This window comes from Acipenser ruthenus, chromosome 12 (genome assembly GCF_902713425.1).
Source record: "Acipenser ruthenus chromosome 12, fAciRut3.2 maternal haplotype, whole genome shotgun sequence".
Lineage (NCBI taxonomy): Eukaryota > Metazoa > Chordata > Actinopteri > Acipenseriformes > Acipenseridae > Acipenser > Acipenser ruthenus.
The window spans coordinates 37,368,325-37,512,503 of record NC_081200.1 but is presented as its reverse complement, the minus strand read 5'-3'; the positions used below and the strand labels follow the sequence as shown (position 1 = coordinate 37,512,503).

General features: G+C 37.6%; 6 protein-coding genes across 14 annotated transcripts in view; 4 read left to right on the top strand and 2 right to left on the bottom strand.

Moving 5' to 3' along the window:
• LOC117417070 (transforming growth factor beta receptor type 3-like) overlaps window positions 1–35,116 on the bottom strand; it is a 70,749-nt gene extending 35,633 nt beyond the window's left edge. Inside the window, exons 1-3 of the mRNA XM_034028786.3 lie at window positions 34,853–35,116; window positions 30,935–31,106; window positions 13,454–13,638 (exon numbers count right to left, since the gene is read on the bottom strand). Of these exons, the coding sequence (XP_033884677.3) occupies window positions 13,454–13,638; window positions 30,935–30,995 (246 nt within the window). The 5' untranslated portion in view covers window positions 30,996–31,106; window positions 34,853–35,116. The remainder of the gene's footprint in view (window positions 1–13,453; window positions 13,639–30,934; window positions 31,107–34,852) is intronic.
• Window positions 35,117–46,704: 11,588 nt separating this feature from the next.
• Window positions 46,705–65,614, top strand: LOC117417019 (bromodomain-containing protein 3-like). 2 transcript variants are annotated; one of them, XM_034028643.3, is made up of 21 exons: window positions 46,705–47,450; window positions 52,910–53,189; window positions 53,571–53,708; window positions 54,100–54,241; window positions 54,516–54,640; window positions 54,929–55,294; window positions 55,586–55,714; window positions 55,964–56,161; window positions 56,342–56,541; window positions 56,869–57,158; window positions 57,421–57,534; window positions 57,638–57,760; window positions 60,128–60,189; window positions 60,275–60,455; window positions 60,836–61,231; window positions 61,713–61,810; window positions 61,903–62,047; window positions 62,433–62,554; window positions 63,328–63,530; window positions 63,652–63,832; window positions 64,093–65,614. In XM_034028643.3, the coding sequence occupies exons 2-21, from the start codon at window positions 52,995–52,997 to the stop codon at window positions 64,159–64,161; spliced, it is 3,477 nt and encodes a 1,158-aa protein (XP_033884534.3). In that variant the 5' UTR covers window positions 46,705–47,450; window positions 52,910–52,994; the 3' UTR covers window positions 64,162–65,614. The 2 variants fall into 2 exon arrangements, with proteins under 2 accessions (XP_033884534.3, XP_033884536.3); XM_034028645.3 differs by lacking the exon at window positions 60,836–61,231.
• A 521-nt stretch (window positions 65,615–66,135) lies between these two features.
• Window positions 66,136–74,344, top strand: ephx4 (epoxide hydrolase 4). The gene is made up of 7 exons (XM_034028416.2): window positions 66,136–66,592; window positions 67,720–67,805; window positions 69,182–69,339; window positions 69,712–69,840; window positions 70,489–70,592; window positions 71,134–71,282; window positions 73,615–74,344. The coding sequence occupies exons 1-7, from the start codon at window positions 66,350–66,352 to the stop codon at window positions 73,853–73,855; spliced, it is 1,110 nt and encodes a 369-aa protein (XP_033884307.2). The 5' UTR covers window positions 66,136–66,349; the 3' UTR covers window positions 73,856–74,344.
• Window positions 74,345–76,139: 1,795 nt separating this feature from the next.
• On the top strand, window positions 76,140–101,454 carry btbd8 (BTB domain containing 8). 5 transcript variants are annotated; one of them, XM_059035045.1, is made up of 20 exons: window positions 76,151–76,231; window positions 76,390–76,434; window positions 77,364–77,562; window positions 77,843–78,043; window positions 79,187–79,440; window positions 80,098–80,215; window positions 81,367–81,456; window positions 83,176–83,256; window positions 86,306–86,402; window positions 87,491–87,579; window positions 87,843–87,945; window positions 88,177–88,359; window positions 89,384–89,521; window positions 90,597–90,726; window positions 92,047–92,108; window positions 93,022–93,730; window positions 94,513–94,591; window positions 95,186–95,325; window positions 95,611–97,899; window positions 100,518–101,454. In XM_059035045.1, the coding sequence occupies exons 3-20, from the start codon at window positions 77,426–77,428 to the stop codon at window positions 100,994–100,996; spliced, it is 5,379 nt and encodes a 1,792-aa protein (XP_058891028.1). In that variant the 5' UTR covers window positions 76,151–76,231; window positions 76,390–76,434; window positions 77,364–77,425; the 3' UTR covers window positions 100,997–101,454. The 5 variants fall into 5 exon arrangements, with proteins under 5 accessions (XP_058891025.1, XP_058891028.1, XP_058891027.1 ...); XM_059035044.1 differs by having other exon boundaries at window positions 79,187–79,470; window positions 93,025–93,730; XM_059035041.1 differs by having other exon boundaries at window positions 79,187–79,470.
• Window positions 101,455–103,977: 2,523 nt separating this feature from the next.
• Window positions 103,978–117,459, bottom strand: LOC117416887 (glomulin-like). 4 transcript variants are annotated; one of them, XM_059035047.1, is made up of 19 exons: window positions 117,373–117,459; window positions 116,516–116,600; window positions 115,929–116,054; window positions 115,336–115,449; window positions 114,115–114,223; window positions 112,850–113,096; window positions 112,526–112,628; window positions 112,195–112,376; window positions 111,511–111,564; window positions 111,172–111,202; window positions 110,209–110,298; window positions 108,595–108,636; window positions 108,416–108,489; window positions 108,236–108,320; window positions 107,522–107,631; window positions 107,099–107,162; window positions 106,263–106,392; window positions 105,695–105,777; window positions 103,978–105,525 (listed from the first exon to the last, which is right to left on the bottom strand). In XM_059035047.1, exons 2-19 carry the CDS (start codon window positions 116,552–116,554, stop codon window positions 105,436–105,438), a joined length of 1,773 nt encoding a protein of 590 aa, XP_058891030.1. In that variant the 5' UTR covers window positions 116,555–116,600; window positions 117,373–117,459; the 3' UTR covers window positions 103,978–105,435. The 4 variants fall into 4 exon arrangements, with proteins under 4 accessions (XP_058891030.1, XP_058891032.1, XP_058891029.1 ...); XM_059035049.1 differs by lacking the exon at window positions 117,373–117,459 and adding an exon at window positions 117,341–117,363; XM_059035046.1 differs by lacking the exon at window positions 117,373–117,459 and adding an exon at window positions 117,186–117,298.
• On the top strand, window positions 117,348–136,851 carry LOC117417312 (putative RNA polymerase II subunit B1 CTD phosphatase rpap2). Its single transcript, XM_034029366.3, has 13 exons — window positions 117,348–117,495; window positions 117,688–117,733; window positions 117,991–118,105; window positions 118,240–118,338; window positions 118,816–118,881; window positions 119,155–119,243; window positions 119,934–119,969; window positions 121,471–122,383; window positions 125,364–125,458; window positions 125,949–126,029; window positions 128,601–128,669; window positions 135,939–136,098; window positions 136,606–136,851. Exons 1-12 carry the CDS (start codon window positions 117,363–117,365, stop codon window positions 136,081–136,083), a joined length of 1,887 nt encoding a protein of 628 aa, XP_033885257.3. The 5' UTR covers window positions 117,348–117,362; the 3' UTR covers window positions 136,084–136,098; window positions 136,606–136,851.
• The last annotated feature ends 7,328 nt before the right edge of the window (window positions 136,852–144,179 follow it).

The following is a 144,179-nucleotide window of genomic DNA, read 5'->3' as shown; positions in this document are numbered from 1 at the left end:
TGGCTCGATGACTGAGCTACTCGAAGCATGCTTGAGGCACGTGGCATTGCCAGTGCTTGTACTGTGAATAGATAGGACCAGTCCCAAGACATGCCAGTCATTACCATCAAAATCCAACACAAAATAAAACAAAGTGCAGCATTGTCTTTCAGGCTGCTACCGTGATGGCTTGAATATCAAAACACTGCAAGCTAGCAAAGCTTCTGCATTTCCCCCACCTGTCTCGCATTCAGGGCCTCTTTTTTAATGGACGTCCCACAGGGCCATCTGACAAGTCTCCATTTATCCAGACTGCCTACACCTCCCCACACAAACACTTACTGTCCATTAAACAGCAATTTGCTTTCGCTGAATAAAAACGGCACATTTTTCTGTTGTCGGTAAAAATTGTCAAAATGTTATGACAATTTATATCAGAAAGATTAGACAAAAAGAAGTGGTAATTTCAAGCTATAATCCAATTCTTACAAAAGATCAAAGTAGAGAAGTAAAAAGAACAGCGTTAAGAAGCATAAATACTCCACAAGGAAAAAGAATGGAAGAAATTACAAAATGCTTATCTTTGGTGGGTTTTGGCACTGGCTTAACAAACACAGCCGTGTGTGCGTGAATGGGAAAGGCGCTGTGTGTGGTTTTTTTGTTTTTTTGTTTTGTGTGTGTGTGTGTGTGTGTAAGAAAAGAATATAATTCACTTTGCCTCAACCATTCTTCAGTCATTGCTACGTGGAGCAAAGCGTGTACACCCTCAGAGCATAAAACAACAGTCATTGAAGTGTACCTGTTAATGTTTGCTTGGCTTCATAACCTCTCTAGCGGTCCAAAATAACTAATATTTTCAGGGTGGAAAAAAAAAGAGACTGGTATTAAAAGATGTGGAATTTGCACTGCCTAACTAACAGAAAAATAATTCCAAAAAGGAAAGGTCATCCTAGCACACCTACACAGAGGCATACAAAACTGTCCAGTTTATTCCATCTCTGTCCTGAAAACTGTGTCTGAGATGTGCATGCAACTAGGGTATCCATCCCCCCCCCCCCCCTCCCCATATGACAAACTGAATGCCAACAGTCCACTGACAGCTGCAGACTTCTCCCAGGAGATGATGTCTTCATGGAAGGCTGAGGATTGCCACAGCAACCAGACTACAAAAACAGCCCTGAGACTTGGGCCCTGGGATTCATGGTAATGCAATTTAGACCATGTCACAGGGCCAGGGCATGAATGTTGAAAAATGATCAAAGTACCACAGAACCGTTCAAATCATATTTTGTTTTGTTGACTTCAAGGTTGTAAGTCACACAGAATAAAATCTTTGGAATACAGGGGGAAAAGATCACAAGCCACCAAAGGATGAATTAACTGTTTTAGCATGGTTTAAAGATAATAATAACTTAAAAAAAAAACTCCTGCTGTATTATCCAAAACAACCATTGCGAATTTCAGTTAATAGACCAAGGATAGAAACTTATAAGGTCATATAAAGTTACTCTGTAAAAAGCTGTCTACAGAAGGACAGCTGTTGGGTGCTGCCTTGGAGTAAAGAGACAACATTCCTGGGAAAGCGTACAGGCTGACCCTAACCTTTTAGCAGTGAGGAGGCGGAGGCTTATGCATTTCAATGCAAGAGTGCAATCAACAAACCTTGAAACTGAACACAAGGTATCTGGATGTGCAGAATCTAATCATTTTACGTGTATTAAGTTTCCATTCCAAAAGTAACCCTGAACCAAGTGTGACGCAATCTTTCTCTACATGCATTGATAGCCCTGTCTGACAGCAGGTAGTCAAGTCAAGATATGCAAAAGTGTAGCAAAACTTCACTTTGGCAGTTTACTATGCTTTACCCATGCTCATACTATATCACATTTTGAAAATGTGTTTTACTATACTTTGCCTTTAGCATACATTTTTGTGTTTTGACATCCTTGCCTATGTTGGTCTATGATTTACCACTCTTCGCTATGCCTTCACTATAGTATAACACAGTATTTTATTAAAAGGGACTACAGACTTTAATATTCAGTTGTTAAAGACATAAATTAATTCACGGTTCTGAATTCACAGTTCTGTTTACCACAAAGCCAACTCTTGCCAAACCTTACAAACGTTTGCATATAAAGAAAAGTCAAACCTGGAAAAGTGCTGACTTTAGATTTTTGTCTACCAGACACCTCCTCTACTTCTAACCTGACTCAGCAAGCTAGCTTTCACCGGAGGAAAAGGGAGTTTCCTCTGTTGACAGGACTGATCAATGTATTTATGCTTGAGTTATTGAAAACTCAACATAAAAACTGCTGAGGCAATTCATTATTCAAATGAAATATTAACCTTTGAGAAGAGTCTTCATTTTTTTTGGGCATTGACTTAATGGAGCACGCTCGTCCATGCAGAGAACCAAAAGTCACAAATATATGAATCATGGCATATATCATTGATTTGATATCCAATGGCAGAAATGTTAAGCTGCTACTTTTTGACTTGGTAACACGCAGGCATATAGTTTGTATAAAAGTTTCTTACTACACTTCCATGTTGCTTTAAATGGGATTATATAGCATATACTACTGCCTAAAGTGCTAGAATATTATTTTGGACTATATTTATATTTACTTCAATTGTTTGTTAGGTTTTTCGCATAGCACACATTGCCACCCAATGGCTAACTGTTGTAACTGGCAAGGCTCTTTAATGGCAAATTAAAATGTTCTGCTCCCTTAACAGTTACTATTGTATTAACAGGTATACTTCATTTTATTCTAACACTCCTTTGTAATTTTTTTTGTATATTTTTATGTATTAGTTATTATAGAAGATGCTTGTTTCTTAAATGTTCAGCGGGTGGTTAAAAGAGATATAATTTAACCCTGACAATGGTCAAGGAGAGGATTACACATACTACAGCCCCCTACTTTACCTTTGTTAAACAAACCTCCAGAGGTTATAATATGTTTCTACATGCCCAGACACAACCCGCTACAGCTCCTCCTCCTGAATGGAAGGCTATTAGGATGGACCAGTATCCCTACAGGAAATGGAAACGGATCAGTGGTCAGAGTGCAACTTTTCAATAACTAACTGTGAAGTTATTGGATAGTTGTGATGACAGTGATAGTTCAAAAGTGTTCCAGAACAAGCTATTCAAACTCCGATAGCTTTGGTTTGACAGTATGTGCTCACACGGGTACTGTGAAGGATGGATGCAGCACTTCAGTTCAGGGCATTCATTTTCATTAGCATATTTAAAATCCCAATTTAGCCTGGCCAGCCAATATAGGTCACTCAGTTTAGATTACACATCGAATAAGGTAGAACACAATTGCCTAATATAATTGTAAAAGACTACATGACGTAAGAGCATGGTTACTATAATGAGTGCTTTACATTCTTTGCGTTCTGCAACCTGTGACAGAAAGCAAAAGACAATAGGGGCAGCCCACAAGGATCCACCATGTGCACCAGGAAATCCCATCAATACAGAAATGACTAAGAGGTACATTAGATGTATATAGACCTGTTAAATGTTTGTATGCACTAAACTGCTTCTTTGGTTTACTATGATTTTATCAGAGACAGTAGGCATCTTGGTTTTACCCATTCTTTTGTATAGGTTTCAATAAATTACACTTTTTAGTAGTCTGCTTTATTAGTAGTTTGCAACAAAACCTACAGTTTTCTTTTTATCAATGACATTTTTGAAGGATATATTGGAATGAAAAATCTGAAACAGAAAAAAAGCAGTATGGTGAGTATGTGTGTGTACATATGTTTATGAATCTGTTGTGTATTTCTCCTGAAAATTGTGTGTGTCGCTTAAAAGAAGAGAGGCAGCGCTGGTAAAAACAAAAACAGAATAAAGAGTGTTGATTGTTTTTATCCTCGCCAGCTGCTGATCATGAGTGATTTTCTTTAATACCTGGAGCCACTTTGCTGCAGTCCGATGGCAATCAGTCTGTCTCCAGTCAGCGTCGGAACAACATAAAAGAGCTTGGAGATAAAGCTTTTTTTTTCTCGAAGATAAGGGAGCTGGAAAGAGCTTGCACTGTAGATCTTATTTTCAGGGTAGCGGTGCAGGCTGTGCCCCATCATTTTGAGATTCTCCGTGGTACATTACGCAGCATGTTCTGATGTTCTGTTAGCCCCTGTTCTGTTGTCCCGCTTCAGTCAAATTCAGGCAATCACTGCTTCTGATCAATTAGCTGCTCCTTGTAAAAACCATCCATCATTTAATGTTTGATATACAATACACAAAATGTATAAGGCAATAATAATAATAACTACCAGTATTTAATGATGTTTATGCATGTCGCAAGAATGACTGGAATTATATGCTTGTAATTCAATTTTATATATACATATACCGTGTAAAAAATAAAAATACATTTCTAAATAAACTTTACCAATGTCTCTTTTGTGTTGAATTAAAGATAAAACTTCATTGTCTGGTTTGATTGTGTTGTTTTGTGCTTATAAAACTGCTCGTTCAAACTGATAAAAAAGGTTATCTTCCATTGCTCATTTTGTTTGTCTTGCCAAAAACTCTGGTAAGATGGATTTTTAACTGATACAACAAGAATAAAAAAAAAACACTGTAGAAAAAATCTTTCTTATATGGGTATATTGAATTCCATTCAAAGATCCTATCCTTTGGAAGTCTGCACACTGTTACACCAGAATTACGTTTTTTTTCCAAAGGAAGCCCTTGGTGTTTCATTATATATATATATTTTAATTAGTAAGCGGCATGCTATTTAGGTAATTAGAAATGTTTTTTGGTAGAAATTATTTGTTCTGAAGATTGCGAAATAGCCGCTGCCATAGAAACATATGCTGAAGATCAAACAAAACATGTTGTTTCTTGAAAAAGCTACCGAATGGCTTAGAGATGATTCATTAGGTTAGGCAATATGGTATACAATACCTTAAGTGCTATCCAGCCTGCTGCTCCACTAGTGTTCACAGTCAGTGGGAGTACTGGGTTGTTTTGACCCTTAACAACAACCCTTCGATAACCTGATACACAGCATTTTATATTGAACTAATACTTACAGCGATTATATAGGGGCACAGATTGGGACTGTTTAGTCATTCTGCTGTGTTGAGCTGTGGAGTTTACAAGTAATGAAAGAATTCAATTGGTTGTTTAGATTCTCCTCTACCAGATGGGTACCTACTCAAACAGCAAGCCAATGAGCTAAACTTCTGTAAGTGTAAAATAAAATAACTATGCTGCACATAACTTCTTCTGGTGCTCATCCGATAAGGGCCAGCTTGTAATAACTGCTTTGGTTTTCTAAGCAAAGACAGTTAGATTTGCATTTCAGCCTGGGGCCATAACTACTCAGAAGAATCCCAAGTTAAAAAACAAATTTCTGGCACCCTGTTGCTCTAGTTTATGTTAAAGCAGTTAACTGGTTTTGTTAAATTGTGTGCTTCAAACTATGACTCAAAGAAAATGACATTTCACAGCCGTAGCTCATACATGAGAGAAGTGGTTGGATTGGAGGGGAATCGTATCTTCAAGTCTGTAATATAATTTCGAACTTTTTATGAAATACTGCACAATACAGTAAGACTCTACACCAAGTAAACTTTCATCAGAAGTTATTGGCCCTATAGTGGATTGCTTTACAAACAGCAGTATGGAACCATATTAAATTTTCTTAATGAAGTCTTCAGAACTCCCTTGGTAGCAACCAGAATGACAGCTTTTGATAACAAACAAAACATCAGAGTTGTGACTTCTGGCGACTTTATGAAGAACCCCACAAAGCCAGGTTCTGATCAGCATTTGCAGTTACGCAGTTCAGAAAGTTATACACAACCTGCTTTTATTTCTTAAGGGGGCGTCTTGTGAGTACTTTCTTACTACAATAAAAGCAGACTTTAAAAAGAGCTGCATCATTCGATCTGGATCCATTTCAAATATTTAGCAGTTAGGGACTGAAATTCCCATTAGCTATTTATTAATAAATAAAGATCCAATCTGTTACTGGTCTCAACTCATTCTTTAATGGAGTCCTCATTTTGGAGCCCCTGTGTATTATTGATGTCAGTTGTTCAATTTTTAAACACAGAGTTTGAGTTAGCTTGCTGAAAAAAAAAAAAAAAAATACTGGTCTAAAAAGGCCAAATGAGGTTATGGTGTACAGATCATACTGGGATGTGTATATAAATAAATATACTGTACGTTGCTGAAGTCCTCCATGTACATACGAGATGTCTTAATGCTTTTTGTTAACCTTTTTTTTTCTCTAAAAGGTAGTCCAACATTCAGGAAAAGCTCCATTTCATTTTTTAGGAAATGTGACGAAGAATAAATATTTGTTTAACGCTTCAAACTACGATGTTAATTTATTACAAATACATTTAGGCCTAAAGGAAAACATTGAAGGCCACAGCTGCTACATACATGTAACTTCTCTGCCTTGGAGGCTACACAGATACAGTTAACGGGCTGATTAGGCCCTCAGGAACTGTAAAGTCCACTATCTGAGCTGAAACAGCTATTTTTCAAGCCCAGAGCTAATGAAACAATTTTACATCTAATTAAACTGTTGATGTCATTTCCTTTACCTCTGTGCCAAAACTGCTACCCCCCCCCGAGGGAAGGCAGTTGTTAGGCAACTTCTTGTAAGGCAATGCTGGAGGATCGTAATGTGTGTGTGTGTGTGTGTGTGTGTGTGTGCACTTACTCCACATCCACTCAATTCACAAAAACGGTTCAAGGGCACCAGCAATCTCTCTTTTACTAATAGTTTTAGACTCATGTCTTTCCCTAAATACCACATCATAACTCGCAATAAACTGTCTACACTCCTCTGATACAGCTGAAAAGTTTAGATGAACAGTGTTTTCATAGTAATGTATAATCTCTGAGCAGGTCAAAGTGTTTAGTTTCCTGATACAGTATGTAAAACAGGAACAAGTATAAGATGTTTAATTTATGTTAAGAGTTCTGAATACCTGAGTTTACTCTATTTACGTGTTGGTTTGGAAAAATTGTAATAAGTATTAATATTAATCCAGGTCATGTACAGGCTCCAGTAACAATTTCCCAATTTGCCTTGTACACAAAGTTGCTGTGTAGATATCAATAGAGAAAAGCCATCTGAGTCAAAGCCATGCAGAAAACAGCATCTACCAAGCACAACTGTAGCCAGAAGAGGATGTTAATGAGGCAGGATGCACGTCACCATATGCTTTGGGATCACCCTAGCAGCAATCGCCATGGACATCAAAACAACAAACAGGCAGCCAAGTCCAGCATGACAGCATGCTATCAATTCCCTGAACATACAGCCACATATGCCTTTCTAATAAATTGGCAGGGCAGTGTACATACAACTACATTCCAAGGCCAAAGAAATGCCCATAATGTAGCCGTTATAAATAAGGAATTTGCTATTGAGTGACTGGGTCAGGGTAAAGGGAAGGCCAAATAGCTGCTTGAAAGCATTTATATATATTAAAGTGTGAACATGCCCCCCCTCCCTCCCTTTATATTAACTGCGTACATTGCCAGGCTTTTACTTTTTCCCCTCACTAAACCTTTCTCCTAACAAACTTTCAAGCTCATTCATGTCACAGAAGGCTTTCCATTTTCCTTCCTGTCTTGTTTCATAGAAGCACTTCCTTGTATCCACAGGAAATGAAAGCACAGTCATTTAAAAAAGAAAGGGTAAGCCTTAGTCCTTTTGTTCCAAATTTTGTTTCATTTTTATTATTATTTTTTTTGGGGGGGGAATACATGATATTATGTGGATCAGTGCTTTAAAGCACATCTTTTCGTAAGATTCTGCACTTCAAAAGCAACTCGACGAGGAAAAGCTGCCAGCTTTTAAAGACAGGGAAGTTGCCAGCATTTATCCAGGTAGCACATTTCAAACACTCGCTGTAGCTTATCCTCACCACATTAATCTACACAGAGAAAAAGACAAAGCGTCACTGACTGATGTGCACTGTGTTACTGCAGCCTGCTGTGCGTGATGTATTAACTGTTTTCTTCATGACTAACCTTCTTTAGAAAATTATTTTAAAAAAAAAGAAAACTTGTGAGAAAAATGAATTTGCCAGAACAGCAGCTTGTCAAATAATCTTTAATTTTTAACTGAATCTGGTCCAAAAGACAATACATGCAGACTTTAAAAAATTGTTAAACCGTTTCACTTGTAGAAATATATTGCTCTTTAATTATTATTTTGACCTTGCTGAAGTAAAATAGCTCTGTATGCAATATGCTGGTTGCATAAACCCATGAATAAATTGATCACATCTGCGACTGTTCAAAATTTTAAATGTTTGCCGAAACAATTACTAAAGCTTGACTAAAGCATATAAAGATAGGTCTACTTCAAGTCAATTAAGTCTCCTGCAAGAGAAAAACTGGCTGTTATGAGGTAATGCTCTACTGAAACAGTCATTAAAACAATCCTGGAATCCTGAAAAACAACTCCACAGCAACATGTGAGACAGAAAATTAACCGTTCCACATAAACTTTCTCTTTTCAGGTCACCGGAGACCATTTAACTGTGTGTGCTTTTGACCACAGACCCCAAGTTTGTGCTCGAGGCCACACTCTAACCATGACTGCAACAAGCAGACTTTTCTGGCCGACACACTATTTCCTCTAAGATCCTGCTGGGTACAATTTGAAAAACCAAAGTCACTGACCAGCAACTTCTTCATTGACTTGGAAAACAAGCTCTGTAAGATTTCTGTCCAAAACAAACTGAGGAGAAGCCACATTAAACAAAGTAGGATCAATAACAGAGAAGCTTCTTTAAAGGGAAAGCTGTTTTTTTTAAACTAAGCTACTTCTGTAAGTGTGTCTGCAGAACTTAGCCTTTAATAAAAAAAAACGATATAGATATATTAATAAAACAAAAGCAGTATGTACTCATTACAGGCAGAAAACAAGCTCTCTGTCCAGAAGCACAGGTTTTCCTCAAACGATCTGAACTTCACAAATAAGGCTCGTAGCTGGGCTAATGCAAGCAGTCTGCAGGTGAAAATAATACAGGCAGAAAACCTCCACGTAGTGCGCATTGTACACAGAAAGAGTTTTAGATGGGAGACGCAGTGGGATCTTTCTCAAGGAATGCTTTTTTTCAGAAAACACACTGTTAGACAGCTTTTTGGGTCTTCCAGTCCTGGGTTTGTCAATTACAGATGATGTTTCTCTGTACTTGTTGATTATGCTTCAGATACCACACCTTGAAAATCGAGTGATGCGAGAAATTTCACTCTTTATGCAAGTGAAGGTTGTTATAATAGTAGAAAACACTAGTGGAGGCTTTGAATAAATTGTTGATGCTCATGTATCAGAGTAGAAAAATGCAACATGTCTAAGACTTTTGCACAGACAGCAGTGTATATATATTTTTTTGTAAAAACAAAAAAAGTTTCTGTAAAGCCAGCACTGTTGCTATTATTTAAATTAAAAACATGATTTCATCCTGGAAGCAATTTGTTCAGAATATGAGCACTTTGACATGGGGAGCTACAGGTTTCCCTGAATATCCTTTGAAAGCCCTTTGGCTGTCTTTATAAAGATGAGAGATATCTGTTGAAGAGGATGTGAACACAATCTGGATTCTTCCTCTGCCCTTTGTTCTGCAGATCTAATCTCCTTCCTTTTTTTATGGCTTGTAATAATTATGTTGAAGATTTCAAAGATTTAGAAATACCTGAGGCAGGGAATGTGGTGAGCATCACAATCTTATCAGCAAGCCTCTATAGTTAAAACTCACCACACATAACAAATATGTTGAGTAGGATGCCCACATTTTAATCCACTGTAACGCCTTTACACAGAAAGCTTTAGTGATATGTGCTTCCTCTAAGTAGCAGGATGTACCAGAAGCACAGTATAATCTACATCTTTCCAGACACAGGCTTTGGTTTAATTTAGCTGCTTGTAAAACAAATATTTTCATGTGTGTTTTTAGCCTTGTTAATTAATCTCAGGTTTGGTTCGAATGAACCGAATGATTCACCATTACACATACATTGGGCGGCTGAACTGAAGGCTAATGCGAATACTACTATGTACACTTAGTAAGGCTTTTTACATTATTAGTGTGAAACAGATTAATACGTAAATAGTTTATTTTACTATTGTAGGTAGGTCTGTATGGGGTAACCTTGCTTGTGTCTTCGCAATATATTAAGTGTGAAATTGCTCTAAGGTTCAAATGTCACTCAACAGTAGTTGCTTGCTAATGAAATGTGTGACACTGAATGGAAAACATCTAAATTAACATAAGTCACTATACATTAATAGTCTGTGTGCATTAAGCATACATTCAGTCTTTTTAGGGAGTCTTGCTAAGTCAAGCAAATATTTCTTTTTTCGATTGCTTATTACCTTGCATTGCATGAGCAAACATGCATGAAACTACATTGCACCTCTTCATATAAGCCAGCGTTAATTAATCATGTACAAAGTGATTTACATTTTGCACAGATTTTTTTTTTAAAGCAGGCATCAGTAAATGTTTCATTTTTACTACTTTGCCAAGAATATAATTAAGAGCTTAAGTGATCTTCTAGAAGACTAAAAACCAACTGCCATGTAATTTAAGAATTAACATTTATTGCCATAAGTGATGATATATTATTGAAAGTTCTCTTTTTACTCTGTTGGTGGGATAAGACTTTTAACTTTAAAATTATTATTTATTTCTTAGCAGACGCCCTTATCCAGGGTGATTTACAATTGTTACAAGATATCACATTATTTTTACATACAATTACCCATTTATACAGTTGGGTTTTTACTGGAGCAATCTAGGAAAAGTACCTTGCTCAATGGTACAGCAGCAGTGTCCCCCACTAGGGATTGAACCCACGACCCTCCGGTCAAGAGTCCAGAGCCCAGAGCCCTAACCACTACTCCACACTGCTGCCTCTTAACTGATTACTGTTTGCCTCTTAACTGCTGAATAAAAGGATTTGAATCTCCTATAACAGCCCCTATACAGATACAACACAACTCTCGAGTAGTTTTTATGGCTCCAATAACTTACTTTGTGTACACTAGAAATATGATAATTTCTATGAACCAGCATCTGGGCTGCAGAAAAATACAACCTGCTCTATTTTGGCAAAAAACCCAGTCAGGTGAAGGAAGTGGATATGGACAGCACCGTATGAAAATGTTTCAACAGTAACATTTTAATTTTAGCAAACTCACTATATTCATTTCAAAGTGGAAGAGCAACAGCTAGAGCGGCTGCAGGATACACTTGAAATCAGTATCAACACGTATTAGACTTTGAGTCAGAAGAAAGTAGAGCTGTCAAAACCGGGGCAGGATCCCTTGTGTGCAAATTGAGCTATTGTCAGGAAAGGAGCACCCCGCCTTTGGAAAAAGACTGGCACCCGACAGCTGGTTATGGAAGTAAAACACAAGCCACTATAATAGCCACCTTAATCTCGTCTTCCAAGTCCCTGAGACACGTTTAGAAGAGAGATAATCCCCATGCACAGGAAGTGCCTGGGGGGCAAAAGAAACTGTTGCCATGGCATCAAAGCACAAGCAAATTGTAAGGCAAGAAAAACAAGCAGCAGTATTAATTTTGTACAATGTGACTCATAGCTGTGTTATTATAAACAGTATAAATGGTGATATTTGATAGTCTTGCGCAATAAGCTCATTTTGCTGGAAAGTTGTTTCAGCACAGATGCTAAGTCGTTTGGGGCACAGGGGGCTGCAGTGCAGAATGTCCTATGCATTAAACCAGACTCAAGCGCGAACCGCGCTCTGAACAGGTAACTGGTGTAAAGCCAGGTAAGTCTTGGTCAAGGACTAAATGTGGCAGTCTATTGTTTCTTTTTCAGGGCAAAAAGCTGAAATGATTTAGACATTTCAACACAATAGTAACTTTACAGTGAGATTTAAAAATGGCCATATTATCATCTTTTTTTATAATCTTATCTCTCATTTGAAAGGCTAAAGCATGTTACAACTATTTTTTTATTATTATTTGTTTGGTATCTTTGTTTGCAGATGTCTGGGACTACTGTTTACTCAAAAACACACTGCGACTAAAATCAGATGATGGAAGTCATTCTGTTTCGTTTCGGGGCAAAAGGGCACCCGGAGTTGTTTTTCTACAGAGGTAAGCGAGATAACATTTTCTCTGCTTTGTTTTAAATCTCAGAGACTCCAAGTACAATCTGATCTCCCTAGGATGTTTACAATCTTCTGCTCCCTTGCTTTTGCCAGCAAACCTTTCTTTAGTTTCCTGTCCATTCTAAGGGAAGGAATGGCAATCGTTTTCAAGGGCAATGATTACAATAGGGGGCAGAGAGAGCAGACAATTGACGCCAAGGTATGGCATTAGAGGTTGAGTAGCAGTGATGAATGTCACACAGTACAAACTGATGCAATTCCAGAGCACTGGGACATACTATCAAGAGCATTTCCTAAAGAAGTGAGCCAGTTATTCCAGTGACGGTCACACTACACCCTTATCAAAACATCTGCTGTAAAGTGCATCCTGCAAGAAAGGTAGTCATTCATTCCTTCATTATCTCCAACCACTCTGCAACTCTGACCTGCTACCAGCAAAATACCCAATCAAACAGACTGGATGATAATAGGTTTAACAATTCCCTCCATAGCAAAGGCTGATTGGAATCCACAGCCCTTTAATTACAGAAACATCTGGTCATTAGGAATGAAAGATGTGAATGTTATGTTTCAGCAATTTACAAAATATAAGTGAAGAGGTTTCAATTCTTTCCCAACCTTAGAACATGCAAAGAAAAGATTTTCGCTTCCCACTTTTTGGAGCCGATCTGAATAGAGGCCCTGTTTAAGACAGTGCAATAATAAAGTAAACAAGAACTAATACAGCACTCTAGGCCTGCTGGAGTCAGCAGCACTCACAGCCAGGAAAGCGTTCCCAGTAATTGCTGAATTCTTTCATTTGACGTGGTTGATGTAATCTGATACCCATGCTTTTATTTTTTCACTATGACAGAGAATCATACTATGATAAAAAAAAAAAAATCTGTTTAGATGATACAATTTAACTAAATAATATAACTGTCCTGCCAATAGACATAATATATACTCAGTATGGACACCCCCAGACTGCATAGCAGCGTGCTTGGTCAGAAAGAAATATTTGGTATTTCTTAACACTACAGTTTCAGGGCACAGAAGAAAAGCTACAGGCTCTTTCAGCATCAAAGTCAGAAAAGCAGTTCTTTGTTAAGGCAATAAAATGTGTTCAGTTTTTCTTTTTTCTTGGGAAAAAAAAACACAACACATTACACAAGCTTTTCTTTTGTGTGTGTGTGTGTGTGTGCACTGTAGCAGAATTTTAGAAACTTCTGAAAAAGGAATTTCCAATTTTTCTTTCTCATTCGGTCAGTAATTAAAAGGGAGGCTGCCGATATAATCAGGTTAATGGCTTTTAATGTGGGCTCTCTTGGGAATACCTCTCTCTGGTGCTGGCTGGGCCCCTCCCCTGGGCTCCTCAGATTAATGATGTGCACCTCCTGTGGCAGGCTGGTGGTGCCCCGGCTGGCACAGCCCGACAGCACGGTGAAGCTCTCCAGCAGGGCCCGCACAGGGTGGGACTCACTGACAGGTGCCTGCACACATCCGCTCCTGGGCAACGGGCCTGAGGGCAGAAGAGGAAACAAACACATTCAATTCTTTAAGCACTTCCTTTCCGCAAATTACAACCACAACACGTTACCTGTCGGATGTAATTACAAGGCTTATTTTTATGGCTTGTTGTGATTTATACGCTAATGGATCTTTGTAAAGGAACTGGACTTTTTTTTTTCTTAGTTCTTTAAAGACACCCAGAAATACAGTGTATAAACTTGTTTGTACAGGACAGTTGACTCTCTCCAATTTCCTTGTGGGAGTGGAAAATTGTCATAATGGTCAACAGCACCTTATAACCTATTATTTATTTCTTAATTTTAATAACACGGTACACATATCACTTCATACTGCACATCACAATTTTTAAAAACCCATGAATGCTTTTTCAGTTTTCAGTTTCATGCCTTAAATAGTATTCAAGCACGTAACTACCACCTACGTTTCCAACAATGAAATGTGAGCAGTCGGAATTGTTTCTTTTTCAAACAAGTTTGTTTTGAGTATAGCCTTTGTAGACGTGGTATCTTTCCCCCCACACTGCACCCCTACCTCCCCACCTTGCAGTGACTCCACTGTATGGAACCTGCTCTGCTGGCTTGTGCAAGAACCACAGCCGTAGCAGGTCTCTGCATAGTGCTGAAGGCTTAAGGGTCCCCAAGCGAGGTAGTGTTGGCCTGAAACTCCTACAGCTAACTGGCTCCAGGCCCTTGAAATTCTAATTGAAGACTAGTCTGACTGGGAGTCTTGTGCTTTGCATTCCCCACAGGCACCATCTAAGATTACTGGACTCAATCTAGTGGCAGAACTTCAGCTGTCCGCTTACCAAGACTGCTGATTCAGGGAGGGTGTGGATGAAGAAAATCAGGCAAGATTCTCAACTCATCACTAGCTAAGAAAATTACTAATTCGAATAAGAAACAACTCCAGACTACTTATGACCTACTTAGATGTATTTTATTTATGTATTTCTGAATTGATAGGATAATGTGGTTTACTCTCTGAAAAAAAAACATCATACCAAATGACAATAATCTCGCCCTTTGTATTTGTCTTGCATTTTGTGTTTGTGATCCTCCCCCAAACACAATGAACTGCAAACTAAACTTGTTGCCACTGCCTTGTGAATTTCTTTCAACTCATTTCATTTTGTTAATACATAACCTATATTGTCTGCTGTAGCCGTTCCACAGTTAATAGTTAACCACCATGGAGTTTCGTGTGCCCAAGTCTGTAATTAAAATCATGGATTAACATTAGGATCCTGACCCCAAAGACTTAACCTACTGGCATTTCAATTTGAGGCTTTCAAAAAAACAATGATGCAGTTACCAAATACCAGCTCAAATATGAAACAGATTCAGTCTTAGAAAGTTTCTGGAAAGCAATGGTTACAGTTATAATTATCCTTATTGTTTGCAGATATTTTGGTTTTGCAGACATTTTGGTTCATTTTTTGTTTTCTTTGTACCTAACAATATTTGAAGTAGGTTTATTTTCAAAGTAATCAGGTAAAATAGCAGTAAGATTATTCCATTAGTTACTACCATAGACTACAAAGTAAAGTGAAAGACAGCAACCCTTTTCATAACTCATCTGTTGTAAAAACATGCTCTTACAAGTGTCCTCATTAATCCATATTGTCAGATCATTTATGAGATACAGACAATGTAGCTGCAGCAGTTATTGACTAAGATAGTGCATGTGAAGAACGCAACCCATTGAAGCACAGCATTACAACACATGTCCAGAATTCAATCTGTTGCATAGACTTTAAGTACTGATACCTTTTTTTTTTCTTTCAAGTTGCCATGTATTTGTTCACATTCTGCTTTATACACTGTACTTTTCTCTGAGTTATACCAACATCTGGATTCATTCTCGAAAGAGCAGAAATAAGAGGGAACTTTGCCAACATATATCTTATTTTTTACTGTTTTGATGAAATATCCAGCCCTGTGCAAAAAACTGAATTTGATCCACAGTACACAGTAGTAAGTTTACTATTCAAAGCATGGCCTGCATGCATTGACTTTAATGTTAGCCTCAGTGTGAAATTCGGGGGGCAGTAGCTGGGCTGCTTTATTAATTAACGCCTATCATCATTAACCTCCTATTTAAACCCCAATCTCACACTCCTTCTCTGTCTAGTGTTTTGCTTTCTCCTCCTCCTCTCTTTCTTGTGCCTTTGCATTGGTCTAACTCTGGGGGGGTAAGTGTGAATCCACTCCCCCGACCTCAGGTCAACCTCGCTACCTCGTCCTCGCACTAGGGTGGCTCTCACCGAGGGGACCCCCGGCCACACTATCCTTACGCCGCTCATGCACCTAATGTACCTCACCATGTGAGGTGCTGTCCTTCCTTCGCTCGGGACGTGGCCCGCTTTATGCTCTCACTGCCCAAGTCCCAGACTAACCCACCTCTCTCTGTCGCAGGTTCCCTGCGGGATGCCTTCTCGCTCCCGGCTTCGGAGGCCTGTGTCTCAACTCATGCGAGGGCAGCACCAGACCAGTCAAGGAACCCTTTACTATCGCTCCTTTCAGTCCTAAGCTGTTGGACAATTCCTACCGCCCCAAGAGGCGCCTCTATGTTTTCAGATCCTCAGGAACGTGACCTTCGACCAAGCTCTGTCCTCTGCAATAGGAGAACTCATCGGTCAGGATCTCTATCCTAATTTAAAGCCCGGGCCTCTCTAAACCCGCACCTAATTCCGAGATACAGCCTCGTCCCTCTATCCTTGGCCAAGCGTTCGCCGCTCGATACTGTCTTACTAACAGCTGTTTCTGCTTCCTCTGCTCTATCCTTACAGCCCCAGCGGACACCCCCTTGGAAAGTAAACTCCCCCTGCTGCGTACAATCAATGGCTGAAGTGTATCATCGCCTGACCAGATGAGAGGAGAACACTTTCCTTCCCTTCTGGGGGAGGGTGAATGAACCACTCGCCCCGACAACGGCATGTTAAAACCTGCTGCCACCTTTCTCTCCGCAGCTTATGAAGGACACCAACTGTATAGAGGTACTGAAACCCTTTTTCATGCAATCAACTATTAATATATCACCCGAGTGCAAAAATACAACTTTACTGTGGTAGTATGAAGTGAATGGGTCATTGCATACAAAGATTAGTAAAGGTGGTGCTCAAACTAATGCTTGAATGCCAATAGATACACTGAATACAGACACAGTATATCTAGTCTTCCACAATGAAAACTCTCACACTTTGAACTGTTGTGCCAAGTCTTTATAAAGGGATAGCTGAGTGTGCCTAACATGATTAAACCTCACTCACAATTCTGAATTCTAGACAGTATTCTAATACAATGCTGCAGGGTCCAGTTCCGATTTGAAGCGGCCCTGCTCATTACTGTTGGGCTGGGATGGTGCTTGTCAGTGGAAACTAACCATGAATGCAAACGAAAACATCTGGAGGGGCAAAACAAAAGCCAATTCACGACAGTAAAACCAAAGCAGAGGCTCCAGCAATTTGGAAATAAAAAACAAGGATTTTCACTTGTCAATCAAATAATTATCCTCAATCAGTACAAGTTTTTTTTTTCTATACTGCTGAATTGCTCTGCCATTTAATGGCATCATTTATCATTTTTGAATGCACACAATTTTAATGCAGTAATGCTAAAAGATTTTTTTTTTTAAAAAAAGCATTACTACAATATTTTATACAGTACAGTAATATTTAAAGCAATAAAATGCATCTTGGGAACATCATGTCCCCGGGTTAAGGGAAGGACAGTGTCCAAGGTCTCTAATAAGTAATTCTAACGAATTGCAACAATTATTTTCTTTGATCTAGGACAGCTGCTAAAGAACATAGTGACCTCGGATTACCAACGGGGATTCATACGAAACACGGAATATAAAACAAAGCAAAAAAAACAGACGGGCAGGTTTTAATTACAAAAGCTTGCTGTTGTCAGGATGCAACTTGTCCCATCAAAGCCGAGTTTTTTTTTTAAAGCCAGACTGAATTGTCTAATTTTTTGTCATAAAAATTATCAAACCCCCCCCCCCCCCCCCCAAAAAAAAAAACATATATACTACCAGACAGTAAAGGCGACTGTTTGGAAGATATCCAAAAGATATTTGAGATTTGCAAATTATAATGATTTTATAGAAAAAAAAATGGCTGGAACAACAAGCTTTTGAGAGAACAAATTCACAAGCTTTGTGAATAATGGTAGGAAATGACGCATGTTTGTTTCCATTCTAATGTTAAGGAAAATAAAACACAAATATGGGAGAGATGAAGAAGGACGTTCCCAAGATGCTTATTTTTGTAAACGCAGTGGAGAACAATGAATAATGTGTGTACCATTGAGTTCACCTACTGTCTTGAGTCTATGAAGTATGAAGTAAAGATAAAGTGAACTCTATATGAACATATCCTCTATATCCTCCTACTATCTGCTCTCTGCTCATTTGGATGTATACATGTACCGCAATACATGCTACAGAGACATGGCTATGCATGAACAACTATATTCATTAAATATATTATTTCAATGATCAGATGCTAGGCGTTTGAGAAATCAGGCACATGTTAAATACATCGTTCCACCCACTTCAGCTGCCTGAACAACTCATTGCTAAAAATGTTTTTGTTTAAATGAAATCATATTTCTCTTGTTAAACTGTAAACAAAGTCCAATGCAATTGCCTCCAGGAGTCACTGCTTACATGAAATGCAGAGAGGGAGGTATTTTTGTTGACAAGAACTCTAGCAAATGCTGGTCAGCCAGAGGCTTGGTTACCATGTATGAGAACATCTGGAATCTTCATGAGGGCCAGACTAATCCTCTCGATAATACAAACACAAATAAAATCAGTGTATGTGTCGGCTGGCCCATTACAGCCTCCTTTCCCCTGTCACCTTCTCTCTTTCTTCTCTCAGCTACCTCTACCCCTATGCACTTTCACTGGAGCTCCCGGCTTTACAGCCAGGGCTTTGGGACTCAGCGGGGACAGTGCAGTAAAGGATGTCTGCCAAAAACGGGCTTCATTCAAATAATTACAATCAAGTGGCCGGAGTAGTTGAGTAAAGCTAATAAACTGTCAGTTGTTAGCAGAAATCAGCGTGGAAACGCAGTCTGACAAGCAGACTCTACAGCAACATGGCTTTAATGTGGTTCAGACAGATTTGTTGCCAAAACTGAATGAAAAAGCAAATTAAAAAGAAGAAAATAAATCCCCCGAAGGTACGATTTAGTTTGGCTTTCTTAGTTACAAAGTTGCCAATTTATTACAAACTAAAAGCAACAGTGCTTTCTTTAAAATGTAGTATAAATAAATACACTTTTTTCTGACACGTCTGCCATTTAGTGGAATGGACAGCTGTCACTGGAGTATGTTATAATATAAATCTGGATCATCAGAAAGTCACCTGGGCTCTTCGCACTGTTGTGGAAAATAATATTTACTGCAGGAGCAGTGAAACGAGACTAGGCAAGTGCAGACACCAGACAGAAAGCTTTTACGAGTCTACACGTGGGCAGTAATACTTTCAAAAGCACACCGAAAAAATAAGCAGTGTATCAATTACAGAGGTGGGGATGGCCAATTCAGAACAAGGGGCTATAAAATATACTGCACAGCTGTTGATCTTGAACAGAAACTCAACAAATCTCACGATGGATGGCAGAGCTGACAACAACAGCACAGTACTTGGTTCACTAAATACATTTTGACAAATACATTAGGGCACAGCGGTAGGACTCTCCAACACAAACAGCAGGCTGCAGCTGTAGACATCTACCAGCAACAACAGGAGGGTTGAAAGTTAATTGTGCCTTGTGTATTGCACCGGTTGCCAACTACTGGCTGATTGCAAATCCTTTGACATTCCCCTGCTGAACATGTCCCTTGTTAAAATAAATCTTTTATTTCTTAGTTTCAACTGAGTTGTTTAAAGTAACTTGCTTCTACATCCCTGGATAAATGACATTGATAACTGTTGATAGTTCACCTATTCACTAAATACATAAAAGTGGCCAAACCACTGCTTTCTGAGTGGGGGTCTAAATGTAATGAGACAAGTTGGTTTGATCCCCATTTAAGTGGTGGAACTAGAAGCACATCCCTTATACTGCAACGTAGTCTCCCTTTGAAAAATAGAAAACAATGTAAATCTTGGGTTTGTTTCTGCAGCCTGCAATGGATTTTCCCCTACCCTTACAAATCTGCATTGTAAGCACTGTTGTGATAAGCATTGAGCAATACCATACACCACACCCACCTTACATCTAAACCCACTCTTTAAGCCACATGTGCCGATCACTGCAAGATTCTCATTCTGAATGTTTAGCAGCTCTTTGCCTTTGACATTTAGTAATATGTACAACCACAAAAATAAAAAGACACCCACACAAAAACATCGCTATGAGTAGAATGGGTGCATTAAAAGCCTGACTATTTTCAAAAATTGTGCGCATTATTTGACAAGAAAGTGAGAACTTGAAACAGACTCTCACTGCACAGGTGTTTTACTGGTATAGACTCACAATGAAACTATGTGTGAGTGGCTAACACCCCGCCTCCACCCCCCAAACATATGAGTCAATAATGACAAGCTACAGAGACATATTTATTTATCATTTTTTATCATCTTCTTAAAGGAAACACAGAAAAGGTTAACGTTAGAAAGTTTGTAAGAAATTACACAAAGGAATGCTAAAAAAAAAAAAAATCTGCCCTCTACAAATTAGTTTATTGATTTTTGTTTCGCAGTCAGTGAACAACTTTTAATACAGAAGTCACATTGAAGGTTTTACTTTTGATCAGTAATTCTGTCAGAATGGGAGATATCAATCAATATAATGGGGCCGTTTATTGGTAAGGCTGTACAGTAATTACATTTGTAAAGAGAAATCCTGCCAGTTATTCAAACATGTTTGCATAAATGATAAAAAAAACATCTTGCCTTCTGCAAATGTGAAACTTATGGTCTTATCACTGTACGCCAAAAAGCATTTATCTTGCCCCTATTTAACAGAAAGCATTAGGGTACTCATCTCATAACCTCACAATCTAAATTAGGGGAGTTTTAGAGTACTAAGTAAAAATGTAGGTAATTTCCACTGCAGATTTAAGGAAATGCGTTGTACATTATCCCTCCCTTGAAAGTTCAACTATATTTAATAATAATATGAAGAATCAAACTTCATATTGGGGGTGGGGTGCAAAATGTGTACTTAAAAATATAATAGCATCAAACGGAATTATGCAGTGAAAGACCAGATAAATGAATACAGGTGTGAGCTTTGCTACTATATAATTAACAAAACTGCCCAGAATTCAACTTTATGCATCTTTTGTGTAGTATAGTAACACCTTAATTACTGCTTTATTTCGATATGATTTCAGATTTTACACCCACCTTCCACTGCTATGTTTCTTCCTCAGAAGAACATGACATGCTGATAAAACACCCTTCTTACAAGCAGATAAAACAGCCCCAACACTCCTCTGCTGGTCAAGGGGTACAAGGTCATGCGTTATCATTCCTCCTTACCAGGATGATGGATCAAAAATGTTTCTCCCTTGACTTACTTTACTGGTTTATGTTGATTTCTTCATATTGAACAAATTCTCTTCCCCTTATTGTTTTACCATGTACTTTAACCCGTTCTTAATACTGCCAGTTGTGAACTGATGCACCTGCTCAATGGTTGTGCCTCGTTGCACTGTAGTTTGCAATTTAGTGATGTTGATAATGGGATCAATAAAACAACCTTACTGGAGTATGACCAGTTCAAGGGTGGCAGTATTTTGATCTGCAGCTGTTAAAATCGTTAAAACTAACCCTTATGTCACTTTATGCATTAAGGGGAGAATTTATCATGAAAAGGACTTATGGTAACACCCCCGCAATTGGCTATGCTTAAAACTGTTCTCAAATAATGTTATAAGTTATTCTCTATGCTTAAAACTGTTCTCAAATAATGTTATAAGTTATTCTACAAATGTGTTCAAGATCTAGACATCCTAGTTAACACAGACTTCCAACCCTCCTAAAAATATAAAAAACAATTAACTACCAAATAACACTTTAACAAGATTCCTGCATGCATTTTACGAGGACCTTATAGTTTTGCAATAAAACTCCTAAACTATGGTTACCTGATCATGTTAAAAACAAACTGGGACACTTTGCTTTGGTTGTAATAAATCCGGATTCTTTTTTTTTTTTTTTTATCTGCCTCCAAGTCCTATCCCAGATGGTAAAGGGGGCAGTTGGGACTTGAATCACATTTCTCCATCTGGAAAACCAGGACACTGACCTGAACGTGTCAAGCTGGGATGAATACAAAAAACTGATTGGGACAGTCTTTTAAGGCCTGAAAAACAGGATGTCTGGAAAGAATCTTATTGAATTTTCATTTGAAAGTGATACAGACAAAGTGAATGATAATAAAATGGAATCCTGGGGATTCATTGGAATTCTTACAAGAATTCTGCCACAAAACACCATGCAGGGAAATATCCTCTTTGTGAAGCAGATTGTAAGGGGTGCAGCAGATGAACGCGAGTTCTAGGACCAATATCAGCTGCCAGTGACAAGAGGCTGCAGTTCCCAGCGTGAGGAATCAAGTTTGGATGCTGTTAGTGGGATGATGCAATTACCTGTGTGCACACTTTAACATTAGTAGCTCAGGATAAAGCCTAGATTGAAACAACGAGACTCTGATAAGCACAGACCTGGGGCTGGACAACCAGAGTGTACCCTGCCTTGGTGGGTGCAGAGGTGTGGATGCTGTATCCAAGGGGATGGTTATTGAACAACTTGACTATAGGGGAGAACCATGCAGAGGATCATAAAAGTACTTGGGAAAGCATCAGAATGCCAGAAAAAAGCGGCTGGCAAATAGGGAGCTAGCTGATGTGAGTAGCCTACCAAGAGGTGCTGTGGACTGGCCACCGAAACACACCAGATTACCCTGGGAATAAGCAGCACTCGATGCAGCACGGCAATAGACAAAGACCAAAGGCCCTTGTAGCTGTGAAGTATCTACAGCATGCAGGTGTGAGTGTTGCAGATCTAAATACTACCAAATAGCCTACTTGCTATTGCATTAGGTAGAGTTAATGAGGCAGTCAAAAGAAAACAGTGGCAGTGTTGAGATTTATCTCTGTTTAAAAAATTTAAATAGATCTGTAAGACTTTGGACTCTCCAAAAATAACTCTCCTGAGTTTGCCAAAGGCAGTCAATTCCAGATAAGATAATGCAGTTACATTTTCTATTGAGGTGTGAGCTGATTGCTCATCACTATTAACAACGTAAACCTGTTGCGTGGGAGGCAAGATTTTACAGAGCACAATGACAAGGGGCCAAGTGAAATACGCAAAATAATAATGAAGGAAACTACAGTAACCAGAAACTTGACAAAACATTTCTTTTCCAGGAATCAACAGCTACAGTCAACATAGGGACACTTGATCCCATGTCTATCTACAAGTGATAAGAAAGCTTCAGCCCTTCTGGTTTATTTCAGAATAAACAGGATGGTGCTAGGCTAGGTCAGGGATGCATGTGAGAAAGCTGGATGATTGAAAATCTTAATTTGTTTTCCGTACACTCCTTGCATCTGAATGACCCCCCCCCCCCCCCCCCCCCCCCATGTGCTCACAATGCTTTATACACAATTATACAAATACTTGAAGTTTCCGTATATCTACCAGTACTCTATGTTGTCTGCCTGCCTTCCTCAGGTAATAAACGCTGTGTACTGGAATGGGAGTTAATACAACTTTTAAGCAGGAAAACTTTTTTTAACACACCAAGCTGTGTGTTATTAGAAAACATGTGGTCATAGACTGAGCTGCACGGCACACTGCCTCCTCTACGATAACACCTGAATAAACAGTAGCCGCTGTGCATGCACTGAATATAAATACTGGAAACTGACCACTAATAAGGTAAACAATGCTTTTCAAGGTCTCAGTTTGTTAGCTGTCAGCAATCAAGTACAGTTCTAACTTAAGTACAGTTCTTTCTAACTTAACTAAATAACCACCTTTTTGGGGTTCATTACTTTAGTTTTTTCCGGCAACTTTTTTTTTTTTTAAACTTTTGATTTCTCTGAACCTCAATGCAATTATGCAGAACGGCACCACAAAACCGCCTACACTTCAAGATGTTATGTGTAATTCTATAGAAAGATATGCTAAATACTTCAGTGAAAGAATAATTGCTGGGAAATTCCATTGTTAGGATATTCTGACAGAATAAACATCCATCATCCTGAAACAAGAACCTGACATTTCAAGTTGTGATGCCAAAAGAAAACCCGTCTATAGCCAGCTATTGCACAAGCAGCAATGTCAAGACCTTGTGTCGGGTTCGTCTGAAATCACACAGCGAGTGCTAGCGTAGCATTTCTGAACAATTAAGGTCAGAAAAGATATTAATGCTGTAAAATCAAGTAAACATTATATGTCACTTATTGCTACACATTCTCCTGCTGTTCATGCAGATTGGAGACACTGCTGAATATCACTATGAAGGGGTAACCTAAATTATAGTAGTGAATACACCTCATTGGTGTGGCCAGAATAGGAGAGAGAGAGAGAGAGAGAGAGAGAGAGAGAGAGAGAGAGAGAGAGAGAGAGAGAGAGAGAGAGAGAGAGAGAGAGAGAGAGAGAGAGAGAGAGAGAGAGAGAGAGAGAGAGAGAGAGAGAGAGAGAGAGATTTTTATTTTAACACAGCGAGGTAAATCTTTTAGGAAATTAAGTTGACAAATGCTTTGTCAAATTGTGCCAGACGGCTTCATTTAAGTCGTGGTCTATGAGAGTAAAATATTTGGAAAATATTTTAAGTTGTTCCAATACAGCTTTTATTTCCCAATGGATTTGGTTTTATTGGTTAAAATGAGTTGCAAACCAGAATACTGGCAATGTCTACATGAACGTTTCCCATTGAAACTGCAGACATTAACCTTGTCAGTGGCGTGATACTTCAGTAATAGTATAGGACATAAAGCTAAATAGGGCAGCGGTGAAATAATCAGTATGCATTGTTTATTGGCAGTTATGTCTGTAATTATATCTTGCATGCTGGCCAGACACTGTACACCTTTTCTATTTGAGTCAAGTCCCCAGATTATTATACAACATATTTACCATATTAACCTGTTCATTTTCTCGTAGACAAGATTTGCAAGCAACATATTGATGTATTATTATTATTATTATTATTATTATTATTATTATTATTATTATTATTATTTTGTTGCATTCATTTTTAAAGTTGAGTTTCCTACACTGTTGTATAATTTCATGAGATTTCATAGGCTTATCTTGCATGCATAAAATGAGGTATCATATGTTATGTTATCGAAACATGTCATCGAAAAATAACATAACAGCAAATACTCTTGTGGGACCGATGCAAATAGGATATGCATTAACTATTAGGCATAAAATCTGTTTAAAATATGCTATTATGGACGACTGTCCTTGGGGCTCAACGACAGACGTAAGATGGTCCTTATGAATCTCAATTTCCTGTAAATAGTCAACTATGGGATGTTTACCTGCTTACAGCTGCTGATAACCCTTTATGAATGGAGCCCAAGAAGTATAAAAACTACAGGTACTAAAAGAGTTACCCTCATGGGTCAAGGCGAATACATTAGCTTGTCATGCAGTACTTTTTCCCACTTTTCAATGACATTTACAGGTTACAACTAGTTTCTTTATTTCTGTTATTCACTCGCTAAATCCCTCAAATAATTATCCTAACTATCACTGCACTAATCAGCAACAACTGGTTGCATTACCTACTCAGTGAATGCCTTGTATTCTATTTTATTGTTACACTAAGCTTTTCCTTTGTTGGGTTTATCTGCTACATAGTTTGTGAATTGTTAAAGCCACTTGCCTGAGATTCTGCCAACACCTTCAACCACAAAGCATACTTTATGATAAAGGCAGCCACACATTCAGAGCCGATGTGAGGTTCTGCAAAATACAAGCTTGGCTCATTGCAAACAACAATCCACTAAGGTAACATGATGAGAGCTGCCATTCGAAGCTTCTTGGTTCAAGCAATGGTAGTCATAGTATTTGTGATGGTATTTTTTACTCAATGCATACTGTACAATACTAGTAATCACTTTTAATAACGTTGTTTCCAAAGATATTTTAATGTATATAGCTTTATGGATGTATTTGTTTAAATTAGTTGCAATAGTTTGCACTTGTTTTCTAAGCATGTTGTAAAATAATATAAAGCAAGTACATGTTTATTAAAAAAAAATAAAGTAGCACATTGGTCAGTGTGGTATTACTGTTACCCTTTTATGTGATCAAAGTCTGAAACAGTCATGATGTTTTACACTGTTTGGAAATGGACCATGTAATTCTGTGAGGGACTGTTCTCTGAGCTAGCGCTCTCTCTCTCTCTCTCTCTCTCTCTCTCTCTCTCTCTCTCTCTCTCTCTCTCTCTCTCTCTCTCTCTTTCTTTCTCTCTCTCTCTCTCTATCTCTCTCTCTTTCTCTCTCTCTCTTTCTCTTTCTCTCTCTCTGTCTCTCTCTCTCTCTCTCTCTTTCTTTCTCTCTCTCTCTCTATCTCTCTCTCTTTCTCTCTCTCTCTCTTTCTCTCTCTCTCTCTCTCTCTCTCTCTCTCTCTCTCTCTCTCTCTCTCTCTCTCTCTCTCTGAGTGAGTAAGCACTTTGTACAGTTTTCCTCAGTTCAGATCAGACTGCTTTTTATGCCATGCAGCCGTTTCATAGTAATTTCTGTGTCACACAAGCATCCTGCTCCAGTTTTTTTTGGCATATTAGGTGCATTCATTTTTGGACGTAGTCCTACAACCCTTTTTTTTAATTCTTCATTTTGAAATTTAAAGCAGCACAACTAATTTTGAAAGAATTGAAATTTGGCATGTCGTTTATAAAGGCGGCAACCACAATTCTACTGATGGAAAGTATTATAAGTGGAAGAAAAACACCTGGCAAATAAGAGAATCAAGCTTCCTGTGTCTATACACTGAGACTACTACTGACTGACTGACAAAAGTAAATGTAATGATTTTATAACATTTTACAAACCTAACCCTAGTTGCTGTTGTTTTTCTTTTCAATAACCCTTGTAATCTACTTGAAACTTGAAACACAGGAGGTCATGTTCATTTTAAAGCAATAAAGCACTATCAAGCAGATCCATGCCTAAATGCTAGCTAGCAAACCATAAAGTTCAACCATGAATGATCTGGCAGCTTCATTACTGGCAAGCCTCCAGGGAAGGACTGAGATTATGAACACAATTACTGGGAGCTCTTTTACAATCCAATCAAACCTTATAAATGGACAATAAATCCACGTTTCAACAATCAATTGAGCTGATTCAATACTCTGCAGGTTTTTTTTACTTAATACTGTATCTACAATGTAGGTAAATCTCCAACTAACCCAATTATCCAAGGACAGCCACAAATGACAATAACTCTAGCACTGGGAGAAGCGTGAGAATACAGCAGTGGTCTCAATTCAAGAAAGAAAACACATAGCGACGAGACACCGCAAAAACTGCCAGAAGACTGAAACGCTGACAGTTCCACTAGTCATGGACCAGCTTAGCAATTTAGTTCAAAGGTATTGCATTCCGACCTGCCAGCAAAAGTATCAGCACTCATCTTCAAGAACTTTACATTGAAAAGACATGTACAGCACTGCACAAGGGAAACGCCTATCCTTAAAGAGAAACTCTAACCCTTAATCTCTCTCTAAACCCTGCTTTGTTTAAAACAATGCAGAAAGGTCTGGCACCAAAAGATCTTTAACATAAGGGAAGGGACAGGTGGGAATATTGTCAGTACTAATAAGGATGAGAAAACAGAATAGTGATTTCAGGCCCTTGTAGGAACGAAGTAATCTTGGGCAGCAGTGTGGAGTAGTGGTTAGGGCTCTGGACTCTTGACCAGAGGGCCGTGGGTTCAATCCCAGATGGGGGACATTGCTGCTGTACCCTTGAGCAAGGTACTTTACCTAGATTGCTCCAGTAAAAAAAGCCCAACTGTATAAATGGGTAATTGTATGTAAAAATAATGTGTAAAAAAATAATGTAATTGTATGTAAAAATAATGTGATATCTTGTAATAATTGTAAGTCGTCCTGGATAAGGGCATCTGCTAAGAAATAAATAATAATAATAACTTTAAAATCAATTCTAAAGCTCACAGTGCACAGATTCAAGTACTGGAATAATATGCTCAAAGAGAATACTGTAATTTGCTTGTTAAACTAGATATGACAAGGATAGACATCAACTGCACACAAAATTCAAGCTCAAGCTGTTTTGTTGTTGTTGTTTTTTCCGTTTTTCATAACCCGACATCTGACATGTTTCATACTCAAGTACTAAATTATGCAGTCGAAAAAAAAAAAACAATGCTGGCAACAGAAAAATGACTTCCACTGGATGCAACTTGTAAAAAAAAAAACATGGAAAAGTTGTGCATGACCTCACCATCTTTGCAATGAGGAAAACATCAGAGACACAATTAGCTTTACTCACAACAGATGCTCTGCTCAGTTGTTTACCTCATATTGAAACAGATTTCAAATGTGTTTCAGAGCCTCTCAGCTCTCAAAGGCTCCAGTGCTGGTGTCTGATTGCTGTTAGAATTTCAATTGGCCACACATGTAAGAAAGGCAGCAGTGTAGAGTAGTGGTTAGGGCTCTGGACTCTTGACCAGAGGGTCATGGGTTGAATCCCAGTTGGGGGACACTGCTGCTGTACCCTTGAGCAAGGTACTTTACCTAGATTGCTCCAGTAAAAAAAACCCAACTGTATAAATGGGTAATTGTATGTAAAGAATAATGTAATTGTATGTAAAAATAATGAGATATCTTGTAACAATTGTAAGTCGCCCTGGATAAGGGCGTCTGCTAAGAAATAAAAAAAAAAAAAAAAAAAAAAAAAAGAAATTCTCTTAACCATTTTTCTGTATATGCCATCATAATGATGGCGGGCATACAGAAAAGTTGTTTCACAGGTAAGAATCACAAGATTTCATAACAGTATGCACACATCATGAGTAGACACTCAGTTATCCAAACTGGACACACAATGTGTTCTGGTGCTTCTGGTAATTGAGTTTCAATGCATTTGTTTTTATTGTAAATGGAATTTGCATGGATAAATGACTAGGAGCTGTATTGCCTTTTTGTATCTCTATGCAGCTGCTGTGGATTGGGGGTGGGGGGTGGGGGAGTATTTAACAATGGATGACAGGCCAACAAGCACAGTGCTTAATGGGTTAATGACATTGTGTGTAATGAACTAGTACAGACAGGCAGAAGAATCCTAAATGTGTGGTCAGCGAGTCAGAAGAAAGTCTAAATTAAAACACCAGCAACAAACACGCACAATCCAAGACATGGAGCACAAGATATAAAGTTACAGTGTAACACAACACAAAAGAAAGAGGGAGTATAAAATGATTTTCTATACTATAGATCTGGACTTCTCCAAGTTTAATCTAAAGCTTGATTACCTACCAGGACAATTACGCAAAGCGAACCCAAGTTATAGGGATATACATGTGAACCTGTTCAATATCTCGAAAAGTGTCACTTGATTGAGAGCTGTGACACAGACTGTCGGCACTCAGTTAGCAGAGATCATTCTTCGGAGAGTCTGATTGAAGCAGGCGGAATGCAAACAGAACTAAATCCCGACTGGGACTCTTGATTTGTGACTGTCTGACAAACATGAAATAACCAAGCAGATTCTGAAAGGCCGAGGATGGAAAACTGCATTCCCAAACCCCTTTTTCTTCTGACTTTAAAAATAAAAAAGGAATTAATGTACGGTAAAGGAACATTTAGCAACCTCTTTCCACTACCTTCAACAGCTGGGTTAAAATAAGTCAAAAACAAAGTGTACCCAGGCACCACAGTGTCATGTCTCAAGCTGCTTTACTGCTGGGTTTAATTCAGAGATGATGTGCTTGTTTATTCTCCCAACAGAAGGTTTCCAGTTGCGGTTTCCAAAACACGATGTTCCCTAATATTTGTCTTTGCATTTCCAAATGAAAAACCCAGCATGTTGTGCAAAATTCTTGATTAATTTAAACAAGGCATCTATCTGCCCATACTTTTTTTGATGTTTTTTTATTTTTATTTTTTATTGCCAATGTGCTACAAATGGCAATAGCACTGGCTACACTCAGACACAGAGCTTCATCTGTCATTATTTGTTAGAATATTTGTCACGTGTTTGGGTTCTCTATATATTACTCTTATTGAAGGCACACAGGCAGTTAGAGAATGTGACCACCTGGTGGCACTGTGTGATATGCCAAGAAATCTCATTAGATGAGAATATAGAATTTAATGTTAACTTCAAATTGCAAATGTTTCCCTTTTTTACAGCTCAGACAGGGTGTAGGGGTTGGTTACAGCCCTGGACTGTTTTTTCTGTTGCATTGACTTACCTAAAGTATGAGGATCCACTCATTACAACCTACTGCACATGCTAGCAGGTACCTGCTAAGCCATTCCGATGGGATGATAATCCTTCAACATTATGAATTCTCAATACAATATGTATCTTTAAGATCCAACGGCTTTATGGCCAGATGAAAAATTCTACCAGAAACAAATGTCTGAACTGCAAACTTAAAAAGGATCTGCATGAACTGCTGTAAAGCAGGATTACACAGGCAGATACAGCATGCTGGCTCGACATTTCAAAGCCAGGCTGAGAAAAGAAAAAAAAGTTGCAACAGAAACATCTGAGCCAAGCTGTGACCTGATAAGGGGCCATCTCATACGCACAGACAGATCGCTTCTAAATACGAGAATATGATTGTCTTATTCTTATGGATTCCCAGCAGGCTGCAACAGTGGTTTCCAGTCTGCATAACATTTTCTTGGAAAAAGGTTAGGGTAAGGCTAAAAATAATACTGGACATTTTCGTAACCAAGTCACTGCAAATCCACATGAATTTCAATGGAACAGCTTGTAGTTTTCATTTGAAAGATGCCAATATACTAGAAATGACAGATTCCATTTTTTATTTGTTTGGGGTTTTTTTTGGTAACATTGTGAAAATGGACCAATACCAAATCATCTTCCTTATTAAACAACTCTACATTGGGGTTAAAATGTTTTTCTTCAGGTGGGTCACTTTGGAACCAAAAATTGTAAACAACTTAATTGACCGGGATCATCCTTCAACTTAAAACTATTGATTTGAACTTAATTAGTCTAGTATAGTATAGTTCTCACAGGGTGACTGACAGAACCTTCCTTGACACTCATGTAAATGGTTTAAAAGCACTTACCTGCAGCTGTCACACACCAAAAAGCAAAAAGCACTGCCGACACAGCCTGACTCCCAGCCATGGTGATGCTACGTTCGTTCTTCGCAGGTCCCAAGACTTCTGCTTCTGTCGTGCAGGAAATATTCACCACTCAGATACAGTCTATACTCGAAGTGCAAAGATTCAAATCTACCTGTAGGGGGCAGTGGAATAAAAAACAATCACAGAATGGCATTGTGGTATATAGGATTTGGGGGGCGGGGGGGCTTGTGTCCTTTCAGCTAAAACAACATTAAAATCTATGATGAAGTGCAGTACCAGTAAATCTAGAACCACAAAAACAATCAAATTCATCCGTCTACAAATATGATATGCATCCCATGACAAGAAAATAATCTGAGTTTAACCACTAAAATAAATAACAGATACACACTTACTGAGGGGGAAACATAATTATTTTTTAAGTAACTGAAAGTATATTTAATTAGCAGCTATGCTGCACAGAATCAGACCATCGTTCCTTTTTTTTTTAATAGACGCTGCAGCCATTCACAGCTGCTAAAACAAAGGCTCTTTGACAAGCCTGCAGCAGCTGAAGACTGCTTGTAATTTTAGAATATCCTGTCAGGAAAAAACAAATATTATCCTATACTTTCAATATAGGAAACAGTACTCCTGAGCAGTTTCATTTTCAAAACAACTTCTAATGAAATTAACCATAAACGACAGTAAGTGTTTCAGTTTAATCACAGTATACAGTAATCAGCCAGCTCTGTTGATTCAATGGCAATGCTGGTACCAAATAAAGTGGCGTGTTTAAGATTAGGAAAGGTACCTGGTTAAACGTGGCATTGCAAGATTAACAGATTAGTCAAATACAGTACTGTGCATTTGGACAATCTGGGAATACTGGCCAAAAAACTCCTTAAACTTTATCTTAATTTTAAATTACAACAATTGCTAGCAGATGAAGCACACATTACCCTTAAAGTGTACCACAGCAACCCCAGTAACAAAATCAATCTGTAATTTGCAGTTTACCATGCTTTTGCTTGTTCATACCTACATACAGTAAGGCTGCTGATTTTCATAAGTTTTCTAAAGCTTGCAATACAAAAAGGTGTGCAATATTTAAGTTTAAAAGTCTTGTTGATAATGAATCCACCGGCGGAAAGGAAAAAATGCAAACTATTGCATGTTACAACTGACAAGAAATAAATATCTCATTTGTGTTTCTTTTATAAATTCCTTAATTTTCTCCCTGAAAAAAAGAAGGCCAGCTGCATGAGTTCTCCCAGCCAACAGGGTCAGAATTATTGACTGGCCTGCTCTGCCCAGCCCCACTGCCCCAATATAAGCCAGCTGTATACGAATGACATCCACACCCCACTTATAAAATCACTGAGGCCCAGTGATGTACAATGATAAACCAGTAGTACCCCAGCTCACACTGTAAGAGCTGCAGTTAAGATATTTTCACCTCTAAACCACAAGTGAAATCAGGAAATTGGTTTCTCTGTTTAAAATGATGTGGTCAACTATTAAGAAAAAAAAAAAGCAATCGCACAATTCATCCAAACCTGACACAACTGTGGCACGCTATACCTAAATAATGCAAGATAATTACCATTCTTTTTTTTTTTTTGCAATCACATTTTCAACATCTGATGATTGTGTGTTATTAAGTGAAAACTGGTTATTCATCTCTGTCTGGGGGAGATCTAGCCCTGAAAATGCAGGAAATGCTCCTCCAGAGTAAAAGTATAACGTGGTTTTAGTAAAGGATGGCACAGTGGTCTATTGATTCAGTTACTTTAAACAGTGGCAGGTCTAAATACCACCACCACAAGTATAAAACAGGACCACCCCTGGCAGACACTTACTTTACTTACAGACAAAAACACACTTAAGAGACTCACTACACACTACAAGGTCTACACATTACCTTAAGCCTGCATGGGGAAGGCAGCAGCAGGGCTGGTAGGTGACGTAATCACACACGAAGACATAAGCCAGATATACGCTCCTTGCAAAGGAGCCGGCTTTTTTGTACAGCGGTATCGGCGCTATGCTTTAGTGCGGGAGGTCCCGGGTTTGCGCCCGTCCTCCGCCTGTGTGTGGATTGCCTCGCCCTGTGTGATGCGCCTGCCTATACCGACATAGGACCGCAAAGGGTTAAATAAGCATTATGTTCATCACGTATTAGATCCATGTGTCAAATTTGCCTGCTAACTGCTAAAAAAAAAAAAAAATGAAAGGGTTCGGGAAAAGTAAATTTCAAAAAATTGGCTGGCATCCCTTGTTTACATTTGTTAGAGAGTCAAATATGTTCTTTAGAATCCACGTGACCGCCTGACTTCTGTCAGTATTTTTAAGATCAATAAAATATCTCCCATATATCCCTGATGACGTCGGGGTATTTAACCTTTATTTATGATACTGTTCTTGTTTGTTTTTGTAATGATTGTTCATCTATGCCTGGCCATACAAAATCAATGAACTGCAAAAACGTCCTTTTACTGCGTTTGGTGTTTAACTTTACACTAGAAAATATCAGCTATTATGAAAATATCAGCTATTTCCTGATCAAATGTTTTCAATAAAACAAAAACATTTTGCTTCCTGAGATTTAACCATGCTTGAAGTAATGTATAACCCTGTCCTGTTTCAAGTACGCATTTGACAGTCATTGCGTTAGGACTGATTTAATGAAACTACTCGTCTAATCTTTGCATAATTTACGCAAACTGCACTGTCAAAGCTTTCTGATGGAATCTACTGAAGGTATACCAAGCATGTGTGCCACGCAGTTTTCCTTACCTGCAGGGCACGTGATAAATGACAGTACAATTCGAAACAGTGTTAGTGTGTTTGAATCTGAAGCAGCATAAATATTGAAGAAGAAAAAAAACGTATGTAACTAGTTAAGGTATACATTAGTACTTGAGTTTAAATTCTGAATTTCAATACTAATATTGGCATTCATATAGATAGATAGATAGATAGAACGGCTACTACAGCATTGTGGGGGCGGAGGCTGTTGCCAGCAATTGCCTGGTACAAGTTTGTAAAGTGACAGCAAATGACGAAATGCAGCTAATCCGTGCTGTTCGGACAAGTAACACGTTTCATTTTGCATTGATCATTTATCGTATTGTACTCGGTTGCAAGTACAGTGCCTCATTTTGAAATAAATAAAACACTGTACCAAATAATTTACTATTTCTCATTGTTTATTTGAGGGGCACAAAGTTACAATGTTGTGTATCTTGAAAGAACATTTCAAGGTTGAACCACTTGCATTACTTATCTAAATGCATAATACAACTGATTAAATATGGAAATTGCTTGCCGTTCTTCTAATGTCCACTCATCCACTAAATCCAGCTGGTCCAGTGAAATTTATTAGAACAAAAAGTCAATATTATCTAAAACAATAGAAAACAATGCAGCATACAGAATTTGGAAAGTTTAGCTGTAAATTCTATTAGAAGTGCTTACAAAACGTGATGTACTGTAGCAAGCCTTCAGCCTTCCAAACACCTTTCATCTTGCAAGACAATGTTTTGCTATTTTTCATGGATATATACTAAAACATGCTGTTGTGTTTATTCATTAGACTGAGGGATTTCGGCTAGTCTACAGATAAATGCAATGCAACAAACACATAACACCCTCCCACTGGAAAAAAAAACCCAAACAGATCAACCACAGCGCAAAGGAAAGCGTGCAACATACTGCTTTACCCTTGAGATAGATCCGAAACGTGTAGTAAACATGTCGTTTTTTTAGGACAGAAAATTGACAAAATAGCATTTTCATAACATAGCTCAGTCCTGCAGCTTTCTTTCATTTACTACGATTATACTTTCTCTTAAAACGGGATTCTTAAAAAAAAAAAAAAAACAGTTTTAAACTTTCTACAGCCCCGATACGTACCTCAGCGCGGTTTCCTCCAGCAAGAAGACTAAACTTTCGAGTATGCTGCCGTCTTAACAATGCTTCCAGCCTCCGTTCTCTTTATTTGCAACAGCAAAATAAAAAAAGTTTGTATTCCTTTTATTTTGAACAGTGTGTAAAACTGTGGCGGTGAAATTTGTGGTGTTTTCACGAATTTATGCAGTGTAGTACTAACAAGATTACAATCTTATTCTATTCACTGTTCAGAGGAGGTGGGACGGTACTGCAGCCTGTGTGGAACTCGGGCTTCATTTATCTTGTATTTCATTGGAGAAGACAACCAAAAAGGGTGGGTTAAACCAGACGTTGACACCCCATGTTTACTGTACAATAAAAGTAAGACGGCAGTATTTACAATAGTAGAAATAGTGCCTAATGGAAAAAGCTTCAGTCGTCTTTATAAACTTATTGCGGCAATATTATTATCCTTCCAGATACTGTTTTGAATAGTCACAGAACCTATATATTCCCAGATGCTGCCAAGTCTTTGGTTAAAATATTAGCCATGTTGTTTTCATATCCTCTTATTAAAAATAATACTGTATTTCATATCTGTCTGATATTTTTCTGAAGTCTCCTCCCCTGAGGTAGGTATTCTACAGAAGTGATTGGCTTATGCACAAAACTTCATAAGGCCTGGATCAGTTCCAGAAAAAAAAGCAGATTATGAAAGCTGTTTAATCCAAAACGTCATTGACACAATATTTTTTGTTCTGTAAAAACATCACAAAACTATTCTTAAAGAAAACAATCAATGTGCTAATTACTTTATGTTGTAAAGAGTTTTGAGAATCCAGCTGGTTATAACTAGCAATGAGCTAGCTGCCTGTCCTGGTCTGCAGTGAAACGCATATTTTGTGATTATTATTAAGGAAAAAGGAAAAGCTAACTTCCAATTTCTATTCATTTGCAAACGCAGTCCTGTATGTTTGCAGACACACTGTTGTTAACAAGATCTGCCGTGCATCTCAAACACACGTTTTAGTTCATTTCCAGACTTCTGGCAAGTGATGAAACATCCATGCCATCACAGCAATTACTTTAGAATCTACAGACTACAGCTAGGACGGCCAAGCAGCACTGCTCAAGAAACAAAAGGTCTGGCTCAAATGAAGGGGAGGCTGTATGGTGGTTGGCCTTCCAAACCATGACAAGTTCAGTTACTGCTGAATTTTCTATTGGAATTGTATATAACAGTTCGGAACACTTTTTTGAAATGGTTAAAATCCGTATGAATTCCAATAGAAAAACCACTAGAACATTGCCTTCTGACTGTTGGATGGATGCTCAGCATTGTGTTTATACTGGTCTGTAGCACACAAACACAAATAGACATGCTATCCATTTGGAACTGAGAAGATGGATATCTTACTTCTACTCGGTCCCATTGTTTTTGAAAAGCAACGGCAACATTTGTAACAGTTTTCTATGATGAAGTTGACATTTTTCAAAGGAAAATAGCTGAACAACCCTGAACGACTGGAACGAAGATTCAGTTATTAGCTGCTAAGTGCAAAAGTATATGAGCCAGGTCTTGTGGATCTTTGTTCCTCTTTTTGTTAAATAGAAAGAAAAACACAATGAATCTTGATTGACAGGCAAATCAACCCAGTGGGTGGTGTTTTTACATGTAAGACAGCAACTTTGATAACTTGTGCTATTGAAAGGCGTGTTAGCGGGGGTTTTAAAGCAATTTTCTTCCTGGGTGTTCTCCACCCACTTATTGTTCACTTAACCTTGACACATGTCTGAAGCACAATGCTGCAGAACGTGTCTGTCTGCATCTTTTCTTGAGAGACATTTCTAGACAGTGTCCCTTTCAGTGAAAATATTTGCCTGTAAAACATGAGGGCAAAGCGTGGTCCAAAAATCACATGGCTTTACCATGGCTCTGCATTAATCCTGTTGGTGTTTTCAGACAGGGGCGATTTATTAACTCTGTAATGAACTGGTGTCTCAGCCCTTTGAATTGAATGGAAAGGTAAGGGTGGGGTGCAAACCAAAAGCTCTGTAGAGAGGTAATTACGGGTCTTAGCTGTCAGTGTTATGAACTCATTAGCCACTAGAGAAGTTTTAGGTTGGTGGTATATAGAGTTGTTGCTGTTTAGAAAAATAAGAGACCCCCTTGTTGTGATAACTAGAGTATACTAAAAATTAATTCTCTATCATTGAGGACTCTAAATGGGATGTGGACAATATGCAGGAGAGGGCTGCTTCATGCTCTAGGCTTGCCCTTCAGAGACTTCGTACAGTGAATGTGTATGAATATGGTTTTTAACACTTTATGGGGCACGGCGTATTTAAGCATTTTAATTTACACTCATTATTTTCGAGTGTTCCCTGATTTCTGTATATATTTGCTTTGATAAGTCATTCGGATGTGAAAGATAAGAGAGAATTCTTTAGAAGAAGGCATCAAGGTTTCAACCTTGAAATACAGATCCTGAGGTTCAGAAAAATACAAATTAAAGGAGACGTGATTTATATGAACACAGTGCAATGTTATAAACAAAAAACAAAAACAAAAAAATGTGGGGTTCAAATTGCCACATTTATATTTCTGTAATAAGCCACATTGTATTCTTTGTTAAAATGTTAATCAAACACCCCATGCTGAAGTTTGCTTTGTGTACTGATAGCTGTGGCTGTGATGGTGACAGTAGTTTAAAAATGCAGTTAATAACATGATGAAAATCCCTGTCTTAGCAAACAAACAAAATACACTGAGAGCCTATTGGGTGTACTTAACGAAAAGATAAAGTTGCTGTGTTCTTGATACGTTTGTTTTAGTATTGCTTTAGTAATTCCTGCAAAACATTATTCAGAATAAAATAAATGTGAAGTACACAGTACAGTCCAATTTACTGTTAACATGGTCGTACTGTGATTTTGTGAGTTATCAAATCATGAAAACCTTGATAAAAATAATAATAAACAATCCTTTGGAAAATGCCCCCTTAAGTAAGGCTTATTTGAAATGCAGATACATCTATATGCAGATTAGAATGGTGTTGTTAAATGTGCTAATATTGTGAAGAATAATTAACTAACAAACAGAAATCACAGCGATTTGCTACAATATTATGTTGGTTGTTGGTTGTGCAGTTTGTACATGTATGCTGTCATAGTTCTGATCTGGTTGAAATTGAACAAATCCCTTTTCCCCAGCTTTCTACCCCATGTTGCCCATATTTTGTTATAACAGGCAAGTAGACAGAGTTAACACCTATTCCCATGTTAAGTAATGTCTTGTGAGTGCGTGTTAGGACACGGAACATTACCCAATTGGCGAGAAATGCAATTAGCAGCTGGATATTCCCTAGGATGTCCCTTATTAAAACACTGTTCTTAATCCTGAGCCAGAAACTCCATGATACAGCAGTGAGGGACTGTGACATGGATACCAGTCAGAGAACTCTATTAGGGGCTTCACTGTATGTGAAACACGGGGGTCTGTCAGTTCTTTCTTTTAGAGGTTGAGTGAGGTTGGGGTGGAGGCGTTAAACTCAACAGCCTCACACTGACTGCATAGGGAGGCAGGTTTACTGTTGCAACTGAATGATTGGAACGTACAGGGAGATACCTCCCTGGCCCAGTCTTTGCTTTACTTCCATGACAGGTTCATAGGGTTACCTGCCTGAAGCATCATTAAGTTTAACAGGGGATGCAGAAAGGAAACAAATAGGCAACAAAGAGGCATTTTTTATGTTTCTAAACACACTGCATGGAAAGCTCGCATTTAATTTTTATCATTAACCGGAGATTTGTGGTAAAGTAAGATGGTTATATTATTAGTAAAACATATGCAGTATAAAGTGTAAGGTATGCAAATTATTTCTTTGATCTTGTTCTGTAGGACAATGCAATGTGGGATACAGATGGTGGGTTAGATTGGCTAAAAACGCACATGTTTACTTTCAAGATTGCTTCAAGTTTTTATTTTTTATTGCATGTTGTTTGTTAGCAAAATACAAGCAAGGCCAGATTCAGTTTTATTTTAGCTGCAGGAAAAATAATTTTTGGAAAATTCTGCATTTCTGCAATGAAGTGAGGAAAATGTAGAGCAATATTTATATGGACTTAATTAGCACATCGTTGATGAATGAACAGATTTATTGCTAGAACAGTTTATTAAAAGCTGAACCAAAGATCTACTACCTAAATAATACACCATCATGTTGGAAACATGTTTATGAATAAAAGGAATGGAATTCAAGTTTGATCACACATTTTCAACCAGAGAAGAATGTGACAATTGATTTATATTTGTAATACTTTTTATGTATATTTGTTACTGTGCATCAGGTTAATTAAGAAACCAAATCCAATTTTAACAATCTGGGGTGGATTTCCCAATGGACACATTGTACATATTAATATATTTTAAATGGAAAATATATTAGGTACTGACAATCAGCAGTGTGCTATATACAACTGTACCCACAAACACATGCTTTGATTGTCAGGATTCTGGAGGAAAGCGGTTCACTTTCTATTGTATGATGCTCTGAAACGCCAGAATAAACACTAGAGTGCCACTAGAACATTGCCTTCTGACTGTTGGATGGATGCTCAGCATTGTGTTTATACTGGCCTGTAGCACACAAACAAAAATAGAAATGCTATCCATTTGGAACCGAGAAGATGGATATCTTACTTCTACTCTGCCACATAGCCAAACAACGTTATTGAAAAGCAACGGCAACATTTGTAACAGTTTTCTATGACGAAGTTGACATCGTTTAAAGAAAAATAGCTGAGCAACCCTGAACGACTGGAAGGAAGATTTAGTTATTAGTTGCTAAGTGCAATAGTATATGAATCAAGACTTTTTTAAATAGAAAGAAAGACACAATTAATCTTGATTGACAGGCAAATCAAACCAGTGGGTCAGGGTTTTACATGTAAGACAGCGGTTTTAAAAACATGTACTATCAGCCCATTGAAATGAATGGAAAGGTAAGGGCTGGACGCAAACCACAAACCATACGGTTCAAAGACTAACATCTTACCATTCAACTAAAGCTCTGTAGTTGAAAGGTATGTATGGGTCTTAGCTGATGTCAGTATTATGAACTCATCAGAGGAGCTCAATTACACCCTTATGAACATCACTAAATACAATTAAAGCTAGGAAAGAGGTCTGACATATAGAGGTTTTAGGGTGATCTCTTTCTAGTTAACCTTGTGTTAACTAGAGTTTATACTAGAAATGTATTCTCTATTACTGAGCATTCTAAATGGGACGTGGACAATATTCAGGAGAGAGCTGCTTCATGCGCTAGGCTTGACCTTCAGAGACTTCATACAGTGAATGTGTATGAAAGCCCTAGTGTAAAAGGGACAGGGAGCAGTAATAAACATCACCAACGCTAATAAAGAGTAGGCCAATTATATTTTAAAAGTACATATCATTTTGTTGTAAGTACTGTACACTCAATAATTGACAAAGTACAGTGTAGTATATGTACCTGTATTGTGAAAGAGTATTCAGAAAAACAAACGCAGTGCAGCTCTGTAAACTTTTACTCTGCCCCACTAAGGTTAGTGTCACGTCAATGAAATTGGCTGAACTGCTGTTGAAATGTTATGGAAAGAAAAATAAAGTCCTAAAGAAAACACAACAATGCAAGTCCCATTGGAGCAATTGAAAATCCAGTGGAAGTGCCTGCAATGCTTTTAGTGACACGTCTCATATCAGTGAGATCCTGAAGATATCATGCTGTTACTCCTCATGATGGATTCCAGGCTCTGAAGGGATTTCCCTGGTTCTGGTCCATGATCTCTACCCCTCATCCTCTTGAACTCTGATCTTTCTCTTGTTAATCGTGCTTGACATAACATAGAAATCGCAGTGAAAGAAGGAAGATCATTATTTAACTCATGCATCACTGTCATAAAACAATGACACATAGTATATTTGTGTCCACAGAAGTGGGTTAGCACAAGCAGTGGCTGTGTCCCAGTGGGAGATGCAGAGCAGCAGGTCAGTACCCATGTCAATCCAGTCCAATTGCACAGCGCATTGCAGTCCACCGACGGCTCAATTGAGACCACCCAGTCTGCCATTTTGATTATTTAAATCAAGCTTGCAGTTTGTGAAAGATTTTTCAAATGTTGAGAGGTTTTATTAGTTTCTCATTTTTCACAGTTTAACCTAATGAAATATTTATACACATTTTAAAAAAAAACAGTTCTTTAAAAAAAATTCTTAAAAGTTTTGTGGTTATAGGGCCCGATAATTCTTAATGCTTGTATGAATTAATGAAGGAATCCATTTTTCTCAATTGGAAATAAAGCAGAACTGTTCTGGTAAAATAAGTACACATCCAAAAGTGTGAACTCCCTGTATAAACATTAAATGCAAAAAACTCAACTTTGGTATTTCAATAGTCTGAGACATAATGGCTCCTCCATATCATCCAGAATCAACTGAATTGCATTACGCTCCATTACCAATGTTTTCCAAGTCTTGTTTACTTGTGAATTCAACATTTTGCTGTAAGATTTAAAAAATAAATTAAAGGTTATTTGTTTTTAATATAACTTTTAAGCAAACAAAATTATTAAATTGTAGTAGTTCTCTTTATTTTTCCAGAAATTTCTAAATTAACAAAATAACTCAAATATGTATTTCATTGTCTAGTTTGAATATTTGCAGCAAAAATACTATATATACAGTATGTGGAATAGTGTATAGGGTGCTGCATGATACAAGCTGACAATGGGGGGGGGGGGGGGGGGGAGTCTGCTTGTACATGTGTCTTACACATCATCCTATTTTTAAATACCGGTATATATGATATATAGTTAAGTAAGAATAATTATGACTGTATCACTTCAATGTCTATTTTATATATATATATATATATATATATATATATATATGAAAGAATTTTTTTTTTTTTAAATGCACACAAAAAGATTAAAAAAGAGGGCACAAGTATCCATGAAACCAACAAACCTGGCAAAATATATATATATATATATATATATATATATATATATATATATATATATATATATATATATATATATATATATTGCCAGGTTTGTTGGTTTCATGGATACTTGTGCCCTCTTCTGGATAAACACTATGCATCATTCATCATGCAGACTTTTGGACTTTTGGCACATTGCAGGCAATTTTCTTGGAAACTGTATTATGAATTCTTTACTGACTGCATTTTTAGGGTAGTAGGGCATGCAATGAGTGTATAGTAAACTGGTTTGATAATGCACTGCTATTAACATTATTTCATTTTGTTTTACTGGTGATATAAGATTTCAGAATTAACTTTAAACTGTGGTAAAATTTAAAGAAACTGGCATGCCTGTGTCACTATATTCTAGTTTCACAGACCCTGATTAGCACCGATTAGACTGTCTTACCTAAGGTAAGATCAGATAGTCCAAGGTGCTAGTCAGGTTCTGTGAAACCAATGCATATGTTAAAGTTTAACTTCTAAAGTTATATTAATGTATTAATGTCAGTTATCCAGGACTGATTTATTCTGATGTAAAGGAGCACAACGCCCAGTGGAATATAGGGCAGCAGTGTGGAGTAGTGGTTAGGGATCTGGACTCTTGACCGGAGGGTCGTGGGTTCAATCCCCGGTGGGGACACTGCTGCTGTACCCTTGAGCAAGGTACTTTACCTAGATTGCTCCAGTAAAAACCCAACTGTATAAATGGGTAATTGTATGTAAAAATAATGTGATATCTTGTAACCATTGTAAGTCGCCCTGGATAAGGGCGTCTGCTAAGAAATAAATAATAATAATAATATACACATGATGATGAAGTTCTGTCTGTTTTTAGATTTATGGGTTAGGGTTAGGGTTAGGGTTAGGCAATATGTAGAACTACTTGTTTTTTTTAAGTATTTTTGAAGTTACAGTAAGGATGAAATACTTTTTTTAAATTAAAGCCAAGGTAAATAACATAAGGTTTGTTATTAAAGAGTTAAATAGGGTTGTAATGTAATCTGCTGTAAAACATATGTAAGTTTAATGCTGATTGCTTAAACTGTAACTTATTTTAAACTGCGAGAAATGTCTGATCACTCTTCTCACTGCTAGGTCAGCACCTGTGAGACATGTCATTCGTTCTTTATTTGTGCTCTGCAGCACCATTTCATTCCTGTCAATTTATTAAGATCTGGGTGCCAAAAAATGTTAAATCCACATCTCACAAGCCATGCCACTAGATGTACCGAAACTACATTTGTCATAGTTTGTTCTTCAAAACTTCCTATGAAGACATGTCCTAATGTCTCGGTTCTGCTTGGGAGGTTAATTTATTCAATTTATTGTGCATCCATGAAGCCTCCTTTTTTCTCTCAATACATTGGGCTTGTGGATTTGTAGATGCCAAGGAATGTTAATTCCTTATCTCTGTGACCATTTCATTAAAATACCTTTGAAACTGATGTGTCGGTATTTTCTGTTTATTTACACAGCTGCATTTGCTGATCGTCATCTGCATTTTGTACATTGCGTCCCGTCCAGTCCCCCACTTCCCCCGCTCCGGCACATAACAGTTTACCAAGGGCATGTAATCACATAGATTACATTTGTACTGTTGCAATATATGACATCATTGATACAAATCTGAGGGATTTATCAATATAACATACTCTTCTGAAATAATTGCAATAAGCAACTGTATCGAGTACTGCCTTCCACAAATCCAGTGGAAGGCAGTACTGCATTTTTGTTTGCCACAACCTTATACCCTAAAGCAGGGGTTTTCAACCGGGGGTACCTGTACCCCTGGGGGTACTTCTAAAGGTCATAGGGGACTCGGAAATCCAAAAGATAAACATTTACAGTGCAGACTATTTTGTATTATCTCGAATAGAAAGTGAATACAAGTGCTTCCAAAAAGATTCCCAAATACTACCTTTTAATTCTGTGCATCCAAAGTCATGCAATTAAACATTTTAAGAATTAAGCAAGAATTTAGGACAGAATACTAGTGTTTAGTATTCTGTCCTAAACCAGCAGTTTGTCAGTCCGAAACTGTTGTGACATAAATTATATATTAAATAAACAGGAAAAAAAGAAACGTGGTAATCAGAATATTATATATATATATATATATAGAGAGAGAGAGAGAGAGAGAGAGAGAGAGAGAGAGAGAGAGAGAGAGAAATAGATATAGATATAGATATAGATATAGATATATATAGATAGGCTGTTAGTGTGCCTTGGAAGTGCAACAGGAGCAAAAGTAGGGCCAAGGTCACCATCAGGTAGAGATGAAAGACTTGCAGTCCAGGCTTGAATTACTGCACATTCATCAACCTCACACAATGGTAAAGATGATAAAAACCAGAACACAACTGACCACCATTCACTATTCTTTCTTAATGAAACATGGCTATGCCTAATCTGTAAAGTGATCACCATCATTTGACTTATATACTTTCAATGTAATTTTTATAAGAAACGTCAATGCTATAAATATATAAAGTATAATATGCTGCATGTTTAGCATGGCCTGTTTCAAATATGTATTATGAATCACTTATGTAAAATGACACGTTTGAAAGGAAAAATTAAACACTTTTTATAACAGTAGTTACTGACTACAATAATAGTTTGTGTTAGTTAAGTCAATTAAAAATAATGATGTACCCTTTCTATATTAAAGCCACACATTTGAAAGTGTATCACCCACAGACAAGAATACATATATTACACTTCATTATTAGAACTACAATTTATTTACCACCAACCAATAATACTGAATTTGTCTGAATGTGTAGAACTAGGACTGACTAATTTACATGTCTGAAGTTTGGGGACCCCCTAATGGTAGTAGAAGGAACTGCAGTTTGCTTAAAGAACATGAAAAATAATGAAATAAAATAAAACACACCCAGATCTGTAGCCTTACAAAACTGGACATTAGAGGTTGCAAATGAGATGTTTTGATATATTGCACACCTTTTTATTGTACATTTCACTTATCATGATGACGTTATTTCTACTAGTACTCATCATTGTGTGTTATATATGGTTTGGTTGGCTGGACCTCTTTGGCATTTGCTTATTTTGCTCCATGGTCCTGGAATGACTTACAGTCTAAACTTAAGTTGCAGTCCCAAATAACTTTAGTACAATTCAGGAGTAAGCTGCATGATGATTTAATTGCGAGTCGTGCTTGTTTTAAGTAGTTGATTATACCTGTATTGATTGTCACTAACTGATTGTTTATTGTGCTGAGTTTGACCTGTCTGTGTTTTAAAAGTATTTTATTTCTGTATTGTAATATGTTTCATTGTACTGCTGCTACCTTTGGCTCGGTCTCACTTGCAAAAAAGGTTTTAATCTCAATGTGATTTCCTAGTAAAATAAATGTTTAATAATAATACTGTACACTTTAGAAATAAAGTTGCAAAAATATTAAGGATTAAAACCAATAAATGGCTGCTTAATGTAAGTAAATCAGGTTTTGAAATTGATTGTACCTGATGGAACAAAATACACTATAGAGGGGTATAAACTTAACAGGACGTGTAAAATAGTCATCACATGTATCTTTGTAGTTTCTACCAGTACCAGTATTTTAAAGAAAATATACATAATTTAACATTTATTTGTATTTATTTATTTAAACCTTTATTTAACCAGGTAGGTAATTTAACATGAGTAAGCAGGTTAAACTTTTTTTTTACATGTAAAGTGTGTCATACAGTAAACAGGCCCTTGCCCAGTGATAATAACATTTTTCTCTCTCAGAAAAAATAAACCAGACTAGACCAAATTATAACCAGCACTTTGTCACCAATGGCTGTAGTCTCTCAAACTGGTCTGAATTTCATGTTTCACCCTTCTGAACAAATCTAAAAGTATGTCATGAATGCAACACTTAAAACACACTTAGAGCTTCAGGGACTGATTTAAGTGCCAGAGCTAAGACTTTATTTCCAACAGCTAAAAAAAATGGTTTAAGATCTGTACAGGGTCTCCTTGGGCATCTTTTCCAATTACAGCTGATTTTGTTTGCTAGACATCTCCAGCATAAATCAGAAATAGACAACCGAGCACAGCGGCCTTGACAAGACTTCACCAACTTCAGGCTAATTCGTGTGGCTATCTGGAAACCTACCTTAGGCTGACACTGTTTCTAAACATACCACTGCAGTAGTTTGTTGTCCTTGTGACATAATCGTATAATCCCAAGGCAAAGGTTAAAGGTTGAGCTACATATAAAAACCACTCAAGGCCAAAATGTAGCTATTCTGTAATAAAAGCTACATCAGTTATCATCGCAAATCAGTTATCATCAGAAAATGTTGTCTGTGCAGATATGGTACAGTGCTATATGGACAACAAGACCAACATAATCCTTGACGGATTGTGCATTAAATGGCCTAAATTATTATAGTTTAATCTCACGTCAGTTTATTAAAAAAAAAAAAAATAATAATAATCTTATTGCTTCTTTTAATGAAAAGACTTAATTGTGCAAGTCACTTTCATCCCCTGTACCTGTGGTTTTCTTTATAATATATGTGGCATTATAACATCTTGGTAGAACAGTACTTTAGAGTATTTAAATGTTTTATATATATATATATAAAATACCTCATCATATGTATAACTAACGTATTTGTTTACTATTTGTAAATACAGATTTCTAATGCCATATCCAAAAAGCTTTCATAAATATATTACGCGATATTTGTAACTATATTATTTGTATGGTCTACTCTAAGTTATTCATATACGCCCCATACGTTAACATTGCTGCTACAGTTTATCCAATAACGTAACACACGCACACAGACATGCGCACAATCCACTGCCTTTGTCGCTTCCTGGACTTTACGTTCAGCTGTTCAGTTGAGTAGTTGATACCGAGACTGCGGTATGGTTGTGGCTGAGTTGGAGAGTACCATCCATATAAAGTTGTAGTAAGGGTTAGGTTGAGGTAATGTATGTGTTTTATAGACCAAACTCCGGGTTTCCACCGGCATAGAAGCAGCATTTTTATTTAAAATCTAGAGAACATTCTGGAAGAGTCACATGATTCTGATGGACCAGTGGTGTGACGCTGTGTAAAAAAAAAAAAAAAAGAATGTGACGTTCTTGTTATTTTGTGGCGTGTTACTGATGTATGTGGGTTATCAATATTTTACATGTATGTGATAAATTCAACAGCGACCTCAAAGAACCCGAGGAAGACGAAGGGGAAAACGAAGTGGAAGTTCTCTGAATAAAGACGTTGTCTAAATAACAGTGATCTTTATAAGGGGAAAGTCGTGTTTGTTGTGGCACGTGAGGCAGATTGGCCAATGGCAGCGCGTGCTACGAAGAGGAGAGTATAAATACCGGCGGTTGCTAAAAGGAGCTGGCCGCCATAGAAGATTATATAAATAAGGGGAAGGAAGCAGTAGAAAAAAATAAATAAAGAAGCAAGTTTGGTGTAAAATTGTATCTGAATCTCCTTAGAAAATACCGACGTGAACCTTCACTGTTCGTCCTCCCAGCAGAACGTCTTTGGCACTGGGCACCTGCCGCATTTCTGCAGTTATACAATCTCTGTGCCAGTGAGAGACGGAAAGGTAAATTTATAAAACCGAACAAAATGAGCTGTTTTGAACAGTCCATCAGCACAGTGTACTTTATTCATACTCAGTGTTTCTTGTATATGTAAAAAAAAAAAGTAAGTGATTAGTTTCATACTGATAAAATATGTAAACTAATTAAAGGAAATACATAACAGACAAGGTTTGTCCGCGGCAATCATTTCCTGTCGCCATTTTGTTGTTGCTGATCCTGGCAGGCAACTTCTTAATTCACTGCGAGAGATCATGGACGTTTTAGGGGTAAAGTGTATTCTGATGTCTTCCACACAGATTGGATTTGCGTGAATCGTGTGCGTATGTTGAAAGCATTAAACGTTGTGTGGGATCTGTGTGGACTTTGAATTCGTCTTACGACTGTCACTTTTTGTTATGTGTTTACTTACTGTTCCCCTAGGCTACAGTGAAGAACAAGGGAGCACAAATCCTGCAGATTACATCATAGCAATGACTCGAACCGTGAACCATATTCATAATGCACTATTTTACGGTTGTATTCCTTCTTGATGTAAAGCTTAAATGTCAATAAACTTGAATTACGCTTAAGCGCTGTAGCCCTTCTACGCATATTAACTACCACTTTAACATTTTTTTAGTGGTACGTTTTTAAATTTGTTTTAATTTGAGTTTTTTTTTTTTATTTATTATTATTTTGTCACGTCTGGTCCAGAACGGCAAATGCTGTGAATTTATTGTATTGTACTAAAATAATACGCTCCGTAATGATGGGAATCGCTAAAGCCAGCATTAGCGGTTGCCCATAGCAACAGACATGGAGTGTAACGGTGCTGAAATGGTATGCAAATAAAAATGTACTTATTAAATTTGTTTTCTATTTTGTTTCTTTAAATCTAAGACAAGCATTGCACTTCAAAACTGAATGAAAAATTGGTGCTGTGCAGTTTCTAACAGACCTTTTTGTGTTTGTTTTGGCAGTTAACGTATGTCGGTATTTTATTCAAATATATTTATTTCACTTTATGGAAAGTCAGACAAAGCGACAAAACATCAGTAGGTTGTCATGTAGTATTACATTTATGTAAGTTTAAGCTCAGACTGAAAAATATACAAAGTAGCTAAAGGAAACCTTGTCACATGGCTAAAGAGTAAAGTATGGACAATGTTGATAAGTGTCTTATGCAGATGTAATAAACGTAAACTAAAAATGGCTATCATGGTAAGTAAAGAATAATGTCCACTTAAGACCAAATAAACACAGGCTTGTTTAATAGTGTTTGCACCAGGGCTCACCATTTTTAAACATTAAGTTAATTCTATTGTTGCAAGTAGGTAGGAAAGTGAACATTTTGCAGAACTTGGGTTGAAAATTAATCAATTTGTTGCACAGTGCTCAGATAAAAAGCCTTCTGAATGGATGTGAAAAATAAAATCCAATTCTCTGTAGTCAATATAACTTAACATTTGGCTTGGGCTATGTAAAGATTTACACTCAACACTGTTTAATGTAAAATGATTTTTAAATGTTTTTTTTGTATGTATCTTTTAATAAAGCAGTTTTTGCATATATTTTGTATTTTATTTTAGTAAGTGGGTGTTGTTGACTTTTAGTAATGTTTTATAAAAGTGAGTAATACAGAAATAAGTGCCAGGATTCAAATGTAAGTAAGTGTAAAATTTGACTCTCAGGTTCTAGGCATGGGTACCCATCTTCGAAAAATATACAGTACAGCACAATATACTGGATAATTGTTACTTGGAATGTGAAGCAAGGGGGTTGTTGATAAGGGTGGGGAATTAAAAATAAATACATTAAATAATAATCAAGCTACAAATATTGACTACTCAGATGATAGTCCAATGAGAAACTTCTGGAGTATTGATTTCATGTTTGTAATCAAGCTATCTGGAATAACAGGCTGTAATAAAAAAAGTACTCTGCCTAACATCAAGGCAAAAAATGAAGGGGGTGGGGGTGTATATTGAATTCTCATTCTGCTTTTTTATGTTTACTTTTATAATTTTATGTTGAGGTACTTTTACCATGAGGTCAGCAACTGCTCTTCGTTTCCTGCCATAGGCATGTAATGTAGGCTAGATTGCCAGGACCATCTTGTGCAGAGAGCTGTGTATTGCTAGAAAAAACATAAAGCTATAGTAGAACTGAATAGAAGCTCCTAAATGTGAGTAAAAGCTCCTTAACAGAGAGAGATGTGTGTGTTTTGGCAAAGTGGCAAGCAGGTTCCAGAGGGTGGGATGTTTGTTCTGTTGCCCGTTATAAAGGCTTCTTTTATGAAAAAGTACAAGGATAATCTATGGAAGCATTAATAGTCACAAATTAATTGCAAGTAGAAAGCTTTGGTAAGATGGTTATAATTGGAATAAATACACAAGTGTTCAATTCCAAAATTCTGTACCATTTCAATGTAATAAATGTTCAGATTAAAGAATGCCATGATAACAGTACTCAACTACTCTTCACACATTTGTAATTTTAATATATATATATATATATATATAAAGGATTCTCTAAGACTTCTTTGAATGTGTGTTTTTATAAACGGCAGTATTTTCTTTAGGTTTTACAGCCTTAATGTTTTTTGTAATTTGTATTTTTATGAAGAGCCGCAGAGGTAAGAATCATCCATGACAATTTGGCAAATGAAAATTTTATAAAAAGAAATTTCTTTTAAAATACATTTCTGTATTAGGTAGGTAATATAATATATTTGTATATTTGTGCATCACTAAATCAGGCATCACAGCAAACACCTATTCACACAAAAAAGAAGAAAGTTGGATAGTGTAGCAATTGTGGGAATTGAAGAAAGCAATATCTGCTTGGCCTTTAGCTGGGTATTGTCAGTAAGGGTCATTATCGCATGTGCTCATTTGTATAGACATTATATATAGATTAGGTATAGCCACTTGTAAAAGTTGCTTGTCAAAATTATTCTAATTATGTTTTTTTTAAGGGTTCATGGATAGACACTGGGGACTTATAGTTAATTTATGCTTATATCCTGTTCAGGAATTGATAAGTTGTAGGAAATGCTGGCACTTTATCTAGCAAAACCTTTAATAAAAGCTTCAATTTTTTCCCACCATTGGCAAGAGATTATTGCATGTCTGTTATTTTACTGTGGATCATCAGGTTGTCTGGAATTCATTTTCACTTTAACTTCGATGAAGTCAATTTATCCTGTCAATTTCTTCTGTAACAGGAATTAGAAACCTACGTTTAGACTCATTTTGAGCATGTGGCTGCAGTACTGTAGCTTCACATGTGAAGGTGCGCAGTAGCCCAGAGTTTATCAACAGGCAGGTTGAACTTCATTTAAATTCTTAAGTTTACTTTCATGTATAAAAGTAAATGACACATTTTAAATGGTGATACAAGAAAGACGTTGCACAGTTAAGCAAGCTAGTGGACTGGGGTTTATTTTTGAGAAGCCTATGTTTGTATAAAGAATAAAGTTATGCTTAGGCCTATCTCGGCCTTGGTTCAAATAAAACATAGCTTGGTTTCTTCTCTGTTCTCGGTGTGTCAGTAATATAATGTGAAACCAACGTTTCATGCAGTATGTTCATCATATATTGTCTTTGTTGGTCTCACAATACTGGTCAGTCATTTGACTGGGATTAATTGCTATTTTGCTGCTGTCACGTGGCTTTTCAGTGGGATTTATTTTTGCATCCTAGTTTGCCAACTAGGCTAACCTTTGTTGTTTTGAAACATAAATCACAACATGGTTGTAGAGTATGGTGCATTTTGCAAAAGGTAAATGTGGGCTTTTTTAATGAAATGTAAATGTTAGATTACATAAAGTGTGGAATTTCTTTGTTTTGATTTATTTTTTTATATAATTTATTTTCTGTACAAGAAGGTATGCATCTGTCTGAAAATATTTAATTCCCCAATATCAGTATGAAATACAAATAAGAAGTCTGTTTTATATTGCTCGAATAAACTTAATATCAGAGTACCAGATGTTTGCCTAACCCCACACATTAAATGAAAACGTGTTTACATCCAGAATAAGTTCCTGAGCCATGACTTAAAAACACTCTGCATTCTAAAGGAGACAAAAAAAAAAAATTGGCCAATAGCTTTTTCAGTGTAGTTTTACCTTTTGAAAGAATTCTTCAAATAGGTAGCTTGAATCACAGATTGTGCATACTATATAAACAAAACATGAACATTGTCATTTATTATACTGGATGTTAAAAAAACAACCAAATTTGATTTACCCCAAAATCTAGTTTTAAATCACATAATGTGTAGTAAGCATTCTCTTTCAGTTTAGGAAAATATTTATTTTATTGTTATCTGCCAAACCAAAACAACCATATCCTCTTCCCTGACCAGTACTGAAATAAACCAGCATTCTCACAGTGAGAACAAGTGAGTAATACACCATGTTACACCTGTATAATGTAATGGTGACTAATCAAGGTAAACTTGGATGGCAGGCATGGCAATGGACCTGGTTTTTCTTCTCAAAACTTTTATCATAGACTACTTGGTTACAGACCTTTCTGATTGCTTTTGGGTCCCCGCTAAGTTGTTTTGTTTTTTTTCCCCTCAATTAAAGTAGTGTATTTAGCATGCATATAAAGCAGAGTAATTGATAACTGTTACACCTGCATAATGGCATGAAGATTGATTAGGATAAATTTAAAACGGCAGGTGTAGTAGAAATGTGCAGTTGTGGAACAATGATTTAACTGGTAGGATCAGGCTGCAGTGTATATACATCACAACTTGTTTTGTGGTGCATTTGGTGGTTGAAACGGTTTAAAACCACCAGACAATATACACAAGAGTATCCGGTGCAGCTGTTTCTGCTGGGAGGCTTAATTCCTTATGTAACTTTTTTTTTTTTTTTTTTTTTTTTTTCCTTCGCTAGTGAAACAAATTACTTTTTTTCAGTTTTTTTGGGCAGTACATAGTACAAACACACTAAGTTATGATTTACATTAAAGATCTGCCTAGATATGTATTGCTCGCTTGTCCGTGTCGATCACGCTTGCTGCTGAAGACCACTTCAGTTCTGAATGGCTGCTTTCTCTTCAGGATTTATATACGTCATATAGGGAAAAGACTGATACTTGGATGTTCTTGCCATAGTGGTATCTTGGTATCAGTTTGTTGAATTGACACAAACTAAGCTGCAGACGATATAGATTGTGCCCACCCATTCCTGGTCACACAGACAGTTAATTTACCATGTGTGTTTTCAAACTGACTTGATCTTTTATAGTAGGTAGATGCCATAAATATGATATGATATTATATTGCTTTGAAATATAAATTGGATTTCTTTTGTATCTTTTTATGTATTGCACTGAATGAATATCATCAAGTTACAACACCATAATCTTTTTGTGAGATTTAAAGGGCTGCAGAAATCATCTGGTTAAAAAATAAATATTTTGTATTCATCTTCATGTTTTATAAAGCTCCTATTTATTCGCAGGTAATGCAAGGTGATGTATGAGGATATTTGATTTGCTGAGTAAACCGTCAACATTCAGTGCATTAATGAAACAAACACCTTCAAGATGTCGGAGGCAAAAGGATTGCAGAGTTCTAACCATGGAAACCCTCCACCCCCTGAATATAAAAACCCTAAGAAGCCTGGACGTCTTACAAATCAGCTGCAGTACTTGCACAAGGAGGTCATAAAGGCTTTGTGGAGCCATCATTTTGCCTGGCCCTTTCGATACCCTGTTGATGCTGTGAAACTAAGACTTCCTGTAAGAATAAGTTGTTTGACTGTTATCTTGTTATACAGTTCTAGATTGTTTCAAACAAGGATTCATTTTGCCAGTCAAGTTAAGTAGAAACACATACTATTTGAGTAATAAAATGTTATTGAGTAGGAACTAGGGAAGATAGTGCATTGTGTTTTAAACCGTACATCCTGCCCAGTAACACTTTTAAGGGATGTTTTTGGTATGTCATTAATAACATATTATGTCTAGTATTTATTTTTCAAAATGTGGCCCATTGTGTTGATTGTCACATGACATGAACATAACTGCCTTGAATTTACTTCTAGGTATCCAATGAATTTGATTTTTGTGAATTGTTTTTTCACATTGATGATTTTATTTGTTTTGTTTTTTTATCCGCAGGATTATCATGTTATTATAAAGACCCCAATGGACATAAACACCATTAAGAAGCGCTTGGAGAATAACTACTACTGGAAAGCTCTGGAATGTATAGAAGACTTTAATACCATGTTTACGAACTGCTACGTATATAATAGGGTAGGTATACATAATTAAAACAGAAGGAAACAGGGTTGTTAGTATTTCGGACAGTATTTTCACTTTGATTCTTGGGAAGCCTGTTTATCCGGCAAACCATAAATTCACTTCATTTGCAGAAGTTATGACCCTACTTGAACCATGCAGGCAGTTTCTGTACTGCTCTTACACCTTAAGGATCCTAATACCTATTGAACTGGAAATTAATGTGCATAGAAAACTAATTTAATATGCACATCTTGGAGGAACTATCATTGGTTGTGTTTTTTTGTTTAATTTTTATTAGTTATATCTAAACCAAAAAAATAATTTAAACAAAGTGTGGTATTTAAGTAAATACTGTAACAGCTGGTATGATACATTTATAATTATGATATGCTTATATGTCTAGCCTGGAGATGATATTGTGTTAATGGCACAAGCATTGGAGAAGCTTTTCCTTCAGAAAGTGGCACAGATGCCCCAGGAAGAAGTTGAATTACCATCTACCATAAACCGAGTAAGCGGAGGCAAAGGAAGGAAACCTTCAGCAGGTAAAATAGATGCCATGTAGGTTTACGCATTTTAATGAAGTTTTAAATGTTCATAAATGGTCAGTCCTTATACCTAGTACTGGAAAAGATAATATAGGGAGGGTGGGTAGAAATACACTGCTCCAAACAACAAGGGATATTGAGATGTTTGCATATTTATTTAGCATGTGTGTACAGGCACGTATTGCTCATTGTAGATTCTTTAAGATGGTCATCAATATTTTGTAGTTATAGAAGTGGACTTGTCAGATTAATTCGACATTGTGTTCCCAAGGTAAGCGAAAGCCACCTCCTCCTGTATCTGAAGTTGTCGTCCAGCAAACTGTGACTTTGATTCCTCCGCAGACCGTTACTGCAGCCCCGACTACACCTGTGTCAGGAACACAACTTGTATCAAAAGTATGTTTTTCATTAGAATAATATCTGATTTTAGCCTTCTATCTGCTGAGTTATATTTTTTTCAAGGGTGGGGTAAGGCCACTGATCGCTTCTTTTAACCTTGTGCATAACAAGGTCAATGCCAAACTATTAAGCATGTATTTATTATTTGGTTTTAATTGGAAATCTTAAGGGCATATTAAGAGTTTAATATTTGTCTTGGTATGCTGTTGATACTGAATCAATTTATGAATTGACAGTATATGTGTGCTGAAATGAGCATAATGGGAACAATGGTGATATTTTCAGGTCAAAAAGGGTATCAAAAGGAAAGCCGATACAACCACTCCAACTACATCCATTGTAACGACAAGTAGCGAGTCTTCACCTACTCCTGCGGAACCAAGGCCTTGCAAGATAATATCAAGAAGAGAAAGTGGTCGACCAATTAAACCTCCAAGAAAAGACTTGCCAGATTCTCAGCAGCATCAAATTGGCAAGAAACCCAAATTGTCGGAGCAACTGAAGTACTGCAGTGCGATACTTAAAGAAATGTACGCAAAGAAGCATGCAGCATATGCTTGGCCCTTCTATAAACCTGTTGATGTTGAAGCTTTGGGACTTCATGATTATTATGACATTATAAAACATCCAATGGACCTTGGCACTATGAAAGTAAGTCTTTCTTCAAAAAGCTCATAGTTAGCTGTGTTTAATTAAGCATCCTGGTGAGGGTTGCTTACATGGTATAAGTACACTTTGATTGACTTCATATTTTCAGTGTTATAGTAATGGTGCCCTTCACTTTGACCTGTGACCTAATGTGGCTTCCTTACAGTGATCAAAACATACACTGTTGAAGCCAGCATGTTAACACACGTAGCAATAAAGCTGTGTGTTTTGAGAATTAATTTAGAATTGTATCACAAGTCCATGGTTTTGGATGTTTTACTTCCTGTTTTTCAGAAAAAGATGGAGGACCGAGAATATAAAGATGCACAAGAATTTGCAGCAGATTTTAGGTTAATGTTGATGAATTGTTATAAATACAATCCCCCAGACCATGAAGTTTCAGCAATGGCAAGAAAGCTACAGGTTTGTAATGCTTTTTGTTTTATTATACTTATAACATTTTTGATTGGTACTATGTGAGTTTACGGTACTATTTAATTTGTATTTCTAGTTTTTAAATTTACTTTGGTTAGGTGATGTTCTTTGTACACTATATAATCTTATATATGAGGTTTGAGCAAATATGTACCTCTTTTCAAAAGGTGCAGTACATAAGTTGCTGAAATAATAAAAATGTATTTTATTGTAATTCTGTAATTGTTCATTCAATAGGATGTGTTTGAGATGCGGCTTGCCAAAATGCCAGTTGAACCAGTTGAAAGTGCAACTCCAGCTCCGCCTTCAACAGAAATAGACAAAACTCCCACCAGCAGTGAGAGCTCCTCAGACAGTGAGAGCTCCTCAGACAGTGAGAGCAGCACTGATTCTGAAGAGGAAAGAACTCGGCACCTTGCAAACCTCCAAGAGCAGGTAACACGGATTGGAAATAACATTGAATTAGGATTAACTATACTGTATATTCTTATTTAACAAAATATAATGAAAAATAAAGTTTAGGGTGCTGAAGATACAGGATGATCGTCACACTATTCAAGGCTAGTGCAGTACAAAAAATATATATTTTTATTTTTTCTTTATTTCTTTTTACAGTTAAAAGCAGTACGTGAGCAACTGCAAATGTTATCCCAGGCCCCCCTATTGAAGCCGAAGAAAAAGAAAGACAAATCAAAAAAGGAAAAGAGGAAAAAAGACAAAGATAAAAAAGAAAAGACAGGAAAAAAATGTGTCGATGAAAGGAAAAAAACAAAGTCCAAGCAGGTGCAGAGATCTAGAAAAAACTCTTCAGGAAGGCAAGTGTTTTTGTTATTTTGGTTCTTGGGGAAGCCCTATTCCTTAGTTACTGTGTATACTGTCTTTTAAAATATGAGTCACTTTGAAAATTTATATGTATACCAAAATAAAATCCCTTTTCTGATTTTAATGCTACTTTTGTCCCTTTTGAGGATCCTTCCACCATGACTGGAAATAGCAGACACAATAGAACAATACAACCTCAACAAGTCAATTCTGTAATAGTTGTCCCGTGTAAACTCTGTATATGACCATGCTAATCCTAATTCGGGAGTGTTGTAACCAAGTTAGTGATTAAGGAAATGTCCTTTTTTTTTTCTTTGTAGTCGTAGTAAAAAAAGCAAGTTGCCCACAGTTCCATGTGACTCAGAACATGAAGAGGAACCCAAGCCTATGTCATATGATGAGAAAAGGCAGCTGAGCCTCGACATAAACAAGCTTCCTGGTGACAAGCTTGGGAAGGTTGTTCATGTAATCCAGTCAAGAGAGCCTTCACTGAAAGATTCTAATCCTGAAGAGATAGAAATTGACTTTGAAACATTAAAACCTTCAACACTGAGAGCTCTGGAGACATATGTCATGACCTGTCTAAGGAAAAGGCCAAGAAAACCAAGTGGTAAGTATTTAACTTGTACTATTCTGCAAACAGGAGCAACTGTTCACTGTGCTAAGCACACTGGAGATGTCACATCTCCATGCAAGTGAGACCCAGGGACAACAATACCAATACAAAATGAACCATGCACAAAAAATGATCAAACAGATACAGGGTATAGTCCCATGTTTACTGTTGTGGTTGATTTTTCTTTTTGTTTTATTGCCATAAGTACAGTATATAAAAGTTCTATTAAAATGTATTCAATGTTTGTCCTGAGCAGAGAAAAAGGCATCGAAGCCCAATAAGGCGCTTCAAATTGAGAAAAAGCAAGAATTGGAGAAGTTGCTGGATGTCAGTGGACAGTTACATTCAGTGAAGATACAGAAAACTACATGTAAGTATTGCAATATATTAACTTTGATTAGTTGATGATGTGGTAGTGGTGGTAAGATTGCTCATTTTGTATATATATTTTTTTTCTTTTCTTCACCTAACAGGTGCAAACACCGATGCTAATACAGATCTTGGCGGACCCTCTCGACTCAGTGAGAGCAGCAGCTCTTCAAGTTCAGGCAGTAGTAGTGATTCTAGTGCAACTGATAGCAGTGACTCTGAATCAGGTTAGCTGTCCTCTTCAGCCCATTATTGTACTGGCAGGTGCATCTGCCCTTTAATACCAGGACTATTTTACCATCCTCTGCTACTAAGGAGTGCTAAGCAACATGCTTACCAGGATACATCACTCAATCAGAATATGTACCCTTAGTCTTGCTAACGCACTGAAAACATGTTTGAGGCAATTCTTCTGCATAATGAAGGGTGTGTTTTTAGATGCAGCATCTTGTGGTTTTTTTTTTTTTTTTTTTTTTTTAAATGAAGTCAAGTTCGGAAATAAAAATATAAATCAGACTCGTTCAGATACGTTTTTGGGTGCTTTTTGTTTTGTGGGGTTGAAACAACAAGCTAGAGTTTACAGTTTACCATGAGTACTGCTGTTCTGCGTATCTCTTTCAGTAGTTTGAAAATGTGCAGAAGTTTTTATTGAAAAGCCAGCGATGCAGGTACTACATATCCATTAAATAAAGCCTTTATAATTAAGATTCGTTATTTCTTACTTGAGAACTCAGGGTTGGAGACTCTAGTTCACTTCAACTTTAAGACAGTTAAAAAAAAAAAAATTGTATAAAAAAAGTACAGTAGCTGAATTCACTGCAAGGTAGTGGATTGGAAGAACCACAGATTCATACTATACAGCAACATCTTTTTGTCTTTTGTCCAGTCCTTTTTCTAGATTTTGCAAGATTGTGTTGTGAAATTTTTTGTTTTTGTTTTTTTTAATGGTCAGTTTATTTATATCAAGTATATATTTAATAGTTTTAATGTATTAATTCACACACTTCCATGTTCTACATAGCTTTCACCCGCTCCAAATAAGGTTTTGGTGGCCCTCGGTTTTAACTGTAGCACAAGTTTGACATGTATCAATTCTAAACATGTAGCATTACTAATCATTTCATTTGGTTTTAATTGTATTAAATATTTGTACCAAACTCTGTATACCAAATATTTGTAAGAAAACACTGTTTGTAAATGCAAAGTTTTGTAATGATTTCAGATATTTATTTTGTTAAAAAAAAGACAAAAATCTGTTTTAGATGTTTATCCAGATTGTAAACTGAATGCAGGGATTGAAGGAGTAGGACCCATGTTTACTGTAGGTTACAGTTATTGTCCTGTAACATATCTGTATTCTGTAAATGGCACAAGATATCTGAGTGTCTTTGTTTTAATACACTTTCATGTTCTTTCATTATTTTACCTATATACGGGTATATAAAATCTGATAGATTTAGTGTTTAACATCTGAAAGTTCAAATAAACAGCTTTTTTTAGATACTAAAAACTGTTGTTGTACATTAACACCACCATTTCCAAGCTAGACAAAACAATCACATTAACTGTTTTCAAAGTTCCTGTTGTCTTGTTAAGTTGCAAAATTCTGGAGCATTGTCCTCTTAGACATTTCATGATACCAAGTAGCTGTATGTGAGTCCTCCTGGACTCCCAGAGCAATAGATTGAATGCGTTGAGGCTATTGAGAATGTAGCCCGCAAGATCAAAATGTGACGGTGAAGCAATTTTATAGTTAAACTTTTTTTTCAGCAAGGTAAGTTGATTCCTGTCAAAGACTTGAATTTTTGTTTTTATTTATAATTTACTGCTTTTTTTTTTTTTTTTTAATGATCTTGCATTAAAACGTGTACTGTGCAAAATCCACCTTAATTTTACATTTCTGTATTTAAAACTAACGTGGAGTGATGGTTTTGCTAAATACACTTTAAATTGGTTACTTCATATTGGCCATCTGAAGTCTTTATACCCTTGTAAAGACAAACCAGGCTTTCATATAAATGAGCTATTTATTGTATTTTGGGAATGCTTACCTTACTTAATCTCAGAAGTGGCATTGAAACAAGTTACTCAACATAAGTGTAGGCTGAGCTCTTGAATTATTGATACATGGTCTTTGTGTCTGGTGTAGGATGTAGACTATATTTATACTTTATATCAACTATCGTGTTATTGCACTCTGATACAAATGATTAAAAAGGTAAGGGCACAATTCATACAAAAATAAATAAATACATTTTAGTACAGATTATTGAGCAAAGTGTAGTTTGTGCAGTTAAAATCTGATTAGTGACCTACAACAAAAGTACTAGGTCAAAGCAGTTTTTCTGCGTTTGACAAAAAAACAACTATAATGATGATAATGCTTATATGGGTTAAATGGGGTTTAAAGCATAAGTTAGCAATGCTTTAATGATATTTCAAAATGAATAAACAGTGTGACCTTTTTTTAAAAACAAAACAAAAAAAAAACAGTAAGTAGAAAGCTAGACTACAATTGTTTTTTATTTTAAAAGTCATGTAGAAACAAAGTCTGTTAGGCAAGCAACTAATTGGCTGTAATGCTTCTTTGACAGAACAGAGAACAAAACGGAAGCAAAGCTGCACTGACAATCTTGATTTCAAATTGCAAGCAAAGGTACACTTTGTCATTCTGTTGGCTTTGTAATACATATTGCATTGAAGAAGACGACTTTAAGTATGTGTTGTGTTTTTCTCTACAGGAAATAAAGCCGATGCTACAGCCTTTATGGGATAATGCTCTTGCAGGTCAAACCTTACCTCCGTTTAGCACCAGTTTGCAGCTTTCAATACAACATCCCCAAGAGACAGAGAGATGCAAATTCCAGGCTTTGAAACATGTACCACTGGAGCCACCTGAACAAATAACTATATCACTTCCAGGTAAGAATAGTGGTTTAGTGTTTCTTATACTTGCTGTACTTTAAGACGTATTTTTATTTATTAAGAGACTTTGGAAATACTAGACCCATTTTGTTTAGACAGAACCCTTAAATGGTTCTAAGCTGGAAATGATTTTGATTAAAGAAAGTGGTGATTTTTGCATCCATGCATCTGTTTTGTGTGCAGTGTCTTATGGGGATTTTTCTGTTGAATTTCTTCTACTGAAGCCTCCTCTTCTGAAGTCTGTTTCTGTCTTTTCTTTCTCAAAGTGCGACACAGTGAGGACACACAAATGAAAACTTGTTGATTTTAGAGTAATTTAGCTGGCATCAATTTTTAAACCTGGTATATCAACATCTTTTAAACTTGTTTCTCTCTAGCCTTGCATACTAGCCTGCCACAACAGCCATCAAGACCTAGCACCAAAGCAGCACCTCTACCTCCTAAACACAGGCCTTCACAGTTACAGCAGCCAGGGTCTGCAAATGCACCTCAACAAGAGGCATCCCAACACGTTCCTTTGCACTCTGCCCATGACCACATATTGTTACAAAAGCCCCAAAATGAACAAGCTAAACTACAGTTTAGTTGCAGTCCGGTACATTCACTGCCCCAGTTAAAACCCACACAGCAGTCACAACTGCCTCAGCATAAGCAGATGCATATGCAACATCCCCAGACCTTTCCACAAACACTGAAACTGCAAGCTGGGCAACATTCCCTCAACCAACTTAACCACCCTTCTCAGAGCCCACCTACTAGGATGCAGACGGAAGGTAAGATGTGTCTGCAGATGTGAACGTTTTACACAGCTAAGCTTCTTCTCTTGCTGCTTGCCAGTAATCTGTTTGTAATCATTTGCTCTTTCTTTGCTCTTGCTTTGCTTTGCATTCTTTTATTAAATTATCAATAAAATATCGGATGTGTTTTAATGCAGCTTCATTTCAGATTATTGTATGGGTATGCTATTGATTTGGGAAATATCAATACTGTAATTGACAATTTAGGAAATTGCAATGCTATAATTAACTGTAGATTGATTAATCCAGTACCATACATGAAGGAACAGTGGGGGTTGCTTTGTATTTTAAGTTCCCTGCTAGCAGGTTAATTTCTTTGGTTCCACATTCATTTGAATGTTTGAATAGATGTCCATTGGCATCTGCTTTGCAGTATTCTGCAATATTTGATAGTGTATAAAAGATGTTTGCATTTTTTATTTATAATAAATGAAATTGCCTCTTTCTATCCGATTAGGTATTTCTTCACTTCTGTCTCCTTTGAATTCCCCAGTTGGGTTACATGCATCTTCAACAAGCCCCTTTGTAATGAACAGTGACAATATCAAAATGGAGGTAGGGATATGATTTTGGCAGTACTGTACCTTGCAGTTTAAAAGTCAGATCATATCATTAACATTTAATACTACATTTAATTCTGGTTTCAGTGCCCAATATTGTCCCCGACTCATGGCAGTCCACTGTGTAATAAGGCAGAACCTAAAAGTTATCCAGTGGATCAGACAGGATTACAGTCTGTTGAAAAGGAGAATTATGCAGAAGATGGATCAGATATTACACAGCCATTATCAAGTAAGCGAGTGTTAGTATTTTTTATATATATAAATGTATGTTTTAACTCATTTTAAGTTACTGAAATGGTGTGTACAGTGACACTTGTATTTAATACATTTGATATATATAATATACCACGTTAAATCGGCTGGATATGATGACCACTTTTAGATCACCTCCCTAAGTGGTTCTAAAATATTTGTGAGCTTGGGGTGTATAATTTAAATCCAGTTTCTAAAAATATATATATATATATATATATATATATATATATGATGGAGTGAAGTTGTGGTGGGTTCAAATTCTTGACTTAAACATGTATGTGGGGGGTGGCTGTATTTAAAATATTCAGTGACTAGGTGGGGACAGATGCACATAAAAAATATTGCATATTCAAAAACAGATACCAGTCACCCTGATATGGAGGAACAGGACAAAAGTAATACAAGTCTTGGGAAACTTGGGCCTGTCAGTAGATGTGATAAACAGATGCAAGATCTTACAACTCCAGTCGTGCCTAAAAAGGTAAGAAATAGCTTGTATAAGTTTATTCTCACAAACCATTCAAAACCATTTTTTTGTTTGTTCTGCTGTTTGTCCTTCCAGAAGTGTATCGACTGAATTCCACCAAACCAAGTTACAGTTTTGCGTGCCTTACTTTTTCAAAGCTAATTCCAGCTTTTGAGCAAAAAGACGCATACCAAATAATTCTGAAAGCCTATATTTTGGATGTTGTTTTGGTGACCACACAGGGTGTAAAAGTTGCAAGCCATCGGCTGTCTCGTGGTGTTCATTTTGAGATTGTGGATTTTGAAGTTTTGTATTCAGATCTGCCCTTCAGGATCTTTCATCTTGGTATAAACCAATCTCTGTGGGCCCAGCAAGTCGTGGCTTATTTGTTTTTATTTCTCTCCTGGGGCACATTTAATTTGTGTCAAGGCCATTTTCATGCTTATTGCACAGTCGTTGGTCTGATCTTCCACTCAGTACTCATCACACTGACTTTCTGAGCTTCTAAATAACATTAAAATATGAACTGGGATTTGTTCTGGATTTCAAATATTTATATAAAGTGTAGCTGCAAATGTTTTTCTACAGTACTATGACTTGCTATACGACTATACGACTTGCAATAATGTTAGTGTTAGCAACAATGTTAATGGTATTGTCTAGATTTAAACAGATAACGTTAAATAAGTTAGTTGTATTGATGTCCCTTTTACATGCACTTCCTTGAATTTCCAAAAAGATTCAGATCATTTAAAAGAATGCTGAATCAGACATGTGTTTCCTTTTAGGAGATTAGGATCAAGAATGTTGATTCTTGGGCAAGTTTAGGAAAGATGGCCACTTCCGCACCATCGATAATAAAGTCCTCTAGTGAGAGTTTTCAGCAGTTCAGAAAAGCTGCAATGGAAAAGGAAGAACGAGAAAAGGCTTTAAGGAAACTGCAAATGGGACAACCTGGGAGGGAAAGAAAAAGCGTTCCTGAAAAGCAAAGGTATTTGCAAGTTTTGAAATCCAGGTGTAGCAATTTACTGACACCTTATGCTATGTTTATTACTAGTTTTGTAAGTCGTATATGTTTTGTTTTTTTTTGTTTCTGTTTTTTTTGTTTTCAGAGACCAAGGTGATGAGCAACCTTTAGAAAGTGTACAGACAGTTCCAGACCAGGCAACTTCTAAGCCAGATGAAATCACAAAAGAGGAAAAACAAGAACTACAATCAGCCTCTCCATCTTCTATTGATAGAGAGAGGGAGATGGCCAGGAAAAGAGAACAGGAACGCAGGAGGAGAGTAGCTGTAAGTTCGCTACTCTTTGGTTGGGGTGATTAAATAAAGGGAGAGGTGTTGATTTTTACATTTTATTTTATTGATTCATAGTGGCTTATTCTGTGTGAAATGTAAGCACTTGTATGTCTACTATATCTTTTTAAATAGCACAACCAATTATAATATATTTATTGAATAGGATACTTTCCATTTCCAGTTATATTGATGTTGGAGTAAATGTAGTTTGTACTAAATTGTTCATTTTTGTTTTGTTTTTTCTCTCTTCACAGATGGCAGGCATCATTGACATGACTCTGCAGAGTGATATTATGGCAACATTTGAAAATAACCTTTATTAAAACAAAAGCAGGTGGACTTTATAGTTCAATGTATGTAATACAAACAGATGTCTTAATATGCACTGTTAATGCATTAGCAGATAGTACATATAGCTCTTGCTTTCTACAGCTCTGAACTTTTTGCAGGCACTGGATGTCTACGTTTAACATACATGTGGAAGGAAACTGGTCCTCATTCTGCAAGAAATATTTCTGCATGACTCCCTTCACTTATACTTGATGATCGTTATTGTAATATATTGTAAAGTGTATATACTGCAACCTTGTATACACAAGCACTTAAAGGACCACATTGTATGTGGATGTCTTTTGCCTTTTTGTACAGGTGATAGCTTATTGAAGTTTTGAAAATGCTTTTAAATGAAGTAAGTGTTTCTTTGTTGGCCATTATGCAGTAGGTTACAAATAAATAGAAGATTCTAAATACTGTGTTCAGTCTGAAAATGAAACTTAGTCATGTTTTTGGAATGAGAACTTTTTTCTTTTTTTTTTTTTTTTAAACCATCAGTTAAAACAGAAGTGTTTTGTTCAAAGCAGTATTTGCAGTGTTTGGAAATCTTCCATACCTGTATTCTGTACTTCACGTTGAGTGCAAATGAGAAATAACATTGTAAAGAAATACATTCCCATATGTTTTGCATATGTTAAGACTACTGTTGTAAAAGAAATCTGTGCTCTGCTAATTTGTACTTGAAATGGGTGACTGTTAGTGAACCAGATTGATTGGTATATCTATGTAAGTGAAGGAATGTCCTCAACAATGGTTTTGCTGTTAATACCAGATTATAATATAATTGAGAATATACTGCATTATATATGTATATTTAAAAAAAAAACAAAAAAAAAAAACACTATTGTTTATATGTATAATCCTTACTTGGATACAGTCTTTAACTGGTTCATGTTAAATCTGTATTTTGCCAAAAGTTTGTATGCTTACTTGGAGGTATATTTTTTAGATGCTCTGCATAGCAACTTGAATTTCCACATTTAAAAGCGCAACGTGTCATATGAATACCTGTTTATTTGTAGGCAATATCTGCCTAGAAACTGCATTTTACATTTGTGAGTTGGTAACAGTGCATTTTAGGTTGCTTAAATCAAAAGGAAAATAATTGTATGCTAAAAATGTCATTTATTATTTTTATTTAATTTATTGGATCATTGTAGTTTTATTTTGTCCAACTGCATTGGACTGATTGTTCCAGTAGAGACTTGAAGATGTGCAGTTGGTCATTTTGTTTTGTTTGAAGTTATCAGATTGTTTCATCTGTTAAATTCAGGGTAATAACATGTTCTCATACATTTGTGCTAGTAGCACTTATTCTCCAGTGTCTAAAGTATGATAAGCTAGAAAGCATAACAAGTATATAGAGAAATAATATTTAATTGATGATAAATAGCACTAAGTGGATAAATATCAATATATTCCATTAAAATATTTTCAGTAAAACCATTGTTTTTGTCATGATTTTGAAGTGAAATCCTACAACTGCAGAACAATCATGCATGCAATCCATGGTTATGATACAAACTGTGAATTAAGACCGACTCATGCCTTCAAAACACCCTTTCATCCACTGTGTTTGATAAGCTTCTGTATGAGTAACTTTTAACCATACTATACTTAATGATCTTTATGCATGAATTCTGGCTTTTAAGATGGTTTTATTTATATCCCTTCACATACTGGTGGATGTAGGATCATCTTTGATCTCAACGAGGCACTGTCCATTGAAGACAGTTTAATTCAATGTAATTAAGTGAGAGATGAAGGACTGTAATCTTCATGAGGATCATCATTTGTCAGCGGTTTGAAGAAAGTGTTGACCTTCAAATTTTTTTTATCAAATCTAATACATTTTTAGAATTCAATCCTGGCTAAAGCAGAGCCAATATATTCTGGAAATCGTGTGCATACAGCGGTGAGAACTACCTACTACAACACTACGAGCAGCACGCCTGTCACACGCAAGCGTGAATCTTGACGCTTAGACCTTTGGTGATTTTATTGACTTCACATTCAGGGATCCTCCCCAGCGCAGTTAGTTGAATGCGCTCGTTGTGAGACGACAGTGCCATTCAAATTACACGGCTGTTGTGTATTCGCTCAAACATTAAAAGCATTTTGAGGTACAACATATAAGTAAACGGTGTAATCCATGCTTGTTACTGCTGTAATGTAAAGATGGCGAGGCTGCTTCGCAATTTACTGTTGTTTACAGTCAGAGTGACGCTAAAGATCAGAGTCCTTGGTTTCTGGGCACTGGTTTACGGTTATTGCGCTTTCTACACTTGCATCGTTCTGCTAAAACTTTTGTGGAGCATAATAATAAGGCCGTTAAAAACATTCCAGTGGGTTATCCGAGAAAATGCTCCTGCCTGCTTGAATGACACGTCCTTGGGAACGCACTGTTATGTTAGAATTAAGGTAAGGTGCTTAAAGAAATGTTGCTAAAATATGCATGCGGTACTCCTGTAAAGAATTGTAATTAACAAATAAACACCAAATAAAAGGGGCCTAATGCTGACTGAATTTGTAACTTGAAATCATTAAGCCCAAGTGCATTATCATGTTTTTCTTATTATTATTATTTTTTATAATGAACACGTATGTAGATACTAATATATATATATATATATATATATATATATATATATATATATATATATATATATTATATATAAATTAATGTCGTTTTTGGCATATAAGGATAAGCAATTTACAGTAAACCTAACAAGTGCACTGTGCTCGTTCCAATACGTGCTGAAAAACAGCTCCAGTTTAGCGGTAGGCTACCTAATATTTTCATTGGCAACATAATCTCCTACGCCTACGGCAACACATCAGTTGTTGAAATGTACTTCGTTTGAATTGTCTCAATGCTATATTTGATATTACTATTCTTCTTCTTGAGCTTCTAGGTTTGATAAGATAAAAACGTGGTTGACAATGTTAATTGGAATTCACCTGCCAAACACGTCACCTTTCGTCACCCCTGCTTAACGTTGCTGGAATATCAGTTCTGAATACCATGAGGTGCATATGTTATTATTGGTAATCACAGACCGTAGTGTTTACCATTTTTTAAGTTTCCACACAGAAACATTGCTTTCAGTTTTTTATTAGGTAATTAATTCATTCGGGGGTGCACAGTAAGCTTATTGATCCTTTACGCTGGAGCTCATATTGTACATGCATAATATACAACAATATTGATATTCCTCTACAATATTCCAATGCACGGGCTGTCCATATTTATTAATATGCTGAGGTTTTAACAGGTCTGCAAGATGTATTAATTGTTCCTTCTTTTCACCTTTGTTCCCCAGTGATGCACATATAATCATCACTTTGAGAATGTTAATGTTGTGCAGCCTCGGGTATTACAGGTGGATCCCATTGTTAGTCAAGCCCCTGCATCTCTCTTCCATATGGGATTGCATTTTATTTTACAGCAATAGTAGGAAGTCCATTGTCATCATGAGTAAGAAAGTGCATGCAAACTGTGTAAATAGTGCAATTGTAGTAATGAATTGCATGCACCCTTCTTTTAGGAATCCGGGTTGAGATTCCATTACGTAGCTGCTGGTGAAAGGGGCAAACCTCTGATGCTGTTTCTCCATGGATTCCCAGAGTTCTGGTAAAACTGCAAATATCATTGCATACCCAAGAGCCTCATCTATCTATCTATCTATCTATCTATCTATCTATCTATGTATAATGAGGCTCTTGTGTATGCAATATATATATATATATATATATATATATATATATATATATATATATATATATATATATATATATATAATGAAATATTGTACAGGGCTCTGTATTAAGCAAGCTTTCCATGTGATTAAAATCATCTGACACAAACCATCAAAGAAATTTCAGATGCCTGTTTATATTTATATATATATATATATATATATATATATATATATATATATATATACACACACACATATATACCATCAAATACTACTCTTTTTAAATAAGTTCCATTTACAATTTAAAGTTCAGATGAAAAGCTGGAGATTTTTTCCTGGAACAGTTTGGTAATGGACAAATAAATTACCTCCCAGTTAAAGTACTTCCCCAAATAAATGGACGTATTAACATATATCCTAGTTAATAAATCTTTATTTTTACAATCTAATACCAGCTGAACCTGGGCTGCGTCTCAAACTAATTCTGAATGGAAAGAGCACTTTAATTACCAGCATGCTGTACTGGATGCTTTGAGAGAATGGAACATAAAACACAAATGTGCTGAGGCTTGCAGACAGCAGCAGAACAGGACGAGGGTTTTATGGACGGACATTGGTTTTCTCCTGTTGTGTAGGAGTCGCTGTAATTCAAGACTCCCCCATTTTTCATCATTTTTTTGTGTCTGTGGAATGCAGAACTTATTTGTCTGGAATGGGTTTTCCGAGATAGATTGTCAACAGCAGTCAGATAGTCTATAACTCACACTGACATACAGCCTTTTATTAAAGCAGACAGACGTTAATTATTTAGGGGGGAGGAATCTGTTGTTCATGGCTGACCATTTATCGCACTGAACACAGAATAGGTTCTGTTTCAAAGCCCAAGCGAGATTTTCAGTATTACAGATTTATTCATTTATCGGTATTTCTGTAGCCACAAATTTAAAACTTAGGTGAATAGTCATTGTTTAAAATAATGGTATTGTTCATAGTTAATTGAAAATCAAAATCACAATCTCATTAAGGGTTTCAATTTGTAGGCCTTCATAGCTAGTTTATTGGACCCTTGGACTCTTTGATTCAAATAATGAAGTAACCTGCATTGGAAAAATAAAGCAAAAGGCTTGTATAATTTACTGAGCCCTAGCACATTTTCAGACTGAAGCTTAATTAGTTGGTTAATGAGTGACTCAATTTGGTGTACTTTACAGTCTCTGCTTGAGAGAAGTCCAGCAGAATCTGAGAACATGCCCCAAAAATGAAACTAAAGAAAGTTTAGGGTTTGTAATAGAGCTTGTTGCTGTTTCAGGTTTTCATGGCGACACCAGCTGCGAGAGTTCAAGAGTGAGTTCCGAGTTGTAGCTGTGGATATGCGGGGGTACGGGGAGTCAGACGTACCGGCTGGGAGAGAGCACTACAGGCTGGACTACCTAGTGACTGATGTCAAGGATATTGTGGAGTACCTGGGTGAGTTCAGCAATTAGCCTCCTGAGCTGAAAGGCTAGCAGAGCAAACCACTTCACCTCTTGAACCTCTTGTATTTTCTTTTTTAGCATTAGTTGTGCTGGCTGCAGAGGTAAAGAGAGAGAGTCAGATTTTTCTCATGTTTTTCTTAATCCCCCAGTCTCTCTCTCTCTCTCTCTCCCATGCAGTTGCTTTTCTGTGGTGAATAGGAGTCATTATTCTCCCACTGTTCTTTCAAAAGCGATCTCATTTAAAAAGCAAGGACTGAAATCTTAGTTGTTAAGTTTGTTCTAGAATGGGTCCCAGAAACTGAATTGCTATATATGTGTTGAAGTGTTTAAAGTTACAAATGAAGAGCTCTTTGTTTTGCTGCAGGTTATAACAGGTGTTTCCTGGTTGGCCATGACTGGGGTGGAATGATTGCCTGGTTATTTGCTATCCATTATCCAGAGATGGTGAATAAATTGATTGTTTTAAATTGTCCTCATCCTACTGTTTTCACTGGTAAGTTCAGATTTTTAAAGGACTGCTTAGCTTTTTTTGCTGTGCAGTGGCTTAAATAGCATCAGGTTCCATGGCCACCTTTACACTGCTCTCTCTTGCCTGGAAATGGCCCAGTTATGTAAAAGTGTAGAATGAAAATGTAGTGCTTTAAACCTCTGTACCTTCCAGCCCACTATAGCATCAAACATTCGATATATGCTATGTTCTCTTAAATTTAGCATCGATCCAGCCAATTACATTTATAGATAAGGCATTGAGAGCTGAAAATGATAACCAGAAGACATAAGCACACGTTTATTGTGTGATGAAATTGTGTCATGCAAGATCAGTTTAATTCTGCACGATGTACAGTATGTAAATTAAATAGAACTGCACTACAAGTAGGGCCTCCTTTGTCAGCATCAGTATTTATACACAAGCTTTGAAGAATATGTAAGTGTTATAGATTTTCTTACTGGTTAATTAACAGGGGACACATCACTTAATTGCCTTTCCAGTGGTTTTATTTGACTGTAAGGCTTTAATTTCTTAAGACAGTCTCAGTTCGTTATGTGACGGTGCTCTAAAGATGAGGTAATAGGCTGTTTCTGTAAAGATGTTTAATCAGACAAGTCCTGGAATCCAGCTAAAGCTTTTCTGTGCTTCCAGATTACACTCTGCACCATCCCTCCCAGCTGATGAAGTCAAGTTACTTCTTCTTTTTCCAGCTGCCACGGTTTCCTGAATTCATGTTTACCATCAATGATTTTAAGGTAAGCCGCGCTTATCAATAAGGACGTAACATAATGTAATGTTAACATACTGTTTTCACAGCATATACCACCCCCTGTACTTGAAATACACTTTATGCCTTCATCAGTGTTATGAGTTGAGCTGTATTTTTCTTTTTTTTTTTTACATAAGTAACAATATTTAGAGGATCAAAGAATAGTGGTTAATAATTGAAGTGACAGAATCTGTAGAGGGTGATAGGGTAAAATGAGTCTTTTAATGATATGTTGTAAAATACATAATACAGATCCCAAACCATGAAGGTACATGTGCAATTAAAATAGACTGAACTGAGAAAAAGATCAATTACTTTAAATAACTGACTGCAAACTGCGCTGGACCATTCATCTCTTCCTCTAGCACAAACAAAACATTACCATTAAATATTCAACTACACATAATAATCGTATTGTTCTCACCACTGTCACATTTACCTGTACGCATTATACCCTTGAGGGTTAATACTATATCCTCCTTTTCCATTTATAGATTTTAACTTTCTTCTTCTGTGTTTTGCTTCAGGCTGTAAAATATTTGTTTACTAGTCAGACCACAGGGATTGGGAGGAAAGGCTGCCGGCTGACGTCTGAAGATATGGAAGCCTACATGTATGTGTTCTCCCAGCCAGGCGCTCTCACTGGGCCACTCAACTACTACAGAAACGCTTTCAGGTAATTGCCAATTAAACGCTTTTTTAGGAAGATTGAAACAAATCTTAAACTGTATTGAATATGTCACATAGCAACAGCAGCTGCTTGCACGTACATTGTTACGGTCGCAGCGCAATCCCAGCCAAGCATTCTTGATTAGATAGAGTGGAGTCTGTGCCCCGAGTCGTCAGTACGATGTTTTTGTGGAGAGATGTATACTGTATTAGCCTTGGTGTTTCCATTTGGATATCACAGTGCTAGACCATGGACAGGGGCAATGAAGTTCTTAACACTTCACACCAGGCTGGGAAGAAATGACATCAACAGATCGCATGTCTACGTAACAGAATGTATTATTCTGCTACCCGCCTGCCTTGCTTCACGTGCATGTCAGGTTTAAGAAGGCTAAATGAGGACAAAAATAAGTATTCAGCAAACACAGCTGCTGAAAAATGAGACGACCTTCAGCCGCTTATACAGTTCTTAACTCTTATCTCAGCCTTGCAAGCAGGGCACAGCTGAGCTGACTAACACTAACATGCCTTGTAACAAAAATAATATACGCTTAAGATTAGTTTTTGTAGTAGGATGTTGTTGTTTTTTTTTAAGAATTTGAGTTACTTGTCCAGATTTACAAATCATAAGTAAAAATATGTGCTCTATTCCATACAAATTGTGAAGCTGTTCTTTTACATAATTAATGCTGTAATTAACACCAAAGTCGTTTCAGCATTGCTGCAGGCTTGTTTATGTGCAGAACCCCCTAATCACCCCCTATCCTCTAAAAGTATACAACTCTTCATTGAAAAGGGAATCATTTTACTGCACTGTTAATGAACAACATCAGTGCCCTCTAGTGGTGGTTTGAACAATGGTAATTTATGATGTACTTCGCATTTTTCCATAAACAAATAAATGAAGGACTAGAAAAAAAAGCTAGTTTGATTACCCTTAACCTTCTACAAACATTACCAAAATACCGTTGTACCCTTCTGTTTTGTGGTCTGTAAAGGATTTGTATTTAATTCACCTGATTTTGCAACATTTTGTACTATTATTTTACTTTTACAGTACTTGTGCTCTTGAACTGTTTTTTTTCCATGCTTTCCTATGCTTTACTATGTGTTAATTTGTAAAAATGAAAGAAACTTGGTAGGCAAACGTTCTGACTTTTTACAGTTTAAACCTTAGTTAACGTGCAAAAATCAATGTAGCAACAATTAGGCCAAGCAAACCCCCACCAGAATCAACAATATTTTAGAAGCAGGGCATTTTATTTACTTCTTCCTGAAGGAAGCTGAAAAAATGTTTCCAAGAATTTGGTGCTGCAACTGTGCAGGAAGACCCTGTACACCACACAAAGGCACAGAGCTGTTTCTTTCTTGTTTCAAACTCATATAAATAAAGGGATCTTTGTAACCAGTTCGTGATATTAATGCATTTAGTCACTGACAAGACAATAGGCTTCTCTGTGCCGGCTGCCAGGTAGGGCTGGCTGTAGCAGCGGGTGGACATTTATTGCTGCAGTAGTGAAAACAAGTGTTGTTTGCTGTGCGTGATTTAAAAGCAGACACGCTTATAAGTGGCACACTGTTTTATAATAAACCAAAGGAGTTTGTTATCAGAAATAAAGAATTTAGCTTTAGTGTGGGAAAGGAAGTTCCGTATTATTATTATTATTATTATTATTATTATTATTATTATTATTATTTTTATCAAATACTAATCTCTATTCAGAATTGTCTGAGATACTGGACATAAATAATGACTATTTTTATACTTAAACAAACCACGTGTATGGGGTGTGGTTTATCTGAAATTATCTGTTTATCTGTGCGAAAAATAAGGTTTTTCATGTGCATGGACTGTACAAGGGGTGGACAAAAAAAACACACCTTCCACAATACTGTCAATGAGGTGTAGGGGCAGCAAGGATGGATTGATGTGACAAGTCTGCAAAGTGCTTCAATTCATCCGGACAGATACTTGTCGATTCCTCAGTCCTTCAGGAAAGTTGTGTGTGGGAATACTTTCCTCCACAAAGGTCCTCAGAGTCCTCGCAAAGCAACTTTAATTTGTGCGGTAACAGAAGCACCTGCCAACTGAACCCCTACCATCAGTTATCTATTAAAGTCTGTCAGCACTGTTGTCTGTGACTCGAACTGGCTTGCAGAAGGGATAGTACAGGGTGGTGTCTGATGTATTTAACATGGGCCTGATTACTCTAATATAATACCACTCAAATAAATAATACTTCTTAGTTGAGTGTAATTCTGAAACCCAGGACTAGTGGAGTGATAAAAAAAAGTGTAAGAGAAAATTACATTTTGATTTATTGGTTTGTTTTTTTTAGCTTTCTGCCTTTGAAACAAGAAGAGGTGAAATCACCAGTTTTACTTCTTTGGGGAGAAAGGGATGCGTTTTTGGAACAGGAGATGGCGGAAATATCAAGATTATACATAAAAAATCACTTCAGACTGAATATTATTTCTGGAGCTAGCCACTGGCTTCAACAAGATCAGCCAGACATTGTGAACACATTAATATGGACGTTTCTGAAAGAAGGAGAGTCAAGGAAAAACTACAGAAACTGATTACTGCATGTGCTGCTGCTGAATACTTGGAATTGCCTGTGAAAACTTTTAAATGCAATCATCATTGTTTTATTTATATACAAAAAAAAAAAAAGTTTTTGCACATAACATTAGCCTTAATATTGGGGCATACGGTCACCTTGTGATTTGTATTGTGTGGTGCCTTTGATTAACGTATTAATGTGAAGAATACAGTTACAGAGCTGTTTAAATGCTTGATAACCATCACAAAAACGCACATTTTGTATAATTAAAACCATCCTTTGTAAAATTGAAGGTGTGTTCTCTTAAAATGATAATGTTCTTCACATTTGTATTTTTGACAACTGCTCAGATATATAAGAATGTTGTTATCTTTATCTTTGAGTATAAAGTAATGGTTAAGTATTGTAAGAATTTTGTATCTCTTGTCTTACACATGCATATATTAATTCATCGATCCAGATCAAAGCCATTCATTTTTTTAAAGCAAATAAACAGCAAAAACAATTCAGCTACCATGTTTTTTTTTATATCCCTCTGTTCTAGAAAGAATTAGGTTTGGACTCCCAAAATTAATTCATATCAGGTTAATTAAACATTTTTCATTTAATGCTTTTGGGACAAAGGCTAATGTTGACGTACGATCACAGAAGCACAGTTGTTTCTCTGCAGAGATTCCTGTCACAATTTAAGAAGAAAATGAAGCATGACAGAATAAAATGTGTTTTTGGTCTTGACCTGTGAAATAATGATAACGCTCACCATGTATAAATTCTGGATCAGCATATCATTTTGTTGACAGTGTTACAATATTTTTTTCATTTAAATATAACATTTTGCGTGACATCTAGGGAATATATTAAAGTGCTGGGATTTATCATCTCATGACTGAAAAGGTATTGAAGAGGTCACACAATTGAAGCCTCAATTGGATGCGTTACAGAATGACTTGTGTCAGCACTAGCACTAAATGAGATTGGATTGTGGATATGATTTCTGGCATTATATAACATCTACAGACTGTCCCCTTGTATTACAGAACAACCCTTGTCCTTCCAGGCGAGATGTCAGTAGCATTTTTACCTGACATAGCAGCTTGTACCTTTTAGTCTATGGACCAGTCTTGTTACCCTTCTCTGTAAATAGCAACAATAAATTACTGTATTCCGATAACTTCAACAAACCTGGTTCATAACCTTCATGTTAGCTGCCAGGGATACAACCAGGTGAAGGATCGCATCAGGGCTAGAGGGTCATGACTTTTATTATTTACATCATTACTGTTTGATTTTGGGATGACAGGGTCCTTCAACATCATAATTGCTGTGTCTCCTGAGTACTGATTATGTAACTCCCAGAATGCCTATAAGCAGGGTATAGGAGGACATTACAGGTCAAGTTTCTTAGATGGAGGCTATAGAACATACTCATACTTTTATAAAGAGGAATTTGAGAGAAGCAGGTAAGTTCTGTCTGCTCATAACCAAACAACAGCAGAAATAAAATGCCACCAATTTGAAAGCCTCCAGTGAGAGACCAAGCTTGGAAACAGACACTACAGGTGGGCACAGTGGATGCACTGTAAATGGATGATTCCCGATGCAGATAGGAGGTGATACAGAGTTCACGCAGTGGAGCTACAGTCCTAGAGCACAACAGAAGAGCTGAATAGATGAATCTGCAGCATCCTTATGGTAGTATAGCTGCAAGGTGGACATATCTCTTCATATCTGTCAAGGCCTGTGCATGATGAAACGGTGCATGCTTATATACCATGCTCCCTCAAGCTGGAAAAATCCAGGTAGCCTTCATCTAAGGAGACCATATGGCTCTGTGTTCAGCGGGACAATTTGGGACAGTTCAGGCTTTTCAACTCACAACCCAATGCATTCTAGTACGTTTTACCTGTCTCAGGTACCATTCTTACCTTTAAGAGAAGCAGGACTACGCTTACCAGAATGCATCGGGTTGCGAGTTGAAGAATCCAGTAAGAATTTTAACTAAAATCCTGATCAAACAAAAATGTTTTATATTCGTGTTTTAAAAAGGGGAAGAGTGGATGCTTTTAATGTCCCTATGTAGGGAGTTCCATAGTGTGGGTGCTAGATGGCTAAAGAACGCGATCCATACGTACAACATTATCATCAATAAGTGAATTGCACTGTTCAATTGCAATAGTCCCCTTATTGTATATTTTAACTGTTAATATGAAAAAAGTAGGGCAACCAACATGCCTGTAAAACACAAACACAAACCATTCTCATGAATAACACTGCCCCTTTAAATACAATATTCTCCCTGAACACATGGCAGGCACTTCCGGTTCATGACGTAACGATGAAAAGGCATGGTTGCTGTGTGTTTGAGTTAAAACAAGGGGCTGTGAGGCTGTGTGTAAGTACAGTGCAAGTACACTTAACTTCACTTGTAGTGGTTATTTAAAAAAATTAAATTATACTGCTGTCTGTTATATTATAATGTATTTAGTCTAGGTGGTTTTCTGTTTAAAAAAACAATACATATAATAACGCTGTTTTTTTTTTTTTTTACAGACGTGGTATGTCTGAAAACCTCCCTACACAACAGAGACTGTCAATGTAAACGAAAAACAGCTTTTCTATTTTCAGTTCACTAAACAACTTCTCAACACTTCTTATATTTGTAACGTCACAGCAATCTTTACCCCCAGGCGAACAGTTTTTGAGAATGTATTAATTAAAATCCCAATATGGGCAAACAAACCTACAATTTTCTATTCTAATTAGCATATACTACAAAACAGTTCGTTTAAAAAGGGCGTATAATGGTGCAGGAGACCGTACGCAGGAACTGGCGGCTATTGTAGCTTATGACACAGGTGTTTTTTATTTGTTTTTTATTTTTATTTTTTCCCTCCATTGTCTATTACAATATTCTACTTTAGACATTTTTGTAATAAATATGTATATTATAAGTGCATTAAGCTTTCCACTTGGTTGCGAGTTTAGGATTTATTTTTAAAAGAAGCGAACTGCTATTAAGCAAAGCTTGGTTTGGCAGCAACCATGTCATACCTGCCGGTAGTTGCACTGCGCAGTTGCATGAGACATTTGTGCTCCTGTACATGTTCCCGTACCGGTGTGCTGAATCTGGGACTCCAGATTGAGTATCCAACCCCACCGTTTCACGAAGGGCTACAAGCAGCTGTGTAGTGATTATGGACCTGTATCATTGTACATAGTGCACAATGCAAACCAATAGTATGCTGTGATATATTGTGTAAAGAAAGTTACAGTCGTAGTAGTCATTGGTCAGACAATTCATTTTGAACATAGAGTATTGAGATGCCAGTTCCTTTATTTAATTTGTTTAAAAATATTGTTAGTAAACTTGGCATAGGCATTTGTATTGAAATTCTGTAAACTTAACCCTAGATGGGTTACAGGATGTTCCACTTAGTATTTCAAATCATTCTTTTAAGTAAGTGCCCTGCACTGTGGTCTCTGCAGAGCCTCTGTAACCAGTTCTGCCTCTGTGTCTTTCACAGGTATGTAGCTCAACAGTAACACATCACTGGACTGTTCCGTTCTATGGCATTCTCGCTTGGTCATGGCAGAATGGAGTGTGAATGTGCGCCAGGGTGTGGCCATACCAGAAAGCACAAAAGGATTTCAAGAAAAAGGAAAAAAGGAACGACACAAGCTGAAGGAAACCCTGGCATCCCATCTTTCAGAGGATCTGCACAGGTAACGTGCACAACATTGATTCCAGATAAGAATTACACACGAGCCAGTGCAGGAGGGACCACTGTCTTAGGGAGTGAGGGTGCCATATCTTTTACTCATTTCAGTCATATGGTGGTTTCACCCAGGGGTAATTTATTAACACAATAAATATAATGAAAGAAGGTAGTATTTAGGTAAGTTTTATACATTTTCTGCGTGTGGTAATAATTGGTGACAAAGACACAAAGAAACAATATGCAGCTTTTTTCTTTTTTCTCTCTTTTTTTTCTTTTTTAAACAGGCTCTTCAAAGAGGAATTGCAGGCAGATGTCACATTCCAGGTTGGGTCGGAGATCTTCCGAGCACATCAAGCTGTGCTGCTGGCCAGAGTGCCGGAGTTCTTCCACCTGGTTGTTGATCCAGCGTTAAATAAATCTGGGGACAGTTCGGAACTAATCTACATAAAAGCCATTCAGCCTTCAGAGTTTAAACACTTTTTACAGTAAGTTTTCATTGTTATCAATATGTGGTTGGAAAAGGGGAGAGTGTTAACTATAAAAGTGAGGGTCTGGAACCAACTCCCCAGTAATGTTGTTGAAGCTGACACCCTGGGATCCTTCAAGAAGCTGCTTGATGAGATTCTGGGATCAATAAGCTACTAACAACCAAACGAGCAAGATGGGCTGAATGGCCTCCTCTCGTTTGTAAACTTTCTTATGTTCTAAAATCTATAGTGGTACTATATTGGTATTAAAGACCAAGTAGCAGAGTTCCAAAATATATAACGTGTTGCTACAACTGTTTAAATAATGTACTTGTAGTTTTTCTTTTCATTGTTAACATCCTGACACAAGTTTAAAGTCTGTTTCGAAGCTGTTTTATTTTATAGCACAGCGGATGGATTATCAGTTGCTGTACCAATAGGAGTGGAAGCAGTCCACTGTGATTATTATCAACCACTTAATGTGATCAAAACACGCCTAACCCTCTCCACGTGTTATATGATCTTCCCACTTAAGTGGAAGTGCTAGGCTTCCATTAACTGAGATCCAAGATGTGTATTTAATTCTCCCAAATAAAAATGCTGAGCACTGTCTTTAAACGGAGGGCGACGGAAATCACAGAATCTAATATTGAGCAATTCAACAAAACACATGTTTTCAAATCAAAGTGTCTCTTCATATTGTCACAGGCTTATGTGTTTTTTTTTTCAGTATTTTGCTTTTAAAATATTTAATAGGATTACTGAAGTCGATAAAAGCAGAGTGTGAAAATATTTTTTTGCCATCAGCTAGAGGTCACAGCAATTCATGCAATCAGGTCAGCTCTTACAGGCTGAAGTGCAGACCCCTGTGAAGGATTGATCAATAGCCATAGAGTGCTGCGTTAAACAACTCCCTAACGTAAGCCCGTTCTTAAAAATGTGTTTAATGATAGTGATTATGAAGGCCCTTTAAAAGCAGATGATCTTGTTTTCAGTTTGTCCTGGATTCTGTTTTATCTTGCATTCTTTTACAAGTGACATGATTAAAGTACAGCGAGAAAAACTGTATTTTGTTGTCCTTTCCCTGTTTCTTTGTGGTTATGGTTACTCTCCAGATCATATAAATTTCTGATCTGAAGCATCTTTCTCCCGTCACCCTAGGCTGATTTATACGGCAGACCGAAAAGTGAACAAGGTGGGTCTAAAGGTAGCAGGAGAGCAAATGGAGGCTGCTGTAATAAAGGAAGACAAGATGATTGCATCCAGCAGTGAGAGCAGCGAGGCCACGGAAACATTAAATATGAAATATCCCCAAGGAGCGAACCATCCATCTGGCCAGCCATGTAAAGAACCTGTCGAGGTTCCAACACAGCAGGCTTTGGGCATTCTTAAAGAGGAGCTCTTTGAGGGTTCAGGTGGGAACTGCAACAAATTAATTCCATCAGGTACAGTACTGGAAAACAACGATGCATAATTCTGCATCACTGAACTCCGGCTTCATAAAATATAAACCACAAAGAGCTTTATTTCTGTCTTTTCACCTCCTCCATTTGGGGTTATTTTAATTTAGAATTTATACTCGATTTTTACACAAAAAAAAAGTTTATTTTTGTCTTGTTAGCAACATCCTTCCATAGTGTAGCCTTCTCAGCACTCTGCAGACATTGTTAAGCAGTTTTGTTTACTGTACAGTTTGTTTACATTACCAAAAGTTAGTTTGAGCTGTATGGACTCTTAACTTTATTTCCTCTGACACCTGCTTGCCATGATGTCACTCAGTGAGCTAGTTCCTGCTAGTACTTTTAGCAGTAGCAGGTTATAGATGACCTATCAGATGAAGTGAAACCAAATACCAATAAAATATCTGAAATAAGGATAAAATAACAATTTTATCTGTACGTTTTAAAATAATACTATATTAAAATGCTTTCTTTAATGGATTTGTTCATGAATGAAGAATGTTTGGCTCATGGTTTAGTTACTGATTAAGTTAATGCTTAAATATTACAATGTTAATTGACCTATCTTTCTCAACAACCTTCTTTTTATTATCTTCTTTATATTTCCACTAGACTCAGTTACTGTGGGACCTGCCTCTGCACTTGGAGCAGATTTACTTTCATTGTATAAGGGTGGTTGCTGCTCGGATATCAGCATTCACATTGGGAATACAGTTTTTAAAGCCCACAGGTATTCTTTATTTATATATGAATAGTTGCAATAGCAAATAGAAATCTAGGTTTAGTAATTTGTTTATTTACTTGATCGCTTTTTTTCACTGTAGTATTTTCTTTGTAAACAACGGTGGTTCAGCCAAAAGTCTAGAATGTAAATATTGGGGCTCCCGAGTGGCGCATCTTGTAAAGGCACTCTGAGTGGATTGCTGGATACGCCCTATAGCCTGGAGGTTGCCGGTTCGAGAAATGTACTACTGACTGAAAAATCTCAGAAAAAAGTGATTCAAAGGACCTTTACCAGAAACCAGTTATAACATGCAAGCTCACTGAGGGGGTTTAGTGTGTAATCTCTGAATAAGGTTTGCATGGAAAGCAGCCTCCCAGGCTGATTCTACTGCTCTCACCCCAATGCCACAGCACATGCTACTGCAGTCTCTAGTTTTGAGAGGTAACCCAGTTTTTCCTAATGCGGTATGCTTAATAGGCAGCATTGCCTGGAAGGATGCTTTTTAATGCGGATTTTCCATTTCTGTAATTGCAGCTCAGAACGGTATGTCAGACAGGATTTTTTTGAAGCTTCTAAACTGATCCTCTCAATCTGTTTTGTGTTCAGTTTACTTAAGATACATTTGATGTTAAATAATTGCACAAATCCAAGATGTTTTAAACAACAAAGTCGCTGCATAATGAAGGTTAACAATAACACCTTTAAAGTATTTTTTTATCCTTTTTTATTTATTTTAAGGATGAATATTTAAATTAAGCATATTGAAGCACCTGGGCCTATATAATTCTCTCAGTTAGTCTGACATACAGTTAGGCCCCTTAGATCTGAAATATGTAGTGTTTTTGCAAAATGACAACAGATTATAGTAATTCAAACAGTGAAAGCATCTCCTACAGTGAGTTGAGTTTTGCTCCAGCTATTTTAGCTTACTGCATATGACTCAAGCTTTGTGAATAAAAAAAAAATTACAATAAAAACATGCAGTACTAGCAGCACACCCAAGGCCACTAATAATTTGTCTTTTGCTCTCCCTTTATATTTTGTAGGCGCGTGTGCATAGATATTTAAGAATGCTGCCGTTCTCTGTCCCCTTCCGTGCTTTCTTATGTTGCCGTATGAAAACGTGTGTGCCTGTGTTTTTTATTTTCTATTTCCAGGGCCATTCTTTGTGCTCGCTCCTGCTATTTTGCTGCTATGCTGAGTGGAAGCTGGTCGGAAAGCTCCCAGGAGCACATTACATTGCAGGGGTAGGTAGTAGATGCTGTACTGTACAGATTTATGGATTCTGTTGATGGAAAACATGTGATTTGAAACTTGTTCTAACTCCTTAGCAGGACAGTAGCTTCAGGGCATCAGTTTGCATTAGTTTCCCTGCTTAAATGAGAGGATTTTTAATGCATGACACATTTTTTTAATGAAAGAAGACCCAGCACAATTGAATGAAATGTAAGTACCATACATGTTTGGAATGTTAAGTATATAGCACAGACACAATGTAGGCATGCCATAGCAACAAAGGAGACTGCAGCAGAGAACTGCTGTTATTTATTACTGCAGTTGAATGAAGATACACTTATTTTCAGTGCATCTGCCGCTGCAAAAAGCCCTTGCTTATAAGTAAACTTGAGTAAGATCAATAAAATAAACATATTTCATATTTTAATTTTTTCCTTAAAGTACATAGAGCTAACAAAATAAAGTATGTCTTACCTCATACTAATTATCATGCATTTTTATATTGCAACATCATTTACCAATGTAACTGAAAAAGGCCTCTCAGAGTCTGACTTCAATATGCACCCCAAGACTGCTGCTTCACACACACACAGTAGAGCTCCACTGCACATATAATTCCAGTGTTTAACACTTGGGTGCAAGATAGAAATCAAAATGAATATTGTCTTACAGATGACTGACTTATATTACATGCCTTGGTCCCTGCACATTACCACTGGAACCTTAAATACCATGTCCGTTGGAATGCTCCCTGTTCTGTAACTGAATGACTGGTTCTGTTCCATCCTCCTTTAACTGATGCTTTAGGGTCTAATGGAACAGCCTACAGCCTTAAATGAATCTTTAAAACATGCTTTTAGGTTAGTGCTGTAAACCCGACAAACATCTCGTTTGCAAAACCGTAACCGCTGACAGTCCCCTGCGCTTGAACGGTGATTACATTTCAAGTTAGTCATGACTGCTGCATCAGACCCCCGAATGCATTGTAACTGGGTCCCTGCTGTTTGCCTTTTGCTGGTTGAGGGTTAATGCTGTAATGTTGATAACAGGGTCAAAGCTCCTCTTCAGGATTATATCTATATAATGACAGTAGCAGAATCATTTGAGAAGAGGAGGCTGGTGATATCTGTATTTTGTTCTAATCAATATCTACATGTCGCTACAAATACAAAAATATAAGCTATGTCACAAGTGTGTCCTCTGCAGAGTCACAGATCCTTTGATATCAGAAGGGGACAGCTTACTAACCATATAAATAATTGCTATAAGTGTATAATATACTGTATAATACACACTAAATCTAGCGTTCATTTTAAATATATACATTAATCCTGTAGTAATAACTAGATTGCAACATTCTTAAATAGTATTGTAATGGTTATTGTTATTATCTACACTATCTATAACTGTTAATAGCCTGTTTTATAGATTGTATCACTGCTTGCAACGAATACCTGAATCAAAGTGTAAATGAATCCACATGCAGTTTATTAAGACTGGCTCCGCCTTTTGTGACAGCTGCATGTATTAGAATGTCAATCCAGCATCTGAATGCACCGCAGTGTGCAAACAAACCTCTATACAAAATGAGAAGGGCTTAGAATATGAGTGAAAGGAGCGACCTGATATGTATAACGTACACTGTATTAGAATATAGACTGACTGCATTGAGGTAAAAATAAAATGCAAAATACAAAGCCGCCCGCAATGTTTGTTTTTTTTTCCCTCAGAGTCAACCATGCAGAAATGGCTGTCGTGCTGCATTTCATTTATGGAGCTGTTGTTGACCTTCCAGAAGGAGCTGATGTGTGGTATGTGTCAGGGCCGTCGGGACAGCTCCTCGCTGTTTAATACAGTGTTCCAGAAGGAGCTGATGTGTGGTATGTGTCAGGGCCGTCGGGACAGCTCCTCGCTGTTTAATACAGTGTTCCAGAAGGAGCTGATGTGTGGTATGTGTCAGGGCCGTCGGGACAGCTCCTCGCTGTTTAATACAGTGTTCCAGAAGGAGCTGATGTGTGGTATGTGTCAGGGCGCTCGGGACAGCTCCTCGCTGTTTAATACAGTGTTCCAGAAGGAGCTGATGTGTGGTATGTGTCAGGGCCCTCGGGACAGCTCCTCGCTGTTTAATACAGTGTTCCAGAAGGAGCTGATGTGTGGTATGTGTCAGGGCCCTCGGGACAGCTCCTCACTGTTTAATACAGTGTTCCAGAAGGAGCTGATGTGTGGTATGTGTCAGGGCTGACAGGACAGCTCCTCGCTGTTTAATACAGTGTTCCAGAAGGAGCTGATGTGTGGTATGTGTCAGGGCCCTCGGGACAGCTCCTCGCTGTTTAATACAGTGTTCCAGAAGGAGCTGATGTGTGGTATGTGTCAGGGCCCTCGGGACAGCTCCTCGCTGTTTAATACAGTGTTCCAGAAGGAGCTGATGTGTGGTATGTGTCAGGGCCCTCGGGACAGCTCCTCGCTGTTTAATACTGTGTTCCAGAAGGAGCTGATGTGTGGTATATGTCAGGGCCCTCGGGACAGCTCCTCGCTGTTTAATACAGTGTTCCAGAAGGAGCTGATGTGTGGTATGTGTCAGGGCCCTCGGGACAGCTCCTCGCTGTTTAATACAGTGTTCCAGAAGGAGCTGATGTGTGGTATGTGTCAGGGCCCTCGGGACAGCTCCTCGCTGTTTAATACAGTGTTCCAGAAGGAGCTGATGTGTGGTATGTGTCAGGGCCCTCGGGACAGCTCCTCGCTGTTTAATACAGTGTTCCAGAAGGAGCTGATGTGTGGTATGTGTCAGGGCCCTCGGGACAGCTCCTCGCTGTTTAATACAGTGTTCCAGAAGGAGCTGATGTGTGGTATGTGTCAGGGCCCTCGGGACAGCTCCTCGCTGTTTAATACAGTGTTCCAGAAGGAGCTGATGTGTGGTATGTGTCAGGGCTGACAGGACAGCTCCTCGCTGTTTAATACAGTGTTCCAGAAGGAGCTGATGTGTGGTATGTGTCAGGGCCCTCGGGACAGCTCCTCGCTGTTTAATACAGTGTTCCAGAAGGAGCTGATGTGTGGTATGTGTCAGGGCGCTCGGGACAGCTCCTCGCTGTTTAATACAGTGTTCCAGAAGGAGCTGATGTGTGGTATGTGTCAGGGCCCTCGGGACAGCTCCTCGCTGTTTAATACAGTGTTCCAGAAGGAGCTGATGTGTGGTATGTGTCAGGGCTGACAGGACAGCTCCTCGCTGTTTAATACAGTGTTCCAGAAGGAGCTGATGTGTGGTATGTGTCAGGGCTGACAGGACAGCTCCTCGCTGTTTAATACAGTGTTCCAGAAGGAGCTGATGTGTGGTATGTGTCAGGGCCCTCGGGACAGCTCCTCGCTGTTTAATACAGTGTTCCAGAAGGAGCTGATGTGTGGTATGTGTCAGGGCCCTCGGGACAGCTCCTCGCTGTTTAATACAGTGTTCCAGAAGGAGCTGATGTGTGGTATGTGTCAGGGCCCTCGGGACAGCTCCTCGCTGTTTAATACAGTGTTCCAGAAGGAGCTGATGTGTGGTATGTGTCAGGGCCCTCGGGACAGCTCCTCGCTGTTTAATACAGTGTTCCAGAAGGAGCTGATGTGTGGTATGTGTCAGGGCTGACAGGACAGCTCCTCGCTGTTTAATACAGTGTTCCAGAAGGAGCTGATGTGTGGTATGTGTCAGGGCTGACAGGACAGCTCCTCGCTGTTTAATACAGTGTTCCAGAAGGAGCTGATGTGTGGTATGTGTCAGGGCCCTCGGGACAGCTCCTCGCTGTTTAATACAGTGTTCCAGAAGGAGCTGATGTGTGGTATGTGTCAGGGCTGACAGGACAGCTCCTCGCTGTTTAATACAGTGTTCCAGAAGGAGCTGATGTGTGGTATGTGTCAGGGCTGACAGGACAGCTCCTCGCTGTTTAATACAGTGTTCCAGAAGGAGCTGATGTGTGGTATGTGTCAGGGCCCTCGGGACAGCTCCTTGCTGTTTAATACAGTGTTCCAGAAGGAGCTGATGTGTGGTATGTGTCAGGGCCCTCGGGACAGCTCCTCGCTGTTTAATACAGTGTTCCAGAAGGAGCTGATGTGTGGTATGTGTCAGGGCCCTCGGGACAGCTCCTCGCTGTTTAATACAGTGTTCCAGAAGGAGCTGATGTGTGGTATGTGTCAGGGCTGACAGGACAGCTCCTCGCTGTTTAATACAGTGTTCCAGAAGGAGCTGATGTGTGGTATGTGTCAGGGCTGACAGGACAGCTCCTCGCTGTTTAATACAGTGTACCCCTCCACAGTCTCTCTTTTTTTTTTTAAGTGAGTTTTCAAGAAACTTAGTAGCCATTTAAAGCAGAAATTACAGGCAAATAGTAAAATTATCTAAAATATGTGTCACACTAAAAAGCAGGGTTTTCAGTGCTCTGCAAAAACTGATGAAGCCCATGCACTGAATTTGGTCCCCAGTGTGCCTGTTTAAAAGTGTCATGACAAATACAGTCTTCTTGAGCTATAGCAGAGGTTAACTGTGTTTAAATGTAGGATGGGATGCATTGAGTCACTTTGTAATACAATTATTAACATATTGTTGTCTAAGAGTAGAGTATTCTGAGTAGTATGTGGAATATGCAATTCCATGTACTGCATGCATCTGTGACTACCAGTTGCTACATGTCAGTTATTCTGTTTTGTCTGTTGGGCTTTCTCTTTGTTTGTAATAATTTCTAAAATACAAAACAAACTTCAATTCAATTAATTGTATTACATTTGCTGACTTAGATGGACACAGCATTGGGATTTACTGAAGAGACACCCACACAAAATACTGTTTAGACTATTAGATCATTCCAAATAATAATGTGTACATTGTTCCAGCCAGGTGCTGTCGGTAGCAGACATGTATGGATTGGAAGACCTGAAGGAAGTAGGTGTGTTTGTTCTGAAGAGAGACTACTGCAGGTTTTTCCAGAAGGTGATCTAATTTGTTTTCAAACATTATGCAGCTGTGGTATTGTCTGTAGTAAACGTTTGAACATCTAATAATGAGAATATGTATTGTTTTACATGAACCAGTAAGAAACTGACTGTGATTGGTAGTTGCATGTCATTTAAATGTATAATGAAGCATGCTTGAAAAGCTAAATCCGGTATATATGGAAATAGCCTTTTTTATTTAGCTAAATGTTCTGATGATATTACCTTTCTAAGGGTTTGGCAGTAGCTTTCTGTCTCGTAGTTTTGAGACATTTCATTTCACATCTTGTGTTCAAAAGGTCACGGCGCTCACTTGAATGTCATTGCCCTGATTTTGATTCCCATCTGGTTAATAGAGTGGGCAGCACTACTATAGTGCCGATAGCAGATTTGCTAGGCTGACACCTTCTTTCAGTCATTTTATTTCGTTTTTTCTTTATTTTCGGGAATTATGCTGCGTGGAGCGCTTATTCCTTTCTGTACCAGCCTAATGCAGTGTTTCAAAGATTCACTGAGCTTCATTTGTAGTCAGATCCCAGAGGTAAAAGGCAAGCACAGTTTTATCAGGAGAGGAGGGAAAAAAACTCTGCAAGAATTATAATGGTATTAGTCATTTGGAGAAAAAAAAATGCAGCATTTCAACAGGATGTTTGTTTCTTAACAAAGTGCTTAAAAAAACACCTACAGCTATGGGTAACCCTTCTGCATCACCTAGAACTTTAGGATTGAGACCATTTAAAACAAACAAAAAAACTACAGTATATGAACATAATTTTAGATGTTTTTTTTATTTTTTATTTAATATCATGTAATCAAAGAAACAAAAAAATGGTATCGCAAAAGTCTACCGGAAGCCACACTAGTAGTACAATATTTCATGTTAGATTTCGAAATTTCATATTTAAATTGTTAGTTTTTCGTCAGATATATGGAAAACTACAAAGCGGCATGTAATTCAATGTTATTCAGCAGGTTTCATTTGACTTTAAAGGGTGATGCAAAACTTTTGGCCATAGCTGAATTGGTGAATATGGAGTTGCATGTTTGGATAGAGGTATTTAACTTTCCTTCCCTTTACTTTTCCAGCCCGTAGTTGGTGTGCAGCAATCTGTTTTGGAGTGCCTATCTATAGCCCATTCCTTGGGGCTTGGAAGTCTCTATGCATCTTGCACAAGGTGTGTTTTCCTTTTCTATAATTGCAGTACCATTTAAAAACATATCGTACACCACAGCTCAGTGGTTACAAAGACAGTACTAGTATTGTCCTTCTGGTTTTCTGCATCACAGGTACAGGAGTTCTGTCATACTGTACATGATATACAATAGCTACACATTGTTCCATCTTGCCCTGCTTGGAGGGAGAATGTTTAGCACAACAGCCTCCTTGTGTAAGTTCATTGACCGTGCTCTTTCATTTAATCATGCTTGCCTTTTGCAGGTGGGTTGCAAAATATTTCTTGAAATGCTGGTCTGGAAGAAACTTTGCATTCCTGACAGCTGAAATGCAGAGGGCTTGTCTAACTACTCTCACGCAGTCCATGGTATGTTTCACTTGTAAGGAGCTAAAGTTCTCGTCATTGTTTGTTTTGAATGATTTATTGCTTCCGTATTGTACTGTGCTCATTGTAAAGTGATAATGGCAGAACACATATTATAACAATGTATGTCCATGTAATAGTCAATAAAAGCTTAAAGGAAAATCAGTTTACAAATTTCCTTCATTATTTACCACATGGATATGTAAAGTGCTTTCATCTGCGTGTCTTTATTAGAACCAGGACAATGTGGTTGCCATGCTGATGGAAAGTGACCAGCTGATCAGCAGCCTCCCTGCAGTGAAGTGGGCAGAGCGAGTTTCGTGTTTGGCGACAGAGCTGCAGGAACAATGCATATCCTACATCGTGGAGCATTTCTCTGGGATAATACTCAGTGATGGCTTCCGTCATCTTCTACAGGTAGTACTTAACTGTGCATATTTAATGCAACTTAAACGCTTAAAACAGACTACAGCTATAATACTGGCCTGGATTAAATCAGTGATGGCACTGCTGTAGCCATGTAATGTTACTGTTTAGTGCAGGGAAGAGAGTCCTTCTGTATTGCTCCGCTTAAAAAGAATGCATCTGCAACACCTGCCGAGGTCTGTCCATAGAGATTCTGTGAGTGTGTGTACCACACTTTCTCATCACTCCCTGGATATCATCCATGTTACAGTGTTTGCAGTGTACAGTAATTGTTTTTTCAGATGTCCACTGTCTGCCATCTTAAATTAATGTAGCTAAGGTTTTTATATTACATTTTAGAACCCTCTAAAAAATAAATAATAATAATAATAATTTGATGTTGAAATGAACCAACTGGAACAGAATACAGGCACACCATATTACTGAGTGAGCATCACAACTCACTAGTATAGTAATGCATATTTGTCCCATCTGTTTCCAAAAAATCGTGTATTTCAGATTACTACTGATGCAATAACACATACATTTTGCATTCAGATATTTGTTACGTAACTGTCTTAGATAGGATCCTTTCTATATGGGTCATCATATTGTAAAGCTGGCCCTGGTGCAATTATATAATACAACACAATCTCTGTGAAGGATTCAAATGTTTCATGCTTTTATTTATTTTTCAACAAAGAGTTCAAAGGATGACCTTCTGAAGTTGCAGTCATTCCTTGAAAAACCTGTTCATCACATTTCCTGATTTTATTTCTGTCTATTACTTTGTGTTTGTTTTTTGTTTGTATGTTTACTTGGTGCCATCATAGATTCGGTAGTACAATAGTACAAGTGCCAATAGAAAATGAGACTTTAAAAATATAGTCTCGACAGTGGGCCCTTTTCACAGAACTCCATATGAAGCATAATTTGTTTTCATACATAAAAAAACAGATTTGCTTTTGTCATGTTTCTGTTCATTCGTTTGCAAAAAAGAAGTGACCAAAGGCCTAATACTAAGTTGTCTTTTTAGGTACAAGGAATGAGCAGCAACCCGTATTTGCTGGAGAAGATTTTTTTGGCCATTGAGAACGGTGTCACTATGGATAACTGCTGCTCCCACTTCATTACTGTGGACACCCTGAAGAGAGTACAGCCTGTGGATGCGATGGTATGTTACAACCCCTGGCAATGTGTCTTCTACTTCCCTTCAGAGATGGGCTAAGAACAGAGTGTAGTATAGAGATACACACTGTGTAATCCTTACAATAAAAACCTTTAGTAAAGTACTGTTGAGACAGGGGTATATTTCACATGGTAATCTTTTAGATCATGGATACACCTGTTGTATTAGCTGGTGCTGTGCCTGGGATTCATTGCTTTTCATTGGCTTTTAATTTGTTGTTCTGACTGCAAGTCCAGCTGCCAATAGGGAATCAATCCTTTAACCAAAGTTTTAACACAAACTACACCTGCAAATATTTAGAAGATACCACAATATGTTAGTCGCCTCTTATAAAATCCATTATCTTTGTGTATGTACCACACTGTCTGTGTTTTCTGTTTAACCATTTTCTTGTAAGGATCTTACCACGATTGCTCTGAATGTTTTATGCTTGCATTAGCATTTTTTAATGTGGTGGAGGAGGTGATTAAACTGAAGCATAATGGCATAGTTTTCACTGTTCATTTTGCATTAGACAGTTTCAACCTGTGTTGCCTTTTGATACATTAACAACACAGATAGCAGGTAATATTATTGTTATGGTAGCAGACCTGGGGTGCGGCTTGGTAAATTCAATTCCAGGAATTTCAGAAAACACAAATGTACAATTTTTGGCATGGTAAAGCTTTTAAAGCACCTTTGTAACTATTAGTTTCATTCAGTTGTTTAACAGCTGTATTGTATTTTACTGCACAACACTGAATTGCTCCCTTGAGTTTCTGACCTTGGCATGACATAGCTGTGTGACGGTGGCTTACGGAACTGCTGTAAGAATTGGTGGAAGGCAGATTAATGATAATATGCAGGAGCTGCTGTGGGATTGATTGTGGGAGTGGCAGAATTTTAATCTGGATTTAAATCTGTGCTAGCGTTTTTATAAACAGCATTGAGCAGCAGAGAATCTTCATTCTTTGTGGTGACATCATTGATTTAGCTTAGGGAATAGATTCAGAGAGGAATAATGATTGGTTGCCATGGCACTGTGGCTCAGAGCAGCTGCTGATTCGTTCCTTGCAAACAGGGTTTTGCGTGTGAAATCCAGGCTCTACATGAAAAGCTGTGGACGTTTCTAGTTCAGTCTTTCTATGCTGTTCGTCACACAGTGGGATGGAATTTGATGAAAACGCAGCACAGGGAGCAAGTACAAGCAGGTATGTGCCCATGAAGACATTCTGTTTATGCATATTTATGACGAGGATTACTGGAACTGCCTGTTGTTTTTCCATGCTGTTTTTTGTGATAATTTGCTGGCTAGTTTAAGTACTACTAGCATTTATTTATATATATATTATCAATACAGCCTTTAACAGTAATGATTTGCTGCGGAAATACAAAACCATTGGTTACATATTAACCAAAGTAGCTAATGCCCTGCCTAGTAAATAGTCTGTATTTATTTAACGACATAGCCTCTCTCTCTCTCTCTCTCTCGCTCTCTCTCTCTCTCTCTCTCTCTCTCTCTCTCTCTCTCTCTCTCTCTTTCTCTCGCTCTCGCTCTCTCTCTCTCTCTCGCTCTCTCTCTCTCTCTCTCTCGTAAATGGATGCTGATTCAAATAATTCATAATTATTTTATAGGCTATTTAAAGAAAGAGTAGAGATTAAAACTGAAATGTGAAATCAGTGAAAAGTTGCATTTCTCATGCTGCATTTTGCAGCGTTTAACTGGCCTTTTGTAAATGGGGGGGGTGGGGGGAATGTGAAAAAAAATGATTTAAATTTGTTTTTGTTTGAAATATAGCATTACAGTATTTAACATTTATATCTGTAAAAATATAATAAACAAATACGTCTGTTTAGCTATGGCTTTTCTAAATTGCTGGTGTAAATGTAAAACATGAATTATTAATGCTGGAGGTTTTGAATGCCTTTTCTGTTTTCCTGTCATTTAAAGTCACACACACTGCTCTTAAATCTCATGTACTTAATGGAGATCATAGGCTGCTTGTATTCATGGTAGAGCTGAATTGTGAGCATTAATTTTTTTTTTTTCTGGTATTGAGAGTCCCTGAGGAACTTCATCTTAGTTTCTCTTTGTCGCACATATGCGGAACCAAAGTGGGACTAATTCTACATTTTGTTTAATGAATAAATGTACTGGAATTGGTGCACATGTTTCTAAATAATTCTTAAGTTATGAGGTTTCACTTTAAATAATATGCCGTGGATTTTCAATTTAAAATCCTTTCATTTTGCTCAAACGGCAAGAATTCCTTACAAAAAATATACTGCAGTGTACATTTTAGTAAATTACAAGAAACACAGTATTTTGGACACACACATTTTTTAATGCAGCAGAACTGCATAACTATTTTTTCAGTACATGCATTACTGTAATGTCAAATACAGCATTATTAGTAATGCAGTGCTTCTTTGGGATTGTGTTGCTGGTCAGGACAACAGTGTGAAATATACTGTAGCTTTATTAGTTACCTTTTAATGCATTGAGTGTTTTATTATTTTTCTTTCCTTAGCTGCGTTTGACAAGGGTGACAATAGAAGACTTGGCAAAAAACCGACATTCAGTAGTTCACAGGTAAAAACAACAGTTTTTACTGCTGCAAAATATATTAATATTGTGGATCACATTTTTTAATCTATTTACAATTTTTTTATTTTAATTGCTCTAAGCCCTTTTGGGTTATATAACAGGTAGGTCAAGTATCCACTTCAAAATGAAAACAAAAGCTATTTACTGCATTAATTCAAAGTTCATATACAAATTAAGCTTTTTAAAAGCTGGGACATAAAAGTTTAAAACTGTATAAATGAAGGCTCCCATAGTTTAAAAAAAAAAAAAAAAAAATGATCTTGGCGTTTGAGAAATTGGTGATCAAAGCTTCAGACGAGTGTGAAAAATGAATGTTCTGCCTTGGCTTTTCATCTCTAAAGGCTTATTAGGCAACCATTTATTTTAGCACTGTTAAATCTTTTTTTTTCTGTGTTTGGTTTACGTCCATTCTGTATAATCATCCATAACTAGTAATCACCCTAGTGCTAAATTTAGAAATACTAAAATAAACTTCATACATTGAATGACAAACCTTTTTTCATTTTGAAGACATTCTGTAGAACATAGGCATGCAGTTTTAGTAGCCTCCGAAAAACAAATAGATCCCCATCATCCAGAAAGCCTTTCCTTTGTACCTGCTTCATAGCAGCTGTCCTTATATGCAGGGAAAGTGGCTTAAACCATAAACACAGATCTGACCTGGAAGCTCCCTGCATCTCATATCATACAGTAAGCTAATAGGGGAGCTGGAATTCCAGAGCAGTGGCACAGCAATACAGGGTTTGCTTCACTTGCTTTAATGTAGTACTGTTTTCTCATGTCAGTTTTTTCTGAATGACAGATTTATATGGCCTAAATAAAATGTATTGCCTTCAGTTTACGGCCCTCGAGCATTTCAGATTTTTGACAAAAATCAGCGTTTTTTTCCTGTCCGCAGCAGCATATAAAATGTCCTCCGGTTCATCCGATTGCATCTGAAAATCCAAAGCAAAGCCCTCAGGAGGGGAGGAACGCGCGAGGATCCTGGAGTCTCTTATTGAACAAGCCAGAGAAAATGAAGTCTGATGGTTTAGGAGCAGCTGGATACACTGCTACTGCTGGCAGGGGTACCTCTATCAAGGCTACAAAAACGAATGTTTCCAAGGGAAAGGACAGCTGCAAACCGGCTAAGGATGCCAAACCCACCGACAAGAGCTTACCTGCAAAAACAAAGGCGGCTGCAAAGGCACAGCCTGAAAACAATGGCAATGCAAAAGCAGAAGGCTCTGCTGGCAGCAGAGATAATACTTCCCCTTTGTCTGCAAACGGACAGAGAAATGTGCCAAGTGGGAAAGGAATCAAGGATCAGGATAGAAAAATAAATCTGGGTGCCAGGCCCAAAGCTCCTGCCAGCGGCTCTGCTGGTCAGACTAAATCAGCCAAGCCTGCAAAGACGTCTGTGGGTAAGGAGCCCCCGCTGGCACACAAAGAAACAAGCCCCCCCAGCAAGCCTGAACCCTTGAGTACAGGGGCATGCTCAGAGGCCGCTGGAAGTGCTGCACATCTCCGGAAGGATAAGGCAGCCAGGGAAGGAGACGGCAGTGATATAACATCAGGGAGTGCTTCCCCACAGAACAGCTCCAGCAGCCCAAGAGATTCAACCACAGGTTTATTATTATTATTATTAGTATTAATATTAGCAGCAGCAGCAGCAGCAGTAGTGCTAGTAGTACTAATCATAATATTCATAACATTTAGTTCTATTTATGTATTCCTTAAAAAAGCCATAAAATATAAGAAACCTGAATAACTAATTGTTTGTTGTTTAGGGTTTATTAATTTCATTGCATGCCGTGTTGCGCTCATTACAATTTCAGATGGTAGGGCTGAGCAAATGTTTGTATGGCAGGCGTACACCAGCCCTGTCCTTTAGGAAACCTCCCCAAGCTGCCCTGCTGTACTGACACTCTGTTCCTGTTCTTATAGCCTCTCTTGGCAGAGCTTGCTTCATTGTTCACCAATTAGAGCCAGCTGTGGAGTTCCTGTCGGCCAAGGAACTGCGCTAAAGCCAGCAGAAAGGCTTTTTAATTAGCACCCACTTGATCATTGGATCACAGTTTGGGATTTGCCTACTTATGCCACAACCAAACCAAGGGCTGTTGTAATGAATGCACTATTATCAGATGGGACTCTGACCCTGTTCCTGCAACCACACTGTTTGGCCTCTGTAATTGTGTACAATTATAAAGGCTGCATGATTCTTTACACGAAACATTGAAAACACTGAGTTCTGCACTATTGGCGTAGCATTTGAAATGCAATTACTTGCATGTGGTTTATTATATTCCAGTACTGTTTACTTCTACATCATTTGCATGCAATGCTGTGTCTCGGGTATGAAAATGTACGTGCAGTGCCTTGTTTTAAAAAGCACACTTGTGTTTCACAGGTACAAGACCAAAGAGTTCTGTGAAGACGACCAGCAGGACCTCTGTGCAGCAGACGGTTGATTCCTCTAAAACAAACGGGTGAGGGCTGGCATAATATTAAAATGCTATCTTCCAAACACAAGGGCTGAACATTAATTTGTATCTTTCTTTCTTCTACTACTCAGAAGACAGAAACAAAAAAAAACATACAAAGGTTTAGTTAGTCTTTACTGCTCTCCTGGATCATTTTTTAATATTCTGTATTCAGTATCTTCAACCCCACTTAAAGATTTCTTCATAGAATTTACAGCATCCTGTGACAACAATACAGTTCTTGTCCTTCCTTAATATTTAGCTTCTTTCCAGCCCCTAGTAATAATCTGTCTGGCTGTGCATGGTTAGAGTTGTCCAGCTATCTCTAAAGATTCTCAGAAAAGGCTTACTACTGCTCTCCAGTAAGAAAATGCCAGACAAAGACATATTTTCTGAGAAAACAACACCCCTTCTCACACAGCCAGACACTCTAGAAGCTTGTTAAGAAGCCAGCATCATTACAGTTCAGCTGGGAGTTGCTAAAAATACTAATGGACAAGGCCATTCCTGTTTTCTTCGTCAACATGTGTGTGTGTTGTGAGGAGCTATTGTTGTTGCTTTGTTTTAGAATCGTTCTAACAACATGTTTTACTTTTTCAGCGCCGCAAGCAAAACAACGGTAAAAGACAGCAGCAAAATAAAACAACCAGCCCCTTCAAATAAAACAGCTGCTGGGAGCACTGCATTGAAAACTGAGAAGAGAGTGAAGAGCACCCCAGCAGCTTCTGGGGAAAATCATGGTAATAGTTCTATTAAAAATATATATATATATATATTATAAAGGCCAGCAGAAGGGCGCACCCATATGACTATCCGAGAAAAGATACTGTAGCTGTAATATCCAAGTGTGATTTGGCAAATGTGTTAACATTAAAGCCCCGTAAACAGACTGCCACTCCTCACGTATTGATATACGGTACGTGTAAATGTGTCGCCGACCTATAGAGTACATATTTATATCATTCACATACCTGTAAACCCAGATGTAGATGTATTATAAAACAGTATCCTCTCCTTTTATTTAGGACCAAAAACTGTGGCAGCAAGTGCAAGAAAGCCTGTCTCGCCGAGAAAAGATGAGACCAAGCAAGCTACAAAAGACTTGACGCCAGACAAAGCATCTAGTGAAGCTCCATTGGAATCTACAAAGAAAAAGACATTTAAACAGTTGAGTGCAGCAAGCACCGAGTTAAAAACCAACTCAAAACCAGCAAAGGTTGCTGCTGGAAGTTCAAAGCATACCATTGCTGGAAGCAGGAGTGTACCAAAGCAGAAAAGTACCTCTGAACAGCCAGCATTAAAGCTGACATCTAAATCATTAGGATCAGAAAAACAAGCTCTTTCTGGTCTGAAGAAACCTGCATCAAAAACCAAGGAAGCTTCTAATGAAAAAGGTTGTACTTCAAAAGGTACTGGGCCCAAGCAAAACACTCCCTCAGCTGTCAAAGATCAGACTTCAGAAGGCAGTGACTTAGTGACAGCTCTCTGCACTGAGGAGCTCAACTGCTCTCAGCAATCGGAATCTACTTGTGGTGCACAACAGAAAATAGAACAATCAGTTGCACCTTCAGCTTCATGCCAGCAACCTGACAGAGTCAGATCTCATCAAAGCTTAGAAAACAGTGTGCATAATTCTGAATGTGCAGCTCTGCTAATGGATAAGGAAGATTTGTGTATTCCCAGGAAGAGCACAAATGAAGCATTAGTAGCATTACTGTATGACCAAGAGGATTCCAACGATGCAGCATTTAAACACACAGGGGACTCAAGCCAGATATGCTCAGTTTTACCTAAGGAGAGTGTGAATCTTGGTAATCAGTTTCAGGGTAAACATGCACCACAACCATCACCTCCAGCAAAGTCAGATACTGCTACAGCTCATGAGACTGACAAAAGGGAGGCTATGGTACCGAATGAAACCAAAAACCTTGCAAAGGTAATTTTAGAAGATTTTAATGGTGCATATAAAACCACCGAACAGTCAAGCACAGCTATTAATGTTAACCCTTCTACAACAGGGTGTGTAGCATCATCCAGATTCTGTACCAGTCAAATACAGCCGTTATCGCTGAATTCTCCCAAGGATATGGATACTGTGGAAACCCCAGAGAGTCACGAGGGCTCCCAAATACATCATGAAGACCCGTGGAATACACTTCATCAGAGAGGCAGCCCTGAGTCTGACACTGGGAGTGCCACCACCTCTTCCGATGATATAAAACCCAGGTCTGAAGATTATGACGCAGGAGGGTCTCAGGATGACGACGGTTCCAACGAAAGAGGGATTTCAAAATGCAGCACGATGCTGTGCCACGATTTCCTTGGAAGAAGCAGCAGCGACACCAGCACGCCGGAGGAGCTGAAGGTGTACGACACTGGCTTGAGAATAGAGGTCAAACTTAAAGATAAGAAGTCGTCCGCAGAACCCTTTCACGTACGCTCAATGAACAACGATGACGAGGGCAGGAAGAGGACACAGGTGTGGGCTCACCAGAAGGAGGTACTCATGGAGGGCGAGGCCTGTGAAGAGGAGACAACCGTCACCGTCAAGAACGCTCCCGAGCAGCAGCTGTCCTCCTCGGATGAAGAAACCGAGGACGAGAGATCAGTGGCTGAAATCCCAGAGGAAATCCTTGCTCCACCAGACCCTTCCCCTCACCACTTTCAAGGCATCGTCAACCTGGCATTTGAGGATGTCGCTGAGCAAGAGAATGAGGTCCCAGAGTTCCAGTCTGCTTCAAGTTTCAGGCGTTCTGTACTGCTGTCAGTGGACGAATGCGAGGAGATGGGATCTGAAGAGGGTGGAGGACAGACCCCACCTCGCCACCCTGCAGACTCCCTCACTCCTTCAGAAGTGTTTGAGGGGGCTGCCCATGATCGTTGTGAGCCACGGGGTAAATCCTTCTACTCTAGCTACCCCCTGGAAATGGAACTAGGTAAAAATGGCAACTGTCAGTCTGGCCCTAGTGATAATCCTCATGGAGGTAAACCACAGGTTGACATTGCGAAAAGTGAAAGCACTGTCCCTCTTACTGAGAATGAAACAGGAGAGCCTCCTTCCCTGATAGAAGGTAATAAACTGCATGACACCCCCAGTAATCCCCCAGCACCAGTGAGTGACATTAGACCCCAAGAAAGACCTTGCCACTTGGATCTACACCAGACTGAGAAATACCGTGATAACGGACTGTGGAAAAACTGTACAGAAGCCCTAGACTGTAAGAAAAGTGAGTTGCGTCTTAACTTGCAACAACAACATGTGAAAGGGAGTACTATGGTATCAACTGAACAGAATGCTTCCACTTTACCAGCAGGTAATGTATAATGTTAGGATTTTGCCTAAATAGAAGAAAAAAAGCCATTGCTCTGAAGCTAGTTAGTGTGGACAACAGAAGAAAAAAAAAATATTCTGTGACCTGTTGCACAGTAATGAGTTTACTCCGATAGCCAGTGCTGATTTAGGGAGGTTTCACTCAAGAGATGAAAGGACTACAATACCAGTCATGGACGAGGTTAGGGAGCACAGAATGAATCAAATAGAAGTTCAGTTGAGGTAATTTTTCCCATGGAAGAGGTTTTACAATTTTACAGTTTATTTAAAAATGCTCATATATATGATACTTAAGTAGATCATAAAGGAATGCGATCCATATGATGAATATAGTGATCTCACAAGGAAGAATTGGGTCATGCTGTCTTGCTTCATGATTCAGTTCATGATATTGGGCTTTTAATCTTAAAACTTTAACTAAAAATGGAATTCTTAAAATAAGGAGAGTTTGTAGTCCGTTCATGTTTCAAAATACTCTCAGACTTCAGAACAACATGTAGGCACTCTTAAAACAGTCTATGAATAGGGCCATTGCTTCTATATTTGTAACATTTATTTGGGCATGTTTAGGGTTCTTTTATTTGGGAGCAAGGGTAAAAGCGAAGGCAAATTGTCAGGAAGAAATAAAACAATTTTAACACCAACACGAAACAACTTGGTTGCAAATGATTTCAATAATTTTGTTCTTTGCTGGTTTTATACTCTTAAAATATGTGTTTTTTCTCTCTGACAATTTGCCTTTGCAGTTAAGTATAGGGCCCAGAGTTACTGGTCCAAATGAAAAATAAAAAAATAAATCTGCCTTGTGACAGGGGCTATATTTATCATATATTTATATTTATCAAAATGAATAATGCACTTTGATATAAAAATATTTAAATATGTGTTGCTATATTAATACATTGCACTTCAATTTGAAAATACACAGCATTTAAAGGCCATGATTTGTATTTGTTATGTTCATGCACTGTATAATCTGGTTGCAAATCTTTTGGCAATTGATTAAAAAGTGATGTTGGGGAGAAACAACCAGTGCATTCATAATTTGATTTATATTAGTCTAGTCTTTAGTAAAGAAAAAATTGATCCGTGTTTAAAGTAACTGAAGGATAAACCTCATGAAACTAACCCTGAAACAAACGTGGTTTTGAGAAATGTGTCTTTTGACAGAATCTGTCCCTGGATCAGTACATTTTTTATCAACCTGGTTTTAATGCTATATCAAAACTCTTGCACGCAGGTTTAAAAAAAAAAGAAAATACATTTTTTTTTGTATTCTTTTATTGTAATTTCCAGTCTTGGTATGCTGCCCAAAATACATTCTTTTGTTCTAGTGTGTGTGTTTTTGTTAAACTGTGGTGTTTACTTTCTAGTTGGTTAGAAACCAAGATTTTTTTAATGCAAATAATTCACATTGTTTGCAATATGTATGCATCAGCTTTCTATTTCGTTACACTTTTGTGGTGCTTTAAGCTTTGTTTGTGTATTTGATAGATGTGTTTGCTAGTTTGATATTTCATGCTTCTGTTATGTCTCTCTTTTTGCCACTTGTGTCAAATGATACAGCTATTTGTGTAGCAGGAGTGCTTGGCTGATTTATTTCCTGATTCTGTCTACAGATAAAGCTTGCATGTGCAGACTATGCAATATGTGATCCCCTCCGTCCCTGTATTACAGTACTGAGCCTGAGCCAGCGTGAGCCTCAGCCTTTTCAACCTAGTGTAGTAAAACAGATAGCACTCGGACAATACAAAGCCTGTGTATGTGGACAGTCAATTATCCTCATGGCTAAGCAGGAACAAAATATATTGCTGCCACAAGCTTTATTTTATTAGTTCCGAGTAAGGCAACTTACACTACAGCCAGATATGATTTGTGGGCTTGAGTACAGTAATCCCTGCTGAACAAAAAAGAACTACTATAGTATTGAGAGAAATTGCTTTTTATAATCCCCTATACAATAGTTTGATTCGTGATATATGCTTTACTGCATTTGTTCTAAAGCTCTGCAGTACCAGAGGCAAACAATTGATACGCAGAGGGATTTTAACTCTGCTTCATGTGAACTTTATATATAACTATCATTTCTGTGTGTCCCTTGAGACAAAAGTATGGACAAAAGAGACTCATTCGGAAACAAAAACTTATTATGCAATACCTTTTGGGCAGCTGCACACCTTTGATATCCAGTCTACTTAATATTGTATTTCTTAAAACAAGACTTTGGTATTTGCTTGTATGCATGCTGTCCTAACTAGCAAATGTTTACATAACAGTATATTTAAAACGCATTGTAAATTAAATCAAATTCAAGTTAATTGAAATTCAGGATTATGTATCGACCGTCATACTGAAATGAGTGGATTAAAATCTTATATGAGCACAGTGGATTATGATTTTTGTTCCCCCTAAATTGATAGCTTTGTTTTAATTTGTTATTCCAATCTGCCAAAAAAAAAAGAGGGTACAGATGTTTTAAGGGTGAATCTATATTCAAAGCACCCGATATATCAAATAACTGCTGTACTGTATGTATTAACCCAACATGGGGGGAAACTCAAATGCATTTTTACATTGTGTAGTATTGTCAATTATTTCCAGGAGACTTAGATGATTGTGACAGATTGGAACAAACCTCCACATCTGACTGCCGACCTTCAAAATCGCTTTCTACAATATTCGAGATGGACGCTGGAGAAGCCTTTGAACAAAGTGCGGCCGTGGAAACGTGCATTGTGGACACACAAGGGGACGAAGACAATCAGTTTGCAGAAAGGGACTGGAGGCTTCTTAGGCAACTGCTTTCCGATCAGGACTCCAGTTTAGGTATTATAAACTCTGTTCCAGAGGACCTGAACCTTGCCCAGTATCTCATAACCCAGACACTTGTCCTCTCACGTGACAGTCTAAACTCACAGTGTAAACTGCCTTTGGAAAAGGATACCTTCAAGAAGTGGGCCGAACTCATGTCCCCGTTGGAGGAGTCCACAGCCAGCATCACTGTCACCAGTTTTTCACCTGAAGATTCAGCCTCCCCCCAGGGAGAATGGACAATTGTGGAACTTGAAACGCATCATTAACACTAAAAAACCGAGGTCTGGATTTACTGCTTTGTGCTGTACTTTACTGAGAGCTTTGCAGCTGGAGCTTTTATAACCACGTTGGAATACATAACAGGAAGCCACTTTGACTTAAAGACAACATGTTATTTCAGCAGCTGACTTTATGCTGTAATAGCAGTTGTATCGGGCACATTTTCCACTGTTTTTTGTCAGTTCATATTTGAGGTACTTAAGAAAATGTAAGAAATTGTTACAAAAAATAAAAAAAATGCTGTTTAGCGTGTTTAATATTTTTGTATATTTAATGTATTCTTGATGTTGCTTAAACATGCATTCATAGAAAAAAAAGTAACATTTTGTTCTCATGTGTCTGTCTTGATGGTGTTTTACCAAAAAGTACCAAACATGTTAATGAGTTCATTGGTTTACATTGGTGTTGTAAGATTCAATAAAAATAATTTATGTGAAGCACCAAAGTAATGATTTGCATTCCTTGCACTATTTACAGCCTGAAGGCCAGTGTTCTCTTTGTTTTTTATAGTTTAAACTGACATAACTAATAAGGTCATGAGGGAAACAGCTCGGCATTATTAGCACATTTTTGTAAATTGTAATTCCAGCAGTCGCTTTCTCAACTTCACAGCATTACATAAATAAGTCAGACTGATGATGTATAATTGTATTCATTTGCTTCCCTGAACGGATAATTGATTTTGGTATATAATGCACTGGCCTACACCCTGAACAGAGAGTTGTCTTCTCATCAAAAATATGCAAAGTATTTTAATGAGAAAGGCACCTCAAGTGTAAAATGTATGGATTTTCTAGGAATGATGTACGATTCAGTGTTGCATTAATAGACAATTTAGTGAAGGCATTAAAGTGGTATTGTGTTAGATGTTGTACCAGTCTCAGCACTCACGGTTCAGGTTTTGGTATTGCTGAATGCAGTGCATCATGGGATGCACATTGTGTTGCAAGGAAACAAGCTCACACAGTAGACTTCAAAAAACAAAACGACATTATCATTTAATTCACTCAAAGCTTTGTGAATAGGGTCTTTGCGTATGCAGGTATTTACAGTGATTTTAAAGGGGTCTAGCATGCAGTATGAGAAAGCAATTATTCCTGATGCAGTGTGACACTTCAGATTCAGCGATTCAGGTGACTTAGGACCACGATAAGCTTATGTAATCCAGTGGCGGGAAAAGTATTTAACAGTTTTAAAGTATCTTAACTATACATGTGTTAATCTATCCCATTCAAAATAACAAACACGGTAAGATGTTTAATATTTCTACCATGTCATTTATTTTTTTAAGCACAATAATTGATTATTTTAGAATAAGAAATAAAAAACGTATGTGGCACGCGCACAAGTAAGATTTTTTTTCTTATACTACCAGTTTAAATTAATTAAAATAAATAAATAAATAAAACCTGTAATAAAGCTTTCTGAATTTCGTGTTACTGGTGTTAAAATAATTATTAAAGTAGATTGTAACTTTGTTAATATTTGCATATTTTTTTTAGAACCATGACGTTTCTTCCTCGTTGTCAGCTCAGCAGCATCGAATTCGATATACTGACTCCGTGGAAACGTGGTCTCTGATTTTCCCTCTCTCTGGTAAACTAACTCTGTGGCTGTCTGACCTATACAGTGAAACATTTTGTATGTTTGAGTTTTAAACATGGCTAGGTCAGCAGTGTGCCGATCAGGTCTACCTGAGGACCCTGTGTCCTTAAATACATTTAGTAGTATTGTCACAAATATCAGATATACGTGGACCTGCATTGAACTCTTGAGTGTAGTGTATGCAAATTGTCAATCACCCAATCAATGAAGACAATTGATATGTATTGTACACGTGCTACATATACCTCTACCAATACACTAGCCATCTTATCTGATGTCTCCCTCTAGTGGACGCAGGTAAGTCTGCCAGGGAGAGTATTGCTTGCTGGCCCATAGTGTACCTGTGAAATAGAAATAATCTGTTATTTTCAATATCTTTACTTTTCAAACGGTTAGAGTAGAATATTTGATAAAGTGTTTCCTTCTCTGGATTAGAAATGTGATCACTTGCTGTGTGTTAACATTTTTCTCAAGTGACACGGGTTAAATACTACTATATATAAGGCTGTAACAAAATTGTGATTTTATTATCAAGAAGTTGCGGTTTTGGCACGGTCATACATATAAACAGTTTGCATATATATATATATATATATATATATATATATATATACACACACACACACACATACACATATACACTTGCTTTCAAGATGGATTTTTGTTCATTTGTTCCAAAACAAGAAGAAAAACAAATAGATAACCAGAACATAATTTCTTAAGACTCCCTCTTTATCACCATTTCAAATAAAACATTTTACGCTGTGTTTCATTACAAGAGTGGCAGCTAACAATAATGACGCATAACATACAGTACCTGCACAACAGTAAAAGCTCACTCACAAAATTGAACAGCCACTACAGTGTTTGCAAAATTTAACAGTAAGTACTGTACTTGCATCACGGCCCAGTCTTCTTGAATTTTGCTAACCAAAGCAATGGGAAAGATCACTGATTGGCTAGAGAAGATGACACGGCATACCAATCCCCCATTAGCAAAAGACAATGTGAGAGTGACGTTTCCATTTATTTTTCAGCATTATTTTGCAACGAAATTACATATAAATAATAGAAACATTGTAGCCAAATTAAAAGTTGAGGTTTCCACAACAAATTCACGTCAGTGATTCTTACAGCCATATATACAGATACATATTTACATTGCTTTGAACTTTGAATCCCAGCTTTTTTCAAAGTTTACAGACTAAAATGAGTGTCACAAAATGTTATCCCCATGATCAATAATCTTTTTTTTTTTTAACTAGGCATTGCATTTCTGATTGTGGATACACAGGAGTTCCCTGAAAACCAAGTAGAAACTGGTGTTTTTGAAAAGATAAAACATTTCATAGAGATTCACAGAAACAGTTTTCTTCTTTTATTAGCTTCACTTCATGGACCAAAAGAATGCAGAATATTATTCAGAATTCAGCAGAGGTATGTTTTTGTTAAACACACACACATATATATATATATATATATATATTCAGTATGTATTTCAATTTGAGACAAAATCAAACTAAACCAGAGCTAGACTGCTTTTACACTCCTTGAATCATTTTCACAAAACTTTAAGGACTGTTTTCAGGACTATATATGAATATTCTTCAGAGGTTACTATCTTTTTATTATTAATTTAATGATTACAGTTTTGGATACCCACAACCTTTTATAAGCCCTCTAGCAAAGTTTACTTGCAACAGGAAAATACATAAGGGATGTTATTTGCTTAACTATTACGTGTGGGACAATCCATTCATACAAATATAGTTTAGGTACTAAGTTGACCGGCATGAACCCTCTTTTCTAGTTTTTGTAGCATTTAGGAGGATTGATAGGAGGGTAGCACGGTCAAGGCTAATATTGGAATGCACCACAGTTAATCTATACTTTATATTTGCAGATTTCTAACAAGTAATCTTCGTATCATACCTGTCCACAACACTCCCGAGATCATAAACAGCATGCTGACTATTGCAAAGTTGAGCGAGGTAGCTTTTTTAAATCTTTTCAAAATTTTTTATACCCTACAAGAAACTTTCATCAATTGTAATTGTTTTGTATTGACATGTCTCAATATAATTTCCATTCTCTTGCAGGCAACAAGTAAACCTCATGTAGACAGTGTTCGGGATCGAATGACAATGGCAAAAGCTCAAATCATTGAGCGAAGTTCTGCTTGGGAAATGCTTCGTAACCTACAGTTAGGCTATGAATGAAATCTTCTGAAACAAATCAATAATTGACGAGAGTGATTCATAAGGATTGCAGGGGCTACATTGGTTGCAGAATATACAATTATATATATATATATATATATATATATATATATATATATATATATATATATATATATATAGTTCTATTTCCCTTGTTTAAAATCAAATGTAACATTTCAAACAGCAAACATTGTGATAAAAAAATAAACAATTGTATTACTGCCAGTTGTCAGTACTGTGCGACATTGTGCTGATTTTACATTTATTAAGAATTTAGACCTTTTTGACAACAGTTTGAAATGCAGTGTGTTTTATTGAAAACAATAGCTACAGTATTAAGAGTATGTTTAAATGTATTTAGAACACTTTGCTCTTTCATATCTGACATTAAATGAAAATAAAGTGGAGTGCTAAGTGCTGCTAAATCAGAGCAAATTCCTTATTTTTTTTCTTAACATGCTGTGAATTGTAGAAAACCAGACATACTCTATTACTGTTCTAATCCATAGAATTGTGTAGGATTTGATACTATTTAAACAACCAATATATCTAGACACAAAAGCCGTGACACTAATGTGCCACTTGACCCACTTTTCTTCTGGTTAGGGTTTTACTTTCACCTCGATGATCTCTTCTATTCGGGCCAGGACACTTTCTATTAAATCAAAAGTGAACATAGCTGACTGTAGAACCTAAAATGCCAAGAGAGATTATTGTTATTTATGGCATATCTTAGCATTCTCCTGCTTGAATAAGTTTTATTTATTATTATTATTATTTTTTATACTTACACATTTCTTAAAAGGCACAGAAACTGAAAATATTTTTTTAAATATTTTTGCAGAGGAAGTAATAACTTACTTGAAGGTGCATCTCTGGAGTCACATTAGACAGCTTCTCACCACCTACTGTAAGTGTGCAGACAGCCTTACTTTCTTTCGGTCCTACAACAAGGAAAGTGGTTTAACTGAATGCTCAAATTCATAATTTTCAAATACTTCAATACTACGGAGCTATTGACATTTTTAGAAGCCGCACCCAAAGAATATGCTGAATTTCAAAGGATTGCTGTATGGGTGTGTAGAACTTTGCTATTTGTGTGTGATACAGTGTTACTCAATACTGGGCATTCCAGTGAGGCAGTATCACTACTGATACACTTTTGCTTCTTTCTTTACATTTCAATTCCTGATAACTGTTTAAACCTTACAGGCTACCCAGGCGATAATACTGGTTTAATTTAATATGGTTCTTAAAGAATTGACCATGTCCTGTATATAAACATTATACGTTCTGAAGACCTGGGTTCCAATCCAGTACATCTCACAAGTGGAATGAGTTTAGTTTTCTGAACCTATTTCCCCAGGGGACAGCCATCTACATAACAAAGCCACCAAAAATGTCAGCAAACTTTGCGTCTCTCTCTAACCTCTTTTTCTGTTGTTTTCTTTCGTCTTCTTGATCTCTGCTTCATAGTGTGCCTTTGACATCTTCAGTCCAGTGTGTAACAGTTTCAAGAAGTTCTCTTCAATCTTATAGAGTTCTGTCCATATTCCAGTCTAAAAAGAATGAGTGCCATTTGATAAATAACTTTAATTTACAAAAGCATAATGCATCTGAGGTGTGAATAAATGTGGAACAGTGTTTGCAACATTAAATAATATATTTGGTAAGCACCAAAACAGAACTTGGAACTGATTCAAACTACTTAATATAAGTGCATTTTGAGATGCACTGTATGTGTAAAAGCTGTACAAACTAAGGATGTATCTGGAATGAGCCGTTGTAGCAACCACTCTGTAAATTACAATCTTGGTGATGTGGTTAATACACAGTATTTTTCAATTTGATCATAGGTGGCGAAAATCATGCCCTCTGATTGGCTGACTGCTATATGTTCAAAAGCGATTGGTGAGACCGTGACACACTTAGGTACAGCTAAACACACTCTGCATATAAAAACATAACAATGGCAAATAAGTTACAATCTATACGGATACTGTAATCAAATAGTAGTAATGGACTTGTGCATGTACTACCTTCAGTACTACCTTCAATCCACCACTGTCAATTCGCCGGTAAAGTACAAGCATGTGTACATTATTACTTATTTTGTACTTGCTCTAAAATATACGAATCAGAATGTTTTTTTTTTGTTTTGTTTTTTTTAATATGAACTGTTAGGATAATTCACAGTCACAATATGGTAATACAATATTGTGATTCTTCTTTCTAAAAAGACTACTCATTAACATCACCACTCACATGGTTATCCCATTCTTTGTCCCGAATTAATAAGTACCTCAGAAGGTTCAGTGACCCCATAATCCTACGGGCGGGGGGGGGGGGGGATGGGTGAGGGGGGAAAAAAAAAAAAAAAAAGTCAGAAAATAACAATAAACTGTTCATTCTCAATCACACACACATGGAATTTAGATTGCAGTCTATGGGGTGTATTCAAATGGTCTAAATAGTGACAAATCTAAACACAGCAACTAAGAATGAATTACAAAACAATACATAGCAGATTCTACAGTACTGTAAACTGGTGAAAACAAAACCAGAATTTCATACGGATCATTTTTGACAAGTAACAGAATATATGTATCTACTGTAAAAGTAAATATCATATGACCATATTAAGACGACCGCTGTGTCAGTATGTCATCTCTGTCTGGGGAACCTCACCTGTCGAAGTTCTGCAGTAGGTCTGTTTCGGGTCCTTCGGGCAGAGACAGGACGAGATGTAGAAGAGGAAGCAGCTGTGGTCCTGAGAACCAAACATTACTGTTACCTGGCTGATGGAAGGAAAACAAAAAAACATTACATTAAAAAAAAACAACTTTTGAAACACATCAATATTGTTTGCTTTAAGATAAGTGGGAGAAGGAGAGCGGGTCGGAAGAGGGAATGGGCTCGCCCCAGGTTCGGCTGCCGGGGCGGGGCTGAAGTGTCTCGTCTCCAGGAGAAAGCTGCAGCTCCTCTTGCGCAAAAAAGTAAATAGATTAGGAAAGATAACCACGTAATAGGCCTAATATTTATTTAGTTATAAAACAAATGCTGAATAACATGTCTGTGTTATAAAGTGCCAGCGCAGCTTTTCTTCAGTTCAGATACTGTATCAAAAGGGAGGGACAGAAACGGAAGTTAGACTGAGAAGTTTGAACACCGGTACTGTATTTACTGTAGAAATATTGCACGAATCACAAGTATAGGGAATTGGGGGACATGATGTAGGAGAGTTATATCCGAGGCGCATTATAAATCGAGAGTCTTATAACGAGGGAGCATTGTATACAGTATCACAAAATGTCCAAAGCATGCCATTTGTAGTTTGTGATAATTTAAATATCATAATATGTAAGTAATGCAAGTACAAATAGTATTACACAATCATCTTACCTTCAAGGAAAAATCTATCTGATTTTTGATGTTTGTTATAATGTAGCCTTGTACTCCTGCATGTTGACTGATCTTTAAAAGGCACCTTTGACACAAAATAAAAATATATATATATTTCTGGTTAATTAAACAAAATGAAAACGTGGCCTTCAAGCTACCTTCTCAAACTAGGATACTTACCCGAACAATTTATGCTTTCCTTCCGTGTCAAATTTATCCATGTAGAGCTGAAAGACCGCAAGTGCCTCTGTTCTCTGGAACAGAAAATTAAACATACTTCTAATACTGTTTCAACATAGACCAAGCTAGCCTTGTAATTTGCAAGTTTGTTTTCACAGGTATTACAATGTTACACATACCAAATGCTGTATAGGACATAGCGTCATCACTGTCACCAAGTCCTACAATGAAAAAGGGAATGAATATTTAACAATCACTTGTTGAAAAGTTATCCTTTTTATATACACAGTCCAAAACCTTTCCAAACATGAACTATTTTCAATGGGCAGTATGGGCTTAGCTGATCTTTATTCTCCATGGAAAATTATATTCTTACAAGGCATCAACAGATTAATCATAGTTTGATGAACAACTGTGAATATCTTGTTGAAACACAAATAAGTATGGATTAGTATGTTTGTTGCAAAGTTATGTTCTGTTGTGTCCTTAAAATGCAATGTAAATTAAGGTTTTGAGGAGTGCAACTCCTGCCACAAGCAGCCCACCTGTTCAGAGACGGATGAATGCTGTGTGTGCGAGGTAACTAAACACAGTGATAATGAATAGCGGTAAACTGTATCAAATCCATTAGTCATGTGCTTTAGTAGTATCTTTGTTTTTACCTCAGTTCTTCATTTGAATACTGCAAGTATTAAAGCTGAAGAGCCCCAAAAAAAACAGCTATTGCATATTTATGAAGGCTGTTATCGATACCCGTGCACCACAGGATACACCCTCCTTAGTACACTCTCTGAGTCATATGTCTTTGTTTGAACAGAAACTGGGCATTGGATCCCACAAGATACATTCCATTTAGTAACCATGCAAAATCTCTAGCATCTGCTTCTCAGTTATCTACTCATCAGGCCTGATTGACAAATATCATGGCTGCTTCCAGTCCATGTGCGGACAGCAGAGGGGAAAGTACATTTTTTTACATATTTTTTCACATGATAAAAGTGCAATAAATTTCAGATTCTATTTTTAAGCAATCAGTAGACAGGGTCATATTAAAGCCAATAAAAAAATATGCTTATTTATTTAGTTTACATAAAGTTTAATTGTACATATCTCCAGGGATACACCGCATGTAAAAGACATGATGCATTATATTGATGCATTTTGCATTACAAATTGAAAGTGTTGATGATGTAAATAATAAAAACAGACCGATATCTAAAGTAAAGTAAAAAAAAAAAAAAAAAAAAAACTTGTGAAAAAAGCAGGATTTTGACTTAGTATGGCTTTGTTTGTTTCATTAAAGCTAAATAGGAGTTCTAAAAGCAAAAAAAATGTAATGTTTATTTTACATTTCTTATTTAAAGATCTTTTTTTTAACATATGAAAAGCTGGAATGCGTTTTAGGGCAATGTGCACTGAAGGACACAATTAATAACTTTTGTAAAAATTAATATGTGTTCACAAAAAACATGAAATATGTTCATTTGTGATCTGTATGTACAATAAATACAATTAAAACATTTTTCCTTATGCATAATGCCCATGTGACCTTTTAAGGGTTAAACCCTTGTTGAAATGTGTTTACCGGTACAATAAAAACACAACTGTGTCCCTGCATCTGGAAATATCTAAACACACTGGAGAGCTACAGCCAGGTTTGGTATCCAATTACAAAAGAGTGCACAAAAGGATAAACAGTGGAATAAGGTAGTTAAAAATAAAAAAATAAATCACCCTGGAATCATATTTTGCTACAAAACTGAAAGCACTGTAGGACTTTAAAATAGAGGTACCTGCGGCACACTAAGAAAGCACTTCACTTCCAAAAGCTGCATCGGGAGGCTGTTGTCTTCTGTCCTCTGCAGGCTTTTCTCATACAATTCCTATGACAGAAAAAAAGACACGATTTAAAAATACTTCTACTAAATAAATAAATAAATATTAAAATTAGGCTACAAGAGTAATGGTATTCGCAACAAGTGCAGTGTCCGCGATGGAAACAGAAAGAAAGCGTTATATCAATCAGCCTTTTGGTGCGTTCCCCTTTAAGAGAGGCGGGCTGTGTGCGTGTGTCAGTCAGCTGCGTGTAGCAGTGACGTTTCAATACACCAGTTGTGAAGGCTTTGTGTTTTACTCTTTTTTTGTGCAATGTGTTGATATGATGGAGCGCACGTTTGTAGATATCGGCAGCGTGGTGTTGTAGCTTTTAAATGCATTTGAATTCAATAAAGCAAGCTTCATAAACGCAATGCTTACCAGCCGTTTGTTTAAAACAGCCGAAGCAATATTTAAACCAAGCTTCTTATCAGCTGTTGGCAACATCAAGAAAGAGCGCAAAGTACCGTGACAGAGATATTAAGAAAGCAGAACCAGGGAGGCAGCGACTTCTAGAGTTAAGAAGGAAGCCATCAGTCGCAGGTTACTGTACATTTACCGTTTGTTTTGTAATTTTTTTTTTAAAGCTTTGCGTGGAGATGGCTTCTAGTAAACTGCATAGCAACACTGTGTATTGCAGCCTAATTAATCTCGTTTACATGTACTTACTTTTAAAGCAAAGAATTTCCCCGTATTTAAAGCAGTTTGAGTGTTGTTTTTGTTCACTAACCTAATTATGGATGTGTAAATGTCATTTTCTATAGATGTTCACAAATCTGACTTTCACATATCCGCCTATAACCCAGTCCACAGGGGGTAGGATATGCGACGTTGTACTGTATGATGAACATATGACACTGACATGTAAATGATTAGCTTACCAGACCCTTGGATAACATCGATTCTTCTGACCTGTCAGAAGGAAAACAATTTGTTTGACACGGTCACTTTTGTTCCCCACAAAATTATCCCTTTCTCCAACATAGGATAATGCTTGCAACTTGGTAAATTTCTTCTAGTGGTATTTATTACTGATATATTTCTTACAACCACTAGGGGCAGAGTGTTGCAGGGTGACAGGTTAATTGTTACACTGGTGAAATAGCTGTGCTTTGAGAGAAGACATATTTTAATGTATGATCAAAAAGGGATTGCAACATCTATCAAATCAATGAAAATCCATGGATTTGTACCAATCTACATAACAAAAGTACAGATACCTTTTCAACAGGACTTCAATGTACTGCATATTAAACTGAAGAATAAACACAGGGCTGAAACAAACAAGGAAGATCCAGTTAGATTTGCAATTTAATTATAAATCTAAACAGAGGGAGAAAAAAAATCCTCTTATCCTTTCAAATAATTTGATGTTTTCAATAAAAAAAAAAAATCACAAACAAATATATATACAACCTACGTAAAATATCACATTGGTTACTTCTATTAAAAATACACTAATACTTGGCTCTTTTGGTACACACTGAAATGTTTTGGTCAGATATACAGTGTAATTATGTAGTCTATTGTTCATAAAAGCTCCTTTAGCGGATCCCTTTAGGTGAGATTGCATTGATTGCTTAGTATTGTTGAGATGAAATATAACAAGACCTTAAAAACAGAAGTATGCAGTGTTTTCACAGGGATGGTGTTCTTTCAGCTGGTAAGGAATGTTTTTACACTGCAGCGTTTTAAAGAGGCCACCTGATTTTATAATCTCCCCTGTTATTATGCTATCTGACTTTACACATAAACAAACTGTGAAATATCAAGGTCAGTTAATTAATGAAGAGTCTTTACACATGTAAAACGTACTGCCAGAATGGCAAAACCATGAATTACTGAATTGTGAAATAACGAGGGAGCACAGTACATTCACAGCTTTTCATAGGGTATGCTCTTACCTAAAGACTGTAGGGAATCTTTCAATGCCAATGTGCTGAACAAACAACAAATAGGACAGACAGGCCAGAGACTCCATGGGGTACTTCACATCTTCTTCAAGAAAGCCTGGCTCTGCCTTCTTTTTTACTAGGTGATGAAGGAGTAGTGCAGGGAAGGACTCCCCAATGCAAGACAGAATTACCTAGTTTAGAGGGGGAAGAAATCACTGCACTGTAGCATCAACAAAAACTACTGTGTATGATTGAAGTAAAGATATTATTTCCATCCCTGGAGGGTATTGTCATGTTTTAACAGCCCTTTTAATGCACTGAAGCAAATTAATCTACTCACTAGGATTTCGGCAGCAAAGTGTCTCAAAGGGGGGTCCTCTGCAGAATCAGGGATCTTGTCAAGCTGTGATTGGAGCACAGGGTTGCCCAAGCTCTTCATACAGCTAGAAAAGCATAAAACATGAGAATGACAATCCAGAGAAACCACTGGCAGCATATAGTATATCCAAAAAGGGAATGAAACACCTAATCAGAAAAAATGGGTTATTTCCGACTTCAAATGGTTACAGAACTGGGATAACATTTCATTCTGAGTCACCTCAAAACTAAGGTAATACAGAGGGTCCTCAGTGGCTCACAGTAGGGGTGCTGGGAAGATACTTACAATTTTAGCAGCTCAATTCTTTGCTCATTCTCGGCAACGATTGCCTTAGTCTCTCGACCTCGATCAACTTCATCCACGAACGGCTTGACAAACTCAATCAGGGCAGCGCAACACTGGCAAAGACCATAGACATCTTCCTCTTCTTGTTCTTTGGTGTATGGTACTGGGAGCTGGGAGATCTGATTCAGAACTGTTGACAAAGACATGCCCAGTGAAGAGGCCTTCTTCTTGCCCAGTTTTAGAAGAGCTGCAATGACAGCAACAGTGTTGACAAAGGAAACCAAGAACCAAGGCTTCAATAAAATCATTTTAACATCTCAAAAGCATCATTTTCTTGCAACTCCCTTATTTGCACGTAGATTATTTTTTAATTTTTTTTCACTATGATAAAATGATAATGCAAGCCTTGGATATTTATTACCCTTTAATACTGTTTTTCATTTGCATCTCTCTGCCACACAGCAAGGGTTCTGTTGAAATGCATCCTAATGACAATGCAATGTTATGACATATTATCATCCACCACCATGAGGATGAAAAAACAGAAATGTAATACAGTCTGCACCGCCTAATCGGGATACTGATAATCAGGATTTCTGCTTATATGGGATACAACTCTGGGAGATGGTTCTTCCCAATGGTATTTATGTCATTTAATTGGGACGCCACTTAGTTTAATTGGGATACAGTATTTTCAAATGAACAGAGATCGCTTTTCAGAGCAAGACAGGTATGTCAACATCGCAGTGGCCTCGCCTTGTGAAAAGATGAGATTTCACTCGTTTTCATTTCATGGAGAAACAAAAAAACAGGGACTAATTCTGTTTAAGAATAAACAGAATTATCATTTAATTGGGACAGCCACTTATTCAGGATAGTTTTACTTCTCCCCAGGTGTCCCGATAAAGTGGCGCTGACTAGTGTGATTAGATTTTTGCCAGTCCCTTAGTTTTAAAACATTAAAAGAACTAACCCCTTACAACTACACTGTGTGGATGAACAGTTCTGCTAAGCACCAAGTATTTGAATTACCTTTTATGGCATAGCAGAGTTCCGAAAAAGTATTTTTAAACAGTAAATAAAATAATCCTGCAGTAGCAAACTAGTAAAAAAAATAAATAAATAAAATATAGTAGTTAAAATTGAGTAAACTAATTACACTAGAATGACATGCAATACAAAGTCCATTCCAAACTTTACCAGTCCGCACACAAAGTACAGTATAATAGGTATGTGCTTAGAGGTTACTTGTACTGTGAGGTTACCTGTCTGTAGGGGTTGCAAAAGCAGTATGATGGTTTCTGCTATGTTATCCACATCAGCATCTTCAATCTGCTCAAGTAGGCCCACCAGAAGCTCTTTAGGACTACAAACCTAAAATAAATAAATAAATAAATAAATAAATAAATAAATAAATAAATAAAGCGCTCACCATCTGCTTTCCTAGAAGTAAAAGCAGAAAGCCACTAGCGACTTTCATTTATAGCAAGCGTCAAGTCAGAAAGTCTGAATTGCCTATTCTTCCATTAACCGGAAAGGGGTGGGGATCTACAACAATTCCAACACTTCAGTTTTCAGGGTTTGTAAAGCAATTAAGAAAACAGTTTTAGACCAGCTATGCAGTACATATACCGAGCATCTTATAACATTTACTTTTTGAAAAAAAAAAAAAAAGTAAATAAATGATGGACATTGACTAAATGTTTTTGGTTTCTTTTTAATCACTCGATCATTCAACCTTGACCATGACTGAAGCATATGCACTTAATCACCTAATTAGTGAGACAGTTGATTGTACACTGGATATGGAGTGATTTCAGCTGTTGAATTGCAAGCTTGAATAAAAGCAATAAAGAAAATCACAAAAAAAAAACAACATGCCACGTCTGTCAAGAGAGCAGCGCCTTCGTGCAATCGGCACGTTAAGGCTGGACTAGGGAAGTGTACTGTGGCTCGCCGTCTTGCGTGTTCACAGCCAGCAATTTCAAACCCTGCAAGACGATATAACCAGATACACTCTGTCAATGACAGGCCACGAACTGGGAGACCAAGAGTAACAACACCTGCCCAAGATGGACAGATGATTTTGCAGCATCTTCGTGATGTCAACTGTTAATCAGCACCTGCTCTAAAACAGAATTTGTCATTTTTCAATCACATCTTGTGAATTTTCTTTTGATGCTCAGTATACAAAAAAAAGAAAGAAAACATTTAAACACTGATTTGGAAATTGAACTAACTTGTCAACATCATTTGGTGTGTACTTATACCCCAGTGGGATGCATATAACTTGTGATATAATGTATTGTTTATAAATGTGATTTAGACAAAAAAAAACACAATGGGCTAATGACAACCAGGAGGGTAAGAAGAGAATATCACAAACCTTCTTACGTATCAATAAAATACACAACTGTACCAATAGCAAAATTACAACATGAAATACAAGAGAATTGCAAAAGCATCTGTCCCGCAGTTCAACTCACTTCTAATACATGTTTCAGTGTGGTCAGGCAATGCTGGAGACTCTCTGCTTCCTTCTTTAGAACAATTTTCACAAGCGGGCCCAGCAGGTTCCAGCCCATACTCTTCACAATCTCCTGCAAGAGGGCTCAGTATTAATGACTGGTGTCAGTGCCAGAGGTACAGAGGAACTATCCCAGTAGGTCTACCTTATGTAGCCTTACCTTAGGTATGGTAGTTCAAGCTAATCCAGGTCTTTGAAACCAGATGCATATGACTATTCAATTGATACAGTAAAGTTAACACACGCACTGTTATAGAAGACGGTTTTCATAACCTCGCTAGACAAGATAAATTGAGGACTGCATGTGGAATGTCCTCAAAAGTTGCCATCAGAAGAACCTCAGTAGCAGTACTGTACTGTACTTACAAAGGGAAAAAACTGAACTGCATCTCCCCCAACACAATCTACACATTTCCCAGCGCAGCTCTGGCCTCAGTGTTTGGGCACTGGTCTTGCTTAATGCATTGCAATGGGAGGCGTGGCACTAACAGAAATGTGTGGGGTGATGACAGACAGACAGACAGACAGTCTGATAGATAGCGTGTGAAAGACCTTGTTCTTCTCATCGGTTACGATGTCCAGCACCTCAGCTGTCTTCCCTTCCTCCAGGCAGGACCGGCCTGCCATCTGGAACTGGTCGTAGTCTTCCGCTTTAAAGCCATCATCCGGAATCGCTTGCTACAAATAATAAATATAATGAAAAGAAAAAGCAGGAAAATCGCATTTGTTTAAATCTACAATCACATGCAATAATGAATTAGAATCCCTATTCATCTCCATAGCACGCCAACGGCTGGTTTTACAGATAAGCACTAGTTTTGGACTGCTTTAAGAAACGTTAGATAGTCCAAGATGAGTGCAAATCCGGGTCTGTGATACCAGCTGTGAAACGCTACATTTATGCCAGCCAGGTAGCCCAAAGGAATCTGTCAACAGATTTGGATTTGTTAGGCTAGGCATGACAAAAAAAAATAAAATAAATAAAAAGACATCCATCAGGGACCTCTGATAATTCAACTACAGACCAGAGCTACAATTACATTGTTGTGCTGATTTTTGTATTTAATTGTACTAGCTAATTATTATATTCACTGTTTGTCTACTTCAAAAAATCAATTTCTTCATTGAGGTTAACCTACACATCTCCGTATCACGTCGTGAAGTTGATGTAAAGCCATTTTTACTCGCTTTCAAGAGCTTTCCGTGGACATAACACCTGTAGAGCTGAAAAATAAAAAAAGGTGTTTTTTTTTTTTCAGTTGCAATTCCTCTCTCCCATTCATGTAGCTATATTAAACATGATAATCTTCTTTGAACCCTACCTTTTGTGTGTTTTTTTTCAGTTTTGTAATATTATAGTTTTGTTTTTTTTTTTTAGTCTAGATTAAGTTGTACAAAGCAGCTCCTAGAAAGGTCAGTTTATTGTCGGCTGTTCCTAAACCTCTTAATAAACTGGTATTATAGGATTTGCTTGACAGGCGCTGCGTACTTTCTACAGATTTGTCTTAAAATATGCTATGCTATGCTATTTTCCCTAACTAGAAGGGCGGTTTTTGTTTTGTTATACTACTGCAATATTTGTTTTTAAAAAATGTTAATAAATAATGAGAAAAAGAGTAAGAAAACACACCATATTACAAACAACCAACAGAGTGAGAAATAAGCACGTAAAACGCATTCAGCGAGAATCATTGCTCAACTTCAGTATAATTATGTTGATATCACTGGGGGTGAACACGAAGAGAAGAGAATTACAGCAGTAGCAAATTGCTATATCATAGTCTTATAGAGATTTAAAAAATGAGTCACCATTTGAATACAAATAATAGACACTTCCCTTGTCGTTCAAAGTTTTACTGACTTACAATTCCGACAACACTGCCTAAATATTCATCAAAATAGGCTTGTGAACAAAACGTTAAATTAATACTTTGATTTGATTTTCATAGTTAAAACTCGCCAACCTCAAGCGTGTCTATTTAGGATATGCACTCACCGTTTCCTGGCCCTCTGTTTGACGTAAACAGAAACGTCACGGGTAAAAGGTTACGAGCAGAAACAACAAGCATGGCGGAGATTCAGAAACGCAGCGGCCGATCTCCAAAATCTGGCAGGCGAGGTTAGGATATTTAAAGTTTTCAGAGTTTTTATACTATTTATAAAATTGACCAGTAACGCATTAAAGATCAGAGTAAAGTGAAATTGAATCTTGATCAGTTGTTGGTCATTCATCAAGCTGTCTGTTGTGTTTAAGTAGGTAACATGCAGTATAGTTAAGAATGTTTCTAATTGTGTAATTCTCTTTGCACAGGAGGAAAGCCAGTGAAAACCGTGACAATTGAAGAGGCAGCTAAACGGTAACTGCACCCCATAGTTTTTGAAAGCCAGAGACCCATTGAATGTGGTATTTATTAACAAGTGCATGAATTGACACGCAGTAACACAGTTTAGTGGACCAGCAAAGCATGAATAAGTGTTTAACTGTCCGTTAGGTAACGCTTACTTTAGTTTGTCAAGAACCACACTTATAATGTAGATAAGCAGTCGGCTCAAGTCAAGATAACTGAAATCTCTCAGTGAGTTTTTAACTAATGGGATCTTCATATAATTTCAGGAAAGAAGCTCTGAAGGAAGCTTATAGGAAGAAGTATGAAGAACAGCAGAGAGGATGGCAGATTGTGGAGCGACTCCTGGCGGATAACATTGCAGAAGAGTTTTTGGTTGACTGTGTATGCATTTACAGTACATCTTTTATAATTAATGTTGTTTTATACACTATCCTAATGTACCTAAACACTGATAATGCATTAGGACCGATACAAGTGTATCAAGTGCTTAATCGAACACCATTTTACCATTTCAGGCAAAGTTCATCTCTCCCGCGAACTACAAGGACACAGTGGAGGAGCGTTTTATCCTCAGGATGTGCGGCTATCCTGTTTGTCAAAACAAACTTGTCAATGTAAGGCCACTCTGTGTTTGTAGTCTCATTATACAAGGAAACACGGACATCATTGCACAGCGTTCACTTATTGCATTCCATCTCTGCCCTGGGTTTACAGCTAGATACCCAGTTCAGTCCTGAATCGCTAGCAATGAAAAATGGTAGGGACCAGTCGGTGTACCTTTTCTGTGTTAAGTGTTATCTAAGCCCCACTCTAACAACACTAAATGTGGTGTTGAATATTGCAAATTCAACTGTATTATATGTGGAGTAGTCTGTAAATACTGGCACATTGCTCTTGGTAAAACAACAAGGCCCAATGTACTAACATGACCACAGTGCTAGATGTGTTTGGAGGAGAAGCATTCTCCACATGCAGAAGCAACATCATTCTCCAAAACCAGAACTTTCTAACCCTGTACCAGCATGTGTTGTACTTCAAAACATGAAGGAGTCTCAGTTACATTGATCTCTCATTATCTGTTTTCTATTTAGGTTCCTAAGCAGCAGTACAAAATCTCAATCAAAACCAATAAAGTGTATGATATTACAGAAAGGAAGGTATGTGGATTTATTTTCATTGGATTCTGTTTCTGGTGCAGTCGATCATGCTTTTGTCAATTTTTTAAAATGTTTTATATTAATTATTAATTACATTTTGTAATCCTCAATTTAGTCCTGAATTGCGTTTAGTGAGTTTTAATAACTGTACAAATCAATGAATGGGCCTGCAGTTCTGAGCAATACTATAAAAACTGTTTATGAAGGACAGAGGTGGTTATGTTTTGCATTATAGATGACATCGTTTTTTTTTTTTTTTTTTCAATCTTGCAGTGTTTCTGCAGTAACTTTTGTTACAAAGCATCAAAACACTTTGAAGCCCAGATTCCCGACAGCCCTGTGTGGATGCGAGAGGGTGAAAGGTATATTTCGTCCTTGAAGAAAACACATGTTAACCCAAGACTTGTCAATAATATAATATGCATAATGACTTAAACAAGAAAAAAAAAGCTCTTTTCAGCTAAATTTCATCTTGGATCCATAATGCAAATTCAAACAAAAAAAAAAACCTAACTCATTAGTTATTTTTGGAATGTTGTCTAAAGTTTTTATTAATGAAATTCAGTTTTATGTGAATTTCATAACTGTCTATTACAGTTGAATGAATATAAAACTGTATTTATTTAATGAAAACTCAGTAGTCAAGTTAATTTTAGTTAGTGTGTAGCAGTGCCCTCTAGTGTCATTGAAATGATTTTGATTCAGTCTTCCCTCTGTTGTGGGAGAGCACAGTGCTGTGGCTTTGTCTTTAAAAGCCAACAACAGACAGAAAAAAAGAAAATAACTACCAACTAAAGAGAGTCACAATTAATGGGAGTTAAAACATGACATCGGATGATTAGCGTGGTCACTTTGAGCTGATAATACCAGTAATTGAAAATGAGTTCCGAAAGTGTGTTCTGAAAATCAGAACCCGTAGTTATATAAGAGGTAGTGCAGTCTTATTTTATCTTTTTTTTTTTTCTTTTGTGTCAATGTGTACACTAAGCATTAGCTCATGGAGATCATGTAAAATGACAAACTACACTGAGTTTCTTTTGTTCTCTTTTTAGACCTCCAGATGTTAAATTATTGAAGCAAGGACAAAGGTATTTCTATTCATGCATTTCATTGATCTACCACATTAATAATCTAGATGGTAGATACCTGGGTGATAAGACATATTCAGGCAGGTTGGTAAAATGGCACAACAAAAATAGAAGACCTTTAATTGAATGGTAAGGAGTGGAAGGCATTGGAACACACTCCTGTTTACTATGAAATGTTGTTAATGGAGATAGTGTTTACCAAACATGTTTCCACAGCTACTGTTACCTACAGAACTAGGTTGCACCCTATTGAATTCCTTCTAAGTGTTGTGCCATGGAGTTATAAAAAGGTGACTCGGAGCTGTTGCTAGCTCCATGTAATATTAGACCTGAGCAATCATTGATTTCCTGTATCGGCCCCCTCTAAAGAGGCCAGATTATGCCTTTTATAACAGATCACCAGAACAGTACTGATTTGTCATGTAAATGGGAAGGTAAACGTGTTTGCAGTGTTGGATTTACTGTGCAGCTGCTCGGTGTCTGCATGTCTATTGCTCTGTGATGATAGCCCTGGACAAAGGGCACAAAGCAAATACATCAGCAATATCAATTGCATCATATTCGTGCGTGTTGTCGTTTAATTGGTGACTGGTGATTTCTTTTTTTAACAGTTCCTGTAATTCACTAAAAAGGAGTATTGGCTTAGATGTCATGCAACAGCTCTGTTGCCCTCAGTTTTGGACCTTGAAATAAAAGTTGTATAATGTGTAATCATTTCATATTAAATGTAATTTGGCACCTTACAGAAATATTAGCTGTATAATTATACTTAATTCTTACAAAATAAAATGCCATTGACCACTGAATGATTGTCAACAAACCAGAATGAATGTGCGGATGTTTCAGTAGTACCCTGTCAAAGTGCCTCCTCCCCCTTCCGACAGCAGTGCTGACGTGTGTTCGGGTCACCTGGCGTTCAAACTGTAGTCATTAATTTGAAGGTCAGGTTTACATTATAAAATTAATTAGTTTCTCTTACCACTTCCACAGGGACTCCAGATGAACTGCTCCCAGTCTCATGGGTTGGGTTGGGTTGGGTTGGGTTGGGTTGGGTTGGGAGGGGGGAGGTGGGGGAACTGGTTAAGGCAACTGGTTTCTTTCCAAGGTTGTCTGGATCCCTTCCAGCAGGTGCAGCAGTAAGACCTGAAGGCATACAGACTCCAGTGAAACACAGAAGTGGTTGTCTAATTAGAGTGTGATGGCTCAGATCACAAGCACGTAATACTTTTAGTAACACATCTCAAATTGACATTTTGGTTATATTAAACATGTACAACTGTAAACTGTTTGGTATAGTTCCACTTTTTGATGGTGTCAGGTATTCTGTATCGATTTCAAATTTTAAATAGGTTATCTGGACAGCACTATACATGTCATTTCTTTGTATGTAACAAATGAACCCTCAGATGATGACATTGCTTATAAACAAAGACATGCATGAGCTGAGCCGCACATGATAATGCTGTTGCTAATATCTCTATTCCATCTACTTAATATTTAGTGGCAGCTCCGGCGAGGAGGTGAAGATAGCTGAAGATCCCATCGCTCCGTCTCAGATTGAAAACCCGGACATCGCAGACATCCGCCTTCCCTCAGACTCTGCCGGCAGCGAGAGCGATAGCAGCGACCGTGAGCAGGACTTCGTCTCCAGCATTGTGACAGGAGGGAAAGCGGGGGCAGGAGAGCAGGAGCTGGCGCTACACAAGCGGCGGAGACGGACTCCCAGCGCCAGGAAACAGCATACCCAGCAGACACGGACCAAGCTGGAAGCAGGTGGCCGTGCCCTAAAAGAGGCCACAGAGAGTTTAGGCAAATGCAAAATCAATCAACCCAAAGACCTTGCCCCCAGCGTTTCAGTACCAGAAAATAATGTTTCGCAGCCTGTGTGTGGGAGCAGCGTGTCCAATGAAGACTCCAAGCCCGGGGCTGAAACCAGTGCAAATCTGTCCAATATAACGTCGGTAGGGGTCAGCAAGCGAGGGGCTGAGGGGCTGAAGAGTCTGCTTGTGAAGTTCAAGCCTGATCATCCTAACGAAGCTGATCTCGCCATCGTAAAAAACAGCTTGCTTGAGATGCTTAAGAAAACGCTTGCCGAATGGAAGACAGAAGAAACTCTGAAGTTTCTCTACGGGTCAGACTACAGACCTAAAAGTCCGCAGGTGGCTGCTGCTGCTGCTTCAAGTGTGGAGGAGGAGCTCGATGAAGATGACCTAGTGGAGTTCCTGGACACTCTTGATATCAGTGACCCTGGTCAGTGCGCAGACAAGAAAAGGTGCCAAGGGTCAGAAAAATCTCTCCAGCCATTGCCAGATTATACAACCCTGAAGAGGGAGACAGATTTACTCAGTCTGAAGGTCAGAGAGTTTTATAAAGGGCAGTACATGCTGCCTGAAAAAGAAACTGAAAATAATGCGGTGAGTTGGCAACCACAGTTGCAAATAAGATCTGCCTTTTGTCTTGCATATAACACGTAGGCTGTTGTACTGTAATATGAGAAGAGCTTAGAATTATCGATGTCAGGGTGGAGATTTATCTCGCTACTAACAGGTAGAGCTCAATTGAAGATACCTGATAAACTCCTTCAGCATAGTGCCAAAGATGGTCAACTGAGGGAGAGGCAAAACACCTCCCCTGAAATCATAAATCTGAAAGCAGCTGGGCTTTCTGACTTTGAGTGGGGTGAGAATCAGCTTGTGTCGTACAGCAACCTGAACCAATAATAATCACACCGTGCAGCCAATCTTAATGTGACACATTTTCCCATCTGATCCAAATCTGAAACACCTGACCCTAAACTCTTCCAAAAGCTTTGTATCCAGACAACATAAAATCATTCATAAAACTCCGAACTCACTCTGAAAAGATTGCAAACACTGTGAAACTGAAAGTTATTTGGGGTTGCATACTCTTTAATCTGCAGTAACTTGATTATTAATACTTCTCCTCAGAAAGAACACTACTTTTATGAATGCATTCATTCCTCAAAGCTAGAAGAAAAAATGCAACTGAATATACTGTATGCTGTGGGTGGTGGGGGGGATAGAAGACAACATTTATCCATTACACCTGTGAATTGTTTTTTATAATCCCCTCGGCCCTTTATATTCTAGATATGAGTCACCCCCTCCCCCACCCCCCAAATAGTTTGGTATCCTCCAGTTTGTAGCTATTTGTTTATCTGTTGCATCAGCTTGGTTGCATTAAAATGCTTTAATTATATTTTGCACATGTTTCACTGTGGCACTATATACCGCTAAGCAACCCACTAGGTTGACAATGATGTCACTTCCTCCAGTTTGTTTAGTGTTGCTTGTCCATGTAATGGTTTCCTTAGTAACAAGCGTAGGTGTCTTGTGCGTTAAAGGATGATGCATTGATGTCTAATACAGGAAGCTGTGAAAATCTGGCAGTTTCAGTATCACAGCGAATCAACCAAAATCAGATCGAACTGATAGCAGGTAAAAAAAACACAGACGTTATTTCCATTTTTAAACTGCACTGATCATCTTCGCTAATCTGGTTATTGGACTCTTTATGTTATTGATATATCCTATAAAGAAGGCATCACAATTCATCGATACACAGTGAATGATTACACCCCTAGCCACTGGTAAGCCTGTGGTCAGAGCAATCGAAACGCATCTCAATTGATAGATCATTAGGTTGGATAACCTCAAACTACAGTTCTGTATAAGCTTGTTATCACTTTTGTCACATATTTACTAATTCTGGCCACTTCAGATACGAACTGGAGATGGGTGCTCTGCAGATGTAGGTGAAAGGTTGCTGCATTGGCACTAAAGGGTCCTGAAGCAAAGGTGTCATTTCTTGTAAATTGCCTGCTTATCTGCTTGCAGCCCTCTTCACATGCTGGTAGTTGATATTGATAGCCACTAGGTGGCAGCCTTTTGTATGCTGTGAAGTGAGTAAAGTGATAAGTGAATCAGAATGTGATTGAGGATCATCCAAAAACGATTATTATGAATCGTAAGTACCAATCTACCACTATTGTATATGAACTCTAGATGAAAACGTTATTGGAGCCTTGTTAAATAAGGCTGTAATTGCAGTGGACCTGAGTGTAACAAACAGCTCTTATAATGCTTAGGTTTTCTCCTGTCTTTACATGGCTCTATCTCGGTGACCCTGTGTGTGAGTCATGATATGAGTAAGAAGAAAACACCAACAATGACGTTTCTGCTTACAAACCAAGACAGGACCGCACTTAGCACTGATGCAATAAATGTTGAACAAACGGTTCATTTTAGCTGCTAATTATTATTATTATTATTATTATTAGTTTATTTAGCAGACGCCTTTATCCAAGGCGACTTACAGTGACTAGGGTGTGTGAACTATGCATCAGTTGCAGAGTCACTTACAATTACATCTCACCCGAAAGACGGAGCACAAGGAGGTTAAGTGACTTGCTCAGGGTCACACAGTGAGTCAGTGGGTGAGGCGGGATTTGAACCGGGGACCTCCTGGTTACAAGCCTGTTTCTTTAACCACTGGACTACACAGCCTAATAATGTGATATATATATGGATTTAAGTATTGTTTTCTTTAAAAAAAAAACAGACAAGCGAAGTGCTTTAGTCAAATAGCAAAATAAAGTTCCTAATGTCTTATTAAGAACTGAATTAAAACAAATTGCTCTTCTCAACTACAAAAGGGAATTAAAAGATGCACTGGTTAGGGTCATTTCACTGTCGCTGACGTAGCATGCAGAGCAAAACACACACTGTGGAAGCCTAAAGCTATTCATATACAGCCAGCACAGAAACAAAAACCAGTCAGACCTCGTTGTGTCTATTTTATGCATGCAAGTGTCCTGTACTGTCATACAACTTGAAATAGATGCACATCTTCAGTGATACGCAAGTAGAGATTTCCTGTAAAAGATTAAACAACCCAAAGACATTGTGATATATCCACACCGCTAGAGTATTTTTGAGCTTACAAAATATGTATTTTTATCAGTCACAGTAATACAGGTTTTAAAAATGTCACAGCAATATAGGTTTTAAAAATGTACCTCATGTAAGTACAAGGTGCAGCTAGCATAATGCTTCTGAACCATGAATTACAATTGAGCAAGGAACTTGAACTCTGACACTGTCATGGGTTTGGAGGATCTATTTCTTCTCATTGGTGCTAAGTTATACTTCTATAAAGTCCAGAATGATATGCCTGAGTAGATGGATGTCCGCTTGATGTACAGTACGTACATCTACACTTAGACAGTCTTATCTGCTGAAAGTCTTTTCAAATTCCATTCAAATTGTGCTGTAGTTTTTCACAGACTGACATCTCTATACAAGCTAAGATTTTGAAGAATCTATACAAGTGAGATTGGTTGATTCCTTTTGCTGTTGTTTTTTTTTTTTCCAGAATGGTGGCAACATGGACCCTCCTCTTCCATTGGTTGATTCCAGTGCTCAGCACCTTATCCAAAAGCGCATTGTTGTAGACAAATTGAATAGAAGGTATGTGCTACAAATCCCCCTGCTGTATATGCTGTATACACAGCTACTGTTGACCGCAAAGTTTTAATCATATAGAATGCATATTTAACCAGCAGAGACTAGCTGTGAACACAGTTCTCCACAGGGGTCAGTATATTTGCAGCAGCAGTGTGTGTTGCCTTGCACAACTCACTACACATGCCACTTCCTTATCATTGTATTGACCACCTTGTTAGCAAGACTTAAAAAAAACAGTGGCCAGAGATGTGAGATAGGACGGTGATAAAAACATCTACCCGTGTTTAAGATCATTCAAAATAAGACCCCTTGTATATTCTCTCTTTTTATAGTCCATTTTATTCTCTTGCATGCTGCATTACTAGCCATTATATTACTATTTATAGACGCACATTTTTACATTGTCTTGTCGGACCACTAGCAGGATGTTATAAGGGTTGTGAAGAAGATTAAAATGTCGGGGACTTTGAGGTTTTCTTTTTTTTCTCTTAAGTTTAAAGGATATTCTGGGACCTCTCCGACTTGCATTGTGTGATGTCTCTGCTGATCTTAACAACCTCATCAGAACCTTCAGGTGAGTCCAGCTTTAATGGAGCCCACCAGCGGTTCACCAGTTCAATTAAATCTTTTAAGCATTTAATATGTAAAAAGAATGATGAAGGATGATGGGGAGAGAGATGCAGACAGCAGGCACACAGAGAGACGCTGACTCCAGTGAGCAGCTTCTGTTTTTTTCTCCTCCATTGGCTTCTAAAAGAGCACATTTAGTTCAGCTCTTTCCAGCTAGAAGCTCCTCGGTCATGGTAGCTGAGAAGCGGTCTGAAAAGACCCTGGAGATGTTTGAATTATTCCCTGGAGGTCAGCCTGGGCTGCAGCGAGTGGGAGTGACCTAATAAATTTGATTTCAATGAATTGACTTTATATTCTCCCTCTAAATGTAGTCAGTGATTGGAAGTCAAGGAGCAGAGGTTATGATTGAAGTGTTAGCACACAGGCTGAATCGAGTTAGAAAGACCTACTTTAGTATCACTGGACTGATTAAAGCAGATACATTTCGGCATAGGGCAATACTTGCTTACAGTTTTAGATATATTTGTAGTTTATATTTTAAATTCTTATTCTGTACAGTTTGTGTAAAGCTCATCTTAAAACAAAGATAGAATTGTATCGCAATCCCTTTTTCAGATAATTATTTTTTTTGTATTTGTTTTGTATGAAGAATAAAATTTGAAGGGTAAATACTGAAACGCATTCGCCGGTATATTTTGCTAGTCGCCACTCACACTGCAAACGGTCAGCTGGGTAATTGTGTTTAAAGGATCATTCACTTAACGTTTTTATCAGTTTAGTTGTGGCTAGCAGCTTCATGCCATGCTTTGAGAAACCCACAGCCTGTCTTCAGAAAAAAAGAAAGAAAAAAAATAACCCTTCCACTTCGCACAAGTTTGTAAACTGTTGCGAGTGGAGCAGAGAGAATCGGGCTGAGAATTAATGGAATTGCTTGTTCTCGGAAGGGGGATCTTGCTCTCGCCTACATTATAAAAGCTTTGCTTTTCAGGGCCCTACTGCTGAGACTGCCTTGTTCAAAGGCAGAAAAAGGTCAGGCGCTTTCAGAAACAGAACGCCACACCTGTGGGTTGCATGCATCGCTGTAGGACAGGTGGCGAGTAACAGCTCTGAGACAGATCAAAAGGTTACGGTTTCCAGAGGCTTGGCTGTCTGGCTGGCACACACAGTGCTGGGATAATGCATCAACAGATCTATATTGCCTTATCTGTGCAGCTAGCCAGCTCCTCTCTGGGTCTGTTTTGTAAATGGCATTTTGATAGCAATTACTAGTGTTGAGTTGTTGCCAATCAATACTAACACAGAAGAAGAGTTAATTGACACAGATAACTGCTTCCCGTCGTTGATCTAAGAGAGTGACACTTCACCATGCTCTAATCAATAGCGGCTTCTTGTCGAGCACAGGAATAACAGCTCTTGCTGTTATTTTGCAGGGTTACCCCGGGTGAATTTGAGCTGTGTCTTCCATTGTAACTCATCATGACAGATTAACTGGCATGTTACACGTGAACTGTCTGTCAAGATGGTTTCATCAGGCATTTCGGAGTGGTTTTATCACTGTCACGGCTATCGATCGGGAGCCTGGATTCTTTTGTTTTGGTTTTGCATGTCTTTACCCAAGTGGTCAGGAAGGGGGGAAGTTTTTACTGTAGTTTTGGTTTATTGCTTTGATATTTTGTGAATCTGATGCTAGGTTGCCAGATTGGTTGCGAGTGGGTTTATAAGCCCCATCCATACTCCTCCTGAAACAGCTTGCACTGAATGGCTATCGCAACGACACAGGAAGCTCTTACAGTGACTGGATATGATTTAGCAGTGTTTGATTTCTGAAGCCCTTTACTATTCAAGCAGCCAGATTGAATATGTTTCCTGGAATTATCGAGCACTCGGCTATTCAATTTCCACCTTGTAAATCAAGTTTAACCCAGCTTTACTTTGTTTACAGAGCTGCTTCCGTCTGGAATCACCGTGTGACTGCTCTTGCATGGCCTGCTAGTTCTGGGAATTTCAGAACCACAGCAGCGACAATGAATCTTGCATCAATATACCTTTTCCTGTAATTACGTGCATTTCAGCCACATACTGTATTTACATTTGTCCACCCAAATGTGATCAAAATGTTGCAATACAGTACTTGTGTGAATAAAAAGGCAAATATCCTTTTAAAAAGAAAAGGCATCAGTTGTAAGAAGAAAGCTTACACCTTAACTTGAAAGCATTTCAGTTGGGGTGTCTGTGTTCAAAGCATACATACCACTGTTGGCTTTGGTACTTGGTAGGTCCCGGCATCATCTTTACATTAGGGTTGACACTTTTTGAAGAGGTCAAATCTGCACAAAGCAAACTGCAGAGGTCAGAGGGCGCATGAACAATTACTCATTTTGAACCTTCCGTTGCAGCATCACTCTTGATTCTTAGAAACCAAAGATTCCATTTCCAACAAACATAGTTACCATGACATTTAAAATCTTTAAATATACCGCCAGTGTTTATTCACGAATACAAACTCCTTTAATAAAGATCAGCAATACTGAAGAAATATTAATTGGTGTGTTTTTTTTTCTTCTTTTGATTACAGGTTTACAAGTTCTAACATTATTCACAAAAACCCAGAATGGACTTTAATTTCAGTTGTTCTTCTCTCAGTGTAAGTATTTTTTTAAAATGTATTTAAATGGAATAGTGTGAAAAAGTCCAGTTTTATATTGGATAAAGCAAAGCCCACAGATTATAATTTTGATGCCATGACATTCTGCTGGAAAAATGAGGGTACACTGGATTTTTAATTGGAAATGGATACAAATATGAGTATTCGTAAAACATTGAAGCCCTGTGAATTTACTGGCAAGCAGATTATTTATAAATACATACATACTTGTAGTATCATTCTCGTTGACATGTGACATACAAATGCTGCCATATTGGTAGAAGATGATAAGTACCTCGCACTCTGAGGTACTGGCCTCTGTTTTGTCTGGGGGAGCATTACCCAAATCACTGTCACATTGTTTTAACCTCTTACTATATGAATGATGCAGACCATGTGCTTTGAGATAGTGTCTTCACTGTTGGTACATTGCTGTTTTCTATGATTCTCTCAATAAAATTCCATTACAACATGTATTTGTTACAACTCCCATTGCTAGTTTATTTGATTTTACTGTATTTTTATGCATCTAGTTCTGTTAAAGCAGGGGATCCCAGATACTCAGATTTACCACTACTTAGATCAATAAAACAGACCCTGAGTTGCTTACCAGCAAAATGCAGCTAATCAAGAAATATGGGCCGATGGGTTTTCTGAACTATTTTTAATGTAGCTATAAAAAGCAGCGACGAGTCTGTGTGTGCATGAGAAGACTACTGCAAGAGAATCATGCTGTCTAGAAACCAGGGAGGATGAATAGCTGACATTTGAAAGCTTCCTGTGCAAATGAAAGGTTTCTCGGGTCTGATGTCAGCTTGTGTAGGTGTGATAATTGGGGACTGCTGCAGATTCCAGAAAAGCAACACCACAAGGAATGCTCAGTTTTGTGTCCAAACTGTAAATCCATTGCAAAGTAGGCTTGCTCTGTTGTAGGACTATAAGGCTGCGTTCTGCTGTTTTTAATACGAATACTTTCTGGATGAAGGAACTCCTGCATGCAAATCGTGGCCCTATTAAGCAGTTAATGTACTGGTAATTATAATAACAAGGGGTGTGCTGATACTCGTAATTGCCTTTCAGCAGTATTTATATCCATTCATTTTAATGTTGATTTCAAAACAAAAAAGCTGTCCTTCCCTCACCTTTACAATTATGTACCAATCAATGGCGATTAACTTTCACACTGAATGTTTAAAAGCTGCTTGGAGGTGAATTTTCCTCAGTTTTTTTTATCTATCCAAATAAAAAAAAATAAAACGGAGAGAGGTTAGTTGCATGGACATTTTCGTCTACTTCAAATTTATATGCATTGAGGGAATTATGTTTGTGTTTTATTAAAAATCTTCACTACATTGAGTTTATATACAGTTTAGGTACATATTGTACAAATATTCACAAACATTTCCTGCCAGTGATATATATATTTTTTTCTTTAACGATAATTCTGCTGTACAAAAAAATATGTGTTTTAGACATTTCAATGAAATATTGATGTAAAGTATTTTGTCATGAAAAGCAATGCAGCAAGTCAGAAAGAATGTCCTAATGACAGGTGTTAGGACCAGGATTCAGAGGCCCTGCAAGCAGAGCTGTGACTGTGGGTCCACCCACTGGGCAAACTCATTAGCTGTAAAAGACTTCACACAATCCAGAGTGAGCCCTAGTTCAATATTTGCACTGTTTTTCAGCATGATCATGTTTGTGTTGAGTGTTTTGCATAGATCTTCTTTAATAAGTAATTTTGAGTGAGTCACTTTTGCCACGTATATGGGAGTCATAGAATATATAAAAATGCACAAGACTCGCACACATATTGATGATAGTGAAAAGTAATGGTGTTAAATTTGAAAATGCAGGAAATGGGTCTGCAATATGAACAAAACAAGGCGCGTGCAACATTTGTAGTCAACACCCCATATCTCGGCCCTGGGATCAGGAAAAATGCTGCTTTTTTCCCCCGATGTGTGGGGTGGAGCTGTGATGTTCAAGCTGTGTATAGTAGTTTTGTTGACTGATTTACTGCACCATACGGTAGATGCACACTGCAGGCTTGTTGAGGGTGGAGCACTCTGTAATCCAGTGATTTCCATGCTGCTCTTGTATAAGCCAGCAAAGCGGTTGACTTCTCACAGGCAGCACCTTGGTGAGGGCTTGCACTTCACAGGAAAGAGGCAAGCATTTCTTTAAAAAGATTTAATCAATCAATAAGAAATGCATAAAAACCTACATTTAACAAAAAAAAAAGCACTTTTATATCGCACGCAAGTCAACTTACAAAACTTTTTTTTTTTTTTTAAATGAGGAAATATTTTTTGAAACTTGATTAAACTCCAGCAGTGAGACCGGTATAATGAAAGACCTTTTAAAGTTCTTTAATTTTGTTAATTTAGACTTAAAAACTAGTTGTGGAAAGATGGCCCACTGTTTTATAGTTTTTCGATTTCTTCAGCCATGAAAAGTATAATCGGATATTTATTTTTAAAAAGATTTCAGCTCTCTTCTGAAAAGATAAAGGGAAGAGGGAAACAAAATACTTGGGACAGTTTGGCTGTTCTGCTTCTGCTAATGACTCTAAGCAAGAGGTTATATAGCAAGCGAAATAGCCTGGTAGGGTGTTGATGTGTACCGTTTATGAAGTTCATCGTGCAGTCAAATATATGCAACTGTGTCACTGCAATGAAACAAAGCAAGTATAGTTTGCTGTCTGTCTCGTATAGTTACTCTAAACATACTCCTAAATGGATACTGTAACTAACTGTAATTGGTATTTTATAACCTTAAGAAGCAATATATTTTATTACAGAGATCATTCTGAATATTAATTGTACGACTTGGGTAACTAACGATACTGAGGTCATGTTTGCATTTCTGGAATTGTTAGCTCATTTTTAGCCCATTAACTTGCACAATGCTCTAAGAGTGTCAAATTCATTTCTTAAAGAAATACTGCTGCGTTTCCCAACTGTTTCTTTCTGTGGCTCCTTCCTGCCTTCAGAATGAACTGTTGACCCCACTCCGCACACCCTTAAGGCTCCTAACTTGATAGCCCCTCCCTTTCACAGCTAAGAGCTCCTATCTGTACTATACACAGTAAAAGACGTGCCAGTAGCATTCGTGTACTGAAGCTCTTCACACTTCGTTTGTATAGGTGATGGGTGTAATAATTACCAAGCCCTCCTTCGTGTTTATTTTGACAGTAAACACACAGTGTTAAATATGCTTCAGTTTACCTAAGCAACCAGCTCTTTTACATGAGCCTAGTACAGTGCTTTCTAAATCTAAATCTAAAATAAAAGGCCAAAATTCAAAACAGAAGAAATACAATTTGTATTTGTTTTAGTAAGCTGATTGTTTGCAGTTAATTTGATGAGAATACACTGTAATACAGGGCACCCCTTTTATAACGCTGCAGTCGTGAGCCATAGTTGTAAGGCCGTGCTATTTGTGTTCTGCCTAACAGGTTATGACATTCTGGGCCAGGACAATGCTGCCTTCTAACTGATTCTGTGGTTTAAAGGGTCACCTTTTAACATTTCCGTTTGATAATGTAAAGAACATGTTTGTGCTGCTAGGTCCTAGCATTAAAAGGAAGTTCATAATGCTGCTTCAAGTAAGATGAAAGCCAAGCAAACCTCCTTGTTTCACCCTCCCAACCTCAGCACCGAATTTTACCAAGTGTCTGAACCCTGCAGGCCAGGGCCCAGCCTAGGAAGAGTCTGCCTGGACTGGTTGTGTGACCAGCAGTGGTCACTGAAGAGCACTAAGGCATATCCCAAGCCCTCTCTCCTCCTTCACCTTGCAGGAATGCCAAGGCCAATGCAATTCTCCCATTTACCCTGCACTCGAGACTGCAGTGTTTTTACTAGGTGAGCCACTGGGGACCCTGTTTCAGAGACGCCTGTCATTTAAACATTCTTCATTCAGATGAATCCCATTTAAAATAGGTTGTTTAAGAGCTGCTTTGTGATTGACTGAATTGAAACTAGACAGCAGTAGATCAAAGCATGGTGCTTTCGAAACGTTTTAAAAGACAAAGAAGCTTTGTTTCAAAATTGAGAGTCACAGTTGTAGTACTGGATTTTTTAAAGATAGAATGATTATGTAAGTATATACATTTCATGTATGATATGTGCAGGCACCTGGCCATGCCCCGTGGCGGTACAGCTAAAGATGACGGCCTGCGTGTGCACTGGAATTTCGTTAGGTACAGCTGACCCCAGAAGTGACTGGTACACCAAAGGTCAAACGGCATTCAGGGACACTCGGAATTCTGGGATTTAGTGGCTGCATCACCTCTTGCATAGATTGCATCCGCCATTGTTGTAGTTAAATTAAAATTTCAAAGTGCAGTGATGTTGCGTCTGGGTACATAAGGGAATGTAAGGGTACTTCCGCCCAGACTAGTTTGGGACTTAGCGGGTGTGACATACGAAACTGTACCTCCTGAAACCAGTTTGGACTTGCCGAGGTGCACTCAAGTGTTGCTAGTGGAAACGGGGTATAATAGGATCAGGTCTGTTTTATCCAATTGTTTCTCGGTTTTAGTTATTACTAGAAGCAGCTTGCATTGTATTGTATATGTTGGTGTTTCTAAAAATGTGTCAGACTGCTGCTATCCCTATACACATCTGTAGGTTGTTATTGGTTCTCACATAGAAGCTGCCATTTCAGGACCTGCCATCAAATATTAATAACCTTTTCATGGAAAACAATCTTTACTCTGGAGGCAGTGTATATTTTGTTGCTTTTACAAGCTGCTGTGCTGATGGATCGTGTCTTTGCAGGTTTACTGAAACAAAGCAGAGCAGCAGGTCCAGGGGCTCTTTGATTACTGTGAAGAGAATAAAGAACCAGCATGGGTACACTGTACTGCTAGGGTTCCAGGAGTCATTTCAGCATGGGTTTGAACACTGTACTGCTAGGGTGCCAGGAGTCATTTCAGCATGGGTTTGAACACTGTACTGCTGGGGTGCCAGGAGTCATTTCAGCATGGGTTTGAACACTGTACTGCTAGGGTGCCAGGAGTCATTTCAGCATGGGTTTGAACACTGTACTGCTGGGGTGCCAGGCGTCATTTCAGCATGGGTTTGAACACTGTACTGCTAGGGTGCCAGGAGTCATTTCAGCATGGGTTTGAACACTGTACTGCTAGGGTGCCAGGAGTCATTTCAGCATGGGTTTGAACACTGTACTGCTGGGGTGCCAGGAGTCATTTCAGCATGGGTTTGAACACTGTACTGCTGGGGTGCCAGGAGTCATTTCAGCATGGGTTTGAACACTGTACTGCTGGGGTGCCAGGCGTCATTTCAGCATGGGTTTGAACACTGTACTGCTAGGGTGCCAGGAGTCATTTCAGCATGGGTTTGAACACTGTACTGCTGGGGTGCCAGGAGTCATTTCAGCATGGGTTTGAACACTGTACTGCTGGGGTGCCAGGAGTCATTTCAGCATGGGTTTGAACACTGTACTGCTAGGGTGTCAGGAGTCATTTCAACATGGGTTTGAACACTGTACTGCTAGGGTGTCAGGAGTCATTTCAGCATGGGTTTGAACACTGTACTGCTGGGGTGCCAGGAGTCATTTCAACATGGGTTTGAACACTGTACTGCTGTGGTGCCAGGAGTCATTTCAGCATGGGTTTGAACACTGTACTGCTGGGGTGCCAGGAGTCATTTCAGCATGGGTTTGAACACTGTACTGCTGGGGTGCCAGGAGTCATTTCAGCATGGGTTTGAACACTGTACTGCTGGGGTGCCAGGAGTCATTTGTGGTTATATGTGGCTGTATTCAGATGCAGTTGGTGTATCAAAATTAACAATAAAATGTGAGGGAACGCTACACCTTTGTTTGTCATCCGAGGAGAAACATCTTTGTTCTGATGGTGTGATAAATGCGTGATGGGTTTCTTTTAATATTTCTTCTTCTTCTTCTTATAAATAATTTCTTTCAGCTCCGCTGGTTGCTGACAGATGTGCAGTTAGCATAAAGTCTTTTGTTTAGATCAGGTGAATTACGAATAGCCTGCCACAACAAAAGAACAGACTGTATCTGTTTCAATAAGGAGAGGGATTACTTCTGCAAAATATACAAGGACCATTTCAGACTATGAAGTGGCATCTTTATCTCTGTGCAAACATTAAATTTGTTTGCTAGCACAGTTTTATTTACTGGCGCAGGCTTGTGTATTACAGTGCAAACCTGCTTTATGTAAAAACGCACTGTGGCGGGGAGAAGCTTGTCCAGCTCAGCCTGGGCTGAGGGAAATCCTGTACAGAGCCCCCTCCTCCCCTTCATTGTAAATATGTGTGGATGTATTTCTGCAGGTGTGATGTGTTTCAGCCTGTAAACGCTGTGTAATTAAGCTTTTATTTTGTGTGCGTGAAAATCATAAAAGTGCCCTTGCATTCATACACAGCCAAGTATATCATGTCTACAGTATAGTGCAGTAAATAGCCACAGTTCAGGGGCATTCCGTTTTATATTATACCCCTGAACTATAATTTCAACATTTTAAATATTTCAATTACATGAACAATGATTCTATTAGAGCCATGAATACAGTGTAACTGATCATTTTGTAGAATTGTGTACCGTATTGTAGTTTAATTGCCAGGCAGTCTGGAACAAGTTATTGTGTTTAGATTATTGCATTTGCCAGATGCTGTGTAATTCATTGATTCATCTTGTTAAGCACAGTTGTGTGATTTTGTTTTTCCATCACTAAGGACTGTTGGTTTAGATAATGAAATAAGAGGATAATCTTGAGGTTCATTTGCACCACCCTACGACTTTAAATCTATCCACTGTATAAAGCAGAAGTGACTCCCAGATCGTAAAATGGGTATTTTAAACCCCCCATGTCCTTTTGAAGGCTTATTAATAATTTGATGTCGGCCTTCCTATTCAGTGCTTTGTGAATCAGAAATGCAAAAGACTTTCATGCCACATACTCACAGGACTAAAAATACATTGCTGTGATTATCTGCCCACATTTATTGATCTGCATATTCTGATAGTTATTTTATTCATATTTGATTTGCCCTTCGGCAGAGGGTTAAAGTTTCTTAATAAAAAAATAATTTGAGAGGTCCCCAAGGAAAATCTGTTCTGGGTGATGGCTGAAATCTTGGCTTAGTTCAAGATGCGTGAGATACCTGCAGTTGAGTGAGGCATTTAACATTTGAGTTTGTTTGAGATTCTTTTTAAGGGCTATATAAATCACAAGACTATAATGAGATGGTCATGTTTTTACCTGTTCTCTCTTTGTAGGTTAACTGCAGTTTCCCCCTTGCTTCAGGAATCTTTGAAAAGCCCCACTTCTATAGAGTTTATTTCAACATTCATGAAGAAATTGAATCTGAAGGATGAAGATCTTGAGAGTTTAGTACGCATCATAAAATCTCATGGAGACTGATCATTTAGTAACAAGGTTAGTAACGCCACCCTACAATTACACATGCTCTATTAGGCACAGGATCCCACAAATACTATAAAAGTGTCTATATGTACAATGTGGAATACTGTAGTATATGATAATAAACTGAATGAATTACTATCATTATATACTATCATTTTATAAACTATAGTGTTTGGGCCACTACTATAACATAATATACAGTAGTTTTATATATGGGATGAACTACAGAAAACAAACCTAGCTGAACACAATGAGCTGTAAATATCTTTGAGGGGGGGGAGGGGAGGGGGGCGTTGCTAGTTTTGTTTTTACTACTTTTGAAAAACAGGTTTACTTTCACATTTTTGACTGGTTTACAGACCCCAATTAGAACTAATCTTAGACTAAGTAATGCATATCTAGGTGTAAAGCAATTAGTACAAATTTGTGATTTGGGATATATGTGTTGTACAATAAGGTTATTTTCTATTCAGGTTTTAGATTTGTTGACAAACTGAATTGACTCTGGTTCTTTTCCAGTGGCCTGCCTCCCAGATCACGCTCTCATTGGTCACAGGAAGAGGAGGTTCTCTTCCAGGAGTGCAGAGACTGAACTCAATGACTCAATTCACGGGCACAAGAATCGCTCTCATTGCAATGAATTAACAGTCACACAATCAACAGAGACATTTACAATAATGTTTACACTTGAGTTACAGAACTGATTGGTTGTAAATTGACTGCTAAACTATCACTCAATAAAATACGTTTTTGTTCACCTCAAAAGCTTTTATTAATGCTTTTATTGCACGCTACAAGGAGTTATTAGCCAGTTTTGTAAGTTGATGATGTCATCCACTGTAGCAACTTCCCTTGAACAACATTTAAAGATAACCACACTAGAATCATGTGTGTCAATTTTTGTTTCAATCGGACTAGTAGTTTCAGAGACGAAGGTTTTTGTAAGCCAGTTTTGTATGTTGATGATGTCATCCAACGTGGCTGCCATGTTTTTTATTGTAGCAACTTCCCTTTCCCAAATCTTAGACAACCATACTAGGATCATGTGTGCCGATTTTTGGTTCAATTGGACTAGCGGTTTGGGAGAAGAAGATCTTTGTAGTTTGTGATTATGATGTCATGCAGCATGGCCGCTGTACCACACAACCTATCAGCTTCTTACGAACACCAGTTAATCTTGGACTATCCCTCAACAAGTATACCAACTTTCAGCACTCTGCAATAAGTGGTTTTATAAGAAAGCTAATTACTTCATAACACGAAACCAACATAAGTCCTTGTTAAATAATGGTGACCACATTTAATCTTTTGTTTTGTTATAAATTTATCCTTAAACTAAAGTGCAACTGAAAAAGTGTCCCTTTTTACAGTTCACCCCTTAAACATGACCCTGTAATTAGTCTAGTTGTGATTAAACCAACCGAATTGGACCAATGAATTAGTTTAGAGAGTGAGTTCCATAATGTGTGTGCACATAGTCTGGAAATCGAACCAGGCAGACAAGGATCCAACAAACCTGGCGCAAAACCTGGACACACAATGGTTCAAATAAACAGGAGCAATATTTACAAATCCATTGTGTTCTTATCTGGAAGCTCATGCAAAGAAACCAGAACTGGTGTTATAATTAGGGCTTCAGTTTTTCGGTGCTTATTTTGAGCACCGAAAAAGTTATGTAATTCTTTTTTTTTTTTTTTTTCGTTGCTTTAGCTTTTTATATACTATATGAAATTAGTGTTTTCAGTTACTTTCCAAAATGCTTTTTTTCTGTCACAATATGTATAGTAACTCGCCAGTACTTGCACACTTAAGTTGTACTTTCTTTCCTTTGCTGTCTTCTACAACAAAATCCTTATGGTTACAGGCACATTCTTCTGGGGTTTTTGTGTGGAGTCATTTTTTTACATTTTGCCACAATTTTCAATTCTGTTTTAAATCATCTGTATCTTAACTGTAATACAGCTTTAAATCCTGCAAACAAGCCTCCATCATGCCTGATTGTAATCTTGTTTTTAAATCTCACAAGCGGAAGGCAGGAAGGCAGGACATTACCCAGCTGCACTGACAAATGTATTTTTTTATTTATTTTTTTGATGTAGGTTTTATTTTTTAATGGGAAAGGGGTGAAGTCAGTGTGACTTGATTAGTCATTTTCACTGTTTTTCCCGTGTATTGGCTATACACATTTTTTTTTTGTATCGGGGATGTTTTATCTGTTTTTACTGGTTAAAACCAAAAAGCAGAAGCCCTAGTTATAATTTTATCATCTTGTGGTAGGATTAGCTACCAAATTTTGCAGATGTAAAATACCAGTTATCAGAAAGGAAATTGCAATAATCAGTTCTAGAAGACGCAAAGGCATGTAAAAAAACCTGGGAATCAGATTGGGTCGGCATGGACCAGTGTCTAGCGATAATCTTGAAATGAAATTAGGACGTCTTGGTAAAGGAGTGGACATTAGGGGGAGGTCCCAGTTGCAGACAGTTTAATTGCAGATGGGTGCTGCTCATCCAGGACCTCATGTCTGTGGTACGAGGAGACAGGATGGAGGCAGCCTATCTGTCACATGACTGGATAGAAAAGCAGATACTGTCATTGGCATAAATGTGGATGTTTATAGCATATCAACAGATCTACTGACCATGAGGCAGCATAGTGGAGCCAATTGACAACCCAGAGCTCATCATTCAGGGTGCTGATGAAAAGACAACAGAAACTGGTTCCCCATAACATAACATTTCTGAGGGCGCTCAAAGTCTTGTCCTACACATCAACTCTTTTGGTGTTACCTCTGGAATCAGCTATTCCTACATTAGGTCTCCCTGCAACAAGAACTGTCTGTTTCTGATCATGCCGATGCTCCCTTTATAGCTAAAGGGATGTTTGTAATGTAGTATAAAACATGGTTTCATTTATGTACGAGGCATTGTAGTTGTCTTGACAGACGGTTGTAGGTTAAGGTATGATAGGGACTGGCTAGTGTTTGTATAAATGATGACCACCTGCACTTAATGTACCTTCGTTTGCTCTTGTAGCATGAATTCCATGCTTTTCCAGCTCGTCTGAGGCTTCAGCGAGTCGTTTTTGTAAATTACGCTAAAGAATATAATTTTTGAAAATGTAAGTTGGGCTTGCATACTGCATTACTGTGATGTCTGTTTTGCCTTGTTTTTAGACTGAGTAGGGCATTGTGTCTTTTTTGAGGATGAACTACCAAGGATATTTGCCATGAAAACATTGATGTTAGTGAATGCAACTTAATACTTTTGCCCAGAGCACCAGCCTACTTAAATGAGGGGAAAGCTGAAAGTATTTGCAAAGTTTGCCTCAACAGCACTGGGGACAAACGTGAGTACACACTGCAAAACTGAGCCTGTAATGTTCAATGTTTTTTTTGTTTGTTTGTTTTAATAATAATATGTGAGCAAAATGCAAAGATCTCCCAAGACTGCTGCTACAGCTAACTTGAATAGAGCATTTGTTGCAAAGAATGGAATAGGCCTTTAAGTGGCTCAAAGGGTTGCTTGTTTTTCATGCATTAGCTGTCACGGGTTTGAATTAACAAAATTGGCTTGTCGCTTCATCACACACACTATAGGTGGTTATAAATTACATCTTCAAGTCCTCCTATATGCAGAGACCAGAGGGTAATATACTGAAATGATTAGTGAGTAGGCATAGAATACTCTTCAGTGACTCTCGCTAAGTCAAGCTGACCTGCGATTGCTGGGGATCACTGAGGTTCTATGGTGCTTGGTCTGTTAATCCTGCAGGCCATGCATTCTGGAGGTGAGAGAGAGTGAAAGTGGTCTTATACAACTTAAAGATGTATTGTCCCCTGCCACTGATAACTCAGTGTAGTTGCCCCAGATAGGGAAATGTGATGCAACACACTTATACCATCGTGAAAATATATTTGTTAGGTGCATGTCATTTATGTTGTGGAGGTACACCCTGACAATTACACAATTGTGTGCGAAGTGCATTGTGTGCTACAAAATGGCAACTGCAGTGTAACCACGTATGTAAGGCAATATGTAAGTGTTTCGGAAACAAACTGCCCGTAACCTATAGTGTGTGTGATGAAGCGACAAGCCAATTTTGTTAATTCAAACACGGGACAGCTAATGCATGAATTAACCGTGACCGCGAATTGATAACAAATTTTGCGGATGGAATATATTTTGTGTAAATGTGTGTGTAAGATGAAACTACTAGTCTATGTTGTTGGTAGCCAATATTTCTAGCTGTCGGTTTTAAAGCTTTTAACAATACAGCATTTATGTTAACCTGAGCATAGGCCTAAGCTTTTGCTTCAGATTTCACTCTGCAAAAGCCTCATTCTCTTGCACCTAACACCAATACATTTTGTAAGGTCTTAAGCCCACTGATTGGTAGGCAGTGAACTGCAAAATCAGTGGCCTTCCAAATGTATCGTCCTAAAAAGCCAGGTATTTCATATTTTATTACACTATTTTGAAAGAAAAAAAAATAACCCAGCCACGATCTTACGTGAATCTATATTAATTAGAAAGTGTTGTAATCAAATTAAAGTTGCTGCATATTTCTTGCGTTAGCTACGTTGTACAATATGCTGAAACCAATTAGCTTGTTATTGTTATATTGGAATTGGTATCCCACAAGAAAGTATACATACACTCTGGTAATGATCATATTGAAAAATATGTTTTGTCTGAGCTACTTTTTAGATAAAAAGCAAAATATTCAAGTCTATTATTCTGTAGACATACACTAAAGATTATAGGGTATGTTATATTTATTGTTTATTTGCCATATCCAAGAGTGTGTGTGTGTGTCTCTTCCATTTATTTCTATCTATAAACATTTTAAATATACTCTGTTAGCCCCCTATTGTAACAATTTAAATGACGTCAGTATTTAGATCAACTGAACTTCAAGTCAATGTGTAAGAATATATGTGTGACAGTGGACCGTAATGTCTGTTGAAACGTGCAATAAATAATAAATAATATTCCTCTTCAGCACTGCAAACCAAATGTTTAAGAATGAAATATACATTTTATGGGACAGGTGTTAAACGCATTTTGGTTGAATGCATTGTTTGTAGTGTTTATTTTGGGGAGTTTTTGTGTGCGTAAAACACATTATCAAACAATTGAAGTAAAGACAAAAATAAATGTTGCGTAAGATGAATGCTTAACGAAGATGACGATTTGCAGTGAGGATGAAAGCACAAATTAATATTGTATTGAAAGTAATACCCTAAAATGAAAATAACTCACACATGTATCGTGTCGATGTCATCAAAGATACACCATCTCTTACTTCATGCAATGTCATAATCATTCTTATCATATTGGGGCGGGGGAGCGATAATGAAAAGTTGTACAAATCACAAATGTAATAACTGCCCACAAATCTAATATCTTCCACAAATGTAATAACCACCTGCCCACAAATGTAATAACTGCCCACAAATGTAATAACTGCCCACAAATGTAATAATCTCACCCATGTGTAATAACCACCCGCCCACAAATGTAATATCACCCACAAATGTAATAAGCACCTGCCCACACATGTAATATCTCCCACAAATGTAACAACCACCTATTCACATTTATAATGTCTCCCACAAATGTTGCATAATGCCCATGAATTACTTAACACATATTTATTCATGTTTTTAAATAACAGTTTAACTTATAATTAATAATATTAATTAGTACCGGTTTTGGATATATAGATTTTTTTTTAAGTAATTTTTATTATTATTATTATTATTATTATTATTATTATTATTGTTATTATAATAAAACAAATAGACTTGAAAAGCTGCCGAAATGTGTGCATTGCGGCGAGGGGGGTTGTAAATGTAAATGTACAAACTATCTCTCTATCATTCTATTAGAACATACATCATATGGCATTTTGTTTTGCACTCGGGTGGTACCGTATTGTACTATTAGTCCTTGCCTCAGAGGGTCGTGAGCCAGCACTCAGAGCGGAGATGGGAATTCCACTGGAGACGCCGCGATCCCGCAGGTTTCTCGATCTTAATCTGTCGCGCCTCAAGGGGGGCAGTTGCGCTCAGACGCTGCCCTTTACGAATTGCACAAGAATAGCTATAATCGTGACGTTATTTGTTTACAAATGTAGAATTATTTAAACCTTCGCGTTCGTGGCAGACACACTCCGCCCAGTATTTGTATGGTGCCCCTGAATTCATCTTTTCAACGACGGTCGAGGCCACCTTATATGCTTATGTGTAGGCTAGGGGTGCAATTTTGCATGTTCAAATAAAACGTTACAAAAATAAAGTTCACATCCGAGGGTTAAAAGTGAGTTATAAATAATCATCATAAAAAATCTGATTTCCTCTGAAGATAATGAATCAGTTTATGGTTAGTGCAATTATACATCTGAGGTTTTAATTTTACTTGGATCCATTATTTGGTAGATGTGGTGCCCTCAAACTAGACCTTTTGTAGGGTTAAGCTTGGGGCTTTTAAGGGCTAGCCTATTGTAGTCCCCGTGCGTTTTAAATGCAACGAATAGCATACAGAACACGCAATCGGTTAGTTTTAATGATTGAAACCAAAATAAGTTTAATTAATAAGTTGTTTAAAAAAAATATAAGTTGGTTTCTGCAAGGTACATGGTTTTGGCAGATGCAATAAACGATGAAGAAAAACACTAAACTAATACTATCCTAAATAATACGGGCTTATGAAAAAAAGCGTTTTCACAGTTAATAAAAAGTAATATATTTCTTAAAGAAGATATAACCGGTAGCCATACACTGGTAAAACTATTTTAAAAAATCTCCATTTAAAAACTTTGGAAGGAGTCATAAAAACCTGCTTCCGTTTTACATTCTCGTAATAGCTCCATCTTTCGTTTGTTCAATATTTGTTTATCAATCCATAGACTGGAAATATTTGGTTTACACCAGATGTGTTGCGTGTAAATGTTGAAACATTAGCCAAAGGAGTGATTTAAGGGAGGAGGCATATATGCGTGTACTGCGTTAAATAACACCGCTACAGGTAAATCCAAGTACACACAGTGTTCCTTTATGTAAACGATTCATATTGTTTAAACCCGCAGTTAAAAACGATTTTAACAGTAGGTAAATAGTCTTACTTTTCTATTGGTTCATATATCACAGTTCTATTGTTTAAGCATATATCACGCTGCAAACCCAATATTTAGGTTTTAAACATACATCTTATGGAACAGATATATAAGCACATATTGATGTTTATTTTAATTGGTTAAGAATATAATTGAGACGCACAAAAAAAACTAGTCTACAGTGTTATAATATGTAAATATGTTGCGTAAGTGTTTTGATTTGTAAACATTTGCTTCACAGTGCATCACTAGATATATTAGAGCTAGAAATTATTTCAAATTGACGGTTGCATTTAGCAAGGGTTGCTTCTCTGGACACGTCGGATCAATCAGATGCTGTTTTTGTTTTCTTAGCCTTGAACCCGCAGGTAGCCTAAAGTCTACACTCGATAGGTAATTCGATCATCATTAAGGTGGACGAAGGAAAACTCGGTATCTCGTGAAAGGCTTGTCTTTCAATAAGGAAGATTAGCTTTTGCACTTTGTTCACTGAGTTGAGCTTTACCAACTGGCTAGCTAGGGGTGCTATTAAACATTTACGACGTGAAACAAAGGTGTGCTCTCGTGTCTCCTCTTACCCGGTTTACATTACACTGTTACACAAAGGCTACATCGAATCTGCCTCATGAATAATAAGGCATGCAATCTGCATGATGCATTTATATATATATATATATATATATATATATATATATATATATATATATATATATATATATATATATATATATATTAGGCAGACGCTATGGACATTTTTGTAACTTGTGTGCAGTATTATTAGTATTTGCTTATTTAGCAGATGCCTTTATCCAAGGCGACTAATACAGACTAGTGTGTGTGAACTATGCATCAGCTGCAGAGTCACTTACAACTACATCTCACCCGAATGACGGAGCACAAGGAGATCGAGTGACTTGCTCAGCGTCACACAATGAGTCAGTGGCTGAGCAAGGATTAAACCTATAGCACCACAT

Coding starts and splice junctions, on each gene's coding strand:
- ephx4 (XM_034028416.2), top strand. CDS start 66,350: ATGGCGAGGCTGCTTCGCAATTTACTGTTGTTTACAGTCAGAGTGACG. Junction 67,806..69,181: donor CATGGATTCCCAGAGTTCTG/GTAAAACTGCAA, acceptor TTGCTGTTTCAG/GTTTTCATGGCGACACCAGC. Junction 70,593..71,133: donor TTACCATCAATGATTTTAAG/GTAAGCCGCGCT, acceptor GTTTTGCTTCAG/GCTGTAAAATATTTGTTTAC.
- LOC117417019 (XM_034028643.3), top strand. CDS start 52,995: ATGTCGGAGGCAAAAGGATTGCAGAGTTCTAACCATGGAAACCCTCCA. Junction 53,709..54,099: donor ACTGCTACGTATATAATAGG/GTAGGTATACAT, acceptor TTATATGTCTAG/CCTGGAGATGATATTGTGTT. Junction 63,833..64,092: donor AACGCAGGAGGAGAGTAGCT/GTAAGTTCGCTA, acceptor CTCTCTTCACAG/ATGGCAGGCATCATTGACAT.
- btbd8 (XM_059035042.1), top strand. CDS start 77,426: ATGGCAGAATGGAGTGTGAATGTGCGCCAGGGTGTGGCCATACCAGAA. Junction 87,946..88,176: donor CTACTCTCACGCAGTCCATG/GTATGTTTCACT, acceptor TGTCTTTATTAG/AACCAGGACAATGTGGTTGC. Junction 89,522..90,596: donor TACAGCCTGTGGATGCGATG/GTATGTTACAAC, acceptor CCTTGCAAACAG/GGTTTTGCGTGTGAAATCCA.
- LOC117416887 (XM_059035047.1), bottom strand. CDS start 116,554: ATGGCTTTACATCAACTTCACGACGTGATACGGAGATGT. Junction 114,224..115,335: donor CACTGAAACATGTATTAGAA/GTGAGTTGAACT, acceptor TATTTATTTTAG/GTTTGTAGTCCTAAAGAGCT. Junction 111,203..111,510: donor ATTGAAGTCCTGTTGAAAAG/GTATCTGTACTT, acceptor TCCTTCTGACAG/GTCAGAAGAATCGATGTTAT.
- LOC117417312 (XM_034029366.3), top strand. CDS start 117,363: ATGCACTCACCGTTTCCTGGCCCTCTGTTTGACGTAAACAGAAACGTC. Junction 117,496..117,687: donor TCCAAAATCTGGCAGGCGAG/GTTAGGATATTT, acceptor CTCTTTGCACAG/GAGGAAAGCCAGTGAAAACC. Junction 117,734..117,990: donor ATTGAAGAGGCAGCTAAACG/GTAACTGCACCC, acceptor ATATAATTTCAG/GAAAGAAGCTCTGAAGGAAG.